This window comes from Rutidosis leptorrhynchoides, chromosome 1, assembly GCF_046630445.1.
Source record: "Rutidosis leptorrhynchoides isolate AG116_Rl617_1_P2 chromosome 1, CSIRO_AGI_Rlap_v1, whole genome shotgun sequence".
NCBI lineage: Eukaryota > Viridiplantae > Streptophyta > Magnoliopsida > Asterales > Asteraceae > Rutidosis > Rutidosis leptorrhynchoides.
The window spans coordinates 499,662,719-499,806,897 of NC_092333.1; the positions used below are offsets into that span (position 1 = coordinate 499,662,719).

Sequence of the window (144,179 nt, forward strand, 5' to 3'; positions counted from 1 at the left end):
TTATTGGTTACAAGTTGTTTTTAAAAGAGATAGTCATTTTCATCGAAAGAACGGCATCATGATGACCATTTTGAAAAACATACTTCCACTTTGAGTTTAACCATGATTTTTGGATATAGTTTCATGTTCATAAGAAATATTATTTTCCCAGAAGAACAACTTTTAAATCAAAGGTTATCATAGTTTTTAATTATTCAACCCAAAACAGCCCCCGGTTTAACTACGACGGCGTATGTCCAGTTTTACGGTGTTCTTCGCGTTTCCAAGTTTTAAATCATTAAGTTAGCATATCATAAAGATATAAAACATGTTTTTAGTTGATTTTAAAAGTTAAGTTAGAAGGATTAACTTTGTTTGCGAACAAGTTTAGAATTAACTAAACTATGTTCTAGTGATTACAAGTTATAATCTTCGAATAATATAGTTATATATATATATATATATATATATATATATATATATATATATATATATATATATATATATATATATATATATATGAATTGAATGATGTTATGAACATCATTACTACCTCAAGTATGTTAGGTAAACATACTAGAAATGATGAGAAAATAACTTGAGCTTCAAAGGATCTTTGATGGCTTGGAAGTTCTTGAAGTAGAATCATGACACGAAAAAAGTTCAAGTAAGATTACTACTTGAATTAAGATACTTATAGTTGTAGAAATCGAATCAAAGTTTGAATATGAGTATTACCTTGAATTAGAAGGATATCCTACTGTAAATAACAAAGATTTCTTGAGGTTGGATGATCACTTGAAATGGATTTGCAAGATTGGAAGTGAGCTAGCAAACTTGAAAGTGTTATTGAAGTGTTCTTGAGTAGTTGTTTTCTAGGTTGATTTATGTTGGGATTTTTGAGCTAGATTGATGTAGATTTTGATGAAGATGATGAAGAACACTTAGAACACCAAGAGAGAACTTGAGAGAGATGTGTTTGATGCATGAAAGTTGGAATCAAAATGTGTTTATGGTTGGTGAAGGTTCACGTGAAATGGAAGTCAAGATATAGTCTCCATAAGTTTGTATTTTTGTTAGATATTTCATGCTAGATGTTAAATGATGGTTCCCACATGTTTAGGTGACTCATTAAGGCTGCTAAGAGTTGATCATTGAAGTGTATATACCAATAGTATGTACATCTAAAAGCTCGGTATAATACGAGTACGAATGCCGAATGAATACGAGTAGAATTCTTGATAAAAATGAATGAGAATGCAATTGCAACCAATTTTGATAAGTATGAGTGTTTTGATATGTGTCTTGAAGTCTTCCAAAAGTGTATTAATACATCTTAATACACTATATGTATATACATTTTAACTAAGTCGTTAAGTCATCATTAGTCGTTACATGTAAGTGTTGTTTCGAAACCTTTAAGTTAACGATCTTGTTAAATGTAATTAATCCATTGTTATTATACTTAATGAGATGTTAAATTGTTATGTTAACATGGTGTATTAATATATCTTAATATCACACACACACACACACACACACACACACACACACACATATATATATATATATATATATATATATATATATATATATATATATATATATATATATATATATACACACACAATAACAAAAGCCAATACCACATAAGTGGTGTATGGGGGAGGTGAGATGTAGAAAATCCTTCCCTTATCCGATAATAAAGTCAAGTCATTTCTCTACCTAGAGTGAAAATACTCTGAAAAGTAGAGAAAATCATCCCTCTCTCTATTCGATAGATAGAGAGAATGCTTCCGAGTGGACCTCCGGCAAATAAGTAGGAAAAAGTTTTTAAAAAAATAAAATTGAGACGCCATGAAAATGGTAAAATCAAATTTCCATGGGTTTAAAACCTACCTGAAATTTAATTTAGGCTCTAAGAGTCAGTCAAGTCGCCAATAAATCGACGCTTGCTGTTGACTCAATAACTAGAGCCCAAAAGTGTATTAATACATGTTAAAATGCTATTACAACGATAATCGTTACATATATATATATATAGTTTTGAAATCCTTAAGTTAGTAGTCTCATTTTACTCGTGTAGTTCATTGTTAATACACTTAATGATATATTTAATTATCATTTTATCATGTTAAACATAGTGTGTTAATATCTTAATACAATACATATGTATTTGTTTTAATTAAAACGTTGTTATAACGATAATCGTTATATATATCATTTCGAGTTTCTTAATTCAGTAGTCTCATTTTATATATATAACTCATTGTTAATATACTTAGTGAGGTACTTACTTATCATAACATCATGTTAAACATACATACATATATATATATATATATATATATATATATATATATATATATATATATATATATATATATATATATATATATATATATATATATATATATATATATATCATGTTGTTTTTACAAGTTTCAATCGTTCGTGAATCGCCGGTCAATTTGGGTGGTCAATTATCTACATAAACTCATTTCAATTAATCAAGTCTTAACAAGTTTGATTTCTTAACATGTTTAAAACATTTAATCATGTAAATATAGATCTCATATAATATATAATCATGGAAAAGCTCGGGTCACTACATTCTAAAATATCTTGGGTAAAATGGGATTCTACTTTTTTACCTTATGGGTTGGGGGGCTAAATATTGGGTCCCTCAAATGCAGAAACCTAGCTCTTTTGGGCAAATGGTGGTGGAATTTTAAAACCGAAACCAATAGCTTTTGGGTCAAAATTATTCGGAGCATTTATGGAATTAACGGAAGCTTGAGGTCGGGAGATGAGATTGCTCACCTCTCGACCTCAGGCACTTGGTGCAATATTATTCTTGCAGGTATCAAAATTAACGAAGCTCATGTACCATTCACACAGTCATTTAAAAAGTCAGTTGGTGACGAAAGATCAACTCTATTTTCGAAGGACGTATGGTGCAGTTCAATGTGTTTTAAGGATTTGTTCCCCAGACTTTTTATGCTCGATTGCAACAATGATGTGGTGGTCAGAGACAGATTTTGCTTGAGTTCAAGTAGCAACAGCAGCCCACGGTCTGATGGTGGACACAACAGCAGCAACAGAGGTATGCCTGGTGGTAGTGTCGATGGTGCTATAGAAACAGTAAGCATGAACAACTCAGCTTCTTTTTGATGGTGCCGGTCACGGGTTCCGACAGGCCGAACAACAGATGAGCTGGAAGAACTGTCAAACCTGCTCCGGTCTATTTCTTTGGATTTTTGCGCAGGTGAATATTGTTCATTGAATCTCGCTAGCAACGGTGTGTTCACGGTTAAAAAAACTCGCTTATCTCATTGATCAAAAGATTCTCATAAACCCCATTGTCTCAACTCAACAAACACTACGTAACAATCTCGTTCCCAAAAAAGTGGAAATTTTTGTGTGGAGGCTAATGAAAAAAGGATTCCGGTTCGGGTAGAACTCGATAAAAGGGGCATGGATTTACATAGTATTCGATGCCCCGTTTGCGATAGTGGTCTTGAATCGGCTGATCACTCGTTAGTCTCATGTAAATACTAGATGGATGTTTGGTTTAAACTCTTCAAATTGTGGAATCTCGCTTCTCTCCCCAACCAAAGTCTAAATGATATTTTACTCGGGAAATCAAAAAGTGGTATGTCTCCTCATGGTTTGAAGATTTGGCAAGCCGTGGTGTGGACTTGCGCGTATTACCTTTGGAAGAGCCGTAATTTGGCGGTTTTTCAAAACAAAGCTTGGAGCCCCCGGTTGTGCTAAATGAAATTCAAGTGAGAACTTTTGAATGGATCGCGAATCGATCAAAAGGCATAAGTATCGAATGGCTCAATTGCCTCACAAACCCTTCATTATATTTAGTTTAGCTAAGTGGTGAGGGGCGCATTCTTAGCTCCCTACTTGTATTTTCGAGTTGTATTTCCTTTTGTTTCGGTTAGCTCCGAACGCACTTTGTGTAATTATTCATTTGTTTGGTTGGTAATATAATTCACCTTGCTTTTCAAAGAAAAAAATATCAATATCCGCTTATCATTCATTTAGATCATTCATATCCATTCTAATGGATCGGATCAGGTGGATATCTAATGGATCGGACATCCATTGTCATCCCTATTTGGGACGGAGGGAATAGTACGTAATATGTAAGATAATAAAACCCATGAATATTATGGATTACGTTACTCACTATTTATTTGTTTTACTTTAAGGACCAAATATGTAACGAAATTTGACGAAATTTGGGCACTTAACCAAATTTGACTGATATTCGTTACTAAATTGACAATATACCTTAATTTCACACTTTTTAGCTAATAATCCATTTTTGGAATGAATTGAAACATAAGATCCTTCTAAGGCATAAGGAAAAGTCATATTACTTTCGGAGGTTCACCCGCGATGACTCCGGTCTGCCCGCAAAGCGGGTAGTCGCCCTGGAATATAGTCGACTCGCATAGCGAGGAGGAAACCCAGGCTAATAAAAAAAAAGTCATATTACTTTGAGTGACAATTTGGAACACTTTACGTTACTTTTTTTGGGCCATGTGCCCTAATAAAATCCGTGAACATTATTATTACATGAGTCACTATTTATATAATACATATGCCTAGAAAAGACTTAATTATACGAATGGTCACTGTGGCTTGTTAAAACTTTCTAGTTTTAGTCATTATGGTTTTGTTTTTGCAAGAATAGTCATGCTGGTTTCAAAATATTACACGTTTTATCACTCACGCTGATAGACGTTAAATAAATTCGTTAAATCATGACACATGCTTTACAAATGAGGGTACTTTTACATTTTTATCTTCTTCCTCACCTACCTCATACTATTTTCTTCACATCATTCTCCATTACTAAATAACCAACCATGACTTTTTTCATCCTTCAAAGACAAAAAAATCCAATACAAAAAATTATCATCATCATCCTTTTATTCACCCGACTACACAAAATTTTATCAGAAATATCACCTCATAAATAATTCAAGGAAAATTGGTCAAAATGACCCCATTTTCGGATGTTTTTAACAATATGCCCTCAAAAAATAGAAAATGAAACATATGTCACTATTCATGCATCACGCACCACGCATTATGCACGGATGTTCATGCATGGTGCATGGACAAGATCATACTAGCAAAATGAGGTATTCTACGAAACAAGATGTACACGCATCGAACAATACGCGCAGTGCATTTGATTACGTGTGTGGTGCGTGTTTGACGACATAAGATAAAGATATTGTGGATAAGATTCCTGATTTTTTCGATTATCAAGATCTTAAAAGGAAAATTTTGGGTCCCATATATCGCCTTTTTGATTTATTGATATTACTGATATCGGCCAAAAAGTCACATTTTTACCCCCAATATTAAGCCCTAGAACAATAAAGATTCAAACTTTGTCGGCAAAATTATCACTTTTTTAGTTTATTTTGTAGATCAAGTAATTACGAAGCTGATGCAAAAAGAATCAAGTAAAACGGAGCTAAAACGAAGATTCTAGAGCGAAAATGGTGAAAGACAAGAAATCAAGTTACGATCCAGGAAATTCAGCTGACCAGGCAAGACAAACGGCCTGCTAAACAGCTTGCCTGGCTAAAAAACGGCCTGCCAAATGGGTCAGACAAACAGCTCCTGCAAACGGGCTGGCCTGGCAAATGGCCCCTGCAAACGGCCTGCCAAACGGCATGCCAGCCGTTTGCAGGCAAAATCCAAGTCTATTTAAAGGGCTTTCTCCATCCATTTCAACACACACTCAAATTGTAATTCACTTTATATTTTCAAGCTTTTAGTTAGTTTTTAGTAGTAGTTAGCTTAGCTTTTATTTTTCGGAGGATATCCTGGCGAGTCCCTGCGATCTCGGGCAGATTTCTTCGGCCTTTTCAGGTTTTTATCCGAAACCCTTGACTTTTGTATTAAACATGTGTTCTTACTTTTTATGTTTAATAATGCGTTCCAATATTACCATGATAGCTTAATTAATCTGTATGTTGCCATGATAGAAGGTTGGGATAGCGTAATTATGTTAATTTAGTACGATTACTGTTGTAATACTGAACTAGGAAGTCTCATAGATTTATATTCTAGCATCTTAAGGATTGGACAATCTAGGTTATGATCAAGACTTGTCTACATATATGAAATTAGCAACTTCATAGGATTAAGACCCCTGGTTATACTGTATCTAAAGATTCTATGAACTCGGTATGGCCGGAGTTCCCGAGAGGCATTTAATGCTCTTTTAAGACACGGAACTTAGGAATTGAGACATGAATGACCTAGTATGATTATTCACTGTTCCGAAGAGACTTCTTAGGAGCTGTTAAGATCTATTTAGTGCCTTCATGGTGTGACCCAAGCCTATTGTATGTTCTTGTTTGATTGTTGCCTTAGGACTTAGTCATTTCAACTGTTTAGGTACTGATATGTGAAATCGTACCTTAAAATAACTAACTAAAAACTTAACAATTATCACACACTTACAGGCAACTATAACCCGATCATGCAATAGTCTATAAGTAATAGACCAGTTCGTTCCACAGAGAGCAGTTTAATCAAGATTTTAACACTAATAATTATTCTAGAATTCAGTTTAAGAGTTTTGGTTTGTATTCCAAATCACGCAATCAACACGAAGTAAAATGAAATGAATTAACAATAAAGATAAAACAGTGTTCACTTGAATGATTATCTACTAATGCGGATTGTTCTTGCAATTATTACGATTATTATGTTTAAATATAGTTGTATTAACTTTTCACAAAGTACTAATCAATCAAAGTTGGTAAACTCACATAAGCCTACTTCAATAGATTAAGCTATATTTGATAGAAATTAATGAGACTTGATTTGGACTGAACTCACGTAAAGTCCTAATTATCACAATCACTTGTAACAATCACACTATCATGCAATTCACTAGTCTTTCAATTACCAACTAAATCAATGACACAATCACTTGAAATCACCTCTTTAATAGTCTAGATCACCTAAGTGTTGAAGCATAGATTGCATCTCAAATCTAACTCACATTAAACAATTAACAACCTATGTAATTGAATTAAGAACTAAGAACGTGCACAAGAATGGATCTTTAATCAAGCACAATCAATTTCAATCATCAAAACATTAAATCATTAAGATAGAACAATCCAACATTTGTAGTTTTACATTTAAGCAAACACTATACTGATTTAGCCTAGCATATTGAAATAACTAAGAATAATCAAACAATTGAAATCAATAGAATTCATGATTACAAGATAAACGGATGATAGAAACGAGTATCATTTGCAATAATTAACTAGATAAAAGCAAAGGAATAACAAGCCTTCAATGGGAGAGTGTAGACCTTCAAAAACCCTTTCAATTCGTGGCTGGAAAACTGCATCTTTTTTTAGGGTTAAAAACCTCGAATATTTATAGTGGAGCAAAAAGTCACCAGTTCGGGCCCGCATCGTAACCGCGATGGGCCAATCGCGACCGGGATCAAACATCACCATCGAGACCGCGATGCATATATCGCGAACGCGATCAACCTCTTTTCGAATTCTGGAAATCTCTGTCAACTTATTACGAATGGGATGCCCCCTATTATGGCCGTGATCCACTCCAGACTCAGCAAATCTTTATTTTCTTGCATCCAAACGCACTTTAAGCTCAAATATAATCAAAACTTAGCAAGAAATCACCAAAACACTAACCAGAAGACCTCTGGAGCTATATTTATCATTTTAGCTCACTAAATAACAAGTCTTCACATTTTACCGGATAACTATCAATAATGAACCAATATCGCGATAATAAATATGTATAATTTGAGTGATACCAGGTACTTATTAGGTTTCTATCTGCTTTACTACCAGTATATCAACCGTAATGTCGTATAATCTTTGAATTGATATGATCTCATTAGTATGATGGAATGGTTGTTAGTTTTCACTTAAGGTTTTGCCAACTTAAACCGACGGATTCCTTCCGTTTGTGATCAATGTTCAATCAACACGGCACATTGTTATTCAGTTGACCAAACTAATAACGAGGGTTAGGATTAGAGCTCAACTCACTAATAAACCTAGTACTTTACTGAGGATAACCTCTAAGGTATAGCTACCTTTCAATTATACAACCAAGTGACATACTTCTCACTGTTCAAAGAGAACTCCGAGAGTTCAGAGACAAGTAGGTCTATGTAATTGGCTCATCCAACCAGATCTACATCATTCCAAGCACAGTCTTAACATAAGCATAATTACCTTTCCCTAACCCAACACTGATATCTTGGTCAACATTTCCCTGATCTGCATACTCCGGATATCCTTCCACTTATTTACTTTTCCGCATTTAGGACTTTTAGCTTAAAACCAACTACTATCCTTTATCTAGGTAATTTAACTAAAAGACAATTATCCACTTGATCTTCAATTCGTTAATCCATCAAAAACACGACACTAGGTTAACTTACACCTTAGAAAGTAAAAGTAAATTTAGGCATCGCACAATATAAATAAACAAAAACCACTGTGTGCTACTTTGTTCCACCGAACCAGACGTCCTGCGGCCCAACGACACCGCACGAATAAAACTGTCCAACATTTCCGTGAGTCGGATCATTTCCAGTTAATCCACGAAGGACCTCCCGCTGCATTCAACCTCCCAATATGGACCCTTGTTCTTGTAAAAATGGATGTTCTTAATAAAAAAATAGTAGTCGAATTCTGCATCAATTCTATCAAACACAGCTTCGACAATAGTTGTTTTACCCGACCCACTGATTCCAAAAACCGCCACAATATTGTGAAAATCATTGTCACCTAACCTTAATGCTGAAATTATAGCTTGAGCTCGTGGTTCAATCCCAACAGCGTGTTGAGCATCAAATAGCTCCAATGGAATTTTATTCTTTTTGAGATCTTGAATGATATTCTGTATGAAGGCTGCCTCGTCATCCCTGCCAAAAATCCACAGCTGGTAAAATTCAGTATCAAAATTTTCTGTAATCATTAAAAGCTGCAAGTGCTCTCTTTATAGTCACCTACTGAAGATCAAGTTGTGAAACACATTAAATTGTTTTGGTGACTTTAGTGCTATCTCACAAATATTTTAGTTAGTTATGATTTACTTAAAAGAAAATGTTATCTAGTTATGCTTAAGCCCTTTCATTCCTAATCACCAAAAAAAGTAATGAACTCATTAATACTTCGGTTTTGTTTTCATAATCTTACATACAGAAACATCCAAACACTCTCTGATATACACAGATTTTATTATCTATTTTTCCAAGAAACAAAATAGGATTCTTGTCGTACCCTAGTTAAGATTTCGTGAACCCAGCACTCGATAAGGTTGGACTACTTGATTAAGAAAGTATTACAGGATTTAGAAATCAATCTATATTCATACCCTATAATCTAACAAAAAATTGCAACCCAATCAACAATATGCCTTAGCGTTAAAATTGCTTTTGGTTTATAGGTTTTGTAACTTTTTAAATTAATACTTACCCATTTCTTATATGTATACTGATGATTTGACCTGCTGCTTCGAGAGCTTGTTTCCATTTTCCAACTCTATTTGGATCTATGTTGGCCTTGTGCGCTCGGAAGGCTTCCTCAAAACATCCTCGTATATTTCAAACATCGGACGGATCGACATTCAAAGATACTGGAATAACTTTCCTGTTCTTAAAATTTGGGAGGGAATCCATAATGAGAATCAACTCATCAAGGGACTTAACTGAACGAGAGTAATTAGTGGAAATTAAAATGAGATAGGTATGAGAATCTTCAATAGCTTTCAACTGCGCACAACTCATATCTTGGCCAATAGGAAGAGTGTTGTGGTCAGATTTGGTAAAAATGTTGCATTTCAGGGCTGCCTTCAGGTGGCTTTCAAACTTATTGCCGGCATCTTCAAAAGAATAATTCAGAAACACATCGTACTTTAGCCTTTTACAACGGTGATGTTCATCGTAAGAACAACTTGGATCCCTTTTCCTTTTAGATGAAGAATAAAGGACCAAACATGATGATGATGGATCCATTTCTTGATAAAATAAAAATAAACTTAGAATCAAGTTAGCAAATCTGTATATGTTTGATAAACTGGTAAGAATGAATTATAGGAAGGGTGCACTCTTTTGGATCAAAGAGGTCTAATAACTTTGACTTTTTTAAAAATTGTGACAACTTTTTTCTCTCAAGTCAGTAAATGTGTTTCCTAGATTAGTGTAATCTATCTCCATTTTACACGAAAACCACCCCCATCAACTTCTCTTTCTCTCTCTATCTTTAAAACTCGAACCACCACAACTTTTAAATTTCGATTTCCATCATTTTGGATGAACTAGACGTCAACACCACCACCATTAAACTTTAAATCTTTTAACAAACCCATCAAGACTAATCTCACACTCGTCAGACCTCTGACACGCTCTGACGGCTACCGACGGCCACCTATTGGATTTCTGCCAGTGTGAGAGGGAGGTTTGGTGGTGCTATGTGGCGATATGGTTCAGATCTGAGAGGTGTTACTCGGAGGAAGCAGTGGTGCTCGGCGGTAACGGTGGTGCTCGTTGGCGATGGTTGAATCAACTGGGTTTGTTTTGGGTGTTGTAGCTAAGTGATGCATGATGCTTTATATTTGTATTTTAGTGTGTATATTAGTTGATAGTTAATGTATCTAGATGTAATATAGTTGGTTACTTAAAAAAAAAAGATAGAGTAGGGAAAAAGATGAAGTGGGGAAGAAAATGAATGAGATGAAGTGAAAGAAACACTATATGCTTTTTTTAATAGTTAATGACAACTAGTTGTTGAACCCTCGGTTCGCGCCGGGGGTTCGGTTTTCAATGTATTTTATTGCGTTTAGTATGTAAAATTATTTCGTGGCTAAAGAATGATGTCGTTGAAGCGCAACTCGAGTCGAATTAAAAGGTATAACCCGTGAAAGATTTAAATGTTATTTTAAATTAACACGCTATGTAATTATCGACTTTTAAAAATATAACGCAAAATCAACGTGTATGAAAAGTACCCCAAATATTTAGCGTTTTTTAAAAAGCGTCCGTTTTGCGTGTAGTACCCCAAATATGTGTTTCTAAAATTATTTCGAGTTTAACGATGGTGTCGGAAAAATTTAACTCGGTGCGAGCGAGAAGAGATGACACGTTGAATATATTGGGTGGAGTTTATTTAAGATTTTTTTATTAAAATGGTTATTTGACACTTTACCCCCTGTTTGGGGGGTCGTTTTGAATATTTGAGAAAAGTGTGGGGGTCTTTGTTGGTGTAGTGAAATTTAATTAGAATAAAAAAGGTAAATTGACTAAAATGCCCCTAATTACTATTCACCTTTTTTCTAATAGATTAGATAATATATAAATTAATAATTTAATAATACTTTAATAATAATTTATTTAATTTTGTTTCATATTATATTTTTGTTATATTATAGTAATTATTATCTAATTATTGCTACTTTGGTCCAAAGAAGTTTAACCTTGGTCCATATACATAAAGCCTTATAGGAAGCTGCTTCCTCCATTATTGCAGGGAAATTTCGAAATTAACCTAAGTCAACTATTTTGACTTTTAAGTACTTGCACCAAAAATATCTCCTTTTCTCTTGTACGCGTCACAAAATAATTAAATTTTCCTATATTACTGTTTGAAGTTTTTTTTAGCTTTGAGTTTAATAAATTTCTAATTGAATATATGTAGAATTATTTTAGTTTAAGTTTATAATATATATAATATTATTTGAAAAGTATATAAATAAAAATACATTTAAAATTCAATTCATTCATATAATTCCATCCAATATTATGTTGCATAAATAAAAGTATTTAATGTCAAAGTTAAAAAAAGAAGACTTTAGAAATCAAGATGAGACGGTAAGTTTGGGGTGTATGGAGGACTCTGTATCATGTATCACCTTCATTAGTCTACGACGGTGGCAATTTCAAAATCAAAATTAAACAGAGCATTATCAAATTTGAGTGGTACTTTGTAAGAAAATTACAAAGATTGGTTATTTACGTTTTCAAAAAATCATTAATTTGAAAAACATACTAGTTTAAAATCAACGAATTTGTGGGATTATGTATGAAATTATATTGTAAATGAAGTAATACATTTAAGGAACTATTTGTATGTCTTATTTAATTATTGTACATGTTATGCAATGAACTTTATACAATTGAAAAAAAGAATCACAATCTTCAAACTTGTGACGCCCCGTACTAAATCATCATGTACGGACCATCAACAACAGGATCATTACAAGGTTAAGTACTAAATGCGATTTCAAAAGAGTTGCATTCATAAAAAAAAGTGACGTCATAACCAACGTCAAATGTTTTACAATCCAAAGGCATGCTTCACTAAGTAGAAGCAAATAATAAGTGTACGTGACCCCAATGGTCATTACATAACATAGTTTAAAAAGTAAATAAGTTTGAATGCAAGATAAGTAGTCATGATAACAACTCTAAGCAGCGGGTTCTACAGCACGACTAGTACACAGCGGAAGCTAACCTCAAACACCTGAAAAAAAACATGCTTAAAAACGTCAACACAAAGGTTGGTGAGCTATAGTTTGAGTATAACAGTAATGTAAGTAGGCCACAAGATTTCAGTGCTACAACGAGCGTTTCAAAGTATGTAAAAGTATATGCTTAACCGTGGGCACTTGGTAACTAACTTAACGTTTAAAATACCCCCTGAAAGTACACTTGGCGAGTGCGTATGTATTACGAAGTATTAAACACTCGTTGACTGCTAGCGCGACTAGCCCGAGTGGGGATGTCAAACCCTATGGATCCATATCTAAGATTCGCGTTCACGGTTCAAAAACCAATGATTAAACGTTACCGAGCTAAAGGGAATGTTTATGCCGTTGTATAACCCACACATATATAAGTTTAAGTACTCGTGCCTAGTATGTAAAATATAAAATCCGCATGTATTCTCAGTTCCCAAAATAAGTTAAAGTAAAAAGGGAGTGCTATAACTCACAATGATAATGTAGTCGTAAAGTCGGTTCGGAAAAGGTGTGCAAGTAATCGGTCCGAAGGTCCTCAACCTAAGTCAAATAGTACTAAGTTAGTAAATCGTCTTAATAGGTTTAAAAGTATGTATTTAAGGTCATAAAGGTCATCATCATTCATCATCAAACAAAAGACGTAAAATAGGTTTCGTTTATGAAAGTAGTTTAAAACAAAGGCTGACTTCGATCAGTCACCACGGCCTCTACCCTTACTTAATTAAGGTGAGACCAGTGTCCATGGCTCCGTATATGAGTCCCTTAAGTGTGGTAAAATTTACAAAAGCAAACTCGTCTTTGTTTAATCGTGGTGACGGTTTAAGTGCGAGTAGGTCTGAAATTTCTGCACAACGTTAAAAGACATAGTGACGCTCGGAGGGCCATAAATCCTAAACCGTAACTCGGATTAAGACGAGTCCTATATGAAAAGTTATCTACTCGAAAAGTTCTATCTAAAACATCAAGGTTAGAATAGCCCAGATCTGCTGGTCTGTTACAGAAACAGCAGGTCAGTCGGTTTTGGACAGAAACAGTAAGTTTAAGTGGGTTCCGGTGGTCTTGGTGCTTGATGTTCATCATGGTTCTCATCCTTGATGCATATAGCTTCAAGTGTATAACTCATGGGTGTGTTTACATCATCTTAACTAAGTCTTGACCATCATAACACTAGTACAAGTCTAAGACATGAAGCACAACTCACTTAAGAGTTGTATGAAGTTTGATGAACCAAAGTTACATCAAAGTCTTAGATCTAACACATACATGAACTTTAAGACTAATAATAAGTTACAAACTTGAAAGTAAACTAACTAATCAAGATCTTAAGATGTAGAACATAGTTTTTAGTTAGATCTTGAAGATCCAAGACTCAAAGTCTAGATCAAGCATAAGTATACAAAGTTATTTTTAAAGAAAACTCATTTACATGTTCTTGAACTTTTAAGTTAACTTTAAGTTCAAGATTAATGAGATCAAGACTAACTTGTAGTACTTGGCCATTTAAACTAATTACATGAAAGTAAAGTGCAAGAAGAAGTAAACTAAGTAAACAAGTAAATTATTCATGGTTGTTCATACTTTAAAGATTCAAACCAAAGTTTGATCTTTAGAAAGTAAGCTTTAAAGTTTACTTCATGAACTTCAAGTATGTCTTTCAACCATGAACTTTATAAACTTAGAATAAGTATTAAGTGAAGATCATAAACTAGAGAGTTTATGTCTTGTATGTTCTTGAAGGTTCAAGATAAAAGAAGAATTAAAACTAGAAAGTTAGATTCTTGAAAGTTAGTAAGTAAGTAACAACAACTTGTAACAAGAATCAAACAACAAACAAAGATTGATGATGATGAATGCTTATTGTGACGATCGCTCCAAATCCATATGGACGAACACGTCATTCATTGATTTCATTGCGAGGTATTTGACCTCTATATGATACGTTTTGTAAACATTGCATTCTTTTGAAAAGGCACACCATATATGAATATTTAAATTAAAGGTTTTCGACATCTGATGATTTCTACATATAGACAATCACCGTAAATAATAGTTTACAACAGTACTTCCGTTGACAATGAAGTCAAAATAAGATACATGGTGATGATTTGGTGAATGCAACGTTTTCTTGAAAAATATGCCATGTAAGACTCCATGCACATAGCTTGTCTATCATATAAGCAAACAGCGGAAGACTTCTAGGAAACCTGAGAATAAACATGCTAACAAGTGTCAACACAAAGGTTGGTGAGTTCATAGTTTTAGTGTTTCGTATAATCTGTATATAAAAGTGGATCACAAGATTTCAGTTGTTTCATCCAGAAACGTTTATCAAAATATTCTACAAGATTGAGCACCCTGGTAACTAAACTTAACGTATATATAATTTGTACCCTTTGTATATTAATCTTAATAATACACGCAAACCAACGTGTACGCTTCTCAAATAGCATACGTCCGTTAAAAGGCTAGTGCTCTAGCTCGGATGGGGATATCAAGCCCTATGGATCCATATATAACTACTCACGCCCACCAGTTCTTATAACCGGCAGTTACTAGTTACCAAAGCTAAGGGATTTTCGGTTCAAACTCGGTATAGAATTTAGTATGTACTTGTATCCATTGCGTTTAAAATAAATTGCATGTATTCTCAGCCCAAAAATATATATTGCAAAAGCAATTAAAAAGGGATCAATGAAACTCACGCATATATATATTATAAAACAGTTAGTAAAACATTTGCATGTATTCTCAGCTCAAAAATATAGATTGCAAAATCAATTAAAAAGAGAGCAAATGAAACTCACGCATATAAATCTGGTATTTTCAGTATTTATAAACAGTCGCATGTATTCTCAGCCCAAAAATATATTGAGTAAAAGGGATCATATGAAACTCACCTTAGCAGCACATAAGGTCATTCACCAAAAAGTGACCGAAACTCGGAATGCAAAATTAACCGTAGATCTCAACATATCAATATTGAGATTCAATATTGTAGGAAAGTACGTAGACGTAACGGAGATGATAAACACTAGGTTTGATTCATAAATATATCCCCGAATATTACCCATAACCTCCTTGGCAATAACCCATAGTTTCCTTAGTTATAATCGGTTTGTAACCCGAATAAAAATACCCGTGTATCACTTGTTACAGTACCATACTACTAATTTAAAATTTAAGCTAGGAAATATACAGAGTGATTTATTTATGTGAGTGTGTGCGTGTTTTTAAGTTACTAATTACAAGTACTTCGTTCATATATATATATATATATATATATATATATATATATATATATATATATATATATATATATATATATATATATATATATATATATATATATATATATATATATATATGTAAAATAATAATATAATAATATAATGTATAATATAATAATAAGCCGCCATCACTTTTTATGTCGACAAACTTTTTATGTCGACAAACATTACGCGTTTCGCGTAGATAGGTACGCGGTTCGCGTATGGTGTCTTCATGAAAGTTGTAGATTTTTGAGTTACGGACGTCTGGACACCGGAATCACCCTTTTTCGAGTCAGTATGATTTAGTTATGATTTTTCTCGTGCAAGTGCGCAGGTTTAGTGATTTCCATCATTTTAACTTGAAATCTTGAGATGAAATGTTGTAGTCTTTTAGTGCTCATTAAAAACCTTTATTTTATCTTTATTTTCATTTTCATATCATTGAAAATCCATAAAAACATTTTAACAATAAAATTCTATTATATCGAAAAACGTGTCCATACTAAATCGAATAACTATAGTTCTCTAAAACTAATTACATTTACATCTTTTTATCGAAACGTTATAATAATTAAAAATCTATTATTTCGAAGAATGCTTTCATATATTTGAACTAAATCGAATAAATATAATTTAGTTTTCCAGAATTAGTTATATTCAAAATCATTCTTTAAAAGGTTTCATATATGTCATAAAACGTTTTCAATATTAAGAAAACTAAATAGTTAACTTTATCAAGAGACACGAGACAATCATTGTGTTGAAAGTTAATCTCTACTAACCTTTGTCCAGTAATCGTTAATTGACATGTTTGTTCTTACTTGTAGGTCACTTTACCATTTATTCCGAATATCGTTAAAAAGGAAAGGTTTCATAAATCAAAGTGGACCTCTCAATAGAGACTCACGACCATATAATGTATCTGATAAATCAATCATTTGATATTATCTTTTAATTCTGTTGATAATTATATTAAACCTATATCGAAACAAATACGTTCGTGTAAAGTATTATACGTCTAATACTTTGTTAACGTTTTCAAGTTATAATATATACACATATACATATATAATCATGTCCGTTCATATAATGGTTCGTGAATCATTGGAATTTGGTCGCGGTTAAATGAATGTATGAACATAGTTTAAAATTCATGAGATTTAACTTAACAAACTTTGCTTATCGTGTCGGAATAATATAAAGATTAAAGTTTAAATTTGTTCAAAAATTTCCGGGTCATCACAGTACCTACCTGTTAAAGAAATTTCGTCCCGAAATTTGAGTGAGGTTGTCATGGCTAACAATAAAAATGTTTTTATGATGAATATGAGTCGATAAATAAAGTTTTATCACCGTTGAATAATATGGATAAAATAATCCAATTACTCGAAGCGTATGAGAGAAGTTATCGTAAAAGAGTGAAATGAAAGAATAGAGATTCGTCTTAACTTTTGACGTAGTTACGATTGATTTCCAGAATTTAAGGAATAGAAAATCTTCATAATCTAAATAAAATTTGATTCTTCGGAATTTGCGAAAATTAGGATTTTCTTTGATTAAATGCGTAATCTGCGTCGATTGCTATGTCTGATATTTCGCTATAAATTGACCTCTTCCGTTTCATTTATTTTCACCACTCGTATAATCTTCTTTCTTATTTCATACATCCCAATAGATTGTGAAAATGCTTAATCCAGTTCTGATTCTTGATATTTTCCTGGCTATCGTATCCTTCATTCTTCTTTTTCATCTGCCACCAGAGGAAGTTATTTTCTTCTACTATTACCTTGGGGTTATAGTGTTTTTCATTCTCCCGTGTCTTTATATTGCTATACGCAATGATATACACGGTTTGTAATTCCGGGGTTGTTATCGGGCTTTATATTCTCCATTATATTTCGGAGCTTCATGCTTTCGTTTTCTCTTTCCGACCTTAAGTCAAGCGAATAATGGTCCAGAATTCGTAGGTATGAAGTTTCAGATGAACATAACTAATGTTCTAAGAAAGAAATGGTAATAGTACAATCTGACTTGTCAAATTACCAGAATACCTCGAAAAAGACCGAATCATCAAGAAAAATATTTTCTTGATATGTTTAGAGGTTAAATAGAATGAAAGAGTTATGTAACATGGATCATGATGAGGGTATGATCTGTGAACCTTTATCACGTTCTATTAGAAACTCAGCATGACTTAGTGTAATATAATCACGTTGATCAAGTGTCATTATATTATACTAATTCATGCTTCATTTCCCAACATTACTTCAAAACATTCATTTTTCGAATTTTTCAGATTTTAGAAACTAAAATAGTTTCTTTTATGATGTAACAAAGATAGCGTGAAGAGATAAATGATTTCAGATAAGAATAGTTATGAAAATATCTTCAGAAATATGGAGGATATTTATAATGGAAGATACGATGATATCTTAGAATTTCTAATATCAGAGGATGATGCGGAAAATCTGTCTGTGAAGGTTTAGAATAAGAAGGAAGGTTCTTACTAATGGTTTCAGCAGACACTGAATCATTTGGATTCTTTGAAGGTAGATTTCGTCTTTGTGATTTGTCTATAGCCTCCTTCATGGTCTGCTCAATCCGTTTTCCAGTTCCAAACCTTCTCTTTTTCTCAGCTTTACCACCATACTATTCTTTATCATCAAACTTTTGACTGTTAAGGTCGTTTACAGTTTTTGCTGCTTCATCAACATTTTTCCAAAATTCGGAGAACTAGTTTCGTAGTTTGGGGTGTTTTTCGGAAACTTCACATTCGAAGTATGTAAGTCCAGGAGGTAGACGTTATATGTACACATATAACTGTTGGCGTAGACGTGCTACAAGATTTCAAAATACTGATTGCTAATTCCCGATAGTTGGTATGTCAATTGCCGTTACAAGATGTGGATGAGTACATGATACGGTTTCAATGAGTATAAGGATTTTTCGGAAGGTCAAAGATCAATGAAGTTGTTGGTAAATTTACTGCTAATGTGGTGGAACATGAAAGGTTCCCCAGTAACAAAAATGTATATATCAAGGTTATAATAAGGCTAATCTGAAAAGTAGAAGTTGACTGGTTAGAAGTGTGGTAAAACTGGATACTTTGAACAGGGATTATAAGATTATTTTCGGTAATAACAATGCTAAAGGATCTTTCGCCGTTTTGAAGTCAAAGTATAGCTTTGAAAGATGTAGAGATCTAAGAATGATGTCACCCGTTAAATCTTGGCTTGGATTCTGATCCGTCAATATCAGAATATGTAATTGAATTTGTATGGAAACGATTGTATATCGCTGTGAGCATAGTTAATAATTTTTGAATCAAAGTTGAAGAATATACAGTATAACATATTAATTGTGAACTTATATATTTCCCGAGTATTACCTACCCGTTAAAGATTTCACAAATAATACTTTGTACAAAAGAATTTTTATTACCGTTTTTATGAGAATATATGTATGTATATTTTCTTCAGATGTAATACAGATTTAATGAGTTAATATCATATTAAGCTCATTTGATTTTTGGCTGGAATTAGAAATGAATAATCTCTAAAATATTAAAGATTACTTAATCTTTGCGGAGTATTTCGCTAATGAAATCAATACTTCATTATTTATTCTTATTGATATTCCTTGGTGAAGGATGTTGATGCTCGTGAAATTATTATGAACCTTACAAGGCATAGATGATGTTTTCTGGATAGTTTCGAGTACAACGAAAATGAAAATGTAAAATCAATTATGTAATTGAATAATACACTTGGTTTATTATGAAATGAAATTCATTGGATTGAAACAGAGATTGTAGTTAACGATGGTTAAGTTGTTAAGGAAGGATGTATATCATTGCATATTAGTAATATGAACTAACCGGGTAGTACCTACCAGTTAAGACTCACACGTAATAGCTTAGTACGAAAAGATTTATTTGGATTTCAAAATTCATATATATTAAATATACATAAAATTTCTTCAGGGGAAATGAGTTAATACTTCATCGGTTATTGTTGCTAGTATTTCTTGGTAACTACGGTGCGTATGACGTTGATGCTCGTGGAACAGATTGTAAAGTTGAGGTTTGCGATACGGATGTTGTTGGTGGTGATAATGGTACGGTTGGTGTTGTTGTCGGTGGTACTGTTGATGCCGGTGATGCTGCTGGTGTTTGTAACCTTTGCACCGTATTCTCCAAAGCCACTACCCGAGCGCGAAGCTCGTTGACTTCTTCTACTACACCGGGATGATTGGCAGTTCGGACGAGTGGATGAATAAGATCCAGAATTTGAGATAGTATATTATCGTGACGAGATACTCTGGAAATGAGAGAGAAAATGGTGTCTCGAACAGGTTTGCCGGTAAGTGCTTCAGGTTCTTCGCCAAGAGGACAATGTGGTGGATGGAAGGGATCACCTTCTTCTTGTCTCCATTGATTAAGTAGACTACGAACCCATCCCCAATTCATCCAGAATAGATGATGGCTAATTGGTTGATCCATTCCGGTTACACTATCTTCGGAATTCAGGTGAATATCCATATCGGAATAGCTGTCGGAGTTTAAGGAATTTGAACTAGATACGGGATCCATCTTGTATAATTAGGGAGATGATTTTTGATATGAATTAGATTATAGAATTTAGTTTGGTATTCTTCAATACATAATTTACATATGTATATATAATACCAAATTCCATAAATCACGGAGAAATTTTCGGAAGATGTCAGGAAAAGTTTACAATAACAGATACGCTAAGATATGAAATTTGGTCTATACACTATCTATGCAATCAATGCAATAAGACGCGTTTAGACTTAAGTTGATAGACAGGTAATTTTCGATAAGAAATGATAAGCAAAACTTTTAACATGCAGACACGGTCGAAGTCCAGACTTACTAATGCATCCTAACAACTATCAGTTAGACACACTCATGCAAGACCTGGTTCGCTAGGACCAACGCTCTGATACCAACTATGATAACAGTGGGGACGCATCCCACTCAGTGCCTTCCCATCTAACCGCCTGGTGACCACTGAGCGTACCTCAGACACTGATTTTACGGCCCGCCTCTCGGCAACGTACAGCCAACCCTAATAGGGACCGCGAGGAGTAAGAGCCAATGCTTCGTCACAGGTAACACTGTGAGAACCCCCTCTACGATTAACCCGCTCATAAACGGCATTAAACCAGCTCTGATACCAACTGTGACGATCGCTCCAAATCCATATGGACGAACACGTCATTCATTGATTTCATTGCGAGGTATTTGACCTCTATATGATACGTTTTGTAAACATTGCATTCTTTTGAAAAGGCACACCATATATGAATATTTAAATTAAAGGTTTTCGACATCTGATGATTTCTACATATAGACAATCACCGTAAATAATAGTTTACAACAGTACTTCCGTTGACAATGAAGTCAAAATAAGATACATGGTGATGATTTGGTGAATGCAACGTTTTCTTGAAAAATATGCCATGTAAGACTCCATGCACATAGCTTGTCTATCATATAAGCAAACAGCGGAAGACTTCTAGGAAACCTGAGAATAAACATGCTAACAAGTGTCAAACCAAAGGTTGGTGAGTTCATAGTTTTAGTGTTTCGTATAATCTGTATATAAAAGTGGATCACAAGATTTCAGTTGTTTCATCCAGAAACGTTTATCAAAATATTCTACAAGATTGAGCACCCTGGTAACTAAACTTAACGTATATATAATTTGTACCCTTTGTATATTAATCTTAATAATACACGCAAACCAACGTGTACGCTTCTCAAATAGCATACGTCCGTTAAAAGGCTAGTGCTCTAGCTCGGACGGGGATATCAAGCCCTATGGATCCATATATAACTACTCGCGCCCACCAGTTCTTATAACCGGCAGTTACTAGTTACCAAAGCTAAGGGATTTTCGGTTCAAACTCGGTGTAGAATTTAGTATGTACTTGTATCCATTGCGTTTAAAATAAATTGCATGTATTCTCAGCCCAAAAATATATATTGCAAAAGCAATTAAAAAGGGATCAATGAAACTCACGCATATATATATATTATAAAACAGTTAGTAAAACATTTGCATGTATTCTCAGCTCAAAAATATAGATTGCAAAATCAATTAAAAAGAGAGCAAATGAAACTCACGCATATAAATCTGGTATTTTCAGTATTTATAAACAGTCGCATGTATTCTCAGCCCAAAAATATATTGAGTAAAAGGGATCATATGAAACTCACCTTAGCAGTACATAAGGTCATTCACCAAAAAGTGATCGAAACTCGGAATGCAAAATTAACCGTAGATCTCAACATATCAATATTGAGATTCAATATTGTAGGAAAGTACGTAGACGTAACGGAGATGATAAACACTAGGTTTGATTCATAAATATATCCCCGAATATTACCCATAACCTCCTTGGCAATAACCCATAGTTTCCTTAGTTATAATCGGTTTGTAACCCGAATAAAAATACCCGTATATCACTTGTTACAGTACCATACTACTAATTTAAAATTTAAGCTAGGAAATATACAGAGTGATTTATTTATTTGAGTGTGTGCGTGTTTTTAAGTTACTAATTACAAGTACTTCGTTCATATATATATATATATATATATATATATATATATATATATATATATATATATATATATATATATGTAAAATAATAATATAATAATATAATGTATAATATAATAATAAGCCGCCATCACTTTTTATGTCGACAAACTTTTTATGTCGACAAACATTACGCGTTTCGCGTAGATAGGTACGCGGTTCGCGTATGGTGTCTTCACGAAAGTTGTAGATTTTTGAGTTACGGACGTCTGGACACCGGAATCACCCTTTTTCGAGTCAGTATGATTTAGTTATGATTTTTCTCGTGCAAGTGCGCAGGTTTAGTGATTTCCATCATTTTAACTTGAAATCTTGAGATGAAATGTTGTAGTCTTTTAGTGCTCATTAGAAACCTTTATTTTATCTTTATTTCCATTTTCATATCATTGAAAATCCATAAAAACATTTTAACAATAAAATTCTATTATATCGAAAAACGTGTCCATACTAAATCGAATAACTATAGTTCTCTAAAACTAATTACATTTACATCTTTTTATCGAAACGTTATAATAATTAAAAATCTATTATTTCGAAGAATGCTTTCATATATTTGAACTAAATCGAATAAATATAATTTAGTTTTCCAGAATTAGTTATATTCAAAATCATTCTTTAAAAGGTTTCATATATGTCATAAAACGTTTTCAATATTAAGAAAACTAAATAGTTAACTTTATCAAGAGACACGAGACAATCATTGTGTTGAAAGTTAATCTCTACTAACCTTTGTCCAGTAATCGTTAATTGACATGTTTGTTCTTACTTGTAGGTCACTTTACCATTTATTCCGAATATCGTTAAAAAGGAAAGGTTTCATAAATCAAAGTGGACCTCTCAATAGAGACTCACGACCATATAATGTATCTGATAAATCAATCATTTGATATTATCTTTTAATTCTGTTGATAATTATATTAAACCTATATCGAAACAAATACGTTCGTGTAAAGTATTATACGTCTAATACTTTGTTAACGTTTTCAAGTTATAATATATACACATATACATATATAATCATGTCCGTTCATATAATGGTTCGTGAATCATTGGAATTTGGTCGCGGTTAAATGAATGTATGAACATAGTTTAAAATTCATGAGATTTAACTTAACAAACTTTGCTTATCGTGTCGGAATAATATAAAGATTAAAGTTTAAATTTGTTCAAAAATTTCCGGGTCATCACACTTATGAAATTGGTTTTTAGCAAGGAAAAAGAGAAGAGAAAAGTTCATATTACTTACAAGTATTTGAGAGAAAAAGAGAGAAAAAGCTTGAGAGAAAAGTGTAGTAAGTTGTGTGTGTTTTATGAAAGAATAAATGCAAGTAATTGTAATACAAAAAAAAGAATTTTGAACACCCTACATGGCCAGAAGGGCCATGGCATTCAGCAGCAAAAAGAGGGAGGAAGGGTTTGATCCAAGAGGTTCTTGCATGGTAAAGGTATTAAAGTTGGTTAATGGATGGCATTTGCATGGAAACATGGTGTAACTAGATTCTAATTGCACAAAACTAACTAGTTATGATATAATGTGATACTTACATGAGTTAGTGGGCCAACTAAGTCCATTTATAATGTAGGGTGGGCTAATCAAGTCCAACAAAGTGAGCCCAAGTCCAAATAAGTGATAATTCAAGTAAAAGTCCACTAATACTAGTAAAGGCCCAAGTAATCAACTAATAACCTTAGTTAATCAAAATGATTAATAAAACTTAATCATGAATGCAAATAATATCTAAAAATATTATTCGTGAAGTTTCGTGTGTCACAAAGACGTTTCGGGCACTTAAAAGTCAAGTACGAGCAATCATGGCAACGTGTAAATGTAATAACATACATTCGTTTAATCACACGTATTAATAATAATAATAATTAAAAAATTAACGTTGGAAATTCCAGGGTCGTTACATTACCCACCTGTTAAAGAAAATTTCGTCCCTAAATTTAAGCTGAGGTAGATGGAGGAGTTGGGAAAAGGTGAGGATACTTCAGCATCATTTAATCCTCTCGCTCCCAAGTAAACTCAGGTCCTCGTTTGGCATTCCATCGCACTCGGACGATCGGAATCTTGTTGCGTTTCAAAGTTTTGATCTCACGATCCATAATTTCAACAGGTTCTTCCACAAAGTGAAGTTTATCGTCAATCGTAAGTTCCTCAAGTGGTATGATAAGTTCCGGTGCAGCAAGACACTTCTTCAAGTTTGACACATGGAAGGTAGGATGAACTGAGCTCAATTGTGCTGGTAGATCCAAACGGTAAGCAACGGGTCCAACACGTTCCAAGATTTCAAAAGGACCAATGTATCGTGGGTTCAACTTCCCACGTTTTCCAAAATGGATCACACCTTTCCAAGGTGCAACCGTCAACATAACGCGATCACCAACGTTGAATTCAAAGTCTTTACGTTTAAGATCAGCATAACTCTTTTGACGATCGCGGGCAGTCTTAAGTCTCGCTTGTATCTGAGCAATCTTCTCCGTCGTTTCGTGGACTACCTTGGGTCCGTTGATTTGCTTTTCGCCTAATTCGGCTCAACAAATAGGGGATCGGCACTTACGGCCATACAATGCTTCAAAAGGTGCAGCATTAATGCTAGAGTGATAACTGTTGTTGTACGAGAATTCGGCGAGTGGCAAATGTCTTTCCCAGGCCTTTCCAAAATCAATGACACATGCACGCAGCATGTCCTCCAAGGTCTGAATCGTTCGTTCACTTTGCCCGTCAGTCTGAGGATCATAAGCAGTGCTCATGTCGAGACGAGTTCCCATGGCTTCTTGCAAAGAACGCCAAAATCTAGAAGCAAAACGGGGATCGCGATCTGAGATGATCGATAAGGGTACACCGTGATGAGATACAACCTCCTTGATGTATAATTGAGCAAGTCTTTCCATTGTATCAGTTTCCTTCATTGCTTGAAAGTGTGCAGATTTGGTGAGGCGGTCAACAACAACCCAGATGGTATCGTATCCGCCCACCGTCTTTGGTAGCTTGGTGATGAAGTCCATTGTTATCCTTTCCCACTTCCATTGGGGGATTTTCGATTGTTGAAGTAAACCAGAAGGTCTCTGATGCTCGACTTTAACCTTTGAGCAGGTCAAACACTTACCAACATAAGTCGCAATGTCCTTCTTAAGATTCGGCCACCAATACTGTTCTTTAAGGTCGTGGTACATCTTGCCCGCACCGGGGTGAATCGAATATCTCGATTTGTGTGATTCATCAAGTATAAAGTTCCGTAGATCTCCATAAAGAGGTACCCAAATTCTTCCGGCATAACATCGGAGTCCAGACTCCCTAACCTCGAATCGAGAGACAAGTATGTTCAAATGTTCATGGGATATATTCTCCTCCTTGAGAGCCTCAACTTGGGCTACTCTGATCTGGTTGTTGAGGTTCGAATGGATGGTGATGTTCAGAGCCCTAACACGAAGAGGTGCCGTCCTCTCCTTTCGGCTTAAAGCGTCAGCTACAACATTGGCCTTGCCAGGGTGATAGCGAAGTTTACAGTCGTAGTTGTTGAGCGTCTCGATCCATCGATGCTGTCTCATATTCAGTTGCTTCTGATCAAAGATGTGCTGGAGACTCTTGTGATCGGTGAAAATAGTGCTCTTAGTTCCATACAAATAATGTCTCCACAATTTGAGTGCAAAGACAACGGCTCCAAGTTCAAGATCATGTGTAGTGTAGTTCTGCTCTTGAATCTTCAATTGTCGGGAGGCATAGGCAATAACTTTTGATCATTGCATCAGTACACAACCAAAACCACTCTTCGATGCATCACAATAAACAACAAAGTCGTCACTGCCCTCAGGAAGTGATAGGATAGGTGTGGTGGTCAACTTCTTCTTCAAGGTTTGGAATGCTGATTCGTGTGCGGGTTCCCAAGTGAACTTCTTGCCCTTGTGAGTAAGCGCGGTCAAAGGACGCGCAATCAGAGAAAATCCTTCGATGAATCTTCGGTAATAACCGGGGAGGCCTAGGAATTGGCGAATATGCGTCGGAGTAGTGGGGGTCTCCCACTTGCTGATGGCTTCAATCTTGGCGGGATCAACCTTGATACCCTGGTCGCTCACAACATGACCCAAAAATTGAACTTCCTTCAACCAAAATTCACACTTGGAGAATTTGGCGTAAAGTTGCTCTTGTCTTAAGAGTTCAAGTACTAGTCGGAGGTGTTGCTCATGTTCTTCTTCGCTCTTAGAGTAGATGAGGATATCATCTATGAAGACGATAACAAACTTATCCATGTACGGCTTGCAGACACGATTCATGAGGTCCATGAACACGGCAGGTGCATTTGTCAAACCAAATGGCATCACGAGGAACTCATAATGACCATAATGGGTTCTGAATGCAGTCTTCATCACGTCACTTTCCTTCACCCTCAACTGGTGATAGCCGGATCGCAAATCGATCTTTGAGTAGACACTCGATCCTTGTAGTTGATCAAAAAGATCGTCAATTCGTGGAAGAGGATACCGATTCTTGATTGTCAATTTGTTGAGCTCACGGTAGTTGATACACATACGAAAGGATCCATCCTTCTTCTTCACAAACAGAACAGGTGCGCCCCAAGGCGAGAAACTTGGTTGGATAAATCCTCGGTCAAGTAGCTCTTGTATTTGACTTTGTAATTCTTGCATCTCGAAAGGTGCGAGTCTATAAGGTGCGCGAGCTACAGGTGCAGCTCCTGGCACTAAGTCAATCTGAAACTCTACTGCTCTCTGCGGCGGTAATCCAGGCAATTCCTCTGGGAAGACATCGGAAAATTCGTTCACAATTCGAACGTCATTCACGCTCTTCACCTCAGTTTCTACCGCTTTCACATGTGCTAGGACAGCAAAACGTCCCTTCTTCATAATCTTTTGTGCTTTCACGCAACTAATGAGGTTCAACTTCGAGGTACATCTCTCTCCATAGATAACCAGTGGTTCGCCATCTCCTTGTGGTATGCGAAGTGCTTTATCTCCGCAGATTATATCGGCCTTTATCTTGCTCAACCAATCCATACCGATGATCACGTCAAAACTTCCTAGTTTGATAGGTATCAAATCAATTTCGAAATCTGCACCAGCTATGTTGATAATAGCTCCAAGACTAATATGGTCAACCTTTTCAAGTTTTCCATTGGCGACCTCGACAAGCATACTTTCTTTTAACGGGACTAATGACCAATTAATCTTATCGCAAAAATGTCTACATATATAACTTCTATCCGCACCAGTATCAAACAAGACAGAAGCTAAAAGATTGTTGATTGTGAATATACCTGTCACCAAGTCGGGGTTATCGCGTGCATCCCTTGCATTAACATTAAAAGCTCTACCACGGGGTGGTCCTCCGTCTTTTTGATTGTTTGGGCACGCATTTCTGAAATGGCCCGTCTGTCCACATTCGTAGCACTTCTTAGGTCCATTGGTGTTCGGCTTCCCATTCAAAGTGGTGACCTTGCAGTCTTTCCCGATATGCCCAGCCCGTTGGCACTTCTCGCAGACAACATTGCAATACCCAGTGTGGTGTTTGTAGCACCGTTTGCATTGTGGTAAGGTTCCTTTGTAGTTCGGGTTGGTGTTGGTGTTGTTGTTGGGATTAGGGTTTCCACCGTTGTTGTGCCTCTTGGCGGGGGTCTGATCGTAGTTTCTCCCCCTGTTATTGTTGTTGTTGTTGTTGTGGTTGTTATCCCATTTCCTCTTTTCGCTACTACCAGCTTCAAACTTAGCCTTCTCCAGCTCATCAATAAGAATCTGATTCCTGAGAGTATGTGCCATGTGCATTGCTTCGGGAACATTCGGTGGTTTGGATGAGGTGACATTTCCTTTGATGGACTTAGGGAGTCCCGAGAAGTATTTCTCCATGCGCTTGAATTCGGGGGTGACCATGGTCGGACACATCAGTGCTAACTCCAAAAACCTACGATTGTAACTGTTAAGGTCGTTCCCTACGGCCTTCAACTGCATAAATTCGATTTCCATCTTCTGGATTTCGGTTCTCGGACAATACTCATCAATCATTGCAGCCTTGTATTCCTCCCATGGCGTAGCATACGCCTTGTCAATGCCTTTCGCTTGAGCTAGCGTGTTCCACCACGTTAGTGCGCCGTCAGATAGCGTGCAAGATGCAAACTTGGTCTTGTTGTCCTCCGAACAGTTGCTAACTCGGAATACTGATTCAAGTTTCTCGAACCATCTGGTGAGACCAACCGGTCCCTCGGTGCCGCTGAAGTTATGCGGTTTGCAGCTCTGGAATTCCTTGTATGTGCACCCATTTCGAATGGGTGGAATAACCGGTGGTGGTGGCGGTGGAGCTTGGAGATTTCTTTCTGCTAGGGCTGCAGCGACCCGTTCGTTGATCATGTCCTCAATCTGGGTGGCGGTAGGTGTGGATCTTCCGTTAGCCATGATATTCTAAACAAAAATTTTGACCCAAGTCAAAATCCAGCATTAAGTATAGTAATAATATAGTATATAGCAACCAACATGAAAATAGCACAACACATGTTGATTAAGTAACGCAACTAGATATAAGTACCACAAATCACCACATAGTAATGTAAATAGGACACTTGTGCAAAAAAGTAAACAACGCAAATTTCCATTAATAATAATAAGTTTCATACATCGCATAAGTTCGTATAATACATATGGAATACATGAAACTACAACTAGATTACATCATGAAATCTAAATACAAAGTCCTACGGTGAAGGCGGGTGAACTGCTCCTCGAGCCAACTGCTCCTCGAGCTCAGTGACTTGAGCTCGGAGGATCTCAACCTCCCTTATCAGTTCCTCGTTAGAGGGAGTTGGTGGGGCAGGTGGTGCAGGTGGGGCGGGTGGTGCCGGTGGTGCTGATGTAGATGGTCCGGCTCCGGATGTAGACGGTACGTCCCTAGATGTAAGTGGTCCGTATCTAAATCTAGGTGGTACGGTTCCAGGAATGGTCAATACGTAACGGGGAACCTTACGTATCTGAGGGTCGGCAGGGTATGGCACAACCCGTTTACGGGCGGTAACCCTACGACGATGGCCAAATGCGTCAGCAAAAGCACGACCTCCATTCACCCCTGGAATGACGGTGCCATCGAAACGGTACCGCTTCTTCGATGGGGTGGAGGGTGCCTGAATAGGTCTATCAGCAGGATCCTCATCATCGCTGGATTCGTCTGATGATGAAGAATCGGCGGATGATGAGTCATCTGAATCATGTGGTGGTGGCACTGGTGGCTGAGCTGGTAGTCCGAAGCGTCCGAAGGCGGCCAACATCTGTCGGTGTCTGCCTGGCGAAATCACGACTAAACGTCCGTCGGGAGTGCGTCGGCAAGGTGTGCTCATGTGGTTATGAAACGGCCCTTCCCCGAACTCCGCGGGGATCTCAATCCCACCAATGCGGGGCTGTGACCTCGAGGGTCCGGGAACAGACGGAGCTGGAATCTCCGCAGGGTCAGAAGTAGCCATAGGTGCTGGCGCACTACTACTCGCTCCGGAAGACGAAGCGCTGGGATCACTAGTGGGTAACGGAACCGGTGTATCAGCAACAGTAGCAGGTGGTGTGGTGGAGTCTGAGTCCGAACTGCCCAAAATGCTAGCAGGTGGTACATCCGACATCTGAACAAGGAAAAATAAATTTTCCATGTCAGTAAGTCATAAACAAGCACGTATTAGGCCAACATTTTAAATTATGTATAACAATAAGTAGCATGGCAATAATAACGAATCGTACAAAAGTAGCATGCAATCGAAAGTAAGTAATATCATGCAGTAGTGAAATCATGTAGTAGCATACGGCATATAGCAGTAAAAGTAAGCAGCAGCATGCAGTAAGTTCAGCGGAAACAAGTAAACTAGCAAGTTGTAGATTAGTCCTATTAGTGAATCCTACTCGGGTCGGTCTTAGACTCACTAATGCAACCTAATTCCCTACAACCAATGCCCTGATACCAAATGTGACGCCCCGTACTAAATCATCATGTACGAACCATCAACAACAGGATCATTACAAGGTTAAGTACTATATGCGATTTCAAAAGAGTTGCATTCATAAAAAAAAGTGACGTCATAACCAACATCAAATGTTTTACAATCCAAAGGCATGCTTCACTAAGTAGAAGTAAATAATAAGTGTACGTGACCCTAATGGTCATTACATAACATAGTTTCAAAAGTAAATAAGTTTGAATGCAAGATAAGTAGTCATGCGATAACAACTCTAAGCAGCGGGTTCTACAGCACGACCTGAGAAAAACATGCTTAAAAATGTCAACACAAAGGTTGGTGAGCTATAGTTTAAGTATAACAGTAATGTAAGTAGGCCACGAGATTTCAGTGCTACAACGAGCATTTCAAAGTATGTAAAAGTATATGCTTAACCATGGGCACTTGGTAACTAACTTAACGTTTAAAATACCCCCTGAAAGTACACTTGGCAAGTGCGTATGTATTACGAAGTATAACCCACACATATATAAGTTTAAGTACTCGTGCCTAGTATGTAAAACATAAAATCCGCATGTATTCTCAGTTCCCAAAATAAGTTAAAGTAAAAATGGAATGCTATAACTCACAATGATAATGTAGTCGTAAAGTCGGTTCGGAAAAGGTGTGCAAGTAATCGGTCCGAAGGTCCTCAACCTAAGTCAAATAGTACTAAGTCAGTAAATCGTCTTAATAGGTTTAAAAGTATGTATTTAAGGTCATAAAGGTCATCATCATTCATCATCAACCAAAAGACGTAAAATAGGTTTCGTTTATGAAAGTAGTTTAAAACAAAGGCTGACTTCGATCAGTCACCACGGCCTCTACCCTTACTGAATTAAGGTGAGACCAGTGGCCATGGCTCCGTATATGAGTCCCTTAAGTGTGGTAAAATTTACAAAAGCAAACTCGTCTTCGTTTAATCGTGGTGACGGTTTAAGTACGAGTAGGTCTGAAATTTTTGCACAACGTTAAAAGAGATAGTGACGCTCGGAGGGCCATAAATCCTAAACCGTAACTCGGATTAAGACGAGTCCTATATGAAAAGTTATCTACTCGAAAAGTTCTATCTAAAAAATCAAGGTTAGAACAGCTCAGGTCTGCTGGTCTGTTACAGAAACAGCAGGTCAGTAGGTTTTGGACAGAAACAGTAAGTTTAAGTGGGTTCCGGTGGTCTTGGTGCTTGATGTTCATCATGGTTCTCATCCTTGATGCATATAGCTTCAAGTGTACAACTCATGGGTGTGTTTACACCATCTTAACCAAGTCTTGACCATCATAACACTAGTGCAAGTCTAAGACATGAAGCACAACTCACTTAAGAGTTGTATGAAGTTTGATGAACCAAAGTTACATCAAAGTCTTAGATCTAACACATACATGAACTTTAAGACTAATAATAAGTTACAAACTTGAAAGTAAACCAACTAATCAAGATCTTAAGATGTAGAACATAGTTCTTAGTTAGATCTTGAAGATCCAAGACTCAAAGTCTAGATCAAGCATAAGTATACAAAGTTATTTTTAAAGAAAACTCATTTACATGTTCTTGAAATTTTAAGTTAACTTTAAGTTCAAGATTAATGAGATCAAGACTAACTTGTAGTACTTGACCATTTAAACTAATTACATGAAAGTAAAGTGCAAGAAGAAGTAAACTAAGTAAACAAGTAAATTATTCATGGTTGTTTATACTTTAAAGATTCAAACCAAAGTTTGATCTTTAGAAAGTAAGCTTTAAAGTTTACTTCATGAACTTCAAGTATGTCTTTCAACCATGAACTTTATAAACTTAGAACAAGTATTAAGTGAAGATCATAAATTAGAGAGTTTATGTCTTGTATGTTCTTGAAGGTTCAAGATAAAAAAAGAATTAAAACTAGAAAGTTAGATTCTTGAAAGTTAGTAAGTAAGTAACAACAACTTGTAACAAGAATCAAACAACAAACAAAGATTGATGATGATGAATGCTTATGAAATCGGTTTTTAGCAAGGAAAAAGAGGAGAGAAAAGTTCATATTACTTACAAGTATTTGAGAGAAAAATAGAGAAAAGGCTTGAGAGAAAAGTGTAGCAAGTTGTGGGTGTTTTATGAAAGAGTAAATGCAAGTAATTGTAATAAAAAAAAAAAGAATTTTGAACACCCTACATGGCCATAAGGGCCACGGCATTCAGCAGCAAAAAGAGGGAGGAAGGGTTTGATCCAAGAGGTTCTTGCATGGTAAAGGTATTAAAGTTGGTTAATGGATGGCATTTGCATGGAAACATGGTGTAACTAGATTCTTTTTTTTTGAAAGGCATGGTGTAACTAGATTCTAATTGCACAAAACTAACTAGTTATGATATAATGTGATACTTACATGAGTTAGTGGGCCAACTAAGTCCATTTAAAATGTAGGGTGGGCTAATCAAGTCCAACAAAGTGAGCCCAAGTCCAAATAAGTGATAATTTAAGTAAAAGTCCACTAATACTAGTAAAGGCCCAAGTAATCAACTAATAACCTTAGTTAATCAAAATGATTAATAAAACTTAATCATGAATGCAAATAATATCTAAAAATATTATTCGTGAAGTTTCGTGTGTCACAAAGACGTTTCGGGCACTTAAAAGTCAAGTACGGGCAATCATGGCAACGTGTAAATGTAATAACATACATTCGTTTAATCACACGTATTAATAATAATAATAATTAAAAAATTAACATTGGAAATTCCAGAGTCGTTACAAAACTTATTATTATAGCATTTTGGTTTATCTCTATCATTTCCCTTGTTGTTGGCCTAGTAAATCTGCTCACATGAAGTTGCAAATTCATTTAAATCTCAAAGAAATCGATAACTAATGAAATAGATGCTACATATCAAAGTATAAAACCTAAAAATATTTATTGAAGGAGTCAAAAATTAAAAAGACAAATTATATTATAATACTCCTCAATCCCATAAAAAAGTAAGGATTATATCTATTAAAAAGTTGTGAATATCTTAACCAGCCCATCGGAGGAAGCAACCCGCCTGCTCCGTGGGGCAGATTTTTTCTTTCACAATAAGACCTGGATGATTATCCCTACCCTCGGACATTACTATTTATATATGTCCAAAAATAAATGTTACTTACTCAAAATACTACTAAAAAATCGCTAAAGTTTTACTCTTTTGATATATATAAGTCAACAAAACTTTTACTACTATTTCATCTCTCTCTTACTTTATTTTAAAAGTTAATTAGTTACAATGGCTTATTAGATGAATGGTAAAGTATACATTTCACTTAACTATCAAGAATTGAAAAATTTTTGTTGATGGATATTTAATCTGGTACGGAAGGAGTAATAGATAAAGTAATAGATTAAAAATAAAAAAACAATAATACACAATTCTATAAGTGATGTGTTTTTAGTGAATATAAAATTTTCTTTCACTTAATAAAACTGATTGAGAAACCAAACCAATTAAATATCATATTGAGGATTGCAAGTGCATGGGATTTTAAGCTATTTGACCCAAAAGGTAGAAGAGAAGGTAAAGAGGTAGCCAAGGATTAGAAGGGATTGCAAGCTTAGTAAGTGAAGTTCTCCTTTAAATTCGGTTTTAATTTGTATTCAACTTGAATGTATTTGCCCACAAACTTGTCTTTTTTATTCTACTTATTTGTTGGTTCATGATGTAGTTGTGTTTCGAAGATATGTGTCTAAGTTAAGTGTTATCCCTGACCTGAAGTATCCACCTAGAGCAGTAGTTGGGGGCGGGTTATGCAACTACGGATTGGTCCGGGCATGCCCGTGGATTGGTCTGGGTTTTCTCCAGGGCATTAGTTGGGGGCAGGTTATGCAATTACGGGAAATGAACATGTGTGTGGTTAAGTCCCCTGGGTGATCCCAAACTGATGTCCAAACAAAAAAGTGAAGTGTTATGTATGAAAAAAATTGTTAAATTAAATGGTATGATTATCTTTGGGTACTAATGGTCGTGTTGGGAAAGATTGGAAAAAGTCGTATGTGGATAAGCAAAGAAGACCAATTGAGTTTTAAGAAGGTGATATGGTGATGCTTAAAGTCTCACCCTGGAAGGGTGTAATATGGTTCCGGAAAAGAGGAAAGCTTGGTCCTCAGTTCATCGGGCCATCTAAAAATCTAGCTCGAGTTGGTGAGGTGGCGTATCAGTTGGTGTTACCTGAGGAGCTTGTGGGGATCCATAACACATTTCATGTTTTCCATCTTTGCAAGTGTCTTGCGGATGATTCGATGTGGGTGACATTGGAGGAAATTACTCTTAATAATAAGTTGGAGTATGTAGAAGAACCGATGGCAATCTTGGATGAAAAAGTGAAGGAGATAAGGAATAAGCAAATAAGAAACTATAAGGTGCAATAACGATGCCAAAAGGGTTCGGAGATTACTTGGGAATCGGAGGACTTTATGATGAAATATCTTCCTTCTTGCTACAAAGCTTGGATCACGAGACTGCAATCCGGTTCAACTGGGGGAGAGTTGTGACATCCCACTTCTGGCAGCACTGCTGCGCACTGCGCACACCTAGTTGCGCGCCGCACAACAAGTCTGAAGTTTGGGCTTTTGTTAATTTAGGGACTTAAGGTTTAAAAAACACAAAAGACGGGGGTTTAGCCCCATATCAGATCAGATCTGGAACATGCATTTTAGGTCTAGAACATATTTTGAGAGCTTATTTAACCTAGAGAGAGATTTTGTAGTGAGAGAAAGCTTGGATTGAAAAAGAAGGTGTCAGTTTTAACCCATTTTGGTGTTCATCCTTGTGACTCCATCTACCAGGATTTACTTTGATACTTTAGGTAAACCCTAATTCGAATTTCTTGTTTGATTCATGAATTTTGTGTTAGGATTTTGGGTTTGATGGAGTCAATAAACTCCTTTATCTTAAGAATTGGGGTTTATATTGTCTAGTTTGGGTGTATGCAACCTCTTGAAAGAGGTTTTGGCTAGAAATTGAATTTTGGCTAAATGATTAAGTGAAATGGTTACTAATTTCTCTTAAACTAGTAATTTGCTATATTGGTGCTTACTGGAACTTGAATGTTTTTAAAATGTGATGTGTTAGATCTAGGAGATGTTTAATAACCTAGACTTGGTGAGTTTCTTGTGTAATGAATTGATGTTGATGAAAGGCACTTATAAGTGTCATGTTTAGCCAAAATCTTAAAAATTTGAGGGTTTATGAGTTAAACCTTAGGTTGCTTATATGGGTGTCAATTGCAAATTGGTCAAATATGCACTTGTAAGGGTTATTGTATGTGAGTGTTGGTTTGCTAGCTAAATTGGTAGATTTAGATTATTATTGAATTAATGTAATAGGTGAATTACATTGAAGGCTTGCATGATTAGTGGATTGTATCGCTAGAGGATACAAGGTGAATGAAATAATTGTATGTATGCATAAATTGCATGTGTAATGTAGGGACAAACCGGCGAATATTTGTCCACAAGGTGAAGTGACCGTGTGTCGGTTTACTAAGAGCCATTTGTCGACGGGTATTCGGTAATTATGGTTAACCATAGGTGTCGTGATTGAACTAACTTTCAATTAACGTGGTGTTGTTTGCTTTTAACATCATCCATGTTCGTGGTGGCATTACATGACTATTTGATAGTGTACTTGGTGTTTTAAGTGGTATATGTATGATTTGTGTGTGTGTGTGTGTGTATATATATATATATATATATATATATATATATATGATTATTATTTTCACTATGTGTTAGCTTACTCTATTTGTTGTTGATTCTTTTTATAGATTCGAGTACGGGAAAAGAATCAACAATAAGTTCACTAGGTGTTACCTTATTAGGTGTACATATATACATATATATATATATATATATATATATATATATATATATATATATATATATATATATATATATATATATATATATATATATATATATATATATATATATATATATATATATATATATATATATATATATAATAGGTATAGGTACGACTTGGTATGTACCCACATTTACGGATGCAGGAATGTACAGTGAAACCTCTATAAATTAATAATGTTGGGACGAGAATATTTTATTAATTTAGCGAGATATTATTATATTGATAAATTAATAAATTGTCAATTTAAAAAATTAGCTTATATTTGTGAGCAAGTCTCAAATTAATGCATCGGCATTCGAAATTATCATGTCCGTTCACTTTAGCTATTTGAATAAAACATAAACAAAGACCTTCAAAATTCTCTTGTATGTACATTCACACATTAATGAACTTTTCAAGTTCAATGTATATTGGGATTTCAAAAAAATTAGTAATTATTAATTTATAGTTTCGCTGAGACCAATATATTTACATTAAGATTTCTAAAAAATTATTATCTTATTATTTTATCGATTGAGGTCCAAATTTGTACTAGTCCCAAGTTGGGACAGGACAAATTATTAATTTTATCGAGATTATTAATTTATTGAGTATTAAATTATAGAGGTTTTACTGTATGTATTTTTCTGCATGTATGTATATTTTTGCATGTATGTAGGTTCTTGTAGATATGTATGTATGCACGTAGGTATATATGCAGTTTGTATGCACGTATGCATGTGTGCTTATGTAGGTATGTAGGGTATGTATGTATGGTTATATGTTTGTATAGATTTATGTATGGATGTACGTTAGTATGCCTCATGTATGTACGTAGGTATATCTTGTATGTACATGGGTATGTATATAGCTATATGTATATATATGGGGGTGGGGGTGGGGGTGGGGGTGTGCGTGTGTGTGTCGCGCATCGTTCGTTGCATCTTGGGGCCATTATGGCGGAGAACGACCTTCTTTGCTCTTGAGCTTAGCTGGTTTTTCATTTAGCCGTGTGGCTTCAGGGATGTCTACCGTAAAGGTGCATGAGTGGTGTTTTGGTTTGTACAGGTGGTTGGCTCTTTGCTTGTGCAATAATTTCCACCTAGCATGCCTTTCGTGTTTCTGTTTACAAGGTCTTTTTGGCTCAATTTTGGTATCAACAGCAAGCGTCAATTTATTGGCGTCTTGACTACCGTTTAGAACCTAAATTGAATCACAGGAAGGTTTTCAAAACCCATAGAAATTTGATTCTATCATTTTCATGGCGTCTCTATTTTATTTTAATTTTTATTTACCTTTAAAAAAAATCTACTTTTTGACTGGAGGTCCACTCGGAAGCAATCTCTTTATCCGTCGAATAGAGAGGGGGACGAGTTTCTCTACTTTGCACTCAGAGTGGAGAAATGACTTGTTTTTATTCTGGGATAGGGGAAGGATTTTCTACATCTCACCTCTGTAACATCCCGCCTTTTTCCATTTACTTTTCCGTTATACTAATATAAAGTCCGTTATATGTTTATAACATCTTCCGTTGATACGCGTTTTAAATTATCTCGTTTAGGTAATTCCCGCACCCGAACGAAAGTTGAGGGACTAAACTTGACAAGGGATCAAACCCTTGACTAGGTCAAAGGGTCAAACCCCTTTCACCCATTCATTTCCACCTCCATCTCTCTCTCTTTCTCTCTAGCAAGAACACACACACCCAAAACCATATTCATTCAATCATCATCTAAATTCGATCTAGGAGGCTTACAACAAAATAAATTACATAATCGTGATCCTCTCTTCATCCTCTTCGTTTTGGTACCAACCTCATCTCATTTGGGTAACTTTCTAAAATCACTAGATTTTGTGTTCTTGATGTTTTTAACTTATAAAAGTGTTAATTAGTGTCTATGGCTCAAGTCTAACATGAATATATGATTTATATGCTCGATCTCGTTGTTTTAGTGTAACTAGCATGAACTTGAATTTTGGTGTGTTGTTCTTGAATTTTGGATGATCATATGTTGTTAGATGTTAAAAGTTGATGCTTTAATTGTGTTACTAGCATCACTAGCTTCAATTTGATGTGTAGGTTGCCTTAGAAAACTTCATGAACTTGATTATTGATTTTGGTGAATTTGGGTTAGGGTTTGATGAACTTGAAATGGACTTTTGATGCATTGAATGCCATGGATTATTATTGGTAAGTGTTTAGTTGGATTGTATGCTTGATTACCTTCGAAACGGCATATCATTCATGTAAATTGGTTGCCCGAATCATTGAATTGCATTTATGAACTTGTATGCGGTTAATGTTAAGCATTAGATGCGGTTTTGGTTGTTGTGATAGGTAGATTGATTGATGAAATGTGTTTAGTTGTTTTCCTCGTCAAATTACCTTCCCAACGGTATAAGATACTTGTCTTGATTGTTTGCGGATCATAAATGGTGATTGTTTGAAGTTAGGTTCGTGCATAAAACTTAAAAACTGCCAGAATTCCCTGCACAGGTACCCGCGCGGCGCGCCATATACCCGCGCGGCGCGCCGATTGGGTCTGTCCAACTTGGTCAAATTTCGAATAATGTTTGCTATGCTACGCACCTCCGATTCACATGTAACTTGTCCTAGCATGCTCATACATGATTAAAAACCTCAGAAAAATAGTTCGGGACACGACCCGAACGTGTTGACTTTTTCGTTGACTTTGACCGACCAAAGTTTGACTTTTTGTCAAACTTAACCAAATGATTTTGCAACCTTCCTAACTTGTTTATATACTTGTATCTTGCATGAAACTTGACAATTTGATTTCACATGCTAAATAATCGAGTCGTAACGAGCCATAGGACTAATTGAACATCTTTGACCTATCGTGTTTACCATTATTGATACGACCTATTTGTTTAGGTCAAGACTAGCATTGTTCTTTGCACACGTTTACTTGTCGAAGTACTTTACTACTCGTGCACTCAAGGTGAGATCATAGTCCCACTTTTACTCTTTTTGAACTTATATTGGGATGAGAAAACATAAACGATTCTTTTGAACTAAGTGAACACAAGAACGGGAAAACAAACATTCTACATACGAGTTTAGAACAAAAATCCTCAATTCGATTATCATTAGTTACACTTGCCGGGTGTAAGCGAGAACTTATGTTATATGGCCATATGGGTTGACAACCCTCATCTTTGACGGTTCGCTACCGTCTACGGATGAAATATATTTTCGAGAATCAGTGTTTGTTCTAGCACTAAGTGATGGGGTATACAATGGAAGGAATGTTAAGCTTTGATAATCGGGTGCTCGTGAAACAAACTTTTGGAATGTATTACTATTATTTCATTGATGCAAATCTTGTGGTTCACTTGTACTTACTTACTTAAACCTATGATTTCACCAACGTTTTCGTTGACAGATTTCTATGTTTTTCTCAGGTCCTTGAACGATACATGATACATGCTTCCGCTCATTATTTGATACTTGCATTGGATGTCGAGTATATGTGCATTTCATGGAGCGTCTTTTGACTTTATTTTAAACCGTGTCGCCTAGATTTCATTCGTATTATAACGTTGTAACTTAACTATTGGTTGAACAATTCTTGTAAACTTTGGGAACAATCTTTATTTTGAAATGAAGGCGACATATTTTGGTCAAACTTTGTCTTAAAGACTTATGACCACGTAACGGGACCTAAGTAGACGGCGCCGTCAAACATGATTTGGTCGGGTCGCTACAGATGGTATCAGAGCGTTGGTTGTAGGGATTTAGAGTTCATTAGTGTCAACCCCGAGTCATAGGGTACATTGGTGAGTCTAGACTACAACCGGCATATAGACTTGAAGTAGGAATTACTTGACTACTTGTGCATTTATACTCGAACGCTTCTACTCATATCTACTCTTAGTTCATCTAAATCTCACGTTGTTTAATTTGATTGACGCGCCACCTTGACTATATGAAATGATGTCGAATGCACATACGAATCAGGGTAATATAATTTCCGGGATTATATTACGGTGACTCATATGAACGTTCCGACATTATGACATAAAGAATTTAAGGCGAGTCGAGGGAAAAACTTCTCTTTATCTTTATTCTATATCACGGTTAGTATTATTGAGAATACTAATCAATGATATTCTTGTGTCTTGAAGGAACAATGGCTCCTCGTCGTGTACGCCGCAATGAAACTCCCGAACAAGCTCTCGAACGGATGATAGCTACCACCGTAGATGCGGCCATGGCCGGTCACTCATCCAACAACAATAATAATAACAACCACAACAACCACAACAACAACAACAACAACAATGGAGCCGGAAACTCAAACGAGGGATGCTCCTATAAAGCTTTCATGGGGTGCAAACCTCACACTTTTGATGGAACCGGGGGACCGGTCGTGCTCACCCGATGGTTTGAGCAAACGGAAGCCGTCTTTAGCATAAGCGGTTGTCGGGACCAAGACAAGGTCAAATACTCCACTCACACTTTCTCCGGAATTGCTCTAACATGGTGGAACACCTATGTTCAATCGGTGGGTACCGATGAAGCTCATGCCCTCTCTTGGGCCGATCTAAAGGAAAAGATGATTGTTGAATATTTTCCGCGTGAAGAAACCCGAAAGCTTGAGGAAGAACTAAGAGCTTTGAAAACGGTCGGAAACGATCTTAAAGCTTATAATCAACGCTTCGCCGAACTATCCTTGATGTGTCCTAATCTTGTTAACCCCGAATCTCAAAGGATTGAGCTCTACATGCTCGGTCTTCCAAAAAGCATCAAACAAGGGGTGATGTCATCCAAACCCACTACTCATCAAGCCGCTATGAACATGGCTCGCTGATAATGCTAAAAACGAACATATATTTCATAGCATTATTCCTCAAGAAAGACAAGCTTTTAGTTGCAATTGTTCTATTTACAAGTGATATTCGTTTAAATAATAAAAGGTGAAGACAAAAGACAGATTCGACGATTTGAAGACGCAAACGACCAAAAAGCTCAAAAGAACAAAAGACAATCAAAAAGGTTCCAATTATTGATAAGAAACGTCTCGAAATCACAAGAGTACAAGATTCAAAACGCAAAGTACAAGATATTAAATTGTACGCGAGGACGTTCGGAAATCCGGAACCGGGACCAGAGTCAACTCTTAACGCTCGACGCAACGGACTAAAAATTACAAGTTAACTATGTATATAAATATAATATAATATATAATTAATTATATTAATTATATATATATTATATATATATATATATTAAAAACCGTCGGCAGCACGAAACTCCAAGGGTGTGAGCTGTAAATATATCTCCGCGACTCGCGGAGTTTTAAGGGCATTTTGCCGCGAGTCGCGGAGCCCCAAAAATCAAGTCTGGCTATAAAACCAACCGAATTCTGATCAAATTATATCATCTTTTTCTCTTCCTCTTCATACGTAAATATATTTATATTTATAATTTATATTTTAATTTTAATTATAATTCTAATAATAAGGGTATGTTAGCGAATGTTGTAAGGGTGTAAGTCGAAATTCTGTCCGTGTAACGCTACGCTATTTTTAATCATTGTAAGTTATGTTCAACCTTTTTATATTAATGTCTCGTAGCTAAGTTATTATTATGCTTATTTAAAACGAAGTAATCATGATGTTGGGCTAATTACTAAAATTGGGTAATTGGGCTTTGTACCATAATTGGAGTTTGGATAAAAGAACGACACTTGTGGAAATTAGACTATGGGATATTAATGGGCTTTATATTTGTTTAACTAAATGAAAGTTTGTTAATGTTAATATAAAGATTTACAATTGGGCGTCCCTATAAATTACCATATACACTCGATCGGACACGATGGGCGGGGTATTTATATGTACGAATAATCGTTCATTTAACCGGACACGGGAATGGATTAATAGCCACTAGAATAATTAAAACAGGTGTGAAATTACATTCAAGGGTAATTGGTGTAATTGTTAACAAAGTAGTAAAACCTTGGTTTACACGCAGTCGATAACCTGGTGTATTCATTAAACAAAGTATTAAAACCTTGTTACAATTCGAATCCCCAATTAGTTGGAATATTTATCTTCGGGTATAAGAATAATTTGATGAGGACACTCGCACTTTATATTTATGACTGATGGACTGTTATGGACAAAAACCAGACGGACATATTAAATAATCCAGGACAAAGGACAATTAACCCATGGGCATAAAACTAAAATCAACACGTCAAACATCATGATTACGGAAGTTTAAATAAGCATAATTCTTTTATTTCATATTTAATTTCCTTTATTTTATATTTAATTGCACTTCTAATTATCGCACTTTTATTTATTGTTATTTTATTTTCTCGCATTTTTATTATTCGCAATTTCATTATCGTTATTTACTTTACGCTTTAATTTAATTCTTGTATTTATTTTATATTTTACATTAGGTTTTAACTGCGACTAAAGTCTTAAAATCGACAAACCGGTCATTAAACGGTAAAAACCCCCCTTTATAATAATAATATTACTTATATATATGTTTGTATTTTTATAAAAATAAACTAATATAGCGTTGAGCTTTGTTTAAAGATTTCCCTGTGGAACGAACCGGACTTACTAAAAACTACACTACTGTACGATTAGGTACACTGCCTATAAGTGTTGTAGCAAGGTTTAAGTATATCCATTCTATAAATAAATAAATATCTTGTGTAAAATTGTATCGTATTTAATAGTATTTTCTGCTAAAATTTAATAGTTTTTCCTAGTAAAATATAAGCTATTTTATATACACCTCGTTCGACATCAAGTATTTTTGGCGCCGCTGCCGGGGAACAACTCTTAAAAGCCGGAAGCGCAACGCTAATATAAAAAAAAAAATTTTTTGTCTACTTTTATTAAAATTCGTTTTTGTAAAAATACGTTTTAATTATTGAAAAATATAAAAAGAAAAACAAAAATATAAGTATTTTTAAGATTTTATTAAATATTTAAGTTTTATAAGTTTCTTTATTTCTATTTTAGTTTATAAAAATATAAGTTTTATTTTAAAAATCTTTTATTTATTTAAAAAAACAGAAAACATAAAAAAAAAAAAAAAAAAATAAAGAAAAACGCGTAAAAGTGAAACCTGTCAGCTCAAATTCTGAACCCCGCGACTCGCGGGGTTTTCTTCTTTATTTGCCGCGACTCGCGGAGCTACTCTGACACTCGCACAGGAAGCCCTAAAACTGCATTAATTACGGGTTTTAATTATTATTATTATTATTTAACTTAATTATTATTATTATTATTATTAATTTTAGTTTTATTTTTACTTTTTACTTTATATTTATGTATTTTGTTTAATTAGTTTTATTAAAATTGTAAAATTAATAGTTTTATAAAATAAATAATATAAAAATAATATTTTTATAAAAATTGTACTTTTTACAACTTTTTGTATATTTTTATATTTTGTACCTTTTTAATCGTTGTAGCATAATATTTGTATTTTTTTTAGCTCATAATTAATTTTAAAATTAGTTTTTGCTATAGTTATTTTTACTCCTATATTTTTAGGCTTTGCCGTAGAATTCCTTAAGTGCTTTTTCTTTAGACTAAGATTTAGGTGCTTTAGAATTTTGCGACGCCTTTTTAAGTTTTAGTTTCTTTTTAAGTTATTTCCATTTGGGATTTAGTTTTTCCTTGTAAGCTTTAATATTTTTAGACCTTTTACTATGTATCAATTATCATTCCAATTAGTAATTTCAATTTGCGATTATAATTTTAAGTTAGTTGTAGTAATAAGGTTAGGTTAGTTAAGTATTTTTAAGTATTTTTAAGTTTCTTTTATTTTTCCGTCACCTTTTATTTTTCAACCATTTTTTCTTTTTCGACCTTTTGCGACGAACTCTTTTTCTTTCTTATTTCTCGCTATTCTAGTTTTAGGACTTAGAATTTTTTCTACTTCTTATCTAAATTTCTAAAAATTACGAAAATTTATTTTAAGTGGTTAAATTGATAGACATCAAAATTTTCTGGTTCGTAGTAATAGTTGGATTTGTACGTGGACCGGGTTATTGGAGCCAAACAGTCCTCAATTATATTGAGACCAAACGAATCCTGCCCCTCTGCTGCATCTTTTGGCTATTCGAAACGTGGGCAAAATCAGAAAAGTCTATTGATTGGATAACTTATTATAATTTTTCTTTCTTTTTAAAAACTAATAGGATATTCAGTGAATGCACCGAGCAAGACGTTCATCACCTTTTGTACGTTCACCACCTGTAACTCGATCAAGACATCGTTTAACAAATATAACCGCCGTTGATTTTTCTTTAGAATCGTCATCCAGTCGACCAAGTACTTCAGTTCAAATTTCCGATAATCCATTTTTTGAACCCAACCTCACAATTGAGAATCCAGAGAATATTCAGGAACGGTTCGTAGATCCTGAACCATTAAACTTTCCTCCGGAACCACCAATCATTCAAACAGAGATTGTTGAGGAACGAACTATTAAATCAGAATCATCTAGTGATACCGATTCAACAAATTCAATTATGGAGAATCTGGAACCTTTAAGTATGGAAGACCGAATGAGAGCTAAACGCACTGGCCAAGGTCACGCAATTACTCATCCAGACATTAATACGCCAGATTATGAAATCAAAGGACAAATTCTACACATGGTGACTAATCAATGCCAATTTAGTGGTGCGCCGAAGGAAGATCCAAATGAACATCTACGTACCTTTAATAGAATCTGCACACTATTTAAAATACGAGAAGTGGAAGATGAACAGATATATCTCATGTTATTTCCCTGGACTTTAAAGGGAGAAGCCAAAGATTGGTTGGAATCGTTACCTGAAGGGGCGATCGATACATGGGACGTTTTAATTGATAAATTTCTTAAACAATTCTTTCCTGCATCTAAAGCCGTAAGACTTCAAGCAGAAATTGTTACGTTCACACAGAAGCCAAATGAAACTCTATATGAGGCGTGGACAAGATATGGAAAATTGTTAAGAGGATGTCCGCAACATGGTTTAGACACCTGTCAAATAGTACAAATATTCTACCAAGGATGCGACATCACTACAAGGAAAGATATAGATATAGCAGCTGGTGGTTCTATTATGAAGAAGACCGAAACTGATGCGTACAAAATTATTGATAATACTGCTTCCCACTCACATGAGTGGCACCAAGAAAAAGATATCATTAGATCATCTAAAGCAGCTAGAGCCGATTCTAGCCATGACTTAGATTCCATTTCCGCAAAGATAGATGCTTTCGAGAGACGAATGGAAAAGATGACTAAAGATATTCATGCAATACGAATTAGTTGTGAGCAGTGTGGAGGACCACATTTGACAAAAGATTGTCTCAGTATTGAATTAACAATGGAACAAAGAGAGAATATTTCATACATAAACCAAAGGCCTGGAAATAATTATCAGAATAATTATCAACCGCCAAGACCGATTTACAATCAAAACCAGAATTATAACCGAAATATTCCATACAATAACCAACAAGGTCCTAGCAATCAACAAGTATCCAATAATACTTATAATCAGCAAAGACCGAATTTTCAGAACAAACCACCACAACAAACCGATGATAAAAAGCCGAATTTAGAAGATATGATGACGAAGCTAGTTGAAACTCAAACGCAGTTTTTCACATCTCAAAAACAAACCAATGAACAAAATGCTCAAGCATTTAGAAATCAACAAGCTTCTATTCAAAATCTAGAACAAGAAGTAAGTAACCTAGCAAGGTTAATAGGTGAAAGAAAACCGGGAAGTTTACCTAGTGATACAAATGCTAACCCCCGGAATGAAACAGCTAAAGCTATTACCACAAGAAGTGGTACAACACTTAAATCACCTGAAATACCTGTAACTTCTGATAAAACTATTCCTACTCCACAAGAACCACAACCTGATCAAGATAAGGAAAAAGAACCGGTAGTTGAAAAGGTTAATGAAGATAACACAGTTAAGGATAAACCTTATGTTAAACCATACCAACCACCACTTCCTTATCCGAGTAAAATGAAGAAAGAGAAACTTGAAGCCGAGCAATCCAAATTTTTGGATATGTTTAAACAGATAAATGTAAATCTTCCTTTCATTGATGTAATTTCAGGAATGCCAAGATATGCTAAATTCTTGAAAGATCTAATCACGAATAGAAAGAAAATGGAAGAACTCTCGGCTGTTACTATGAATGCTAATTGTTCAGCAGTGCTGTTGAATAAGATACCAGAAAAACTATCTGATCCAGGAAGTTTCACAATTCCATGTTTTCTGGGTAGTCTTAGTTCAATAGAAGCATTGGCAGACTTAGGTGCTAGTATAAATCTAATGCCGTATTCACTATACGCTAAACTAGACCTTGGAGAATTGAAACCAACCAGAATAAGCATACAACTAGCCGATAGATCAATAAAATATCCTAGAGGGATAATGGAGAACATGCTAGTTAAAGTTGGTACTTTAGTATTTCCAGTAGATTTTGTTGTTTTGGACATGGAAGAAGATTCTCAAGTTCCTCTCATATTAGGAAGACCATTCTTAAACACGGCTAAAGCAATGATAGACGTGTTCGGTAAGAAACTGACCCTAAGTATAGAGGATGAGAGTGTTACCTTTTCAGTTGATAGAGCAATGCAACAACCACAATCTGCAGATGATACATGTTATTATATTCAAACTATAGATGCACATGCAGAATTATTAGAAGAATTTCCAGAATTACAAGGAACAGGAGAATGTTCTTTAGGAGAAGGAAATGAACCAATTGATGAAGCTGAAATGTTAGCTACACTTATAGCTAATGGATATGAACCAACAACAGAAGAAATTCAAATGCTAAAAGAAGAAGACAGATATCGATATAAATCATCGATAGAAGAACCTCCGAAATTAGAGTTAAAGCCACTTCCAAACCATTTGGAATACGCTTATTTACATGGTGAATCTGAATTACCTGTAATAATATCGTCTTCTCTTACTGAAAATGAGAAATCACAACTCATTTCTGTGTTGAAAGCTCATAAACCAGCCATTGCATGGAAGATTCATGATATTAAAGGAATAAGTCCTTCGTATTGCACACATAAAATCCTTATGGAAGAAGGTCATAAAACGTATGTGCAACGCCAACGAAGACTAAATCCTAATATGCAAGATGTAGTTAAGAAAGAGATTATTAAACTGCTAGATGCAGGTTTGATATATCCAATTTCTGATAGTCCATGGGTAAGCCCAGTTCAATGCGTGCCTAAGAAGGGTGGCATGACTGTCATTACAAATGAGAAAAATGAGCTTATTCCTACTAGGACTGTAACAGGATGGCGTGTATGTATTGATTATAGAAAATTAAATGACGCCACCAGAAAAGATCACTTTCCCTTACCTTTCATAGATCAAATGTTGGAAAGATTAGCCGGAAATAGTTACTATTGTTTTCTAGATGGATTTTCCGGATATTTTCAAATTCCAATAGCACCCGAAGACCAAGAGAAAACCACATTCACGTGCCCTTATGGTACTTTTTCTTACAAACGCATGCCATTTGGACTTTGTAACGCCCCTGCAACCTTTCAAAGGTGTATGATGGCGATTTTTCACGACATGATAGAAGAATGCATGGAAGTATTCATGGATGACTTTTCAGTCTTCGGTGATACATTTAAATCATGTCTAGTTAATCTGGAACGAATGCTAATTAGATGCGAAAAATCAAATCTAGTACTTAATTGGGAGAAATGCCATTTCATGGTTAAAGAAGGCATCGTTCTTGGACATAAAATTTCAAAAGAAGGAATTGAAGTGGATAGAGCTAAAGTAGATGTAATTGCTAAACTTCCACATCCCACCAATGTTAGAGGAGTTAGGAGTTTTCTAGGGCATGCCGGTTTTTACCGACGTTTCATAAAAGATTTTTCTAAAATTGCCACTCCTATGAATAAACTCCTAGAAAAGGATGCTCCATTCATCTTTTCAGATGAATGTATCAAATCTTTTAATATTCTTAAAGAAAAACTCACTAATGCGCCGATCATGATAACACCAAATTGGAATCTACCATTTGAACTAATGTGCGATGCAAGTGATTTTGCAATGGGAGCCGTTTTAGGACAAAGGATTGAAAAACGATTTCAACCTATATATTATGCTAGTAAGACATTACAAGGAGCACAAACGAACTATACAACTACTGAAAAAGAACTCCTTGCTATTGTCTTTGCTTTTGACAAATTTCAATCATATCTAGTTCTAGCAAAAACGGTGGTCTATACCGACCATTCTGCTCTTAGATACCTATTTTCAAAACAAGATGCTAAACCAAGATTAATCCGTTGGATCTTACTCTTACAAGAGTTTGATATTGAAATCCGAGATAAAAGAGGAGCAGAAAATCTCGCCGCTGATCATCTTTCTCGTCTTGAAAATCCCGAATTAGAAGTTCTGAATGAATCGGCCATACAAGACAACTTTCCTGATGAATATCTATTAAAGATAGATTATAAAGAAATCCCATGGTTTGCAGACTATGCAAACTACTTAGTTTGTGGATTCCTTGAAAAAGGATTATCGTACCAAAGACGAAAGAAATTCTTCAGTGATATAAAACACTATTTCTGGGAAGATCCACATCTGTTTAAAAGTTGTCCCGATGGAATAATACGCCGATGTGTATTTGGAGATGAAGCTAGTAAAATTTTAAACCATTGTCACACAGGACCAACAGGAGGGCATTATGGGCCTCAACTAATAGCAAGAAAAGTTTATGAAGCTGGATTCTATTGGCCTACAATTTACAAAGACTCACACCTTCTTTGCAAATCCTGTGATGCATGTCAAAGGGCCGGAAAAATAAGTCAACGCGATGAAATGCCACAAAATGTCATCCAAGTATGTGAAGTATTTGACATTTGGGGTATTGACTTTATGGGTCCATTTCCAAAATCTCATAATAATCTATATATACTCGTAGCCATTGATTATGTATCTAAATGGGCGGAAGCACAAGCTCTCCCAACTAACGATGCACGAGTTGTAGTCAACTTTTTAAAACGTCTTTTTGCAAGGTTTGGAACACCGAAAGCTTTAATAAGTGATCGGGGTACTCATTTCTGTAATAATCAACTTGAGAAAGTTCTTAAAAGATATGGAGTAACTCATAAAATCTCCACCGCATATCATCCACAAACAAGTGGACAAGTTGAAAATACAAACCGAGCTTTAAAACGTATTCTAGAGAAAACCGTAGGATCAAATCCGAAGGAATGGTCCATTAAATTGGAGGATGCACTCTGGGCTTTTAGAACAGCCTACAAAACTCCAATTGGAACCACACCTTTTAGACTTGTTTATGGAAAAGCATGTCATCTTCCAGTAGAAATTGAACACAAAGCATTTTGGGCTTTGAAGACATGTAATCTTGATTTACATGAAGCTGGACATCTACGATTAAGTCAACTAAACGAATTAGAAGAATTAAGACATGAAGCATACGAAAATTCGTTAATCTATAAAGAAAGAACGAAGAAATGGCATGATAAAAGAATCAGAAGTTCAAAAGAATTCAAAGAAGGAGACAGAGTTCTTCTTTTCAATTCACGATTCAAGCTATTTCCTGGAAAATTGAAATCAAGATGGTCTGGACCATTCATAGTCAAAAGAGTTTTCCCATACGGAACGATAGAATTGATAAATTCAAATGGGATTGAATTTAAAGTTAATGGTCACAGAGTTAAACATTACATACATGGTCCGATGGAAGTCGACAACGAAGTTAATCACAATTTCGACACCACAGCTAACTAAGTGTGGGGAGAATCAAGTCTTTAAAGGATAATATGTATTTCTGTTAGAGTTAGATTGTCTGTTTTCATGTAGTTCTCGAAAATGGAACACGTATGGTCTTTCCCTAGCAGACCCTAAAGAACTAGTCTTCTCCCCCCATTCTGAATTTTTATTTTTTTTAGGTTTTTACAAAATGAAGACTGCCTGTGAACTAAACCATGGTCTAATGCTACACGCTTTGATCACTAAACGTAATAATGACATACTACCGAGTGAATTAGTATCAGTAATCAGAGAAAGAATGGACGGAGTTAGAAAAGGATCCAGATGCGAAGATAATAAGTTACAATTTGGTAAAGGAAAATCAAAATCCGCAGCGAAAAGAAGAGCACGACACCTAGAACGATGTCACAAATGCGGAAAATGGTCACATGGAGGTAAATGTTCAAATAATCAAACCTATTCAAATACCGAATTTGTTACTTTATGCAGAGACGGACCGTTCATATGTTTAGAAGAAAAGACAATGAATGCTCGAGGTTACGCCTATGCAGCCATGGAAAACCAATTAAACCGACTATCTTATGAATATAATAGATCATATAACTAAGAAATCTATTTCACAGGTATGTCTGTACAGTTTTTATTTTTATTTTTATTTTTAACCTTTTGATAATAAACGCTAATTTGTTCGCTAAAAAGTATTAAATTGGTATTAAATAAAATTAGGTTTGGCGACCGAAATTATTGATATCCTTCAAAAATTTATTACATCACTGCGAAATTTAACGTTTATTCTTAAGGTATAAATATCTTTAATCAATCAAACCAAAATATTTCAAAAATTCGTCATGAGTTAAATTAGGTCTTGGAACCGAAATTACTTTACCGAAAAGAGGGGCGCATATTTTTGATAATATTTGATTGATTAAAGTGGGATAAAAAGACAAAAAGATTTTTAATTTTATTTTTACCATGTTTTTAATCTTAATATTTAAATCTTAAATTAATATTGTAAATTTTGTAAAAACAATATATTTAAAATTGTAAATATTTGAAAAATTAATATAAGTTTGGTATGAATTTATGAATTTTTAAATTAAGTTTGGTGTGAATTTTTAATTTTTAAAATATGAAATTTTAATTTTATGCATTTCAAATTTTAAGTTTGGTGTGAATTTTGAATTTTTAATATTAATTTTGAATTTTATATTTAAGTTGTGTGAATTTAAAAACAAAAATTTACTTTATCTCATTAAGTTAAAAATATGATTTTTAAAATTCGTCGTAAGTTGAAGACTAGGTCTTTGAACCGAAATTGCTTTACCCGAGGAAGGGACGAGAACTTTTATTATCATTATTTTTAATCTTATTGATTTAAAGTATGCCAAAAACATTGAAAAAACCCAAAAATCTTAGCTTTTAAAACAATCGCTACAAAAAGACAAATTTTAAAAATTTTGTCGAGGGACGGACTAGGACATCGATCCGAAACGACCTCGTCCTAAATAACAAGGGAAACAAAATTTTAAAATTAATTTCTTAATTGTTTTATAAGTTAAAGATTATAAAAAAAAAAAAAAAAAAAAAAAAAAAAGTAACTCCGCGACTCGCGGAGTTTTAAGTGAAAAACCTCCGCGACTCGCGGAGGGACCAAAATCCAGAAAAAAAAATAAAAAGAGCTGAACGATCTGTACACACAAAACACAAAAACACTGCGAATTCTGCTGCGAAAACACCCCGAAAAAAACCCGAAAATCACCCCCAAAAATCTCAATTTTTAACCGTTAATCACCAAATTTTTTGCTAAAATCATGTTGAGAAGGATGATATCTAAGAACTACTCAAGAAAAACGGTAAATTTCTACACCTAAACACCATTTAATTCGAATTTTAGTGTTCTTGAGCTATTTTTCCCCAATTTGATTTTAATGCTTTTTAGTGTAATTAGACTTAAATTGTTTATGTATTATGCTTGTATAACCTAGATTGATGCTGTTTAACATGATTAGAAGCCTTAAACTTCAAATTTTGAATAATCTAGGGTTTGTGTTCTTGAGCAATTTGGGGCTTTTTGATATAAACAGGTTATGGCCGATTTTTGTCATGAATTGTTGCTAAATTGAGTAGTGTAACATGTCTAGGTAGTTAAATAATCCAAACTTTGAGCCTAAACATGATTTTGAGAATTAAAGTGGACTTTTTCAAGTCCAAAATTCATGAACTTGATTTTTGAAAGATAATGCCATTTGAGACTTGTTTATTTGCTAGTAATGATTATTTTGACATGTTATTTGAGTTGAATGCTTATGAACTTGGCGAAAATTTTCGTATATGCTTATTTGAAAAAGTGTAGATTTGATAAAAATGTGAAAATAAGCTTAAGTTTGATATAAATTGATAATGTCATTGTAATTATTTTGATTGATGATTTTGCTGACACTAATGCATATTTGGATGCACAAAATTTGTGTTTGATGTGTTTTGCAGAATGAAAGGGGTGAATCTTCATCCCAAGCCCGCCATGCTCCTGCTGAGAACTTGGAACAACAGGAGGTAGATAACTACTACAAGCAGGATGTACCTCATCCAGTCATGACCTTTTCAGATATGCACTTGGAACAGTTGCACCCGAATCTGCGATTTGACAGACTTTGGATAGATTATCCAAAATATCAACGGGGTTTGCATACTCTTCATTCCAAGGTTGTTGAGGTACCAAGGGTCATAGAATGGGGACCCTTGGAAGCTGTAGAATTGGCCGGGCCAATTAGGGAATTACTGGTACAGAGGTATGGTAATTCTTCTTTTAATGACTGGATATGTTTATTCACCATACGCAGACCTGTATATAAAGTATGGTGTGAAGAGTTGTTATGTAGTATAGAGTTGAATGATCGGGTAGCTAGTTTAACCGATCGTTCTTTTATTAGATTTTTGTTAAGCGGTTCGATGCGCCACATGTCTTTACTGGACATGGCTCAGGCTTTACGTATATATACGCCTGAGGAATTAGCGTCTGCCGATTGTAGAGGATTGATACTAAACGGTAGGAAAATAGATGAAAATTTTGATACACACGGTGTGTGGAGTCAAATGACAAGCCATCACCGTTTCAAAGGGGGAAACTACTCTTATTTGGATATAGATAGAGCCGAATTAAGAGTAATACATAGGTTTTTAGCTAATTCGATTACACAAAGGGGTAAAAACAAAGAAAAGGTAAATGAACAAGATTTGTTTTACCATATGTGTATTCGAGACCCACACAGCGCTGTAAGTATACCATATTGTGTGGGTTATTATTTATCAGCTATGGTTCGAGGGATGCGTCCACATAGCATAATAGGAGGTGGTATTTTTATTACTTTGATTGGTGAATATCTCGGTGTGGATATAAGTCGGGGGGGATTATTAGTAGAAGAGCCGGAACCCCGCGACACTATAGGTTTAAATGTATACCATGGTGCGAAAGTTTTGAAGCGGCGAAATAACGCCGCAGTACGATACAATGGTAGACATCCACAGGTAGAGAGAAACCAGGAACAAGGTAATGTAGGAGGGGGGAATGAGATGCAAGAAATGCATAGGTTTATAGCTTCTCAGGAATACGAAAATGCTAGACAGAGAGCATTTGAAGATTGGCAAGTTCATCAGAACCAGATCATAGCGCATTGCCAACATATAGGTAGAAACTATATTCCTACACCGAAACCCGTCTTCCCTCCTTGGTCGATAGAGATGCAGCCACCATATCCTACGTATGACCCTGCCGAAGCATTCTATAGCACTTATGGTTATGCGTGGAACCCCTATTGGTACCAATATCATCCTTAGTTTACTTTTTATTTTTTTTATTATTTTGTAATTTGTAATTATTGATGCATTTAATATTTTTGTTAATATTGTAATCATTTTTATAATTATCTAACTATTATTTTTAGATTTTAATAATTTTTGAATGTGGGGTAATAAACCAAACTTCAAAAATATGTATATATGTTTGCAGTTTATCTTATGTATACAACAGGGTAAAACAACGCATTTTCAAAGACTGGCATTAAGTTCAGCAAAAGCAAGTAATTTTGACGACAAGATGCAAAATATATGTGAAATAATAACAAGACGGAATGAACAAATGATGTGCACCATTTATCATTCAGCAAACAAACGCCAATATATTTGGAAACTTTGGTAAAAATTTAATCATTTTCACACAAATCACCCTCAATAATTCAAATTGTTACTAATTTCTTGCAAATGAGGGCATTGCAAGATCTTAAGTGTGGGAAGGGATTAAATTCTTTCGGATTTTAAAATTTTTATATTAAACACTTGGTTACCATTAAAAATACTAGTAAAGCAGTAGTTGTATTAGAATCTAGTGCTCTCTGATAAAAAAGAACAGCCCTAGTCTTATATACTGACTACCCAATTCTAGTAAAATTTTTCAAAATTAAATGAATTAAAATCATGTTTATACATATTTATGAACGATAAAACTAGGTTTTAACACCGAAATTATTGTTACCTCGGAAAGGACATAAATTGAGAAACAAACTAAAATGTTAAAATTCATTTAAAATGGAATAGAGGACGATAAAAAGGAAAATAAAAGCCAAGTGTGGGAAAATTTACCAAGTTATTTTAAATATATGTCACATATATCTGTAACAAATAACTGAAAATACTTTTGCTTTGGACTAAACTAAACTGTTTTACCCGATGAAAGAAAAGAAGAGATGGATCTACACGATGAATCAATTCCATCATTAAAAGGAAGTAAAGTCTTCCGAAAAAGACACGCGCTTCTTGATTTAGGTCATGAAGTTGTCGTTCAGACCAGCTGTAGGTTGACGAAAAATCTAGAAAAGTCATCACTAAAATCAGCAGGAAATCCACGAACCTCAGCATTAAACAGGGTCGCCAAGTGGTCAGATTTATCCTAACCATGAGAAGGATTTATCTCGTACAATGGGGAGGCACCGTGCAAATTAGCTGGATAAGACTAATGAATCAGATCCCCAGAAAGGATAATCTCCTTAAAGATTAAAAATCAGCTTTTAAGACTGATATTACTCAATCCTAGAGATTGACCTTAAAGATTGAGAATTACAAACTCATGGAATTCAATGATATCTAAACTCGAGCTTAAACGAGAAAATATTTTGATCAAAATTATAAACCGATTTGTTTTCTAAAAACCCTATTTTCAATGCGTTCATTACCATTGAACGTAAAATCCTAGGAATTCACCTGGAATTCATTAGGTCACCTGAACTAAATCAGGTGTCAACCGTAAGAACGGTGGTTGCATAGTGGTCAAAGACATGACCTTGTGCCAGACCGGAAAAATTATAAGGGTGAGCTTTACTATTGCTCCTACCAAGGATAGTAATTGCGTCCGACGCGTTATAGACCATAATCAAAAGCATGTCACGGGACATTGCCTTAACAGTTGCTTGTTCAACGCTTTCCTTTACAACCGGACGGTAGTTTGCCGAAAGGTAATATACGGAACAAGTAAACTGGACGTGTTGCTTTCCAAATACAAGGTTAGCAAGTGGGTGACACAAAACCGCAAGTTTTGAGCTAAAATTTTCAAATTTGAAACCCACCAAACCCACAAAAATATTTTGCAAACACCGGTAAAGGGTTATTCCGAAAAACTTATCTAGGGTAAAAACTAGATTTAATTTTCAAAAGATCAAATGTTTTCATAAAGATCCAATTTCCTTAATGGATCTAAATTTTTATAGTCATGTGGGACTGTAAACCATATCGTTACTACCATTGTTTATACCGCCGTATAGAAATCACTGATGTACAAAGTGTGAAGAATAAAAAAGTGATTCTAGTATTTCAAGACAATATTGCTTGAGGACAAGCAACGCTCAAGTGTGGGAATATTTGATAATGCTAAAAACGAACATATATTTCATAGCATTATTCCTCAAGAAAGACAAGCTTTTAGTTGCAATTGTTCTATTTACAAGTGATATTCGTTTAAATAATAAAAGGTGAAGACAAAAGACAGATTCGACGATTTGAAGACGCAAACGACCAAAAAGCTCAAAAGAACAAAAGACAATCAAAAAGGTTCCAATTATTGATAAGAAACGTCTCGAAATCACAAGAGTACAAGATTCAAAACGCAAAGTACAAGATATTAAATTGTACGCGAGGACGTTCGGAAATCCGGAACCGGGACCAGAGTCAACTCTTAACGCTCGACGCAACGGACTAAAAATTACAAGTTAACTATGTATATAAATATAATATAATATATAATTAATTATATTAATTATATATATATTATATATATATATATATATTAAAAACCGTCGGCAGCAAGAAACTCCAAGGGTGTGAGCTGTAAATATATCTCCGCGACTCGCGGAGTTTTAAGGGCATTTTGCCGCGAGTCGCGGAGCCCCAAAAATCAAGTCTGGCTATAAAACCAACCGAATTCTGATCAAATTATATCATCTTTTTCTCTTCCTCTTCATACGTAAATATATTTATATTTATAATTTATATTTTAATTTTAATTATAATTCTAATAATAAGGGTATGTTAGCGAATGTTGTAAGGGTGTAAGTCGAAATTCTGTCCGTGTAACGCTACGCTATTTTTAATCATTGTAAGTTATGTTCAACCTTTTTATATTAATGTCTCGTAGCTAAGTTATTATTATGCTTATTTAAAACGAAGTAATCATGATGTTGGGCTAATTACTAAAATTGGGTAATTGGGCTTTGTACCATAATTGGAGTTTGGATAAAAGAACGACACTTGTGGAAATTAGACTATGGGATATTAATGGGCTTTATATTTGTTTAACTAAATGAAAGTTTGTTAATGTTAATATAAAGATTTACAATTGGGCGTCCCTATAAATTACCATATACACTCGATCGGACACGATGGGCGGGGTATTTATATGTACGAATAATCGTTCATTTAACCGGACACGGGAATGGATTAATAGCCACTAGAATAATTAAAACAGGTGTGAAATTACATTCAAGGGTAATTGGTGTAATTGTTAACAAAGTAGTAAAACCTTGGTTTACACGCAGTCGATAACCTGGTGTATTCATTAAACAAAGTATTAAAACCTTGTTACAATTCGAATCCCCAATTAGTTGGAATATTTATCTTCGGGTATAAGAATAATTTGATGAGGACACTCGCACTTTATATTTATGACTGATGGACTGTTATGGACAAAAACCAGACGGACATATTAAATAATCCAGGACAAAGGACAATTAACCCATGGGCATAAAACTAAAATCAACACGTCAAACATCATGATTACGGAAGTTTAAATAAGCATAATTCTTTTATTTCATATTTAATTTCCTTTATTTTATATTTAATTGCACTTCTAATTATCGCACTTTTATTTATTGTTATTTTATTTTCTCGCATTTTTATTATTCGCAATTTCATTATCGTTATTTACTTTACGCTTTAATTTAATTCTTGTATTTATTTTATATTTTACATTAGGTTTTAACTGCGACTAAAGTCTTAAAATCGACAAACCGGTCATTAAACGGTAAAAACCCCCCTTTATAATAATAATATTACTTATATATATGTTTGTATTTTTATAAAAATAAACTAATATAGCGTTGAGCTTTGTTTAAAGATTTCCCTGTGGAACGAACCGGACTTACTAAAAACTACACTACTGTACGATTAGGTACACTGCCTATAAGTGTTGTAGCAAGGTTTAAGTATATCCATTCTATAAATAAATAAATATCTTGTGTAAAATTGTATCGTATTTAATAGTATTTTCTGCTAAAATTTAATAGTTTTTCCTAGTAAAATATAAGCTATTTTATATACACCTCGTTCGACATCAAGAAATTGTTTAAGAAATTGTTTCTTGATGGCTTACGGCTTTCTTAAACAATTCTTTCTTGATGTCGAACGAGGTGTATATAAAATAGCTTATATTTTACTAGGAAAAACTATTAAATTTTAGCAGAAAATACTATTAAATACGATACAATTTTACACAAGATATTTATTTATTTATAGAATGGATATACTTAAACCTTGCTACAACACTTATAGGCAGTGTACCTAATCGTACAGTAGTGTAGTTTTTAGTAAGTCCGGTTCGTTCCACAGGGAAATCTTTAAACAAAGCTCAACGCTATATTAGTTTATTTTTATAAAAATACAAACATATATATAAGTAATATTATTATTATAAAGGGGGGTTTTTACCGTTTAATGACCGGTTTGTCGATTTTAAGACTTTAGTCGCAGTTAAAACCTAATGTAAAATATAAAATAAATACAAGAATTAAATTAAAGCGTAAAGTAAATAACGATAATGAAATTGCGAATAATAAAAATGCGAGAAAATAAAATAACAATAAATAAAAGTGCGATAATTAGAAGTGCAATTAAATATAAAATAAAGGAAATTAAATATGAAATAAAAGAATTATGCTTATTTAAACTTCCGTAATCATGATGTTTGACGTGTTGATTTTAGTTTTATGCCCATGGGTTAATTGTCCTTTGTCCTGGATTATTTAATATGTCCGTCTGGTTTTTGTCCATAACAGTCCATCAGTCATAAATATAAAGTGCGAGTGTCCTCATCAAATTATTCTTATACCCGAAGATAAATATTCCAACTAATTGGGGATTCGAATTGTAACAAGGTTTTAATACTTTGTTTAATGAATACACCAGGTTATCGACTGCGTGTAAACCAAGGTTTTACTACTTTGTTAACAATTACACCAATTACCCTTGAATGTAATTTCACACCTGTTTTAATTATTCTAGTGGCTATTAATCCATTCCCGTGTCCGGTTAAATGAACGATTATTCGTACATATAAATACCCCGCCCATCGTGTCCGATCGAGTGTATATGGTAATTTATAGGGACGCCCAATTGTAAATCTTTATATTAACATTAACAAACTTTTATTTAGTTAAACAAATATAAAGCCCATTAATAGCCCATAGTCTAATTTCCACAAGTGTCGTTCTTTTATCCAAACTCCAATTATGGTACAAAGCCCAATTACCCAATTTTAGTAATTAGCCCAACATCATGATTACTTCGTTTTAAATAAGCATAATAATAACTTAGCTACGAGACATTAATATAAAAAGGTTGAACATAACTTACAATGATTAAAAATAGCGTAGCGTTACACGGACAAAATTTCGACTTACACCCTTACAACATTCGCTAACATACCCTTATTATTAGAATTATAATTAAAATTAAAATATAAATTATAAATATAAATATATTTACGTATGAAGAGGAAGAGAAAAAGATGATATAATTTGATCAGAATTCGGTTGGTTTTATAGCCAGACTTGATTTTTGGGGCTCCGCGACTCGCGGCAAAATGCCCTTAAAACTCCGCGAGTCGCGGAGATATATTTACAGCTCACACCCTTGGAGTTTCTTGCTGCCGACGGTTTTTAATATATATATATATAATATATATATAATTAATATAATTAATTATATATTATATTATATTTATATACATAGTTAACTTGTAATTTTTAGTCCGTTGCGTCGAGCGTTAAGAGTTGACTCTGGTCCCGGTTCCGGATTTCCGAACGTCCTCGCGTACAATTTAATATCTTGTACTTTGCGTTTTGAATCTTGTACTCTTGTGATTTCGAGACGTTTCTTATCAATAATTGGAACCTTTTTGATTGTCTTTTGTTCTTTTGAGCTTTTTGGTCGTTTGCGTCTTCAAATCGTCGAATCTGTCTTTTGTCTTCACCTTTTATTATTTAAACGAATATCACTTGTAAATAGAACAATTGCAACTAAAAGCTTGTCTTTCTTGAGGAATAATGCTATGAAATATATGTTCGTTTTTAGCATTATCACTCGCCAACTAATTGAAACGGTTGACGAAATCGTAGTTCCGGCACCTAAGGCCGAGGATAAATCGGGCGGCAACAAAAGAAAGTGGGAACCCTCCCAATCAAGCAACAACAACTTTGCCAAGAAATCTTTCACTTTCGACGGCAAGAAGGGTTATGCCGGGAACCTACCTCTTTGCAACAAATGCAACAAACATCACTTTGGCGAATGTAGTAAGATAATTTGCCACCGGTGCCAAGGAGTTGGTCATAAGGCCAACGATTGTAAAAGTGCCACTCCCGTTGCTCGAAAGTGGCCCAATGCACCAAAGACGGGCACTTGTTACGAATGTGGTCAAACGGGTCATTATAGAAATGCATGCCCGAAAAGGAAAGATAACACCAATACGCGCGGCCGAGCTTTCAACATCAACACCGAGGAAGCCCGGGATGACACTGAACTAGTCACGGGTACGTTTCTTCTCAACAATTCTTATGTCTCCTGTTTATTCGATTCGGGTGCCGATAAATGCTTTGTATCCAAGACTTTGACTCATTATTTTAGCACTCCACCTCTTCCATTAGATACCACTTATACCATTGAGGTGGCTAACGGGAAACTATTAAGTGCCAACACATATTACCGGGGGTGTACGTTAAACATTTTGGGTAAGGAATTTGAAATCGACTTGATACCCATGGAACTAGGAAGCTTTGATGTAATAATCGGTATGAATTGGTTAGTCAAAACGAAATCTCACATTCTTTGTGATCTTAACGCAATCCGAATTCCTATCGAGAATGGTGAACCTTTGATTGTCTACGGCGATAAGAGTTGCACCAGACTCAACCTCGTTTCGTGTGTTAAAGTTAGAAAACTACTCCGTAAGGGTTGTTTTGCGATCCTTGCTCACGTTAAGAAAGTCGAGTCCGATGAGAAGCACATCGATGATGTGCCAATTGTTAGTGACTATTCCGATGTATTTCCCGACGAATTGCCGGGTCTTCCACCTCATCGACCGGTTGAATTTCCAAATCGATCTTATTCCGGGAGCCGCACCCGTAGCACGTGCACCATATAGACTCGCTCCATCCGAAATGCAAGAATTGCAAAGTCAAATCCAAGAACTACTTGATCGTGGTTTTATCCAACCTAGCCATTCACCTTGGGGCGCTCCGATTTTGTTTGTTAAAAAGAAAGACGGATCCCTACGAATGTGCATTGATTATCGTGAACTAAATAAATTGACGGTTAAGAACCGATATCCTCTTCCTCGCATCGATGACCTCTTTGATCAACTACAAGGGTCTTGTGTATATTCGAAAATCGATCTCCGCTCGGGTTATCATCAATTGAGGGTTAAAGGGGAAGATGTCTCCAAAACCGCTTTCCGAACTCGTTATGGTAGTTATGAATTCCTTGTCATGCCATTTGGTCTCACTAACGCACCGGCGGTGTTCATGGATCTTATGAACCGCGTGTGCAAACCGTATCTCGATAAATTCGTTATTGTGTTCATCGATGACATATTGATTTATTCTAAAAATGAAGAAGAGCACGAACAACATCTCCGACTTGTGCTTGAACTTTTAAGACAAGAACAACTCTATGCCAAATTCTCCAAGTGTGAATTTTGGTTAAAGGAAGTTCAATTTCTTGGTCATGTTGTAAGTGACCAAGGTATTAAAGTCGATCCAACGAAAATCGAAGCCATTAGCAAATGGGAGACTCCTACTACTCCTACTCACATTCGTCAATTTTTGGGTCTCGCCGGGTACTATCGTAGATTCATCGAAAATTTCTCTTTGGTTGCACGTCCCCTGACCGCATTGACTCACAAGGGAAAGAAATTCATTTGGGCGACCGAACATGAATCCGCATTCCAAATCTTGAAAACGAAGCTAACCACCGCTCCTATCTTGTCACTTCCCGAAGGCAATGATGACTTTGTTGTATATTGCGATGCCTCAAAACATGGTTTTGGGTGTGTATTGATGCAACGAACGAAAGTCATTGCTTATGCTTCTCGACAACTCAAAATTCATGAACGAAACTATACGACACATGACCTCGAACTCGGAGCCGTTGTCTTTGCACTTAAAATGTGGAGACACTATCTTTATGGAACCAAGAGTACTATCTTCACCGATCACAAAAGCCTTCAACACATTTTCGATCAAAAGCAACTAAACATGAGACAACGAAGGTGGATTGAAACCTTAAACGATTACGATTGCGAGCTTCGTTACCATCCCGGGAAGGCAAATGTAGTAGCCGATGCCTTAAGTCGAAAAGAAAGAGCGGTGCCTCTCCGTGTCCGAGCTTTAAACATCACCATTCACACCAACCTTAATAGCCAAATTCGGGTAGCCCAAGATGAGGCTCTCAAGGATGAAAACATCTCTCTCGAACACTTGAACGTCCTCACCTCTCGATTCGAAGTTAAAGAAACCGGACTCCGATATTTCGCCGGAAGAATTTGGGTACCTAGTTATGGGGATCTACGAAGCCTTATTTTAGATGAAGCCCATAAGTCACGATACTCGATTCACCCCGGTGCCAATAAGATGTACCACGATCTTAAACAACTATATTGGTGGCCGAACATCAAAAGGGACGTAGCTACGTATGTTTCCAAGTGTTTGACATGTTCCAAAGTCAAAGCCGAACACCAAAGACCGTCCGGACTACTTCGACAACCCGAGATCCCGCAATGGAAGTGGGAAAGGATAACGATGGATTTTATCACCAAGCTACCAAAAACGACGGGCGGTTATGATACCATTTGGGTTATTGTTGACCGTCTCACCAAATCCGCACACTTCCTTGCCATGAAAGAAACGGACAAAATGGAGAAACTTGCACAACTTTACATTAAGGAGATCGTAGCCCGACACGGTGTACCTTTATCGATTATCTCCGACCGAGATAGCCGTTTCGTTTCTAGATTTTGGCGTACCTTGCAAGAAGCGTTGGGAACGCGTTTAGACATGAGCACCGCATATCATCCTCAAACCGATGGACAAAGCGAACGTACAATTCAAACCTTAGAGGACATGTTACGAGCTTGCGTGGTGGATTTCGGAAAAGCTTGGGACAAGCACTTACCTCTCGCCGAGTTCTCTTACAATAATAGTTATCACGCGAGTATAAAGGCCGCACCTTTTGAAGCGCTATATGGCCGCAAATGTCGTTCACCTCTTTGTTGGGCCGAGGTAGGCGACGTGCAAATCACCGGACCCGAACTCATTCACGAAACCACCGAGAAAATCGTTCAAATCCGAGATAGGCTTAGGACGGCCCGAAGTCGTCAAAAGAGCTATACCGACAAACGACGCAACGATCTTGAATTTCAAGTCGGTGACCGAGTAATGTTAAAAGTCGCGCCTTGGAAAGGTGTAATCCGTTTTGGGAAACGCGGGAAGCTAAATCCGCGGTATATTGGTCCTTTCGAAATCTTGGAGCGTATTGGAACCGTTGCCTATCGTTTAGATCTTCCGCCTCAATTGAACTCCGTTCATCCCACCTTCCATGTATCTAACTTGAAAAAGTGTCTTGCCGAACCCGATATCGTCATCCCTCTCGAGGAACTTACTATTGATGACAAACTTCATTTTGTGGAGGAACCGGTTGAAATTGTGGACACCTCCGTCAAGACATTGAAACAAAGCCGAATCCCGATTGTCAAGGTTCGTTGGAATGCCAAAAGAGGACCCGAGTTTACTTGGGAAAGACAAGATCAAATGCAAAGGAAGTATCCTCATCTATTCGTGAATTCGGAAACGCAAGATCTCGAGGAAGAAACAACGACTACTACGCCTACTTAAATTTCGGGACGAAATTTCTTTTAAGGAGTAGGTAATGTAACATCCCGCCTTTTTCCATTTACTTTTCCGTTATACTAATATAAAGTCCGTTATATGTTTATAACATCTTCCGTTGATACGCGTTTTAAATTATCTCGTTTAGGTAATTCCCGCACCCGAACGAAAGTTGAGGGACTAAACTTGACAAGGGATCAAACCCTTGACTAGGTCAAAGGGTCAAACCCCTTTCACCCATTCATTTCCACCTCCATCTCTCTCTCTTTCTCTCTAGCAAGAACACACACACCCAAAACCATATTCATTCAATCATCATCTAAATTCGATCTAGGAGGCTTACAACAAAATAAATTACATAATCGTGATCCTCTCTTCATCCTCTTCGTTTTGGTACCAACCTCATCTCATTTGGGTAACTTTCTAAAATCACTAGATTTTGTGTTCTTGATGTTTTTAACTTATAAAAGTGTTAATTAGTGTCTATGGCTCAAGTCTAACATGAATATATGATTTATATGCTCGATCTCGTTGTTTTAGTGTAACTAGCATGAACTTGAATTTTGGTGTGTTGTTCTTGAATTTTGGATGATCATATGTTGTTAGATGTTAAAAGTTGATGCTTTAATTGTGTTACTAGCATCACTAGCTTCAATTTGATGTGTAGGTTGCCTTAGAAAACTTCATGAACTTGATTATTGATTTTGGTGAATTTGGGTTAGGGTTTGATGAACTTGAAATGGACTTTTGATGCATTGAATGCCATGGATTATTATTGGTAAGTGTTTAGTTGGATTGTATGCTTGATTACCTTCGAAACGGCATATCATTCATGTAAATTGGTTGCCCGAATCATTGAATTGCATTTATGAACTTGTATGCGGTTAATGTTAAGCATTAGATGCGGTTTTGGTTGTTGTGATAGGTAGATTGATTGATGAAATGTGTTTAGTTGTTTTCCTCGTCAAATTACCTTCCCAACGGTATAAGATACTTGTCTTGATTGTTTGCGGATCATAAATGGTGATTGTTTGAAGTTAGGTTCGTGCATAAAACTTAAAAACTGCCAGAATTCCCTGCACAGGTACCCGCGCGGCGCGCCATATACCCGCGCGGCGCGCCGATTGGGTCTGTCCAACTTGGTCAAATTTCGAATAATGTTTGCTATGCTACGCACCTCCGATTCACATGTAACTTGTCCTAGCATGCTCATACATGATTAAAAACCTCAGAAAAATAGTTCGGGACACGACCCGAACGTGTTGACTTTGACCGACCAAAGTTTGACTTTTTGTCAAACTTAACCAAATGATTTTGCAACCTTCCTAACTTGTTTATATACTTGTATCTTGCATGAAACTTGACAATTTGATTTCACATGCTAAATAATCGAGTCGTAACGAGCCATAGGACTAATTGAACATCTTTGACCTATCGTGTTTACCGTTATTGATACGACCTATTTGTTTAGGTCAAGACTAGCATTGTTCTTTGCACACGTTTACTTGTCGAAGTACTTTACTACTCGTGCACTCAAGGTGAGATCATAGTCCCACTTTTACTCTTTTTGAACTTATATTGGGATGAGAAAACATAAACGATTCTTTTGAACTAAGTGAACACAAGAACGGGAAAACAAACATTCTACATACGAGTTTAGAACAAAAATCCTCAATTCGATTATCATTAGTTACACTTGCCGGGTGTAAGCGAGAACTTATGTTATATGGCCATATGGGTTGACAACCCTCATCTTTGACGGTTCGCTACCGTCTACGGATGAAATATATTTTCGAGAATCAGTGTTTGTTCTAGCACTAAGTGATGGGGTATACAATGGAAGGAATGTTAAGCTTTGATAATCGGGTGCTCGTGAAACAAACTTTTGGAATGTATTACTATTATTTCATTGATGCAAATCTTGTGGTTCACTTGTACTTACTTACTTAAACCTATGATTTCACCAACGTTTTCGTTGACAGATTTCTATGTTTTTCTCAGGTCCTTGAACGATACATGATACATGCTTCCGCTCATTATTTGATACTTGCATTGGATGTCGAGTATATGTGCATTTCATGGAGCGTCTTTTGACTTTATTTTAAACCGTGTCGCCTAGATTTCATTCGTATTATAACGTTGTAACTTAACTATTGGTTGAACAATTCTTGTAAACTTTGAGAACAATCTTTATTTTGAAATGAAGGCGACATATTTTGGTCAAACTTTGTCTTAAAGACTTATGACCACGTAACGGGACCTAAGTAGACGGCGCCGTCAAACATGATTTGGTCGGGTCGCTACAACCTCCCCATACGCCACTCATGTGGTATTAGGTTTTGTTATAGTTGTTGTGAGTGCGGGAAAAGGTAAAGGTAAGCTTGGTGATTAGCTTGCTTGTTGCAGGTGCTTTTGGGGATTAGAGACATTTGACTATCTATAAATCTTCTTATCTCAGGGGCTCTAACATTTCCGTAACTCAGATAATTTCTGGTTAAACCACGAAGGACCTCCCGCTGCAATTCAGCCTCCCAAAATGAACCCTTGTTTTTGTAAAATTGGATATTCTTCATAAAACAATAGTAGTCAAATTCTGCAACAATTCTATCAAACACAGCTTGTATAATAGTTGTTTTACCCGACCCGTTGATTCCGATAACCTTAATGCTGAAATTATAGCTTGTGCCCGTGGTTTAATCCTAACAGTGTGTCCAGCATTAGCTATCTGCAATGGAATTTTAATCTTTGTAAGTTGTTGAACAATTTTCTGTATGAAGTCTACCTCATCCCTGTCAAAATTCATAGATAATACATTAAATCTTAACCAAATCAACAATATGCATTTGATCTGCAATTTAATTGTTCTTTATTTTTACTTGTACAAATTAAATAAGATGAATACAAGCTTACCCATTTTTTAAAGGTTGACCGGACCTTTGACCTGCATCTTTTAGGGCTATTTTCCATTTGTGAACTCTCTCTGGATCCATGTTGGCATTGTGCGTTTGGAAAGCTTCCTCAAAACAGTCTCTTAGATTTCGAACATCGGACGGATCGATATTCAAAAATACAGGAAAAAGTTTCCTATTGATAAAATTAGAGAGCGAATCCATAATGAGAACCAACTCATCAAGAGATTTACCTGAAAGAGCGTAATTTGGGGAAATACAACGAGGTAGGTATGAGACTCTTCAATAGCCTTCAGACAGGGGCGTCCCGTTAAAATTATGGGCCCTGTTCAGCAAATACAAACAAGGCCTTTTATATAATAAAATTTTTCATATGTATAATAATAAAATCAATAATATCATAATAATATCATGAGTAATAGCATCTTTCGATTTGTTCACAATATATATTTTGAGTTATTCTTGGGCCCTTTTGGATTATGGGCCCTGTGCGATGACACACTTAGAACATGCCCGAATCCGCCCCTGCCTTCAGTTGTACAGAACTCACATCTTGGCCAATAGGAAGACTGTTGTGGTCAAATATGGTAAAACAACTACTTTTCAGCGCTGCCTTCAGGTGGCATAGAAAGTGTCTACCAGTATCTTCAAACGAATAATTCAGAAACACATCATTCTTTGGCCTTTTACACAGGTGATGTTCATCTTATGGAGAACTTGAATCCCTTTTCCTTTTAAAAGAACTAGAGACCAAACATGATGATGATGATGAATCCATTTTTCTATACGAAAAAACTTGAATCAAATTAGCAAATTTGTATAAGTTTGAAAACTAGTAAGAAATAATTATATGGCTCTGCTTCCTTCATTATTATAGGGAAATATCATAAATACCTAAAGTCAACTATTTTGACTTTTAAGTAATTGCCACAAAATATAGCTTTTTCTTTGTAATTTCCAACTATAAAAGAAATATGCTATAGACCAAAAATTATCTCTTTCCCGGTAATTTCCCACGGAACTAAAATTCAGAAAAATATCAACGTCAATTTCCTCTCACTTTCCGTTGGTCCCTTGATAAACAACGGGAGTATTGTAGAGGGAGTGAATACAACACTCTTTAATTAACTTTAACAGTTAAATACAATTTAGTATTCAAGCACGTAAATTAAATAGAGTCAAAGGTAATTTTTCAACGGTTATTCTTTATTGATTAAATCACAAAGAATTACAACTATCCTTGACGGAATGATAGTTGATTGATACAGATTTACCTTGATTATAGCTATGAGGATAAACTTAAAGCTATTACACGTTTTGGACTCTAAATAATAAAATCCACACCACTAGTTAATAAAATAATGGATACAACAATTTATAGTAGTCCTATAATCCGTGTAATTGTTCCATTGTCCACTGGTACATAGGATGTCTGTACTTGTGGGGACAACTGCATCATAGAGCGTGCTCTCCTCTTTCATCTTTGGTAGCTATTTGCAGGAACACCCCAATTCGGTTTGGCACAACTATTTGTTTAAACAAATAGAATATTTTGTTCCCTAGGCATTGGCAAAGTATAACACATGTCTGCACATGCGTTAAACTTCTGCATTCCCACGTGGTCTTGTAAGGTCACTTGTCAGCTGCTGACGGTGTCCTTTTTTGTTCAACTTTGTCTTTGACTTCTGTTGAATAGTACGATCGATGTAGACCACTCAGGAAACCACTATGCTTGTAATAGAGCATAGCTGTCTTGTGTAGTGAGCTGCATTCCAGCTGTGCTGGTTCTTCATTGCTGAGACACTTGATATTCTTGAATTGCTGGGTACACATCATGTACTGATTGAAGAATACTGTCTACCTTGTGCTGGTAGACTAAGCAGTAAACTAAACACTCGACACATCAATATCTGCTGTCTATACATGAACAAACTTGTGCTGGCTGCACGTAACATTTTAGTGCAAATAAATTATAGTTTTGTCATAATTAAATCCTTAATTATTTTGGGGACTCAACAATCACCCCCTATTTGATGATGACAAAACCTATGACATTAAGAAAAAACACTAAAGCCAGCACTAAGGGACTTAATGAAAAATAGGCAGTAAGTTTGTCCCTTTTTGATTTGTTTTGGGATCGTTTGCTTAGTTATCTATATCTTATAAATTGATATGATTTTGAAGATAAACTCATTTCACTTTCATTACAGCAGAGTATATACAGACATTTACAAAATAGTATAATGAAAAAATAAATAACAAAAGATACAATTATATCACTAGAAGGCTATCTGTCTTTATCTTTATCTTTTTCATCCTCAGACAGCTCTTCTTCTTTCACTTTGAGGGCTGCCCAGGCTTCAGGAAACAAGTAAGACACTTCAGCAGGGTCAAATACTGGAATCTGATAAGGTAGAATGATGGGATCTCTTCTGTGTGGGCCTTCACCAGTATTTTTCTTACCTTTAGGCTTTTGAGAAAGAACTTCTTCTATATTCACTACTGGTGCATTCCCATACTTTACAGCTTTGTTGAAGAGCTCTGGAAGTTTAGGTTTCAGTGTATCTTTAATACCACTTTTACCTTTGCCAATAAAGTACTGTAGTAACTCCATCCATTCACTGAACCTTAAGGTTCTCAGTTCAGTGTAGTCAATTCTTTCCTGAACATTACCTTCCCTACTGACAGAGAAAGCCCTTTTTGTGCCTTTGTGCACCTTGATGATCTTGCTTGGATTTGATCTTCTGGTTAGCACATCACCATATTTGCTCCTATAGTAATGTTCATATAATTCTATTGTTCGTTCAGTTTCTATAGGGGCAGCAGCAGGTGCTTTTTCACCAGCTTCCAGTTCATCGAATGCTTTTCATGTTCCTTAACAATGGCTTTAGCTAACTTGAGTGACTTAGCCTCTTAGTTCCTGTCAGCAGCCAATTTAGCTTCTTCTTCCTGAAGCCTCAGCCTCTCAGCATATTCAGCATCAGCATCCTTCCTTCTTTGCTTTTCAAGTTGAACACTCAAAAGATAATCATTAGCAGTAATGTTGAGGGATTTTGCTGTAGCAATCAACTGTCTGCCTTCATCAGTAGTCATGGCATCATAGTATTGCTTTAGATCCATGTCCAGATGTAGAGCCTTATAAAAGAGAGCTTTCTCTGCATCAGTATGTAGCCTTTGACCACTGTTGTATAGATACACACCAACTTCAATGCCGAATTCTAAAGCATTAATGTAGAATTGCTGATCAAGTGGATGGTACAGCAATCTGATGTGGCGTATCCTTTCAGGTATAGCTGCTGCTCGTTGTTCAAGCACTTCTAGAACAGTGATCTCTAGCCTGTAAGCCTCTCTTTCGTCTAGATTCATCTTTCTTATATCTGGCTCACCCTGTGCAGCTGGATCATCTTCCCAAGTAGAGTGTTTATCATGACATTTTGGGGAAGATGGAGGATACATACGTGATTCTGCTATGCCAGAAAAATCTACTGAATAAAAGTTAATACGTTCATCTTGTGTCCTGTCAAAGTAAGCAAGAGTCCGGGCAGGAATAGGTGATTGAATAAATGTTGACATCCCTCTGCCCTAGACTGTGAAATCAGCAGTATCAACAGAATCAGTATCTTTGTTAGCACCCAGCTCATCCACCTTTGCTGGGTCTTCATCATTTATTACATCTAGCCGCACACTTCTGGCTGGGTCTTCACTCACAACACTCCTTGCTGTGTCTTCAGTACCAGCTGACTGATTAGTATCAGCTGGCACAACTGCCACAGTATCTTCATCAGCTGCCTCAAATAAGGGCTCTTTCCTTATGGGCTGATTGTCCCTAGGGGCAGATTTTACCCTTTGTTTATCAATTGGCATGGGTTCAGCTGATGGTTCTTGTGTTGATACTGGTTCTTGTGGAGGCAGATAGGGAGTAATAGCAAGATACTCCCCCCAAAAATCATCATCATCATCATCAAGGTTGATGGTTTCTGCTGACTATGATTGTGTAGCTGGCTGAGCAGTAGATACAGATCGAGAGGATTGGTTGGTTTCTAATATAGCATCCAGTCACTTCATGAATACATCAGCTCTAACTCCTCCTGACTCAGTTGAATCCAAGTAATCTTGCATCTCTTCAGGTGTCATCTTCTTAATTCTGTTTGCTCGCTCATCATATAACTTTGCCTTCTTCTTGTTATATTTCACCATGAACTTAGCATTTCGTTTTCGAGCATCTCTTTTGTATTTATTTATTCTAATTAGTTCATCTTGAATATCTATCTTCTCAGGGTCTAGGCTTCTTCTATGATCAATTCTATGTCGTTTACGAGCAGCATAGGCCTCCCATTTAGCATTGAAGGCATCATTCAAATCCTACTGTCTCTTCTGATGTCTCTCCAGTTTTCTTTTCATTTTCCTTTCGATAATTTGAGAAACAACAAAAGATTCAGCAACAATCAGTTCAGAAACATCACTGGGCTTACTGCCAGAATGAATATCATCCACAGATGTGGCAGACACACTGGGTTGAGATTCACCAGCTGCCTGGACACATGCTTCAGTATGAGCGTTGTTGAGCTTAGTGCCAGAACCTTGACCAGTACCATCACCACCATCATCACCATCCCTCCTTTGCTGTTTTAGAGCCTTTTCATGCTCATGCTCCCCCTCATATTATTTTCTCTTTTTAGACTTCTTTTCCCCCTTTTTGTCATCAGCACGGGCAGAAGGATGATCATGGGAAATATGTGGATCAAGGTCACTGTCTGACTCAGGAACTGAATAAGCAAAGTTATTCCAGTCAGCATCAGCAGGAGATAGATGGGCATCAGGATCTATGCCATATTGCCTGAGACATATGTTTGAAGTTCTGACTTCATTCCTTGCAATACCCATGGCCATCTGATCAACTGTAGCCCTAACATCAGCTTGCAGGGCAGCCATTCGTTGCATAGTCTCCACCATTTGAACATAAGCAGAGGCAGGAACCATTGTGGCCATTTTCTGTTCCTGCGAATCCAATCTCTCTTCTAAGACCCTATTCTCCTCATTTAGAAAGAGAATCCTTCTATTAGAAGCATCAAGATCAGCTTGAAGAAGAGTAATATGATCAGTATACTCATTGTGAGAGATGATTCGCCTTTTTAGGTCCTCCTCTTCTTCATGGTATTGGACAATGGCATCCACCGCAAGATCAGCAAAAGCACATACTTGAATGAGCTGGGCTTCAATAGTGGAAGTTGTAACATCCCAAGCTCTGCGTATGGCTTCAGTCATTTGATCAACAAGAGTAGTGCGGATGGTTCTTTGTAGATCTGGTGTGATTCTGGCTACTGTACGGTAAACAGCCAGTGTGGAAATGGCAGCCACCTCAGTAGGATCAAAGCTACTGGTTGAGGGGCAATCAGTAGCAGCTAACACAGGAGTACCTCCGTGGAGTGGTGGAGGTGGAAGGTCAAAATTTGACTCATCACCATGATCACCATCATTTTTACCTTCACCCGAAGGTTTAGAACCACTGGTATCCTTGTCAGCATCATTATCAGCATCATCAGTGAGATCCGCTGGTGGGTCTTTGGAACCAGTCACATTATCATGAGTGACTGGTTCGCCCTTACCAGTACCTTTATCAGCATCATCATCAGATGAAGAAGATGATGAGGAAGAAGCTGATGAATCAGAAGGTACTAGCGAATCAGGAACATTTTGCATGACACATTTACTAGTAGTAGGATCGATGATGAACTTGAGAGGCCTCCATTATTTACCAGGCCATGGAGAAGCAGCTGGAGCTATATCAAAGTAATGATAGTATGGCTGCTCATTGACTGGTTGTAGAGTGGCGAGCCTCTCATATATGTCACGACCTAGAAAATTTCGACTAATTTTAAATCAAACTCTCGATACGATATTATATTTTTGACACGATAAGCAAAGTCTGTTAGGTTGAGTCTCAAAACTCTTGATACGATATTATATTCATGTATTCAATTACCCTACGACTATTCCCAACGATTCACGAACAGTTAATTGTAATTAATTGTGTATATATATATATATATAAATATAAATATATGTATATATTATAACTTGAAATAATAATATACGATTTAATCATTAGAACTAAAAATGGAAAATAATATACGATATAGTTAAGCTGTTATTAAAATGAATCTATATATATAATGTATATTAAATATAACTATTAAATGATTGTAACCCTCGTTTATCATTCGATTAATATTTAGATAAGTCTAAATACGAACTTATATGATTCTAAAAATAAATGGTGATCCGAAAATTATTTATATAAATTATAGGCTTACTAAAAGTATATTTAGGATCTAATTATTAAATTATAACACTTTTTATATTTTACCCAGGATCGAGCGGGAACAGTTGACTTAATTTATATTTAATAATTTTAAACAATTAATGATTTTTTTTAAATAATGATTATAGTAAATAAAAATAATTATTATAAAAATTTGGGATTTTTCAGGAGACTTTTATCCGCCACTAATTACCAACGGACCATAATACACTCTCCATGCTAAAACGGTTGGTAATAAAATTCAAATGATCCGGCTGCTAGGTTATTTTAACACGTTTATTATTATTATTATTATTATTATATTAGTAATATTATTATATATAAATCTGTCCTAAATTGATCCGTGATTGAAGTCATCTATATTATTGCATATGTTACTATGTTTGTATTATTACTTTTCATATATATTTTGGGACGACCCGGAAATTTCACCAAAATTTAAACTTAATCTTTACATGATAACATTACCCCGACATGATAAGTAATAAATTTTGACAAGTTTTAAAACTTTTGAAATAAGTTTCATACAAACAATTGACCAACCATTTGTTCGACGATTCACGAACGTCATAATTTGTATTAAACATATACTATATATATATATATATATATATATATATATATATATATATATATATATATATATATATATATATATATATATATATGGATTATATCTAACTTGAAAATATGATAATTAAATATCTCATTAAGTATATTAACAAAGTATTATATATATATATATATATATATATATATATATATATATATATATATATATATATATATATATATATATATTCGTACTACTAATTTAAAGAGTTTTTGAACAATATATATGTTACTATTTAAATGACGTAATTAACATATGTTAAAATGTATTTACATATAATGTATTACGAGTGTAAATACATCCTTACAAGTATTGAATACACTTTAAAATATACTAATACATATAAAGGATAGCTATACTCGTATTTTCATTCAATTTCCTCAAGAATCCTACTCGTATTTATACGGTATTTATACGCAACTTCTAGAAGTACTTACAATTGGTATATACCAATAGAAATTTTCAATAATGGAATAATATGTCATGCATGACCTAATAGTTTTTAACATATACTAGATATTTTTCACAAAATGATAAATTACAACTAGTATATAAAGACACCATATTTGATCAAATTTTTACCATTTCATTTTCTAATTTTTACTTCATGTTTACTTACACACACATACTCTCTAGTTCTAGTATCCCTTTCTTTGTTCTTCATCTCTTTCTAGCAAGTTCAAGTTTCAAAATCAAGGTATTAACCTTGCATAAATTCTTATTCAATTCATATGTTTATAACTATCTATATAAGAATTTATAAACTAGAACATAGTTTAGTTGATTCTAAACTTATTTGAAAAAATAATCTAATCTTTCTAACTTAACTCTAATAACACTTAAGTATATGTATTATGATGTTATATTAAGTTAATATAAGAACTTATAACTTGTACATATGAAGAACACCTTGAAACTTAACATATATCGTTTAATCTCCATTCGGTAAAAAGCGGGCTGTTTTGGGTTGGGAATTAAAAACCTATCTTAGACTTTGAGTTCAAAGCTAAGACTTTGGAAATATGTTAACATATGTAAATAAGACTTCCAGTATGTTTTTCATGATTTTATACAAAGTGGAAGTATTTTATCAAAAATCATATATTGGGTGGGTGCCGAGATTCTTCCAAATCTGTCCACCGGCACAAAAAGAGGGTAAAACTCTGAATATTATTACATGGGCTGAACTTTTCGAATTTTTTTTGAAAAATTAACTTCTTAAGAAATCCATATCAATTTAATTCACTTTAAACGGAGTTGTAATGAATATTTGGCGAGCAAAACAAAATCTGCTAAAATTAACGTTGTATGGACGAAATTTATATTGTAAAAACTATATTAACCATATCCTTGCTAACGTTTCCTATATCCTATATATATATATATATATATATATATATATATATATATATATATATATATATATATATATATATATATATATATATATATATATATATATATATATTGGACATGTTATCATTAGTATAACAAAATATTATAATCTTAGTTAATTCTGAGATTGTATATATATATATATATATATATATATATATATATATATATATATATATATATATATATATATATATATAATAATAATAATCTTGGTACATTCCATGAAAATAAGTATACAATACGTTTTGATAAATCCTAAGACAATAAGTATACAATACGTTTTGATAAATTCTAAGACAATACATATACAATACGTCTCTAGGTTGATTCAAATACAATACATATACAATACATCGTGGGGTAATTCTAAGATTATATATATACCGATTATTGGACTGTTGGACATTTCGAACTATTTTGGACAACTAACAAAGGACTACTAACATAAAAATGTTAAAAATTAATATATAAGTATTCTATGAACTTGTTTTATTTTATTCACATGTATTATTATCTGAATCGTTATTATTGTTATAGGTTCGTGAATCCAAGGACGTCGACTATATTTTTAATAAGTTGAAAAGTTATTATTAATATACTTTTACTACCATGAGTATATAGTCCCTTTTTAAACTCTACAAATATTTTGGGATGAGAATACATGCATTTTATGTTTTACGCCATAGACACAAGTACTTAAAATATATTCTACGTTGAGTTGTACCACTTTGCATATCTTCCCTAATAGCTTGGTAACTAATATTTACATGTTGTAAGAACATGTAAGCGCGAATCCTAATGATAGATCTATCGGGTTTGACAACCCCAACCGGGCTAGTCGCTCAAGTATCGTAAACGGTTACATAGTACTTCGTTTTTACTACACTTGGTACAGTGTAGGGAGATTTCATAATAAAGGGAATATGCTACATTAATGGTTAAGTATGGTTACCGAAGCGCTCAACAACTTATAGAATACTTTTATACACTTGCGAGAGTACATATATTTATAACTATGAAATCTTGTGGTCTATAGTTATATCGATGCTAAACCTATATATCTCACCAACCTTTGTGTTGACTGTTTAAGCATGTTTATTCTCAGGTCCTTAAGAAAGTCTTTCGCTGTTACATTATCTGAGCAAGCTGTGCATGGAGTCTCATGCCTTTGTTTAAGTGAAATGTTTCATTCAATAAAACCTTGTCATGTATTATATTTGACTGTTATGTCATGTGTGTAGTATTTGAAAACCGATGTATTATGGGGATTATTCCTTAAATAATCGCCCAATTGTTTAAAACATGCATTATGTATAATAATGGTGTGCTTTTTATGAAACGGATGCAATATTTTTCTAAAACGTATCATATAGAGGTCAAATACCTCGCTATGGGATAATGAATAACGTAATGCATTTATAGTAATATGGACGGGTTGTTTCAGTTGGTATCAGAGCGGTGGTCTTAGCGAACCAGGTCTTGCATTAGTGTGTCTAACGGATAGTTATTAAGATTCATTAGTGAGTCTGGACTTCGACCTTAACTGCATGTCAAAAGTTTTGCTTATCATTTCTAGTCGGAAATCATCTACTTATCACCCTTAGAAAATCACCTGCTTATCATTTTTAGTCTAGATACATCTTACTGTATTGATTACATGAATAGTGTATAGACAAAATTCATATCTTAGCGTATCTGCTAATTCATATCTTAACATATCCGTTACTGTAAACTTTGCCTAACATATTCCATAAATTTCTCCGTAATCTATGAAATCTTTTGCTCTATATATATAGATATTCTATGTAATTAGAATACCATCCGATAACCGAAAATTATTTCATATCGAAAAATCCTTTATTCAATCGTACGAAATGGAACTCTCCACTAGTTCAAGTCCCTCGAATTCAGATATGGAGTTTCACTCGAGCTCCGAAAGCAGTGTGACCGGAATGGATCTACCAATTAGCCATCATCTATTTTGGATGAATTGGGGATTGGTTCGTAGTCTACTTAATCATTGGAGACAAGAAGAAGGTGATCCCTTCCATCCACCACATTGCCCTCTTGGTGAAGAACCTGAAGCACTTACCGGTGAACCTGTTCGAGACACCATTTTCTCTCTCATTTCCAGAGTGTCTCATCACGATTACATATTATCTCACATTCTAGGTCTTATTCACCCACTCGTCCGAACCACCAATCATCCCAGAGTAATAGAAGAAGTCGGCGAGCTTCGCACTCGGGTAATGGCTTTGGAGAATATGGTACAAAGGTCACAAACACCAGCAGCGGCACCGGCAACAACAGTACCATCACCACCACCAACAACAACATCCGCATCCCACACCTGATCAACATCACAATCTGTACCTCGAGCATCAATATCACACGCACCATAGATACCAAGGAGTACCAACAACAATAACCGATGAAGTATTAATCTATAACTTCATTGGAGAAACATTATGTGGCAATTATGTAATCTCTAATGTTAGAGATTATTCATTTCTAACTCTAGCCTAAGATCAAATGAACTTAACTCATCAAATCTGTATTACATCTGAAGAAAATATACATATATTTTCATAAAGATTTTAATAAAATTCTCTGGTACAAAACATTACTTGTGAATTTTTCTTAACGGGTAGGTAATACCCGAGAGATATATAAAAATTTACAATCAATATGTTATATTCTTAGATTCTGATTCAGCAAATCATCAACTATACTCATTACTTTCACAACAATATACATTCTTTCATAGAAATCAAAACAACCATTTTCATCCAAATTTGATTACATATTCTAATTTTGACAAATCAAAATCGAAGTCAAGATTTAACAGAAGACATCACTCTTAGATTCCTTCATCTTTCAAAGCTATACTTTGACTTCAAAACTGTGCTAGAACATCATATGTATATTAACGATTATAATCTGTGTTCAAACCCTTCAAAATTCTTGAAAACACCTCAACTAAGGAACAATCGAGAGAATGAACTAATCACACGATACATACGAAGAATATCTGCATATAGATATGCATTCATAGGATACTTGGAACCTAAGCAAAGGTTCAACACGTATTCGTGTTAAATCCTTTCGCATTATTATTAACCAAAATAACTTTACAATCCCTTTTCAAAATAGCGAATTTTGTCACAGCTCCAACAAGACAACTTCGACTTTTCATCCGGAGTAGCCTTATTATAACCCTGATATATACGTTGTCTTTTCGCCATCATTACCGGGGAACCTTTTATATTCTACCACATTAGTAGTAAGCTTACCAGCAACTTTATTGCTCTTTGACTTAAATCTCTCTGAAAGATCACTATAAAACCTTGTCATGTACCCATCTACATCTTGTAACCATAATTTTCATACCAAACCCCAGGAAGCATCAATAATTATTCTTGAATCTCACATCATTTCTGCATATACATATAACATTATCTCCTGGAATTATAATTCTGAAATCCGGAATAGCACTTCTGCCTACGAATCAGTACTATGAAGTTTGAAAAAGCTGAATGAAGCAGCAGAAACTGTAGACAACCGTAACATCAAAAGTTGATGATAAAGAATATTGTGTTAGTAAAGCACAGAAAAAGAGAAGGTCTGGAACTGGAAAACAGATTGAGCAAACCATGAAGGAGGCTGTGGACAAATCACAAGGATGAAACCTACCTTCAAAGAATCCAAATAATTCAGTATCTACTGAAGTCATTAACGAATACCTTGCTCCTGACTCTGAACCCTTGCGGACAATATTCTTCATCATCCTCTGATATTAGAACTTCTAAGATATCATCGTATCTTTCATTATAAATATCCTCGATATTTTTGAAGATATTTTCATGACTATTCTTATCTGAAATAATTCATCTTTTCGCGCTAATCTGTGTTACATCATAAAAGAAACTATTTTAGTTTCTAAATTCTGAAACCTTCGAGTTTAAAATATGAATGTTTTAAAGTAGTGTTAGGAACTGAAGCATGAGTTAGTATAATATAATGACAGTTGATCAACGTCATTATATTACAGTAAGTCATGCTGAGTTTCTAAATGGAACGTGATGATTCACATATCATAACGTCATCATGTGCCATGTTACACGACTCTGGTATTCTACTTAACCTCTAAACATATCAAGAAAATATTCTTCTTGATGATTCGGTCTTTTCCGAGGTATTCTGGTAATTTGACAAATCAGGATCGTGCCATTACAATTTCCTTCTTAGAACATTAACGATGTTCATTTCAAAAATTCATGTCTACAAATTCTGGACCATTATTCGCTTGACTTAAAGTCGGGAAGAGAAAACAAAAGGATGAAGCTCCAAAATAGAAATGAGAGTATAAATCGCAGTAAATAGAAGAGAGCATTAACTGTGGATGTCAGTGATTATAGAAAGACAGAAGCAGGGATTCCGAAATATAAGGGAAGAAATAAAGCCCAACAATAACTCAGAAATTACAAACCATGTATATTGATGCATATAGCAATATAAAGACACGGGAGAACTAAAAACACTATAAAACCAAGAGTATAGTAGAAGTAAATAGATTCTTCTGGTGGCAGATGAAAAAGAAGAATGACATATATGAAAGTTGGGAGTATATCAAGAATCAAAACTGGATGGAGCATATAGACGAATGCTTTAAAGTATGAATTGAGGGAGGAAGAATAGAAGTTATGAGCTGTGGAAATAAGAAAATGAAAGGGGGTGGATTTATAGTGAAATATCCGACAGGGCAATCAAAATAGATTATCGCATTTAACCAAAGATGATCATAATTTCCTCAATTTTCAAAGAATCGAATCTTATTTAGATTTCGAGGATTTTCTTCTAAAATTCCTTGAATTCAAAAAATCAACCGTGGCTACGTCACCGGATAAGACGAACATGTATTTACTCATTTTCACTCTTTTGCCATAGCTTCACTCGTACTCTTTACAAAATCAAATTGATTTATCTATATTACCCAATGATGATAAAACTCAAATTTTCAGCTCTTATGGGTCATGAAAACATACCTATTTTCAGCCATGACGATCCCAATCAAATTTTGGGATGAAATTTCTTTAACGGGTAGGTACTGTGACGACCCGAAAATTTCCGACCAAAATTTAAACTTAATCTTTACATGATAACATTATTCCGACATGATAATTAATAAATTTTGACAAGTTTTAAAACTTTTGAAATAAGTTTCATACAAACAATTGACCAACCATTTGTTCGATGATTCACGAACGTCATAACTTATATTAAACATATACTTATATATATATATGGATATATGGTTTATATCTAACTTGAAAATATAATAATTAAATATCTCATTAAGTATATTAAAAAAGCATTATATATATATATATATATATATATATATATATATATATATATATATATATATATATATATATATATATATATTCATACTACTAATTTAAAGAGTTTTTGAACAATATATATGTTACTATTTAAACGACGTAATTAACTTATGTTAAAATGTATTTACATATAATGTATTACGAGTGTAAATACATCCTTACAAGTATTGAATACACTTTATAATATACTAATACATATAAAGGATAGCTATACTCGTATTTTCGTTTAATTTCCTCAAGAATCCTACTCGTATTTATACGATATTTATACGTGTATTATACGCAGCTTCTAGAAATACTTACAATTGGTATATACCAATAGAAATTTTCAGTAATGGAATAATATGTCATGCATGACCTAATAGTTTTTAACTTATACTAGATATTTTTCACAAAATGACAAATTACAACTAGTAAATAAAGACACCATATTTGATCAAATTTTTACCATTTCATTTTCTAATTTTTACTTCATGTTTACTTACACACACATACTCTCTCTTGTTCTAGTATCCCTTTCTTTGTTCTTCATCTATTTCTAGCAAGTTCAAGTTTCAAAATCAAGGTATTAACCTTGCATAAATTCTTGTTCAATTCATATGTTTATAGCTATCTATATAAGAATTTATAAACTAGAACATAGTTTAGTTGATTCTAAATTTATTTGAAAAACTAATCTAATCTTTCTAACTTAACTCTAATAACACTTATTTATATGTATTATGATGTTATATTAAGTTAATATAAGAACTTATAACTTGTACATATGAAGAACACCTTGAAACTTAACATATATCGTTTAATCTCCATTCGGTAAAAAGCGGGCTGTTTTGGATTGGGAATTAAAAACCTATCTTAGACTTTGAGTTCCAGTATGTTTTTCATGATTTTAGACAAAGTGGAAGTATTTTATCAAAAATCATATATTGGGTGGGTGCCGGGATTCTTCCAAATCTGTCCACCGGTACAAAAAGAGGGTAAAACTCTGAATATTAATACATGGGCTGAACTTTTAGAATTTTTTTTGAAAAATTAACTTCTTAAGGAATCCTTAGCAATTTGATTCACTTTAAACGGAGTTGTAATGAATATTTGGCGAGCAAAACAAAATCTGCTAAAATTAACGTTGTATGGACGAAATTTATATTGTAAAAACTATATTAACCATATCCTTGCTAACTTTTCCTATATCCTATATATATATTTGGACATGTTATCATTAGTATAACAAAATATTATAATCTTAGTTAATTCCGAGATTGTATATATATATATATATATATATATATATATATATATATATATATATATATATATATATATATATATAATAATCTTGGTACATTCCATGACAATAAGTATACAATACGTTTTGATAAATCCTAAGACAATAAGTATACAATACGTTTTGGTAAATTCTAAGACAATACGTCTCTGGATTGATGCAAGGACAATACGTATACAATACGTCGTGGGGTAATTCTAAGATTATATATATACCGATTATTGGACTGTTGGACATTTCGAACTATTTTGGACTACTAACATAAAAATGTTAAAAATTAATATATAAGTATTCTATGAACTTGTTTTATTTTATTCACATGTATTATTATCTGAATCGTTATTATTGTTATAGGTTCGTGAATCCAAGGACGTCGGCTATATCTTTAATAAGTTGAAAACTTATTATTAATATACTTTTACTACCATGAGTATATAGTCCCATTTTTAAACTCTACAAATATTTTGGGATGAGAATACATGCATTTTATGTTTTACGCCCTAGACACAAGTACTTAAAATATATTCTACGTTGAGTTGTACCACTTTGCATATCTTCCCTAATAGCTTGGTAACTAATATTTACATGTTGTAAGAACATGTAAGCGCAAATCCTATTGATAGATCTATCGGGTTTGACAACCCCAACCGAGTTAGTCACTCTAGTATCGTAAACGGTTGCATAGTACTTCGTTTTTACTACACTTGGTACAGTGTAGGGAGATTTCATAATAAAGGGAATATGCTACATTAATGGTGAAGTATGGTTACCGAAATGCTCAACAACTTATAGAATACTTTTATACACTTGCGAGTGTACATATATTTATAAATATGAAATCTTGTGGTCTATAGTTATATCGATGCTAAACCTATATATCTCATCAACCTTTGTGTTGACTGTTCAAGCATGTTTATTCTCAGGTCCTTAAGAAAGTCTTCCGCTGTTGCATTATCTGAGCAAGCTGTGCATGGAGTCTCATGCTTTTGTTTAAATGAAATGTTTTATTCAATAAAACCTTTGTCATGTATTATATTTGACTGTTATGTCAAGTGTGTAGTATTTGAAAACCGATGTATTATGGGGATTATTCCTTAAATAATCGCCCAATTGTTTAAAACATGTATTATGTATAATAATGGTGTGCTTTTTATGAAACGAATGTAATATTTTTCTAAAATGTATCATATAGAGGTCAAATACCTCGCTATGGGACCAATGAATAACGTACTGCGTTTATAGTAATATGGACGGGTTGTTTCATATTTATATAGGATACATGCGTATAGAGATAAGGAATCAATCAAATTGAATTCCTTCTTGTTATCCACCCACCACTACAATTTAAATCAATACTGTTGCAAATTGATTACTAATTGTTACTATATGCATTTTATATTATATATACAAACATGCATATTCAATATGGTATCAAAAAGTGAAGATAACTTGTTCTTTCAAAAGGTATGTGATTAAAATTTTGGGTCAAATTATAATCATAAAGGTGATAACTTTAACAAAAGGAAAAGTAAGTTGATTTATTGGTTTGTAAGGTATTGACTCCCGAGTGTTAACTGAAACGGGCAGAAAGAGATCCACTGAATATTAATTAAGGAGTATTACATAAAACCTTTGATTGATACAATCACCATCCTCATCATCAAAGAACCCAAAACCCACTGCCTTATTTTTTTGTTATCTATCACTTTCTTTCTTTCAACTTCACCACTCATTCAACAAACCACTTGACAAACAATAACAGGTCCGTGATAATTGAAATATAATTGAAGAATTACTGTGGCCACTTTGTGCTTCTTCATAAACTTGAGTTATATACATATGTATATATATAAATATATATATATATATATATATATATATATATATATATATATATATATACATATATATATATATATATACATATATATATATATATATATATATATGTGCGTATATATATATTTATATATATGTGTATATATATATATGTATATATATATATATATGTATATATGTATATATATATATATATATGTATATATATATATATATATATATATATATATATATATATATATATATATGCATATGTATATGTATACACACACACACACACACACACACACACATATATATATATATATATATATATATATATATATATATATATATATATATATATATATATATATATATATAATACATTCATAGCATCCAATACACATATATTAACACTTATACAATACATCTAAGATGAAACCCATTCTCATCTTCTTCTTCTCCTATTTTTTTCTTCTTCAATCCAACCGGACCACCGCTGCCATAAACAATCGCCACCCTTCACCACCCCACCATCGAACAATCACCATGGTTCCACCACCATTCGACACCCCAAAACCACAGACCCACCATCTTCAAATCTATCACCACCCACTTCTCATCATCAAACACCTTAAGTCTATTTTTTTTCTTTCTTTTCTCTGCTTCTTTACTACTACTCGACTAATCTTTTTTTCTTTCTTTTCTCTGCTTCTTTACTACTACTTGACTAATCTCGATCAACCCATCAATTTGTGTTGATTGTTTGCAGCAGTGAACCTCACCCTCACCATCATCTTTAAACTGTAGCTTCACCACCACCACTTGAAAACATTCAAGTCGATAACCCATTAAAAACCTGCTGTTACTATGTTGTTACTACGGCTACAATTAGCTACAAACAAGAACACCGTTGACACCATCAGACCGCTGCAAAAATTGCTTCTTTATATTTCTGTTTCGCGATGAATAATCACACCACTACTACCACGATCAACTGTTGCTATTAAAATAACTAGATATCTTGCTGGAAATTTAAGTTTAGTAAACTAAAAGAATGAACAAGTGAAAGTAGAATGTGTTGGATTGATTTTCAATGCTTACAATCAACAAGCTTAAATACAAGATTAAAGTACATACAACATGATTAGATACATCTACCACACTTGTTAAAGCCATACAACATGAAAGAAAGTGGTCCAACAAAACCATAAATGAGAAAATTAAGAGATTAGTTTGGAGTCAAAGTGAATTAGTTGAGCATATTTGCACTAATTTTAACACTCCCCCTTAGTGCAAACTCCCGATCAACAATCCCCAATGCCTCTCAAAATTCCATGAACTTGGCCTTCATTAGAGCTTTAGTAAAGATGTCAGCTACTTGAGCATTAGTCCTTACATTTTCTAGCTCGATCTCCCCGCTAAGAACCTTTTCACGAATAAAATGATATCTCATTTCTATATGCTTAGTACGGGCATGAAACACAGGATTCGAAGCAAGCTTGATTGTACTTTCGTTGTCACATTTCAATTTAACAACATAATCTACCTTTTCAAGTATGTCACCAATAAATCTTCTTAACCAAGTACATTCTTGATCCGCCATTGTTGCAGCTATGTATTCCGCTTCCGTGCTAGATAAAGCAACAACTTCTAGCTTCTTGCTACACCATGAAATAACAGCGGAAACCATGTTAAAATAGTAACCCGAAGTTGAATGGCGATCATTTGGGTCTCCCATCCAATCTGCATCAACGAAACCATTTAATAAAACATTATCACACTTCTTATACCACAAGCCGTGGCCTATTGATCCTTTCACATAACGAAGGATCCTTTTTGTTGCATCAAGATGAACATTAGTTGGACATTGCATAAATTGTGAAACAATGCCAACCGAGTAAGCAATTTCTGGCCTTGTGATGGTTAGATAGATCAAACTTCCAACCATTTGTCGGAACAACTTCACATCCTTGAGCTCTTTTGCTTGATCTTTCTTCATTTTTAGGTTTGGTTCCATTGGAGTAGTCATAGGCTTTGACTCCCCCATATTGAAACGTTCCAAGAGACTTCTTGCAAAACCCCTTTGAGAGATAAAGTACCCGTTTTCTAATTTATCAACTTCCAAGCCAAGAAAACATCCAATCTCCCCCAGATTCTTCATTTCAAAATGAACCGAAAGATCATCACTTAAACGAGAGATTTCTGACTCGTTTTTCTCCAGTGGTAATCATGTCATCAACGTATAATAACACCAAAACATGGAAACCTAATTCTTTCTTTACAAAAAACTAGAATCCACATCAGAAATCTTAAAACCACAAAAGAGAAGGTATTGTGCAACCTTACCATACCAAGCTCTCGGAGCTTGTTTCAAGCCATAAAGAGCTTTCTTCAATTGGCACACATATTCTGTAAATTGATTTGAAATGAACCCAATAGGTTGTTCCATGAACACCTCACGATCAAGCTCTCCATATAGAAAAACATTCTTCACATCAAGTTGCCACAATTTCCACCCTTTGTAAGCCGCTAGTGAAATTATTGTTCTCACCGTTACCATTTTAGCCACGGGGCTAAAAGTTTCCCCTAATCAAGCCCATAACTTTGACAAAAGCCACGAGCTACCAGCCGAGCCTTGAACCTATTAATGGTTCCATCCGAGTTCTTCTTCAAACGGTAGACCCATTTGCAAGTAACCGGTTTACATGCTTCCGGTTTCTTGACAAGCTCCCAAGTTTCATTCTTTTTCAATGCATGAATCTCCTTTTGCATTGCTTTTCTCCAATCTAAAGAATCTTTAGCTTCTTCATAACATGTTGGTTATTCAGTTAAACCACCTGAAAAGATACAAGTTATGACTGTGTTCACCTCATAGTCACTTAGATGTCTTGGTTGTCTCTTTTCTCTTGTTGACCTTCTAACTTGAGTTGGTACTTCTTCACTAGGTGCCTCTTCTTGAGTTTGAGAAACACCATCATTCTCACTTTCTTCTTGAGTGTTGAAGCTAGGAAACATAAATTTGTAATCTCTATTTTCTTCACCATTTTTGCTTGATTCAGAAAATTGAGAAGACACTTCATCAAATACCACATCTCTTGAAGTGGTAAACTTCTTTGTTTCTTTATCCATACACCTCCAACCTTTCCTGTGAGAATCATAACCAATAAAAATACACTTTCGAGCTTTTAGGTCAAGTTTGGTTCGGTTAGCTTTTGGAACATGAACATAACAAATAGAACCAAACACCCTAAAATAGCTTACGTTTGGCTTTTGACCATAAGCTAGCTCAAAAGCTGATTTTTGTACACCTGGCCAAGATGGTAACCGATTAGATACATGACAAGCACATTGAAGTGCTTCCGCCCATAGCTCCCTAGGCAACCTTTTGTCATGTAACCAAGATAAGCATATTGAAACAAGGTAAGCAATCTTTCTTTCTGAAACCCCATTTTGTTGTGGAGTATCCGGACAAGTCATTTGGCGAAAAATACCATTTGTTTTACAATAAGTAAAGAAATCATTTGACATGAATTCTCCACCATTATCACTCCTAAGAGCTTTTACCTTTCTCCCAAATTCTGATTCTACCGCTTCTTTGAACTCTATGAACTTTGATAAGGCTTCACTTTTCTCTTTTAGGAATTTCACCCAAGTAAATCGAGAATAGTCATCAATTAACACCATGACATAACAATGACCAGTATAACTTGGTGTTTTTGTTGGCCCCATCAAGTTCGTATGAATTAAGTCAAGCAAACCTTGTTTTCAATTTGTTGACTTCTTATATGGAAGTCGGTGTGACTTTCCATATTGACATCCATGGCATATTACTTCCTCACGAACATTCTTTAATTGAGGAATTCCATCAACTAGCTTATGTGGGAATATCTTTTGCAACATTTGATATCCCACATGGCCTAGTCTAGCATGCCAAATAGCTCTGTTGTCGGTTTGACTTGTTTTCTTTACATAAGCCTCACTTGCGGATAACACAAACAAAGAACCTTTCTTTTCTCCCATGAAAAGAACATCACCCACAATCTCCTTGACATTCTCAAGGACTTTCACATCCGTTGAACCAAAAAGAACATGTTTTCCAGATTCGGTAATTTGAGGTACCGAAACTAGATTCTTGGTCAATTTAGGAACAAGATAAACATCTTCCAAAGTAAAAGTATTATTATTAACATCAATAATAGCATTACCTTCCTTTTTAACTGGATGAGTTGAGTTGTCAGTCGTGATTACAACTCGATTTTGATTGTGATCTCTAACGTCATGAAGAAGAGTTCCATCACCGGTCACGTGATGAGAGCAACCCAAATCAACAATCCATTAATTCTTCTTAACAACCGTATCAACGGTAAAACATTGCTCCCATTTGACTTCATCATCACCGTTGCTTGAACAAGCCACGTTTGCTTTTGTGACTTTAGAACGACAATATCTCTTGATGTGACCAACTTTCCCGCACTTGTAACATGTGGGAGGTTTCTTCTCATAGTTACTTTTGTAACTAGTTTGCTCTTCTTTTTTTTCTTTATTAGAAGAACCTTTCTTAAAGATCTTCCCTTTTGAAAACAATACCGCATCATTTTCAAATCCTTTAGCCATTTGATTGGCCAAAGCTTCTTGATTAGAGAGTAAATTTTCTAATTCTTCAACCGAAGGTTGAGTAGCCCACCCCTGAATAGAGGTTATGAATAGAACATACTCTTTCTTCAAACCGCGAATTAAATATCTTCGCAGCCGAGATTCACTGATTTTCTCGTTTGTATCAATCTCTGAAATTTCAGAACAAAGATTTTTGACCCGTAAAAAATATTCAGAAACTGACATACCCTCTTGTCTTGAGATTGCTAACTCATTTTCCAAGAATTGCAACCGTGTGGTTTTCTTCTTGCTAAAGAGTTTCTCAAGAGTATACCAAACCTCCTTTGGCGAGTTAAGATCACGAACGTGTTCTATGAACTCTTTGCTAATTGATGTCCTCAACGCAAAGAGAGCCTTCCCACACTTAATCTTCTATTTTCTTCGTGACTCGCCTTACTCAAGAGTTTCTACGGGAATTATGGCATCACTTCCGGCCACAAGTTCCCATAGGTCTTGACCTTGGAGATAAGCTTCCATACACATCTTCCAATACTTGTAGTTGTTGCCTACAAGTCTTTCCATGCCGTTGATCATACCACCGTTGTTTACATTTGAAACTTCCATTTTTGATAGCAAGAATTTAGCTTTGTAACTTTGTGTATTTGCACACAAAGATTAATTTTAAAACCAAGCTCTAGATACCATAAAACAACTAGATATCTTGCTGGAAATGTAAGTTTAGTAAACTAAAAGAATGAACAAGTGAAACTAGAATGTGTTGGATTGATTTTCAATGCTTACAATCAACAAGCTTAAATACAAGATTAAAGTACATACAACATGATTAGATACATCTACCACGCTTGTTAAAGCCATACAACATGAAATAAAGTAGTCCAACAAAACCATAAATGAGAAAATTAAGGGATTAGTTTGGAGTCAAAGTGAATGAGTTGAGCATATTTGCACTAATTTTAACAGCTATTCCACTCGTTAACTGTTGCTGTGACATTTTTTCTCGACCAAACTTTACACTATTACTTATTTAATTGTTCGAACCCCACAAAAACACATCATCGAATTTACAGCCGAACCTTTTTCATCCTCCTTTTCCTTTATGAACGCACAAACTACAATACCACAATAACCACGCACCATCACCTTTATTACCATCACAACCTACGAAACCCATTTAAACCCACCTAACTAGACCTGCCACAGTATTCGTTATACTTCCTGTGTGAGTTAGATCAAGACCCAAAACACAAACCTATCACATATATATTTGTACAGTTAGTACTACTACTGTTAATCAATTAACGATGATAATTGATAATGATAATAAAGTTGATGAAACTGTGTTAATGATGATGATTCACTAAAATTTATGGTCATATTATAACGAATAGATGAATGATAACGATGTCGATGTAGTTATGATGATGATAAATACACGTTACATGATGATGAATATGATAATGATACGTATATATGATGAATGATGATGAGTCTGTGTTAACTTGATGATGTAAGTGGCGGTGAAGATAGACGATTATGTCTAAAGATTAATGATGAATGATGAAGGACGGAAGACCCATCTGATTATTCATATTCGCGCATTACCCTGAAGGACGGAAGACCCATCTGATTATTCATATTCGCGCATTACCCTAACACGAATCTGTACTGGATATTAAAATGGTTTTGGGCTTGAGTAAATTGTTCGTGGACTTAATTAATGGTGGATATTTGGGCCTGTTACAAATAGAATTGGTTTAGGGTTAAATAGATTTAAGGATGTAATTAAATTAGAAAATTGAAGCATAGCAGATGGTTAGGGGAGATGTCGGGGAGTGAGAGGTCGCGTGTTCGAACCCGGGCAGTGACATTTTTATTTTGGAAATCTTTTTCTTCTAAGGTAGTGATAATGCTAAAAACGAACATATATTTCATAGCATTATCCTTCAAGAAAGACAAGCTTTTAGTTGCAATTGTTCTATTTACAAGTGATATTCGTTTAAAAAAATAAAAGATGAAGACAAAAGACAGATTCCACGAATTGAAGACGCAAATGACCAAAAAGCTAAAAAGTACAAAGTACAATCCAAGTGCTTCAATTTATTGATGAGAAACGTCTAAAAGTTACAAGAGTACGAGCCGTGAAACGCAAAATACAAGATATTAAATCGTACGAAAAGGCGTTCGAAAATCCAGAACCAAGACATGAACCAACTTTCAGCGCGCGACGCAACGGACCAAAAATTACAAGTCAACTATGCACAAGAATATAATATAATATATAATTAATTATATATATTATTATATATTATAATTATAAGTAGCCCACGTTTAACTCAAAGAGATGAGCTGGAATCCAAAGCTCCGTGACTGCGGAGCTGTGAAGAGGTGAAGTACCGCACTCGCGGAGTTCAACAGTTAAACGTGGGCCTATAAAAGGCAACGAATTATGCTCGATCAAACACACCTTTTTCTTTTCCTTTCTCTCAACATATACGATATATATATATATATTTATATTTTATAATTATAATTTTAATTTAAGTTTAATAATAATAAGGTTATAGTGGCGAATGTTTTAAGTTTGTAAGTCGAAATTCTGTCCGTGTAACGCTACGCTATTAATACTCATTGTAAGTTATGTTCAACCTTTTTAAATTAATGTCTCGTAGCTAAATTATTATTATGCTTATTTAAGCCGAAGTAATCGTGATGTTAGGCTAAATATTAAGATTGGGTAATTGGGCTTTGTACCATAATTGGGGTTTGGACAAAAGACCGACACTTGTGGAAATTGGACTATGGACTATTAATGGGCTTTATATTTGTTTAACTGAATGATAATTCGTTAATTTAGTATAGAGATTTACAATTTGACGTATCTATAAATAACCATATATACTAGATCGGACACGATGGGCGGGATATTTATAAGTACTAATAATCGTTCATTTAATCGGACACGGGAATGGATTAATAGTCAATGGACTCATTAAAACAGGGGTGGATTACATGCAAGGACACTTGGTGTAATTGTTAATAAAGTATTAAAACCTTGGATTGCACACAGTCGATAACCTGGTGTAATCATTAACAATGTATTAAAATATTATTACAGTTTATGTCCCCAATTAGTTGGAATATTTGACTTCGGATATAAGGTTAATTTGACGAAGATCCTCATACTTTATAATTATGACCGATGGACTATTATGGACAAAACCGTACGGACATATCGAATAATCCAGGGCAAAGGACAATTAACCCATGGTAATAAACATAAAATCAACACGTCGAACATCATGATTACGGAAGTTTAAATAAGCATAATTCCTTTATATTATATCTTATCGTACTTTTAATTATCGTATTTTTTAATTATCGCAATTTTATTTATCATCATCGCACTTTTAATTATCGTAATTTTATTATTGTCATTTACTTTACACTTTAAATTAAGTTATATTTATTTTTAATATTTTACATTAGGTTTTAATTGTGACTTAAGACATAAAATCGACAAACCGGTCACTAAACGATAAAAACCCCCTTTCTATAATAATAATAATACTACTTATATATATATATATATATATATATATATATATATATATATATATATATATATATATATATATATATATATATATATATATATATATAGTTTAAAATATAATATAGCGTTAAACTTGGCTAGCTCCCTGCGGAACAAACCGGACTTACTAAAAACTACACTACTTTACGATTAGGTACACTGTGTATAGTGTTGTAGCAAGGTTTAGGTATATCCACTCTAATAATAAATAAATAACTTGTGTAAAATTGTATCGTATTTAATAGTATTCCGTAGTAAAAATAATAACTATTTCGTATACACCTCGCATAACATCAAGTATTTTTGGCGCCGCTGCCGGGGAAAAATTCAATGCCGAAGCGAAACGCTATAAAAAAAAGATTTTTATTAAGTTTTAATCTATTTTTGTAAAAATATAAGTTCTAAATATTAAAAACAAAAATATAAAAACATAAAAAAATATATATCTATTTAGGTGTTTTAATTAAAAAGTTTATTTTTTAGAATTATAAAAATCTAATAAGTAATTGTTAAAATATAAGTTTTATTTAAGTTATATTTTATAAAAACTAAAAATAGAAAATATAAATTAAAAGTAAAAAGTAAAAAAAAAATATTAAAAAATAAACCTGTCGAACGAATTTGAACCTACAGCTCGTTTGAATCTGCATCCTCCGCACTCGCGGAGTTTTTGGGCAGAAGATATCTGCACTCGCGGAGCCGTCTAAGATCTGCGACCTGGTACCTCATTTATTACGAAATTAGGGTTAAAAATTAATTATTATTAATTATAATTAGGGTTTAGTAATTTAATATAATTAGTTTTAAGTTTTAATTAAATTTTGTATTTTTAAGTTTTAATTAGTTTTATTAATATATAAAACTAATATTTTAAAAAAATACTTTATATAAAAATAATATTTTTATAAAAAATGTATTTTTATAACTTTAAGTTTTATTTTTATATTTCGTATCATTTTAATCGTTCAAGCGTAATTTTGTATATTTTTTTGTTCGTAATTAGTTTTAAGGTTAGTTATTGCCGTAGTTTATTTTTATTTCTAGATTTTTAGGCTTTGCCGTAAAATCCTTAAGTGCTTTTTCTTTAGACTAAGATTTAGGTACTTTAGAATTTTGCGACGCCGTTTTAAGATTTTAGTACTTTTTAAGCTATTACCATTTTGGATATAGAATTCCTTTTAAGCTTTAATACCTTTAGACGTAAGTTTTAATTTTTAATTTTTAGACTTTTAAGTTTCGACATTTTTCTTTCTTATTATTATTTTTTGACCTTTTATTTTTCAACGTTTTTCGACGCACTCTTTTTGTTTCTTATTTCTCGACGCTCTAGTCTTTAGGACATAGAATTTTTTTTATTATTTTCTTTAAATTTCGAAGAAAAATTATTTTAAGCGGTTAAATTGATAGACATCCAAAATTTTCTGGTTCGTTGTAATAGTTGGATTTGTTAGTGGCGAGTTGTGGGCTTCCGATTTAAAGGGTCCTGGCTACCTGATGCATCTATTGGCTATTCGAAACGTGGGCAAAATTAGAAAAAGTCTATTAATTTGATAACTTATATAATTTTTATCTTTTATAACTAATAGGATATTCAGTGAATGCACCGAGCAAAATGTTCACCACCTTTCATACGTTCACCACCTGCAACTTGATCAAGACATCTAGCCAAGATTGTCGCCGTTGATTTTTCTTTAGAATCGTCATCTAGCCAACCAAGTACTCCAATTCAAATTTCCGATAATCCATTTTTTGAACCCGACCTCACAATTGAGAATCCAGAGGATATTCAAGGACAATTCAAAGATCCTGAACCCCTAATCATTTCTCCTGAACCACAAATCACTCATCCAGAGATTGTCAAGGAAGAAATCATTAAGTCAGAATCCTCTAGTGATTCAGATTCAACAATTTCAATCATGGAAAATCTGGAACCTCTAAGTACGGAAGACCGAATGAGGGCTAAATGCACTGGCCAAGGTCATGCAATTACTCAACCAGACATTAATGCGCCAGATTATGAAATCAAAGGACAAATCCTACACATGGTAACAAATTAATGTCAATTTAGTGGTGCGCCGAAGGAAGATCCAAACGAACATCTTCGTACCTTTAATAGGATCTGTACTCTATTTAAAATCAGATAAGTTGAGGATGAACAGATCTATCTCATATTATTTCCCTGGACTTTAAAGGGAGAAGCCAAAGATTGGTTAGAATCGTTACCTGAATGGGCGATTGATACATTGGATGTTTTAGTTGAAAATTTTCTTAAACAATTCTTTCCGGCATCTAAAGTTGTGAGATTCAAGGAGAAATTGTTACGTTCACACAAAAGCCAAATGAAACTCTATATGAAGCTTAGATAAGATTTGGAAAGTTGTTGAGAGGATGTCCTCAACATGGTTTAGACACTTATCAAATAGTACAAATATTCTACCAAGGATCCGACATTACTACATGAAAAGACATCGACATAGCAACTAGTGGTTCCATTATGAAGAAAACCGCAACTGAAGCTTACAAAATTATTGATAACACAGCCTCCCACTCACATGAGTGGCATCAAAAAAAGATATCGTTAGATCATCTAAAGCGGATAGAGCCGATTCTAGCCATGACTTTGATTCCATTTCCGCAAAGATAGATGCTTTCGAGAGACGAATGGAAAAGATGACAAAGGATATTCACGCAATACGAATTAGTTGTGAACAATGTGGAGGACCACATTTGATAAAAGATTGTCTCAGTATTGAACAAACAATGGAACAACGAGAGAATGTTTCATACATGAACCAAAGGCCTGGAAGTAATTATCAGAATAATTATCAACCGCCAAGACCAAACTACAATCAGAATTATAACCAAAATATTCCATACAACAACCAACAAGGTCCTAGAAATCAACAAGTATCTAATAATACTTACAATCAGCAAAGACCTATTTCTCCAATTAAATCACCTCAAACCGATGATAAAAAGCCAAATTTAGAAGATATGATGTTGAAGCTAGGTGAATCTCAAACGCAGTTTTTCACATCTCAGAAACAAACTAATGAACAAAATGCTCAAGTATTTAGAAATCAACAAGCTTCTATTCAAAATCTGAAACAAGAAGTAAGCAACCTAGCAAGGTTAATAGGTGAAAGAAAACCGGGGAGTCTACCTAGTGATACAAATGCTAATCCCCAGAATGAAACAGCTAAAGCCATAATGGCAAGAAGTATGAGTGGACAGAACTGCAAGAAACTCCATTTCAATTGTTGAAGGAGAAGTTAACAACTGTACCAATATTGTCTCTACCCGAGGGAAGTGAAGATTTTGTTGTTTATTGTGATGCCTCACGTCAAGGAATGGGTTGCGTGCTTATGCAACGGAATAAGGTTATTGCTTATGGATCATGTCTGTTAATAATTCACGAGCAGAACTACACTACGCAAGACCTTGAATTAGGAGATGTTGTCTTTGCACTTAAAATGTGGAGACACTACCTGTATGGAACCAAGTTTACTATTTTCACCGACCATAAGAGTTTACAGCACATATTTGATCAGAAACAGCTCAACATGAGACAACGATGTTGGATGGAACTACTTAACGATTATAACTGCGAACTTCAATACCATCCGGGCAAAGCGAATTTTGTGGCGGATGCTTTAAGCAGAAAGGAGCTAGAGAAACCCCTTAGGGTTAAAGCGCTTAACATAGTTGTCCGTACGAATCTAACATCACAGATCCGTGAAACACAACGAGAGGCCGTGAAACAAGAATATGTCGATGTTGAATTTCTCAGAGGAATGGATAAGAAATTTGACATCAAGGAGGACGGAACATGGTACTTTGCTAATCGAATCTGGGTACCAGAGTTTGGTGGATTGAGAGAACCAGTGTTGGAGGAAGCACACAAGTCAAGGTACTCAATTCATCCGGGATTAGATAAAATGTATCGAGATTTGAAGGCGTTTTATTGGTGGCCAAATTTGAAAGCTAACATTGCTACCTATGTCGGTAAGTGCTTGACTTGCACTAAAGTCAAGCCTGAACATCAGAAGCCATCAGGGTTTGATAATGCTAAAAATGAACACATATTTCATAGCATTATCCTTCAAGAAAGACAAGCTTTTAGTTGCAATTGTTCTATTTCCAAGTAATATTCGTTTAAATAATAAAAGGTGAAGACAAAAGACAGATTCGACGATTAAAAGGCGCAAATGACCAAAAAGCTAAAAAGTACAAAGTACAATCCAAGTGGTTCAAATTATTGATGAAAAAGGTCTGAAAATGACAAGAGTACAAGCCGCAAAACGCGAAGTACAAGATATCTAAGCGTACGAAAGGACGTTCGAAAATCCATAACCGAGACATGAACCCACTATCAACGCGCGACACAACGGACCTAAAATTAAAAATTAACTATGCACATAAATATAATATAATATAATATATAATATAATTAATTATGTAAATTATATATATATTATATTTATATATTAAATAAATAAACGTCGACAAGCTAGGATCCAAACTTTGTGCGAGCTAGAAATGGAAGCTCCGCAGTCGCGGAGCTGTGAGGCACAAAACCTCAGCAATCGCGGAGCACACCAGGACCCAAATCCCACTATAAAAGGATATGCAATTCGACGATCATATTACACCATTTCTTTCTTTCTTCCTTCTGTAAAGAAATATATATATTTATATTTTAATTATAATTTTAATATTATGTTAATAATAATAATTGGGTTATTTTAGCGAATGTTTTAAGGTTTTGTAAGTCGAAACTCTGTCCGTGTAACACTACCTGATTAATACTCATTGTAAGTTATGTTCAATCTTTTTAAATTAATGTTTCGTAGCTAAGTTATTATTATGCTTATTTAAGCCGAAGTAATCGTGATGTTGGACTATATTTTAAGACGAGGGTTATTGGGCATTGGACCATAATTTGGGTTTGGACAAAAGACCGACACTTGTGAAAATTGGACTATGGGCTATTAATGGGCTTTATATTTGTTTAACTGAATGATAGTTCGTTAACTTAATGTAGAGATTTACAATTTGACGTATCTATAAATAACCACATACACTCGATCAGATACGATGGGCGAGATATTTATAAGTACTAATAATTGTTCATTTGACCGGACACAGAGATGGATTAATAGTCAATGGACTCATTAAAATAGGGGTGGATTACATACAAGGAAAATTGGTGTAATTGTTAATAAAGTATTAAAACCTTGTATTGCACACAGTCGATAACCTGGTGTAATCATTAACAATGTACTAAAACCTTATTACAGTTTAAGTCCCTAATTAGTTGAAATATTTGACTTCGGGTATAAGGGTAATTTGACGAAGATACTCGCATTTTATATTTATGACCGATGGACTATTATGGACAAAAACCAGATGGACGTATCGAATAATTAAGGACAAAGGACAATTAACCCATGGTAATAAATTAAAATCAACACGTCAAACATCATGATTACAGAAGTATAAATAAGCATAATTCTCTTATTTTATATCTCATCTCACTTTTATTTATTGTCATTTTATTTATCGTACTTTAAAGTATCGCACTTTTATTTTATCGCATTTTTATTTATCGTCATTTACTTACGCTTTAAATTAAGTTATTATTTTGTATTAGGATTTAAAATCGACAAACCGGTCATTAAACGGTAAAACTCCCTTTTATAATAATAATATCACTTATATATATATATATATATATATATATATATATATATATATATATATATATATATATATATATATATATATATATATATATATAAATATAGTTAATAAAAATATAGCGTTAAACTCAGCTAGCTCACTGTGGAACGAACCGGACTTACTAAAAACTACACTACTCTACGATTAGGTACAGTGCCTATAAGTGTTGTAGCAAGGTTTAAGTATATCCATTCAATAAATAAATAAATAACTTGTGTAAAATTGTATCATATTTAATAGTATTTCGTAGTAAAATATAATCTATTTCGTACTACCCCTCGCACACATCAAGTATTTTTGGTGCCGCTGCCGGGGAATCAACGCCGAAAGTGAAACGCTATAAAAAAATTAGTTTTTAAGGTATTTTTGTAAAAATATTTTTACATAAGTTTTAAGTTTCAAAAATATATAAAAAAATAAGTAATATATATATATTTAAATATTTTGTAACACCCTGTTTCTGTTTCTGCCTTTTCAGTTATATGGGACGCCGTCCAGAATGGGGGACGCCGTCCAGCAGTGAAGGACTGGACGCCGTCCAGAATGTTGGACGCCGTCCAACTTGTCTGACGGGCCAGCTGTTCTACTTAATGTTATTTAGAGGGGCAAATTGGTATTTTCACATGTGGAACGAGTTAAGGCCACAAGATCAGTTCTAGGAGCCTCATTTGCTCCACTAACACCCACACAAACCCTCTCATCTTGTTCTAGTGAGAGAGTAAGAGTTTAGAGAGAGAGAGAGCTTGGTTTGGAGAGGAAGGAGGCGGATTCTCGCAAAAGCTCGGGTTTTAAAGTTGTTCATCTCGCTCCTAATTACGTTGTGGAAGTATTGGTAAGCTCAAACTCCAAATTTCAATTGTTAGATTTGATATTCAAGTTAGGGTTTTGAGCAAGTTTGTTGTAAACCCATTTAGTTGATGAAGAGGGTTTATGGAAACTTGCTATTTTGATATTTGGCGGGTTTTAGGTTGGTTAATGATTTAACCATGTTTGTGTCTTGTAATCAAGTATAATCACTATGATTAGTGATTATGGAAGTGTTGAAACTCTTTTGGGTGTGTTGGTTGACTAATTTTGACTAGAGTCAAAATTAGGGTTTGGTGATGATTATGGCCCAATTGTCGATTAGATAAGGTTTATAAACTTAAAATGGATTAAGTTGAAGTATGAAACCGAGTTAAATATGTTTTGATGTCAAAACTTGCTAATGGCGTGATGTTGACTCCTTATGGGTCAAAATTAAGGTTTAAGTGTCATTTTGGGCAAGATAGGTATTTATCACCTATGTTTGGGTCTAATTGGCGTATTAGGATCATTATCACTTGTGTTAGTGAGTATTGGTTAGTTTGGGCGCGGTTTGTACTTGGAAGTGCATTTGGGTCAAAATTGCACTAGTTGTCAATTTGGGTTGTTTGGTAAATCCACTCTAAGTGTGTTGATGTATTTATGTTAATGGAATAGGTACATTCCATTGGTGTGTTGCGGATTATTCGGTGGCATTCTTCAAGGCAACAAGGTGAGTGGAATAGATATACATGTATGTATATAATTTATTTGCTTGTGCGCGATGTGCACAATAGCCAGGTTTTGGTGCACATCAATGCGACGATAGCCGTTTAGACACCTTTGGGAATAGTGTCACAATAGTCGAATTTTTTGCACTACATGCGACTTAAGATTTTGGTCCCGATATATTTATTGTAATGCTACTATTTGACAATGAGTCACATAGCCGTTTTTGTGACCATTGAGGTGTTGCATAGCCGTTTTTGCACACATGAATTAATGGTGTTACATAGCCATTTTTGTGACCATAGTTGTGGGACATAGCCGTTTTGTCCAATTGATAATTATGCACATAGCCATATTTGTGCATATGGTGGAGAGTAATACCCTTGTTTTACTCCCACGTCATTGCCCGTATAAATTGTTGCACATAGCCGTGTTTGTGCACATGATTGTGAATAATAGCCGTGTTTTACTCACACATTGATCAAGTGATGCCATAGCCGTTTTTGGAACACTTGGGGGTGATGCCATAGCCGTTTTTGGAACACCTCGGGGGTTAGCATACCATAGCCATGTTTGGGCGCTAACGGTTGTTATGAACATCGATGACTTATTTCGTGAAGTCATTCCCTTGCGAAGAATTGGTTAACCATGGTTTATAGTTGTTGTGTAGCATTTAATTATTATTATGATTATTATGCTAATGATGTTGCTAGTTGTACGATTTTGATGATACTAGCTTTGTTACGAGATGATATGCGAGATTATGCTAAGGTTTATGCTAGTTGTACGTTTGATGTTACTAGCTTGTGCGAATTGATACATGAGGTAATTGTGGTGCGTTTGATGTTACTAGCTTTTACGCTTGTTATACGAGTTTATTGTGGTAAGATTTTTGATGCTCGTTTCTTATGCTTTAACATGCGGGATTAATGTGTGGTTTGGGTAAGGGAGTGCAAGAAGGTAAATTATATATGTATGTGTGTAACTATTGCACTCACTAAGCGTTAGCTTACCCTCTCATTGTTTACATTTTTATAGATTGCATGGATGAGGTGGCTCGGGTAAGCGTGGCAACTAGTGGACTTGCGTAGTTTGCTTTAGAAGACTTTCTTTTGGATTTGATTAGGATTGGGTAGCGTATCCCCAATCCCATGCTCGGTCTATGTTTTGTATAAACGAATGGGTCGAAATGGTCACTTGTGGTATTTTGGGTCGTTGTGGGCCCGGTGTCGTAAAACTCGGTTTTATTATGGAAAACTCTTAGTTTAATTACTATTAACATATTGTGAAAGTGTTTTGGTTTAAAAGTGTCGGGAAGCGGGTTTTTCGCCCGTGTGTAAAAGTTAAGCAAATCAGAATCTGGCAGGCATTTGGGATGCCATCCAAAGGTCTTGGACGCCGTCCAGTCTTTCAGAACTGGACGCCGTGCAGATGTGCTGTTCCAGAATTTTTTTTTATGGCACGTTTTCGGATGGTTAACGGGTCAGGTTGTTACATATTTAAATTTAAAAGTTTATATTACTTTTGTTTTTAGTTACAAAAACTAATAAGTATTTTTTTTTTAAATATAAGTTTTATTTACATGATATAAAATTTTCTATAAATTAAAATCAGAAATAATAAAAAAAAAAAAAACTAAACCTGCATCGTTTGAATCTGCCATCATCTGAGCCTGCATAGCTCCGCAGTCGCGGAGCTCCACACTTACAGAATACCGCAGTCACGGAGCAGTCTCAGACTGAAACATTTGACTACATTAACTACGAATTTAGGGTTTTAATTAATTATAATTATTATTAAACCTAATTAGGGTTTTAATTTAATATATTTAGTTTAGTTTAATTATAATTTGTTATTATTAGTTTTAATTAGTTTTATAAATTAATACTTTTATAAAATATTAATATAAAAATAATATTTTTATAAAAATAAGTAATTTTATCATTTTTGTTTCTTTTTATAAATTGTATATTTTAATCTTTTAATTTATAATTTGTATTTTTATCGTTCGTAATTAGATTTAAACTTAGTTTTTGCCGTAGTATTTTATATTTCTAGATCTTTAAGCTTTGCCATAAAATCCCTTAAGTGCTTTTTCTTTAGAACTAGATTTTAAAATCCTTATAAATTTACGACATCGCTTATCTCTTTAGTTTTAAATATATTTTAGTACCTAATTAAGTTATTGCCGTTTTGGATATAGAATTCCTTTTAAGCTTTAATACCTTTAGACGCAAGTTTTAGTTTGTTTTTCGACTTTTAAGTTTTGGCGCTCTACTTTCTTATTATTATTTTTCGACTCTTATTTTCCGACGTTTATTTTCCGACTCTTATTTTCCGACGTGCTTTTTCTTTTTCATTTCTACGCTCTAGTTTTTAGGACATAGATTTTTCTTTCAATTTTGACGAAAAATTATTTTAAGCGGTTAAATTGATAGACATCCAAAATTTTATGGTTCGTAGTAATAGTTAGATTTGTTAGTGGCGAGTTGTGGGCTTCCGATTTAAAGGGTCCTGGCTACCTGCTGCTGTGACGAACCGGAAATTTCCGACTAAATTTAAACTTTATCTTTATATTATTCTGACACGATAAGCAATGTTTGTTAAGTTAAATCTCAAGGATTTTAAACTAAGTTTATACATTCATTTAAACCTCGACCAAATTCCAATGATTCACGAGCCATTAAATGAACATATATGAATATGTATGTATATGTGTATATGTTATAAATTGAAAATGTCAACAAAGTATTTAAACGTATAATGCTTTATATGAACGTATTTGTTTCAATATGATTATCGACGAAATTAAAAAAATATATATATTAACTGATTGAATTATCAGAAACATTGAATTATGATTACAAGTCTCTGTTGAGAGGTCCACTATGATTTTAGAAAATCTATTCCTCTTAACGATATTCGGAATAATTTGTAAAGCTATTTATAAATAAAAATAAAAAGTGTCATTTACGAAAGTTAGACAAAAGCTAGTGGAGGATTGGTTTCCATAATATTCTATTAATCTATTTTCAAACGTACAAAAACGTTTTCAGTTTAAAAAGAACTTTATTATTAAAATGTATATAACTTTTATAAATATCTAGAATCACTTTTGACAACTCATTACTTAACCAGTATAATAAATATAACGATATTTATATTTTATTTCATTAAATATATATAACGATTTAAATTAATATTATATATATTTATACGAGTATTATACATACATAGTTTTTATACTTTTACTATACTTTAACTTTACCTTTACTTTACTTTTACTTTACTTTAACTTTAATAATTTACTTTAATAATTCATACTTTAATAATTCACTTTAATAATTCATACTTTAATAATTCACTTTAATAATTCATACTTTAATAATTCACTTTAATAATTCATACTTTAATAATTCACTTTAATAATTCATACTTTAATAATTCACTTTAATAATTTATACTTTAATAATTCACTTTAATAATTCATACTTTAATAATTCACTTTAATAATTCATACTTTAATAATTCTCTTTAATAATTCAAAAATCTATTATAAATAGAATTCAATAGATTTCATTATTTCATAGAAACTTGAAAATATATTTCTCTAAACTCTCTCAATCGATTTACATATATATGTATATATATATATATATATATATATATATATATATATATATATATATATATATATATATATATATATATATATATATATATATATATATATATATTTGCTCTGTATTATTTCAAGATATTATTAGTATACATAAAATATTACGACGGAGTGATGTCCGAGTGATTTCAAAATAGTTTTTTTGAATGAGTCGAAGCTAAGGAAATTATGGGTTATAGCTATAGAGGTGATGGGTATGGTTCATGGATATGATCGTGAGGTCAATCTAGTGTTTATCATCTCCGTTGCGTCTACGTACTTTCCTGCAATATTGAATCTCAATATTGATACGTTCATGAATCTGAGGCCAACCTTGCACTTGTTAAATGACGTTATATGTATTTTTACTACGAAATACAGTATGGTGAGTTTCATTTGCTCCCTTTTATATATATTTTTGGGACTGAGAATACATGCGCTGTTTTTATAAATGTTTTACGAAATAGGCACAAGTACTAAAACTAATTCTACGTGGGTTTAAACCAGAAATATACCCTTAGCTTGGTAACATTAAACTACTTGTCTATGTACGGTAGGCGCGAATCCTAAAGATAGATCTATTGGGCCTAACAAACCCCATCCAGACTATGGGATGCTTTAGTACTTTGAGGTTATTTTAAACACACCTGATCTGGTGTACTTCAGAGGGTAAAACATGAACGTTAAGGCTTGTTACCGGGTGCCTACAACTTATAGAATACTTTTATACACTTGCGAGTGTACATATATTTATAAACAGAAATCTTGTGGTCTATTAATATATTGAAATGATTGTTATGATAAACCTATGAACTCACCAACCTTTTGGTTGACACTTTAAAGCATGTTTATTCTTAGGTATTAAAGAAATCTTCCGCTGTGCATTAGCTCCTTTTAAGGATATCACTTGGAGTCATTCATGGCATATTTTGAAAGACGTTGCATTCGAGTCATTGAGTTCATCAAGATTATTATTATGTCAATTATAGTTGGATGTATTATCAAATGGTGTGCATGCCATCAACTTTTGTTGTAAAGAAAGTTTGTCTTTTAAAAACGAATGCAATGTTTGTAAAATGTATCATATAGAGGTCAAATACCTCGCGATGTAATCAACTATTGTGAATCGTTTATAATGTATATGAAAGGGTCCTTTCAGTTGGTATCAGAGCGAGGTTCTTAGCGAACCAGGTCTGCATTAGTGTGTCTAACTGATAGTCGTTAGGATGCATTAGTGAGCCTGGACTTCAACCGTGTCTGTATGTCAAAAGTTTTGCTTATCATTTTTGTCGAAAATTGTCTGCTTATCATTCTTAGTCTAGACACGTCTTACTGCATTGATTGCATGAATAGTGTATAGACAAAATTCATATCTTAGCGTATCTTCTAATCCATATCTTAGCGTATCTGTTACTGTAAACTTTGCCTGACATATTCCGTAAATTCCTCCGTAATCTACGAAATCTTTTGCGCTATATATATATATAGATATTCTATGTAATTAGAATACCACCCGATAGCCGAAAAATTATTTCATATCGAAAAATCCTTTATTCAATCGAACGAAATGGAATTCGTCATTAGTTCAAGTCCCTTGAATTCCGATATGGAATCCCACTCAAGCTTCGAAAGCAGTGTGACCGGAATGGATCAACCAATTAGCCATCATCTATTCTTGATGAATTGGGGATAGGTTCGTAGCCTCCTCAATAATTGGAGACAAGAAGAAGGTGATCCCTTCCATCCACCACATTGCCCTCTTGGCGATGAACCTGAAGCACTTACCGGCGAACCGGTCCGAAACACCATTTTCTCTCTCATTTCCAGAGTATTTCGTCACGATTATATACTACATCAAATTCTAGATTTTATTTATCCGCTCGTCCGAACCAACAATCACCCCGGTGTAATAGAAGAAGTCAACGAGCTTCGCGCTCGAGTAGTGGCTTTAGAGAATATGGTGCAAGGGTTACAAACACCAACAGCAGCACTAGCAGCATAACCAGTACCACCATCAGCAACACCAACAGTACCATCACCACCACCAACAGTAACATCCGCATCCCACACTTCAACATCAAAACCTATATCCCACGAGTACCAATGACATACACTCTATAGATACCAAGGAATACCAACAACAACAAACGATGAAGTATTGATTCATAACTTCATTGGAGAAACATTTTGCGACGATTATGTAGTCTCTAAAGTCTTAGAGATTATCTATTCTAGCCCTAACCATAAATTAGATGAGTGAACCCAAATGATAGAAGGAAGAGTAGAAACCCTGACAAGAATGATGTGTGGTTTACAAGCTAGACTTGATTTACCAACAGCATCAACAGTACCATGAACATCACCAGTACAGTCAGTGCCATCAGCGTTATCAGAATCAGCAGCACCTATAACATCACAAACTCCGTCAGTTCAAGAATCACCGTGGACATCATTATAAATCAACAACAAGTATGTCATATCAATGAGTTATGAAGTATTAACTCATTTCCACTGAAGGATTTATATGTATATCTTATATATATAAATTTTTAGACCATAATAAATATTTTCGTACTAAGCTATTATGTGTGAATCTTAACTACTCGGTTAATTCATATTACTAATATGCAATAATGTACGTCCTTCATCCACAACTTAACCATCATTAACTACAATCTATGCCTCAATTCAATAAATCCCAATTCATAATAAATCAAATGAATTATTCAAATATAAGTTTGATTTTTCACTTTCATCGTCGATGTACTCGAAACTTTTCAAATAACATTATTCGTACCTTGCGAAATTCACAAGAATTCCACAAACACCAACAAATAACTAAGTATTAATTCATAATTTCAATTTTATTGAATAAATACTCCATAAAAGTTATGTAATTTCTAAAGTCTTTAGGGATTATTCAGTTCTAGTTTCAACCGTAAATCAAATGAGTTTAATTTAATATTAACTCATTAAATCTATGTTACATCTGAAGAAAATATGCACATATATATTTTCATAAAGACTGTAATAAAATTCTGTTGTACAAAATATTAATTGTGAAATTTTTTTTAACGGGTAGGTAATACCCGAGAGATATATAAATTCACAATTAATATGTTACATTTTCGAATCTGATTAAGCAAATCATCAACTATACTCCCAAAATCTCACAACAATATACATTCTTGTATAGAAATCAAAACAACCATTCTCACCCAAATTTGATTACGCATTCTGATTTTGACAAATCAAAATCCAAGTCATGATTTAACAGAAGACATCACTCTTAGATTCCTACATCTTTCAAAGCTATACTTTGACTTCAAAACTGTGTTAGAACATCATATGTATATTAACGATTACAAATTGTGTTCAAACTCTCCGAAATTTTTGAAGACACTTCAAACAATGAACAATCGAGATGATGATCCAACCACATATTACCCACATTTATGTACCTAAAAAGCTCTCGAAGCCAAAGTCATAGTTTGATGCGTATCCGTGTCAGACCCTTTGGCATTTATTAGCTAAAATTACTTTTCAATTCCTTTTCAAAGTAGACAGTCTTGTCACAGCTCCAGCAAGTCAACTTCAACTTTTCAGTCGGACTAGTCTTATTATAACCTCAATAGATACGTTGTCCATTCGTTATCGTTACTGGGGACCTTTCATATCTCGCCACCTTAGCAATAAACTTACCAACAACTTCAATTATCTTTGACTTTTCAAAAAATCATTATATTTATTGAAATCACATCATTTACTCATTCGCATCTTGTAACGAGAACTGTCATACGAATCATCGGAAAACAGTAACCAGTATTTTGAAATCTCGCAGCATGTCTACGCCAACAGTTATATGTGTACGTAAAACGTCTATCTCCTGGACTTACATACTTTGAATGTGAAGTTATGAAAAATATTTTGAACTGCAAACTAGTTCTTGATATGCTGACGAAGCATCAAAAACTGTAAACGATCTTAACAGTAAAAAGTTTGATGACAAAGAATAGTAATGTGGTAAAGCTGAGAAAAAGAGAAGGTTTGGAACTGGAAAACGGATTGAATAGACTATGAAGGAGGCTGTGGACAAATCACAAAGACTAAATCTGCCTTCAAAGAATCCAAATGATTCAGTGCCTGCTAAAGTCATTAACGAATACCTTACTCTTTATTCTAAACCTTTACAGACAAATCTTCATCATCATCTATCAATATTATAAATTCTAAGATATTATCATATCTTTCATTATAAATATCCGCGATATTTCTGAAGATATTTTAACAACTAATCTTATCTGAAGTCATTTATCTCTTTGCGCTATCAGTGTTATATCATATAAGAAACTATTAGTTTCTATATTCTATAAACTTTCGAGTTTAAATTATGAATGTTTTGAAGTAGTGTTGGGAACTGAAGCATGAGTTAGTATAATATAATGACACTTGATCAACGTGATTATATTACAGTAAGTCTTGCTGAGTTTCTAATGGGACATGACGATTCACAGACCATGTCGTCATCATGTTCCATGTTACACGACTCTTGTATTCTATTTAATCTCTAAAAATATCAAGAATATATTTTCTTGATGATTCGGTCTTTTCAGGGTATTCTGGTAAATTAACAAATCAAGATCGTGCCATTACCATTTCCTTCTTAGAACATTAACTATGTTCATTCTGAAATTCATATCTGCGAATACTGGACCATTACAAACGTTGCTTAATCGCAAGAAGAAGAAACGAAAGGACAAAACTCCATAATAGAAATTGGAGTATAAATCGCAGCAAATAGAAGGGAGCATTAACTGTGGATGTTAATGATTAGAGAAGACAAAAGCAGGGGCTTTGAAATATAAGGGAAGATATAAAACCCAACAACCACCCAAAAATTATAAACCGTATATATCGATGCATATAGCAATATAAAGACACGGAAGAACTAAAAACATTATAAAATTGAGAGTATAGTAGAAGTAAATAGATTCTTCCGGAGGCAGATGAAAAAGAAGAACGACGGATATGAAAGTGAGGAGTATATCGAGAATTAGTAATGGATGAAGCATATTGACAAATACTTTAAAATATGAGTTGAGGGAGAAAGAATAGAAGGTGTGAGTTGTAAGGAAACGAAGGAGGTGGATTTATAGTGAAATACCCGACAGAGAAATCAAGATGAAGATAATCATAATCTCCTTAATCACCGAAGCATCAAATCCAACATAGATTACAAAGATTTTCTTTAAATTCGGAGATCAATTGTGATGACGTCAAAAGATATGACGAATCACTATAATCTTATTTCCTTCATTTACGATAACTTCCCTCATACGCTTCGAGTAATCGAATTATTTTATCCATACTTCTTAGACATGATAAAACTTCATAATCGTCATAATAACATTCTCATTGTTAGCCATAACGACCTCTATCAAATTTCGGGGACGAAATTTCTTTAACGGGTAGGTACTGTGACGACCCGGAAATTTCCGACTAAATTTAAACTTTATCTTTATATTATTCTGACACGATAAGCAATGTTTATTAAGTTAAATCTCAAGGATTTTAAACTATATTTATACATTCATTTAAACCTCGACCAAATTCCAATGATTCACGAACCATTAAATGAACATATATGAATATGTATGTATATGTGTATATGTTATAAATTGAAAATGTCAACAAAGTATTTAAACGTATAATGCTTTATATGAACGTATTTGTTTCAATATGATTATCGACGAAATTAAAAAAATATATATATTAACTGATTGAATTATCAGAAACATTGAATTATGATTACAAGTCTCTGTTGAGAGGTCTACTATGATTTGAGAAAATCTATTCCTCTTAACGCTATTCGGAATAATTTGTAAAGCTATTTATAAATAAAAATAAAAAGTGTCATTTACGAAAGTTAGACAAAAGATAGTGGAGGATTGGTTTCCATAATATTCTATTAATCTATTTTCAAACGTACAAAAACGTTTTCAGTTTAAAAAGAACTTTATTATTAAAACGTATATAACTTTTATAAATATCTAGAATCACTTTTGACAACTCATTACTTAACCAGTATAATAAATATAACGATATTTATATTTTATTTCATTAAATATATATAACGATTTAAATTAATATTATATATATTTATACGCGTATTATACATACATAGTTTTTATACTTTTACTATACTTTAACTTTACCTTTACTTTACTTTTACTTTACTTTAACTTTAATAATTTACTTTAATAATTCATACTTTAATAATTCACTTTAATAATTCATACTTTAATAATTCACTTTAATAATTCATACTTTAATAATTCACTTTAATAATTCATACTTTAATAATTCACTTTAATAATTCATACTTTAATAATTCACTTTAATAATTCATACTTTAATAATTCACTTTAATAATTCATACTTTAATAATTCACTTTAATAATTCATACTTTAATAATTCACTTTAATAATTCAAAAATCTATTATAAATAGAATTCAATAGATTTCATTATTTCATAGAAACTTGAAAATATATTTCTCTAAACTCTCTCAATCGATTTACATATATATATATATATATATATATGTATATATATATATATATATATATATATATATATATATATATATATATATATATATATATATATATATATTGCTCTGTATTATTTCAAGATATTATTAGTATACATAAAATATTACGACGGAGTGATGTCCGAGTGATTTCAAAATAGTTTTTTTGAATGAGTCGAAGCTAAGGAAATTATGGGTTATAGCTATAGAGGTGATGGGTATGGTTCATGGATATGCTCGTGAGGTCAATCTAGTGTTTATCATCTCCGTTGCGTCTACGTACTTTCCTGCAATATTGAATCTCAATATTGATACGTTCGTGAATCCGAGGCCAACCTTGCACTTGTTAAATGACGTTATATGTATTTTTACTACGAAATACAGTATGGTGAGTTTCATTTGCTCCCTTTTATATATATTTTTGGGACTGAGAATACATGCGCTGTTTTTATAAATGTTTTACGAAATAGGCACAAGTACTAAAACTAATTCTACGTGGGTTTAAACCAGAAATATACCCTTAACTTGGTAACATTAAACTACTTGTCTATGTACGGTAGGCGCGAATCCTAAAGATAGATCTATTGGGCCTAACAAACCCCATCCAGACTATGGGATGCTTTAGTACTTCGAGGTTATTTTAAACACACCTGATCTGGTGTACTTCAGAGGGTAAAACATGAACGTTAAGGCTTGTTACCGGGTGCCTACAACTTATAGAATACTTTTATACACTTGCGAGTGTACATATATTTATAAACAGAAATCTTGTGGTCTATTAATATATTGAAATGATTGTTATGATAAACCTATGAACTCACCAACCTTTTGGTTGACACTTTAAAGCATGTTTATTCTCAGGTATTAAAGAAATCTTCCGCTGTGCGTTAGCTCATTTTAAGGATATTACTTGGAGTCATTCATGGAATATTTTGAAAGACGTTGCATTCGAGTCATTGAGTTCATCAAGATTATTATTATGTCAATTATAGTTGGATGTATTATCAAATGGTGTGCATGCCATCAACTTTCGTTGTAAAGAAAGTTTGTCTTTTAAAAACGAACGCAATGTTTGTTAAATGTATCATATAGAGGTCAAATACCTCGCGATGTAATCAACTATTGTGAATCGTTTATAATGTATATGAACGGGTCCTTTCAGTTGCATCTATTGGTTATTCGTAACGTGGGCAAAATCAGAAAAGTCTATTAATTCGATAACTTATATAATTTTTATCTTTATAACCAATAGGATATTCAGTGAATGCACCGAGAAAAATGTTCACCACCTTTCATACGTTCACCACCTGTAACTCGAGTAAGACATCTAGCCAATATTGTCGTCGTTGATTTTTCTTTAGAATCATCATCTAGTCAACCAAGTACTCCAATTCAAATTTTAGATAATCCATTTTTTGAACCCGACTTCACAATTGAGAACCCGGAGGATATTCAAGGACAATTCAGAGATCCCGTACCACTAATCATTCCTCCTGAACCACAAATTATACAACCAGAGATTGTCGAGGAAGAAACCATTAAATCAGAATCCTCTAGTGATTCAGATTCAACAAATTCACTCATGGAAAATCAGGAACCTCTAAGTATGGAAGATCGAATGAGAGCTACACGCACTGGCCAAGGTAATGCCATTACTCAACCAGACATTAATGTGCCAGATTATGAAATCAAATGACAAATCCTACACATGGTAACTAATCAATGCCAATTTAGTGGTACGCCAAAAGAAGATCCAAACGAACATCTTCGAACCTTTAATAGGATATGTACTCTATTTAAAATCAGAGAAGTTGAGGGTGAATAGATCTATCTCATATTATTTCCCTGGACTTTAAAGGGAGAAGCCAAAGATTGGTTAGAATCGTTACCAGAAGGTGCGATTGATACATGGGATGTTTTAGTTGAGAAATTTCTTAAAAGATTCTTTCCGGCATCTAAAGCCGTGAGACTTCAAGGAGAAATTGTTACGTTCGCGCAAAAGCTAAATGAAACTCTATATGATGCGTGGACAAGATTCGGGAAAATTGTTGAGAGGATGTCCTCAGCACGGTTTAGACACTTATTAAATAGTACAAATGTTCTACCAAGGATGCGATGTTGCTACAAGAAAAGACATTGACACAGCAGCTGGTGGTTCCATTATGAAGAAAACCGCAACTGAAGCTCACAAAATTATTGATAACACAGCATCCGACTCTCATGAGTGGCATCAAGAAAAAGATATCTTTCGTTCATCTAAAGCGGCTAGAGCCGATTCTAGCCATGACTTCGATTCCATTTCTGTAAAGTTAGATGCTTTCGAGAGACGAATGGAAAAGACGACTAAAGATATTCACGCAATACGAATTAGTTGTGAGTAGTGTGGAGGATCACATTTGACAAAAGATTGTCTCAGTATTGAACAAACAATGGAACAAAGAGAGAATGTTTCATATATAAACCAAAGGCCTGGAAATAAATATCAGAATAATTATCAACCGCCAAGACCAAACTACAATCAAAATCAGAATTATAACCGAAATGTTTCATACAACAACCAACAAGGTCCTAGCAATCAACAAGTATCTAATAATACTTACAATCAGCAAAGACCTATTTTTCCAAATAAACCCCCACAAACCGATGATTAAAAGCCAAATTTAGAAGACATGATGTCGAAGCTAGTTGGATCTCAAACGCATTTTTTCACATCTCTGAAACAAACGAATGAACAAAATGATCAAGCATTTAGAAATCAACAAGCTTCAATCCAAAATCTGGAACAAGAAGTAAGTATCCTAGCAAGGTGGATAGGTGAAAGAAAACCGGGGAGTCTACCAAGCGATACAAATGCTAACCACCAAAATGAAACAGCTAAAGCCATTACCACAAGAAGTGGTATTACACTCAAACCACCTGAAATACCTGTAATTTTTTATGACCATATTCCTACTACATAGGCACCACAGCCTGAGAAAGAGAAGGAAACAGAACGGTAGTTGAAAAGGTTAATGAAGATAACACAGTTAAGGCAAAACCTTATGTTAAACCATACCAACCACCGCTTCCTTACCCGAGTAAAATGAGAAAAGAAAGACTTAAAGCAGAGCAATCTAAATTCTTGGATATGTTTAAACAAATAAATTTCAACCTTCCTTTCATTGATGTGATTCCAGGAATGTCAAGATATGCTAAATTTCTGAAAGATCTAATCACAAATAGAAGAAAAATGGAAGAACTCTGGGCTGTTATAATGAATGCTAATTGTTCTGCAGTGCTGTTGAATAAGCTACCAGAAAAATTTTCAGATCCAGGAAGTTTCACAATTCCATGTTTTCTAGGTAGTCTTAGTTCAATAGAAGTATTGGCAGACTTAGGTGCTAGTATAAATTTAATGCCGTATTCATTATACGCTAAACTAGACCTTAAAGAATTGAAACCAACACGAATAAGCATACAACTAGCCGATCGATCAGTAAAATATCCTAGAGGGATAATGGAGAACATGCTAGTTAAAGTTGGTACTTTAGTATTTCCAGTAGACTTTGTTATTCTGGACATGGAAGAAGATTCTCGAGTTCCTCTCATATTAGGAAGACCATTCTTAAACAGGCTAAATCAATAATAGACGTGTTCGGTAAGAAACTGACCCTAAGTATAGAGGACAAGAGTGTTACCTTTTTCATTGATAGAGCCATGCAACAACCACAATCTGTAGATGATACCTGTTATTATGTTCAAACTATAGATTCAAATGCAAAATTGTTACAAGAATTTCCAGAATTACAAGGAACAGGAGAATGTTCTTTAGGAGAAGGAACTGAACCAATTGACGAAGCTGAAATGTTAGCTACACTTATGGCTAATGAATACGAACCAACAACAGAAGAACTTTAAATGCTGAAAGAGGAAGACAGATATTGATACAAATCATCGATAGAAGAACCACCGACATTAGAGTTAAAGCCACTTCCAACCCATTTGGAATACGCTTATTTACATGGTGAATCTGAATTACCTGTAATAATCTCATCCTCTCTTACGAAAAATGAAAAATCTCAACTTATTTCTGTGCTAAAAGCTCATAAACCAGCTATTGCATGGAAGATTCATGACATTAAAGGCATAAGTCCTTCGTATTGCACACATAAAATCCTTATGGAAGAAGGTCATAAAACATATGTGCAACACCAACGAAGACTAAATCCTAATATGCAAGATGTTGTTAAGAAAGAAATTATTAAACTGCTCAATGCAGGTTTAATTTATCCAATTTCTGATAGTCCATGGGTAAGCCCAGTTCAATGTGTACCTAAGAAGGGTGGCATCACTGTCATCATAAATGAAAAAGATGAGCTTATTTCCACTAGGACTGTAACAGGATGGCGTGTCTGTATTGATTATAGAAAATTAAATGACGCCACCAGAAAAGATCACTTTCCCTTACCTTTCATTGATCAAATGTTGGAAAAGTTAGCTGGGAACATTTACTATTGTTTTCTTGACGGTTTCTCCGGATACTTTCAAATTCCAATCGCACCCGAGGACCAAGAGAAAACCACCTTCACGTGCCCTTATGATACTTTTTCTTACAAACGCATGCCATTTGGATTTTGCAACGCCCCTGCAACTTTTCAAAGATGCATGATGGCTATTTTTCACGACATGATAGAAGAATGCATGAAAGTTTTCATGGATGACTTTTCAGTCTTCGGTGATACTTTTGAAACATGTCTAGTTAATCTTGAACGAATACTTATTAGATGCGAGAAATTAAATCTAGTACTTAATTTGGAAAAATGTCATTTCATGGTTAAAGAAGGCATCATTCTTGGTCATAAAATTTCAAGTGAAGGAATTGAAGTGGATAGAGCTAAAGTAGATGTAATTGCTAAACTTCCACATCCCATCAATGTTAGAGGAGTTAGGAGTTTTCTAGGGCATGTCGGTTTTTACCGACGTTACATAAAAGATTTTTCTAAAATTGCCACTCCTATGAATAAATACCTTGAAAAGGATGCCCCATTCATCTTTTCGGATGAATGCATCAAATCTTTTAATATTCTTAAAGAAAAACTCACTAATGCGCCAATCATGATAACTCCAAATTGGAATATACCATTTGAACTCATGTGCGATGTGAGTGATTTTACAATAGGATCCGTTTTAGGTCAAAGAATTAAAAAACTATTTCAACCTATCTATTACGCTAGTAAGACGTTACAAGGAGCACAAACGAATTACACAACTACTGAAAAAGAACTCCTTGCTATTGTCTTTGCATTGGACAAATTTCGTTCATATAATGTTCTAGCCAAAACGGTGGTCTATACCGACCATTCTGCACTTAGATACCTATTTTTGAAACAAGATGCCAAACCACGATTAATTCGTTGGATCTTACTCTTACAAGAATTTGATATTGAAATTCTAGACAAAAAGGGAGCAGAAAATCTCGTCGCTGATCATCTTTCTCGCCTTGAAAATCCCGAATTAGAAGTTCTAAATGAATCAGCCATACAAGATAACGTTCCTGATAAATACCTCTTGAAAATTGGTTATAGTGAAATTCCATGGTTTGTAGACTATGCAAACTACTTAGTATGTGGATTCCTTGAAAAAGGGTTGTCGTACCAAAAATGAAAGAAATTCTTTAGTGATATAAAACACTATTTTTGGGAGGATCCACATTTGTTTAATAGATGTCCCGATGGAATAATACGCCGATGTGTATTTGGGGATGAAGCTAGTCAAATATTAAACCATTGTCACACATGACCAACAGGAGGGCATTATGGGCCTCAAATCACAGTAAATAAAGTTTACGACGCTGGATTCAATTGGCCGTCAATTTTCAAAGACGCACACCTTCTTTGTAAATGATGTGATGCATGTCAAAGGGCCAGAAAAATAAGTCAACGTGATGAAATGCCACAAAATATCATTCAAGTATGTGAAGTATTTGACGTTTGGGGTATTGACTTTATGGGTCCATTTCCAAAATATCATAATAATCTCTACATTCTCGTTGCCATTGATTATGTATCTAAATGGGCGGAAGCACAAGCTCTCCTAACTAACGATGCATGAGTTGTAGTCAACTTCTTAAAACGTATTTTTGCTAGGTTCGGAACATCGAAAGCTTTAATAAGTGATCGGGGTACTCATTTCTGTAATAACCAACTTGAGAAAGTTCTCAAAAGATATGGAGTAACTTATAAAATCTCAACCGCTTATCATCCACAAACAAGTGGACAAGTTGAAATTACCAACCAAGTTTTAAAACGTATTCTAGAGAAACCGTAGGATCAAATCCGAAGGAATGGTCCATGAAATTAGAGGATGCACTCTTGGCTTTTAGAACAGCCTACAAAACTCCAATTGGCACCACACCTTTTAAACTCGTTTACGGAAAAGCATGTCACCTTCCAGTAGAAATTGAGCATAAAGCATTTTGGGCTTTGAAGACATGTAATCTTGATTTACATGAAGCTGGACGTCTACGATTAAGTCAACTAAATGAATTAGAAGAATTAAGACATGATGCATATGAAAATTCATTAATCTATAAGGAAAGAACGAAGAAATGGCATGATAAAAGAATCAGAAGTACAAAAGAATTTAAGGAAGGAGACAGAGTCCTTTTCAATTCGAGATTCAAGATATTTCCTGGAAAATTGAAATCAAGATGGTCTAGACCATTCATAGTCAAAAGAGTTTTCCCGTATGGAACAATAGAGTTGATAAATTCAAACAGGATTAAATTTAATGTTAATGGTCACAGAGTTAAACATTACATACATGATCCGATGGAAGTTGATAATGAAGTTAATCACAATTTCAACACCACAACCACCTGATTGTGGGGAGATTTAAATGTTCTAAGATATAATGCTATCTAGAGTTAGATTTTCCATTTTCGTGTAGTTCTCGAGAATGGAATCCGAATGGTCGTTCCCTAGCAGACCGTAAAGAACTAGTCTTCTCCCTCCATTCTGAATTTTTGTTTTTTAGGTTTTACGAGATGAAGAATTCCTTTGATTTGAACCATGGTCTACTACTACACGCTATGATTACGAAACGTAATAATAACACCTTCCCGAGTGAACTGGCATCATTCATAAGAGGCAAAATGGATGAAGTTAGGAAAGAACTCAGGAAGAATCATAATAAGATACATTTTGGTAAAGGAAAATCAAGATCCGCAATAAAAAGAAGAGCACGACACCTTGAAAGATGTCATAAATGCAGAAAATGGTCACACGAAGGGAAATGTTCGAACAATCAAACACATTCCAATTCTTAATTCGTTACTTTATGAAGAGAATGACCGTTCATATGTTTAGAAGAAAAGTTATTGAAAACTCGTGGTTACGCTTATGTAGCAATGGAAAACCAAATCGAATGACTCTCCTATGAGTTGACTAAAGCAGGTCTCTGAGAATTCTATCTCATCGGTAAGTATGTACAGTTTTTATTTTATTTTTATTTATTACTTTTAACCTTTTGATAATAAACGCTGAATTGTTCGCTATAAAGTATTAAAATAATATTCAATAAAATTAGGTATAATAAACCGAAATTATTGATATCATACAAAAATTTAATTCATCACTACGAAATTTACCGTTTATTCATAAGGTATAAATATCTTTAATCAATCAATTCAAAATATTTCAGAAATTTGTCAGAAGTAAAACTAGGTAATATAGCCAAATTTACTTTACCCAAAAGAGGGACGTATATTTTTGATAATATTTGATTGATTAAAGTGGGATAAAATGAAATGTCCCGTTCTTATTGATTAAAAACGTTCCATATTAATTGATTTCGTTGCGAGGTTTTGACCTCTATATGAGACGTTTTTCAAAGACTGCATTCATTTTAAAACAAACCATAACCTTTATTTCATCAATAAAGGTTTAAAAAGCTTTACGTAGATTATCAAATAATGATAATCTAAAATATCCTGTTTACACATGACCATTACATAATGGTTTACAATACAAATATGTTACAACAAAATAAGTTTCTTGAATGCAGTTTTTACACAATATCATACAAGCATGGACTCCAAATCTCGTCCTTATTTAAGTATGCAACAGCGGAAGCTCTTAATAATCACCTGAGAATAAACATGCTTAAAACGTCAACAAAAATGTTGGTGAGTTATAGGTTTAACCTATATATATCAAATCATAATAATAGACCACAAGATTTCATATTTCAATACACATCCCATACATAGAGATAAAAATCATTCATATGGTGAACACCTGGTAACCGACATTAACAAGATGCATATATAAGAATATCCCCATCATTCCGGGACACCCTTCGGATATGATATAAATTTCGAAGTACTAAAGCATCGGGTACTTTGGATGGGGTTTGTTAGGCCCAATAGATCTATCTTTAGGATTCGCGTCAATTAGGGTGTCTGTTCCCTAATTCTTAGATTACCAGACTTAATAAAAAGGGGCATATTCGATTTCGATAATTCATTCATAGAATGTAGTTTCACGTACTTGTGTCTATTTTGTAAATCATTTATAAAACCTGCATGTATTCCCATCCCAAAAATATTAGATTTTAAAAGTGGGACTATAACTCACTTTCACAGATTTTTACTTCGTCGGGAAGTAAGACTTGGCCACTGGTTGATTCACAAACCTATAACAATATATACATATATATCAAAGTATGTTCAAAATATATTTACAACACTTTTAATATATTTTGATGTTTTAAGTTTATTAAGTCAGCTGTCCTCGTTAGTAACCTACAACTAGTTGTCCACAGTTAGATGTACAGAAATAAATTAATAAATATTATCTTGAATCAATCCACGACCCAGTGTATACGTATCTCAGTATTGATCACAACTCAAACTATATATATTTTGGAATCAACCTCAACCCTGTATAGCTAACTCCAACATTCACATATAGAGTGTCTATGGTTGTTCCGAAATATATATAGATGTGTCGACATGATAGGTCGAAACATTGTATACGTGTCTATGGTATCTCAAGATTACATAATATACAATACAAGTTGATTAAGTTATGGTTGGAATAGATTTCTTACCAATTTTCACGTAGCTAAAATGAGAAAAATTATCCAATCTTGTTTTACCCATAACTTCTTCATTTTAAATCCGTTTTGAGTGAATCAAATTGCTATGATTTCATATTGAACTCTATTTTATGAATCTAAACAGAAAAAGTATAGGTTTATAGTCGGAAAAATAAGTTACAAGTCATTTTTGTAAAGGTAGTCATTTCAGTCGAAAGAACGACGTCTAGATGACCATTTTAGAAAACATACTTCCACTTTGAGTTTAACCATAATTTTTGGATATAGTTTCATGTTCATAATAAAAATCATTTTCTCAGAATAACAACTTTTAAATCAAAGTTTATCATAGTTTTTAATTAACTAACCCAAAACAGCCCGCGTTGTTACTACAACGGCGTAAATCCGGTTTTACGGTGTTTTTCGTGTTTTCAGGTTTTAAATCATTAAGTTAGCATATCATATAGGTATAGAACATGTGTTTAGTTGATTTTAAAATTCAAGTTAGAAGGATTAACTTTTGTTTGCGAACAAGTTTAGAATTAACTAAACTATGTTCATCACTTGAAATAAGATTGTTATAGTTATAGAAATTGAATCAAAGTTTGAATATGATTATTACCTTGTATTAGAATGATAACCTACTGTAAGAAACAAAGATTTCTTGAGGTTGGATGATCACCTTACAAGATTGGAAGTGAGCTAGCAAACTTGAAAGTATTCTTGATTTTATGTAACTAGAACTTGTAGAATTTATGAAGAACACTTAGAACTTGAAGATAGAACTTGAGAGAGATCAATTAGATGAAGAAAATTGAAGACTGAAAGTGTTTGTAGGTGTTTTTGGTCGTTGGTGTATGGATTAGATATAAAGGATATGTAATTTTGTTTTCATGTAAATAAGTCATGAATGATTACTCATATTTTTGTAATTTTATGAGATATTTCATGCTAGTTGCCAAATGATGGTTCCCACATGTGTTAGGTGACTCACATGGGCTGCTAAGATCTGATCATTAGAGTGTATATACCAATAGTACATACATCTAAAAGCTGTGTATTGTACGAGTACGAATACGGGTGCATACGAGTAGAATTGTTGATGAAACTGAACGAGGATGTAATTGTAAGCATTTTTGTTAAGTAGAAGTATTTTGATAAGTGTATTGAAGTCTTCCAAAAGTGTATAAATACATATTAAAACACTACATGTATATACATTTTAACTGAGTCGTTAAGTCATCGTTAGTCGTTACATGTAAGTGTTGTTTTGAAACCTTTAGGTTAACGATCTTGTTAAATGTTGTTAACCCAATGTTTATAATATCAAATGAGATTTTAAATTATTATATTATCATGATATTATCATGTATGAATATCTCTTAATATGTGATGTGGTAGCGTGGGGGTACGTGATAGTACTATATTTTACTACGAAATACGTTACAAATTACACAAGTTTTAATTATTTATTTACAAATGGGATATACCTAAACCTTGCTACAACACTATAGGCAGTGTACCTAATCGTAGAGTAGTATAGTTTTTAGTAAGTCCGGTTCGTTCCACAGGGAGCGGGCTTATTGCACACTATATTTTTAAACAACTATATTTGTACAAAATATATATAATAATATATAAAAGGGGGTTTACCGTTTAATGACCGGTTTGTCGATTTATATTTTAAGCTAAGCGTATAGTAAATGACGATATTTAAATAACAATATAAAATAAATAACAATAATTGAAATGACAATAAATAAAAGTACGAGGAAAAATGAAATAAAATATATTATGCTTATTTAAACTTCCGTAACCATGATGTTTGACGTTTTGATTTTAATTTATTGTCCTGGGCTAATTGTCCTTTGTCCTGGATGTATTTGAAACCTATCTGGTTTTTGTCCATAATAGTTCATCGGTCATAATTATAAACTGCTCGGCAAAATTAACCTTATACCCGAAGTCAAATATTCCAACTAACTGGGGATTCGAACTGTAACAAGGTCTTAATACTTTGCTTAATGAATACACCAGGTTATCGACTGTGTGTAAACCAAGGTCTTAATACTTTGTTAACAATTACACCAATTACCCTTGAATGTAATCCACCCCTGTTTTAATGAGTCCATTGACTATTAATCCATCCCCGTGTCCGGTCAAATGAACAATAATTCGTACTTATAAATATCCCGCCCATCGTGTCCGATTAAGCGTATGTGGTTATATATAGATACTTCAAATCATAACCTTTATATTAAATTAACGAGGTATCGTTAATTTAATATAAAGCCCATTAATAGCCCATAGTCTAATTTTCACAAGTGTCGTTCTTTTGTCCAAACCCCAATTATGGTACAAAACCCAATTACCCCGTCTTTAATATTTAGTCCAACATCATGATTACTTTGGCTCAAATAAGCATAATAATAACTTAAGTACGAGACATTAATTTAAAAAGGAGAACATAGCTTACATTGATTATTTATCGCGTAGTGTTACACGGACAGAGCTCCGACTTTAAAAACCCGTAAAATTAACTTTTACATAACCCAAACTAATCTAATATAACACTAATCTATACTATATATACATATATATATATTTATTTATATTATACTAGGGAGTATTATTATTATTATATATTTTTTACACGCAGAATTCGTGACCTTTTATAGGAATTTTGATTTCTGACAGCTCCGCGAGTCGTGGAGTTTTTAGCCTTCAAACTCCGCGAGTCGCGGAGTTTGAAAATCCAGCTCAGGATCATTTGTCTCATAGCTTGTCGACATAATTTTTAAATATATATAATATATAAATAATTTATATAATTATTTAAATATTATATTATATTCTTGTGCATAGTTGACTTGTAATTTTTGGTCCGTTGCGTCGGGCGTTGATAGTTGACTCATGTCCCGGTTCCGGATTTTCGAACGTCCTTGCGTACAATTTAATATCTTGTACTTTGCGTTTTGTAACTTGTACTCTTGTCTTTTTTAGACGTTTTTCATCAATAAATTGAACCTTTTGAATTGTATCTTGAACATTTGAGCTTTTTGGACGTTTGTGTCTTTAAATCTTCGTTTTCTCCTTTTGTCTTCGCACTTATTTATTTAAACAATTACAATGAAAATATAATACAATTACATATGAAAACCTATTATTTAGGAGGGATATTGCTATGAAATATATGTTCCTTTTTAGCCTTATCAAACATCCCCACACTTGAGCGTTGCTTGTCCTCAAGCAATACAGAATTTGAAATAAAAACATACATGAATCACTTTTTTATTCATCACACTTTGTACATCAGTGATTTTGATATGGTGGTATAAACAATGATAGTAACGATAGAACCATGGTTAAAGGTGGGTGTGTCATCCACAGTTGCCTCGGGTTTAGGTCAACGACACTTGCAATCAAATTGCCGATTTACTTTCGGTTTCCAAAGCAAAGTGCACATTTGAAAGGCGGTTTACAGTCCCACATGACTATGAAAATTTAGATCCGTAAGGAAATTAGATCTTTATGAAAACATTTGATCTTTTGAAAATTCAATCTAGTTTTTACCCTAGATAAGTTTTCCGGAATAACCCTTCACCGGTGTTTGCAAATTATTTTTGTGGGTTGTGTGGGTTTCAGATTTGAAAATTTTAGCTCAACACTTGTGGTTTTGTGTTACCCACTTGCTAACCTTGTATTGGGAAAGCAACACGTCCAATATACTTGCTCCGTATATTACCTTTCGGTAAACTACCATCCGGTTGTAAAGGAAAGCGATGAACAAGAAACTGTTAAGGCAATGTTCCATGACTTGCTTTTGATTATGGTCTATAAACGTGTCGGATGCTATTACTATCCTTTGTAGGAGCAATAGTAAAGATCATCCTATGATTTTTCGGTCTGGCACAAGGTCCTGTCTCCGACCATGCTATGCAACCACCGTTCTTACGGTTGACACCCGATTTGGTTCAGGTGACCTAATGAATTCTAGGTGAATTCCTAGGATTTTACGTTCAAAGGTAATGAACGCATTGAAAATGGGTTTTCAGAAAACAAATCGGTTTTATTTTTGATCAAAATATTTTCTCGTTCAAGCTCGAGTTTAGATATCATTGAATTCCATGAGTTTGTAATTCTCAATCTTTAAGGTCAATCTCAAGGATTGAGTAATATCAGGCTTAAAAGCTGATTTTTGATCTTTAAGGAGATTATCCTTTCTGGGGATCTGATTCATTAGTCTTATCAAGCTAATTTGCACGGTGCCCCCCCATTGTACGAGATAAATCCTTCTCATGGTTAGGATAAATCTGACCACTTGGCGACCCTGTTTGATGCTGAGGTCCGTGGATTTCCTACTGATTTTAGAGATGACTTTTCTAGATTTTTCGTCAACCTACAGCTGGTCTGGACGACAACTTCATGACCTAAATCAAGAAGCGCGTGTCTTTTTCGGAAGACTTTACTTCCTTTTAATGATAGAATTGATTCATCGTGTAGATCCATCTTTTCTTTCAAATATATTACAGTAAATCGGGTAAAACAGTTAATTTAGTCCAAAACAAAAGCACCTGCAATAACTTTACAGAAACATGTGATATATAGTTTTTAATTGAATAACTTGGTACATTCTCCCCACACTTAGTTTCTTTCTTTGCCTTTTTATTCTCCTTTATTCCATTTGAAATGAATTCAATCGTTTTAGGGTGTTTCTCAATTTATGTCCTTTCCGAGGTAACGATAATTTCGGTATTAACACCTAGTTTTCACCGTTCATAAATATGTATAAACATGATTTTGAATTCATTTAGTTGAAATATTTTTTTTTTTTTTTCAAAAAATTTAGAAAATAAGCCAAGAATAGATCCGAGAGAATTTATAACCTTTTCCCACACTTAAGATCATGCAATGCCCTCATTTGCATGAAATCAGACTCTAATTATAAATTCATGAGGGTGATTAGTGTAGAAAGTAGTTAAAGATACCATAAAATTGCAGGATGATAGATGGTGCACCTCATCGTTCATTCCTTCTTGTTTTATCACACATGTTTTTCTTTAAAAACGGTTGCTTTTCTGAACTGTTTACTAATATTTGGAAAAAACGTCTTTTATCCTAACTTATCATGCATTTTTGTTAACGAGTTATGCACTAACCCGAACCCCTAATTTAACATTAAGTGGGGTTAAACTTCCCCACACTTAGCTGACGACATGTGAAGTCGGTAGAATAAGTTCCACGAATTAGAGTAGTGAGCCAGTTATTTACATCTCGGGTGGTGTATAATATATCAATGGGTTTAAAGTTTAGACTCGCCCGATTGTCACTACTTAATTCTTTTTTAAGTATAGCTTTTAGTAAATGGATATGTCTCTTTTCTGGTTCTTGGTCAAATGGATCGATATACACCGACATACATATTATAGGGTGGACAATTTCTAACGTTTCCTTCCTTTTATTCTCGACGTCAAAGTTTTCACCTCTATTACCCAATTGGGTGAAATTCGAGGTGTCATTATCTGTTACAGCTCGTAGTTCATTTCCGGTTGATGACTCGTCTATTGAGAATATTGGGTTGGAAGGTTGTGGAATGGTGAAGTTCGGTTTGGCCTTGGGGGTAAAATTTTCAACGTTATCGTATTCCCAAGAGTACCAATTTGTTACCCTTACTTCTTCTTTATCCATTGATGGATCGATGATTTCGTCGGTAGAGGCTAATGTGTCGATATGTTGTGAAATTGGTAAGACTGAATAAAAAGTATCATCGGGATAGTTGGTGATTTCGGAGCTCTCGAATTCATCAAAATTCGATGATATGAGATTTTCTTGCACACGACTCCTCAGATCAACAGGTGTGTAGTCTGATAGAGTTTCAGCTTGCCGGTTTACAAACTCTCTCATTTGTTCATTTTGAGCATTGAGTTCTTCGAGTTTGATTTTCATATTGTCTAATAAATTTTCAGACACGTAATTTTCCTCGTCTACTGGTTGTTGAGTTTGGATATATTCTTGGGAATAATCCCAATTTGAATTGTATTCTTCATAATCATTCCATTCAGGTTCCGTGGGTGCGTAATTTTCCATAGGAACGTAATAATAACATTCCCATGTTGAGTGATAATCTCCACAGATTTCACAACCAGTTATTGTTTCGTCATTCGTGATCCAAGATTGACCGAACAAATTGTCATCAACACTCGTTTGAGAGTATTGATTTAATTGATTTTGGATATCAAAAAGGGTTTCCATAGCCTTGTTTTCAAAATTTTCCATTTTATTGCGATGGCCAAATTTTAGCTACAATGTGGTGCATTTACTAATTATCCTATTAGTTATAAAAATAGAAAAACTTATATAAGTTGTCCAATTAATAGACTTTTCTGCTTTTGCCCACGTTTCGAATAGCCAAAAGATGCAGCAGGGAGCCAGAACCCTTTAAATCGGAAGCTCACAACTCAGCCACTAACAAATCCAACTATTACTACGAAGCAGAAAATTGTCAACGTCCATTAATTTAACCACTTAAATAATTTTTCTTTCCGTTTGAGATATTAGATAAGAAATAGAGAAAATTTCTAAGTCCTAAAAACTAAAGCGTCGAGAAATAAGAAAGAAAAAGAATGCGCGTCGAAAAAGTCGAAAAATAAAAATAAGAAAGTAGCGCGTCGTTACTTAAAAAGGAATTAAAAACTAAGAATTAAAAGTTGCGTCTAAAAATATTAAAGCTTAAAAGAAAAACTATATCCCAAATGGTAATAACTTAAAAAGATACTAAAATATAAAAACGGCGTCGCAAAATTCTAAAGCACCTAAATCTTAGTCTAAAGAAAAAGCACTTAAGGGATTTTACGGCAAAGCCTAAAAATCTAGAAGTAAAAATAACTATGGCAAAAACTAAGTTTAAAACTAAATATGAGCTAAAAATACAAATATTACGCTAAAACGATTAAAAAGGGACAAAATATAAAAATATACAAAAAGTACAATTTTTATAAAAATATTATTTTTATATTATTTATTTATTAAAACTATTGATTTTACATATAATAAAACTAATTAAAATTTAAAATACAATTTAATTAAAAAAAACTTAAACTAATTATAATAATTAAACTAATTAGGGTTTATTAATAATAATAATAATAAAATCCGTAATTAATGTGAAATTAGGGTTCTGTCACGTGTGTCAGAGTGTCTCCGCGAGTCGCGGTATTTCAAGCAGCAAACCCCGCGAGTCGCGGGGTTCCAAAATTCAACTCTGGTACAGTTTTTAATTCGACATGTTTTTTTTTTTTCTGTTTTAAAATCTAAATATTTATATAATAAAAACTTATATTTAAAAACTAAAATAAAAATAGAACTACTTTATAATTTTATAAATAAAAATCGTAAAACTAGATTTATATATATATTTTATTTTATTTTTTTTAATATTGTTTTTCTAAAAATATATTTATACAAATATATATTAAAAATATAGCGTTTCGCCAAGTCCCCGGCAGCGGCGCCAAAAACTTGATGTGGTAGCGTGGGGGTACGTGATAGTACTATATTTTACTACGAAATACGTTACAAATTACACAAGTTTTAATTATTTATTTACAAATGGGATATACCTAAACCTTGCTACAACACTATAGGCAGTGTACCTAATCGTAGAGTAGTATAGTTTTTAGTAAGTCCGGTTCGTTCCACAGGGAGCGGGCTTATTGCACACTATATTTTTAAACAACTATATTTGTACAAAATATATATAATAATATATAAAAGGGGGTTTACCGTTTAATGACCGGTTTGTCGATTTATATTTTAAGCGAAGCGTATAGTAAATGACGATATTTAAATAACAATATAAAATAAATAACAATAATTGAAATGACAATAAATAAAAGTACGAGGAAAAATGAAATAAAATATATTATGCTTATTTAAACTTCCGTAACCATGATGTTTGACGTTTTGATTTTAATTTATTGTCCTGGGCTAATTGTCCTTTGTCCTGGATGTATTTGAAACCTATCTGGTTTTTGTCCATAATAGTTCATCGGTCATAATTATAAACTGCTCGGCAAAATTAACCTTATACCCGAAGTCAAATATTCCAACTAACTGGGGATTCGAACTGTAACAAGGTCTTAATACTTTGCTTAATGAATACACCAGGTTATCGACTGTGTGTAAACCAAGGTCTTAATACTTTGTTAACAATTACACCAATTACCCTTGAATGTAATCCACCCCTGTTTTAATGAGTCCATTGACTATTAATCCATCCCCGTGTCCGGTCAAATGAACAATAATTCGTACTTATAAATATCCCGCCCATCGTGTCCGATTAAGCGTATGTGGTTATATATAGATACTTCAAATCATAACCTTTATATTAAATTAACGAGGTATCGTTAATTTAATATAAAGCCCATTAATAGCCCATAGTCTAATTTTCACAAGTGTCGTTCTTTTGTCCAAACCCCAATTATGGTACAAAACCCAATTACCCCGTCTTTAATATTTAGTCCAACATCATGATTACTTTGGCTCAAATAAGCATAATAATAACTTAAGTACGAGACATTAATTTAAAAAGGAGAACATAGCTTACATTGATTATTTATCGCGTAGTGTTACACGGACAGAGCTCCGACTTTAAAAACCCGTAAAATTAACTTTTACATAACCCAAACTAATCTAATATAACACTAATCTATACTATATATACATATATATATATATTTATTTATATTATACTAGGGAGTATTATTATTATTATATATTTTTTACACGCAGAATTCGTGACCTTTTATAGGAATTTTGATTTCTGACAGCTCCGCGAGTCGTGGAGTTTTTAGCCTTCAAACTCCGCGAGTCGCGGAGTTTGAAAATCCAGCTCAGGATCATTTGTCTCATAGCTTGTCGACATAATTTTTAAATATATATAATATATAAATAATTTATATAATTATTTAAATATTATATTATATTCTTGTGCATAGTTGACTTGTAATTTTTGGTCCGTTGCGTCGGGCGTTGATAGTTGACTCATGTCCCGGTTCCGGATTTTCGAACGTCCTTGCGTACAATTTAATATCTTGTACTTTGCGTTTTGTAACTTGTACTCTTGTCTTTTTTAGACGTTTTTCATCAATAAATTGAACCTTTTGAATTGTATCTTGAACATTTGAGCTTTTTGGACGTTTGTGTCTTTAAATCTTCGTTTTCTCCTTTTGTCTTCGCACTTATTTATTTAAACAATTACAATGAAAATATAATACAATTACATATGAAAACCTATTATTTAGGAGGGATATTGCTATGAAATATATGTTCCTTTTTAGCCTTATCAATATGATATATATATATATATACATTAAATGTCTTTACAACGATAATCGTTACATATATGTCTCGTTTAAAAATCATTAAGTTAGTAGTCTTGTTTTTACATATGTAGTTCATTGTTAATATACTTAATGATATGTTTACTTATCGTAGTATCATGTTAACTATATATATATCCATATATATGTCATCATATAGTTTTTACAAGTTTTAACGTTCGTGAATCACCGGTCAACTTGGGTGGTCAATTGTCTATATGAAACATATTTCAATTAATCAAGTCTTAACAAGTTTGATTGCTTAACATGTTGGAAACATTTAATCATGTAAATATCAATCTCAATTAATATATATAAACATGGAAAAGTTCGGGTCACTACAGTACCTACCCGTTAAATAAATTTCGTCCCGAAATTTTAAGCTGTTGAAAGTGTTGACGAATCTTCTAGAAATAGATGCGGGTATTTCTTCTTCATCTGATCTTCACGCTCCCAGGTGAACTCGGGTCCTCTACGAGCATTCCATCGAACCTTAACAATTGGTATCTTGTTTTGCTTATGTCTTTTAACCTCACGATCCATTATTTCGACGGGTTCTTCGATGAATTGAAGTTTTTCGTTGATTTGGATTTCATCTAACGGAATAGTGAGATCTTCTTTAGAAAAACATTTCTTCAAATTCGAGACGTGGAAAGTGTTATGTACAGTCGCGAGTTGTTGAGGTAACTCAAGTAGGTAAGCTACTGGTCCGACACGATCAATAATCTTGAATGGTCCAATATACCTTGGATTTAATTTCCCTCGTTTACCAAATCGAACAACGCCTTTCCAAGGTGCAACTTTAAGCATGACCATCTCTCCAATTTCAAATTCTATATCTTTTCTTTTAATGTCAGCGTAGCTCTTTTGTCGACTTTGGGCGGTTTTTAACCGTTGATGAATTTGGATGATCTTCTCGGTAGTTTCTTGTATAATCTCTGGACCCGTAATCTGTCTATCCCCCACTTCACTCCAACAAATCGGAGACCTGCACTTTCTACCATAAAGTGCTTCAAACGGCGACATCTCAATGCTTGAATAGTAGCTGTTGTTGTAGGAAAATTCTGCTAACGGTAGATGTCGATCCCAACTGTTTCCGAAATCAATAACACATGCTCGTAGCATGTCTTTAAGCGTTTGTATCATCCTTTCGCTCTGCCCATCAGTTTGTGGATGATAGGCAGTTCTCATGTCTAGACGAGTTCCTAATGCTTGCTGTAATGTCTGCCAGAATCTTGAAATAAATCTACCATCCCTATCAGAGATAATAGAGATTGGTATTCCATGTCTGGAGATGACTTCCTTCAAATACAGTCGTGCTAACTTCTCCATCTTGTCATCTTCTCTTATTGGCAGGAAGTGTGCTGATTTGGTGAGACGATCAACTATTACCCAAATAGTATCAAAACCACTTGCAGTCCTTGGCAATTTAGTGATGAAATCCATGGTAATGTTTTCCCATTTCCATTCCGGGATTTCGGGTTGTTGAAGTAGACCTGATGGTTTCTGATGCTCAGCTTTGACCTTAGAACACGTCAAACATTCTCCTACGTATTTAGCAACATCGGCTTTCATACCCGGCCACCAAAAATGTTTCTTGAGATCCTTGTACATCTTCCCCGTTCCAGGATGTATTGAGTATCTGGTTTTATGAGCTTCTCTAAGTACCATTTCTCTCATATCTCCAAATTTTGGTACCCAAATCCTTTCAGCCCTATACCGGGTTCCGTCTTCTCGAATATTAAGATGCTTCTCCGATCCTTTGGGTATTTCATCCTTTAAATTTCCTTCTTTTAAAACTCCTTGTTGCGCCTCCTTTATTTGAGTAGTAAGGTTATTATGAATCATTATATTCATAGATTTTACTCGAATGGGTTCTCTGTCCTTCCTGCTCAAGGCATCGGCTACCACATTTGCCTTCCCTGGGTGGTAACGAATCTCAAAGTCGTAATCATTCAACAATTCAATCCACCTACGCTGCCTCATATTCAGTTGTTTCTGATTAAATATGTGTTGAAGACTTTTGTGGTCGGTATATATAATACTTTTGACCCCATATAAGTAGTGCCTCCAAGTCTTTAATGCAAAAACAACCGCGACTAATTCCAAATCATGCGTCGTATAATTTTGTTCGTGAATCTTCAATTGTCTAGACGCATAAGCAATCACCTTCGTTCGTTGCATTAATACACAACCGAGACCTTGCTTTGATGCGTCACAATAAATCACAAAATCATCATTCCCTTCAGGCAATGACAATATAGGTGCCGTAGTTAGCTTTTTCTTTAATAACTGAAACGCTTTCTCTTGTTCATCATTCCATTCAAATTTCTTCCCTTTATGCGTTAATGCAGTCAAGGGTTTTGCTATTCTGGAAAAGTCTTGGATGAACCTTCTGTAGTAACCAGCTAGTCCTAAAAACTGGCGTATGTGTTTCGGAGTTTTCGGGGTTTCCCACTTTTCAACAGTTTCTATCTTCGCCGGATCCACCTTAATACCTTCTTTGTTCACTATGTGACCGAGGAATTGAACTTCTTCCAACCAAAATGTACACTTTGAAAACTTAGCGTACAATTCTTCCTTCCTCAATACTTCTAACACCTTTCTCAAATGTTCACCGTGTTCTTGGTCATTCTTTGAGTAAATAAGTATGTCATCAATGAAAACAATGACAAACTTGTCAAGGTATGGTCCACACACTCGGTTCATAAGGTCCATGAACACAGCTGGTGCATTAGTTAAACCAAACGGCATGACCATAAACTCGTAATGACCGTAACATGTTCTGAAAGCAGTCTTTGGAATATCATCTTCTTTCACCCGCATTTGATGATACCCGAAACGTAAGTCAATCTTTGAATAAACAGACGAGCCTTGTAGTTGATCAAATAAGTCGTCGATTCTCGGTAGTGGGTAGCGGTTCTTGATGGTAAGTTTGTTCAACTCTCGGTAGTCGATACACAACCTGAATGTACCATCTTTCTTCTTGACAAACAAAATAGGAGCTCCCCACGGTGATGTGATTGGTCGAATGAAACCACGCTCTAAAAGTTCATGTAATTGGCTTTGCAGTTCTTTCATCTCGCTGGGTGCGAGTCTGTAAGGAGCACGAGCTATTGGTGCAGCTCCTGGTACAAGATCTATTTGAAATTCAACGGATCGATGTGGGGGTAATCCCGGTAATTCTTTCGGAAATACATCGGGAAATTCTTTTGCAATGGGAACATCATTGATGCTCTTTTCTTCAGTTTGTACTTTCTCGACGTGTGCTAGAACAGCATAGCAACCTTTTCTTATTAGTTTTTGTGCCTTCAAATTACTAATAATATGTAGCTTCGTGTTGCCCTTTTCTCCGTACACCATTAAGGGTTTTCCTTTTTCTCGTATAATGCGAATTGCATTTTTGTAACAAACGATCTCTGCTTTCACTTCTTTCAACCAGTCCATATCGATTATCACATCAAAACTCCCTAACTCTACTGGTATCAAATCAATCTTAAATGTTTCGCTAACCAGTTTAATTTCTCGATTCCGACATATATTATCTGCTGAAATTAATTTACCATTTGCTAATTCGAGTAAAAATTTACTATCCAAAGGCGTCAATGGACAACTTAATTTAGCACAAAAATCTCTACTCATATAGCTTCTATCCGCACCCGAATCAAATAAAACGTAAGCAGATTTATTGTCAATAAGAAACGTACCCGTAACAAGCTCCGGGTCTTCCTGTGCCTCTGCCGCATTAATATTGAAAACTCTTCCGCGGCCTTGTCCATTCGTGTTCTCCTGGTTCGGGCAATTTCTAATAATGTGGCCCGGTTTTCCACATTTATAACAAACTACATTGGCATAACTTGCTCCGACACTACTTGCTCCGCCATTACTCGTTCTGACACCATTTGTTCCTTTCGTTCTATTAACCCCTGGTCCGTAGACCTCACACTTCGCCGAGCTATGACCATTTCTTTTACACTTGTTGCAAAATTTGGTGCAGAACCCCGAGTGATACTTTTCACACCTTTGGCATAGCTGCTTCTGATTGTTGTTGTTGTTGCGGTTATTATTGTTGTTGGGATGATTGTTGTAGTTGCTGTTGTTGTTGTTGTTGTTGTTGGGCCGTTTGTTGTAGTTGCGATTGATGTTGCGATTGTTGGGATAATTGTTGCGATTATTGTTGTAATTGCTGTTGTTGTTGTATTGGTGATTCTTATCACCGTTTTCCTCCCACTTTCTTTTGACTTGCTTCATATTGGCCTCTTCAGCAGTCTGTTCTTTAATTCTTTCTTCAATCTGGTTCACTAGTTTGTGAGCCATTCTACATGCCTGTTGTATGGAGGCGGGCTCGTGTGAACTTATATCTTCTTGGATTCTTTTCGGTAATCCTTTCACAAACGCGTCGATCTTCTCTTCCTCATCTTCGAATGCTCCCGGACACAATAGGCACAATTCTGTGAATCGCCTTTCGTACGTAGTAATATCAAATCCTTGGGTTCATAACTCTCTAAGTTCTATCTTGAGCTTATTGACCTCGGTTCTGGGACGGTACTTCTCGTTCATCAAGTGCTTGAATGCTGACCACGGTAGTGCGTACGCATCATCTTGTCCCACTTGCTCTAGATAGGTATTCCACCATGTTAACGCAGAACCTGTGAAGGTATGCGTAGCATACTTCACTTTGTCTTCTTCAGTACACTTACTTATGGAAAACACCGATTCGACCTTCTCGGTCCACCGTTTCAATCCGATCGGTCCTTCGGTTCCATCAAATTCCAAAGGTTTGCAGGCAGTGAATTCTTTGTAGGTGCATCCTACACGATTTCCTGTACTGCCAGATCCAAGGTTATTGTTGGTATGTAGCGCAGCCTGTACTGCGGCTATGTTTGAAGCTAGAAAAGTACGGAATTCCTCTTCATTCATATTCACGGTGTGTCGAGTAGTCGGTGCCATTTCCTTCAAAATAGTCAAATGGAACAAGTTAATCATACAGAATATTAAGAGTAGTTAATAGTATTTCGTAGCATAATATGAACTCATTTATAAAAGCTTTTTCTTCATATTAGCGTTTTATAAGTTTAAATTCGGGTAGTACCTACCCGTTAAGTTCATACTTAGTAGCTAATATACAATTCAACTACTACAATTCTATATGAAAAACTGATTGTAATAATATTTCGCGTTCAAACTTTTATACAATATTTTACAAACTTACAATACCGCTTATTTTACATAAAGCATGAAATATAGCACACAATAACTTTGATACAAGATAGTTGTGAAGATAATTCTAGCTAGTACACAAGTCGTTCAGCAAAGGCAATAAAGACACGTAATTCATACGTCCAGAAACAAGTCATGCATTCTGGTTTTACTAGGACTACTTTACATCCTTGGTCTTGTGGAACATAACCGTTATGTCCGTTGATAAGACAGCGTGTTGTAACGTCATCAAAGGGACGAGGGTTACGTAATGACCAACAGTCTCGTAATAACCTAAAAACCTCATTTCTTACCCCAATTACCGACTCCGTCACTTGTGGGAACGTTTTGTTTAATAGTTGTAGCCCGATGTTCTTGTTCTCACTTTGGTGAGAAGCGAACATTACTAACCCGTAAGTATAACATGCTTCTTTATGTTGCATGTTAGCCGCTTTTTCTAAATCACGAAGTCCTATATTCGGATATACTGAGTCAAAATAATTTCTTAACCCGTTGCGTAAAATAGCATTTGGGTTCCCCGCAATATATGCGTCAAAGTAAACACATCGTAACTTATGGATTTCCCAATGTGATATCCCCCATCTTCCGAACGAAAGCCTTTTATAAACCAAGGCATTCTTGGAACGTTCTTCGAATGTCTTACAAACTGATCTCGCCTTAAATAGTTGTGCCGAGGAATTCTGACCGACTCTAGACAAGATTTCATCAATCATGTCTCCGGGTAGGTCTCTTAAAATATTGGGTTGTCTATCCATTTTGTGTTTTTATACTGTAAAATAGACAAGAGTTAGATTCATAAAAAAATACTTATTAATACAAGCAATTTTTACATATATCATAAAGCATAAGCACACTATATTACATATATTACACCACACGAATATAACTATCTTATTCCGACTCGCTCGTTTCTTCTTGTTCGGTTTTGGTTTGTTTTGCCAAGTTTCTAGGGATATATGATGTTCCCCTAATACGAGCCGTCGTTATCCACATTGGTTTAGAAAAACCTGGTGGTTTAGAGGTTCCCGGGTCATTGTTACAACTTAAGGACTTCGGGGGTTGACGATACATATAAAGTTCATCGGGGTTGTAATTAGATTTCTCTATTTTTATGCCCTTTCCCTTATTATTTTCTTTTGCCTTTTTAAATTCAGTTGGGGTAATTTCTATAACATCATCGGAATTCTCGTCGGAATCCGATTCATCGGAGAATTGGTAATCCTCCCAATATTTTGCTTCCTTGGCGGAAACACCATTGACCATAATTAACCTTGGTCGGTTGGTTGAGGATTCTCTTTTACTTAACCGTTTTATTATTTCCCCCACCGGTTCTATTTCTTCTTCCGGTTCCGATTCTTCTTCCGGTTCCGATTCTTCTTCCGGTTCCGACTCTTCGGGAACTTGTGAATCAGTCCACGAATCATTCCAATTTACATTTGACTCTTCATTATTATTAGGTGAGTCAATGGGACTTGTTCTAAAGGTAGACATCTATCACATAATATCAAACACGATAAGAGATTAATATATCACATAATATTCATATGTTAAAAATATATAGTTTCCAACAAAAATGTTAAGCAATCATTTTTTAAAGAAAACACGGTCGAAGTCCAGACTCACTAATGCATCCTAACAAACTCGATAAGACACACTAATGCAAATTTTCTGGTTCTCTAAGACCAACGCTCGGATACCAACTAAAATGTCCCGTTCTTATTGATTAAAAACGTTCCATATTAATTAATTTCGTTGCGAGGTTTTGACCTCTATATGAGACGTTTTTCAAAGACTGCATTCATTTTAAAACAAACCATAACCTTTATTTCATCAATAAAGGTTTAAAAAGCTTTACGTAGATTATCAAATAATGATAATCTAAAATATCATGTTTACACATGACCATTACATAATGGTTTACAATACAAATATGTTACAACAAAATAAGTTTCTTGAATGCAGTTTTTACACAATATCATACAAGCATGGACTCCAAATCTCGTCCTTATTTAAGTATGCGACAGCGGAAGCTCTTAATAATCACCTGAGAATAAACATGCTTAAAACGTCAACAAAAATGTTGGTGAATTATAGGTTTAACCTATATATATCAAATCATAATAATAGACCACAAGATTTCATATTTCAATACACATCCCATACATAGAGATAAAAATCATTCATATGGTGAACACCTAGTAACCGACATTAACAAGATGCATATATAAGAATATCCCCATCATTCCGGGACACCCTTCGGATATGATATAAATTTCGAAGTACTAAAGCATCCGGTACTTTGGATGGGGTTTGTTAGGCCCAATAGATCTATCTTTAGGATTGGCGTCAATTAGGGTGTCTGTTCCCTAATTCTTAGATTACCAGACTTAATAAAAAGGGGCATATTCGATTTCGATAATTCATCCATAGAATGTAGTTTCACGTACTTGTGTCTATTTTGTAAATCATTTATAAAACCTGCATGTATTCCCATCCCAAAAATATTAGATTTTAAAAGTGGGACTATAACTCACTTTCACAGATTTTTACTTCGTCGGGAAGTAAGACTTGGCCACTGGTTGATTCACAAACCTATAACAATATATACATATATATCAAAGTATGTTCAAAATATATTTACAACACTTTTAATATATTTTGATGTTTTAAGTTTATTAAGTCAGCTGTCCTCGTTAGTAACCTACAACTAGTTGTCCACAGTTAGATGTGCAGAAATAAATCAATAAATATTATCTTGAATCAATCCATGACCCAGTGTATACGTATCTCAGTATTGATCACAACTCAAACTATATATATTTTGGAATCAACCTCAACCCTGTATAGCTAACTCCAACATTCACATATAGAGTGTCTATGGTTGTTTCGAAATATATATAGATGTGTCGACATGATAGGTCGAAACATTGTATACGTGTCTATGGTATCTCAATATTACATAATATACAATACAAGTTGATTAAGTTATGGTTGGAATAGATTTGTTACCAATTTTCACGTAGCTAAAATGAGAAAAATTATCCAATCTTGTTTTAACCATAACTTCTTCATTTTAAATCCGTTTTGAGTGAATCAAATTGCTATGGTTTCATATTGAACTATATTTTATGAATCTAAACAGAAAAAGTATAGGTTTATAGTCGGAAAAATAAGTTACAAGTCGTTTTTGTAAAGGTAGTCATTTCAGTCGAAAGAACGACGTCTAGATGACCATTTTAGAAAACATACTTCCACTTTGAGTTTAACCATAATTTTTGGATATAGTTTCATGTTCATAATAAAAATCATTTTCTCAGAATAACAACTTTTAAATCAAAGTTTATCATAGTTTTTAATTAACTAACCCAAAACAGCCCGCGGTGTTACTACAACGGCGTAAATCCGGTTTTATGGTGTTTTTCGTGTTTCCAGGTTTTAAATCATTAAGTTAGCATATCATATAGATATAGAACATGTGTTTAGTTGATTTTAAAAGTCAAGTTAGAAGGATTAACTTTTGTTTGCGAACAAGTTTAGAATTAACTAAACTATGTTCTAGTGATTGCAAGTTTAAACCTTCGAATAAGATAGCTTTATATGTATGAATCGAATGATGTTATGAACATCATTACTACCTTAAGTTCCTTGGATAAACCTACTGGAAAAGAGAAAAATGGATCTAGCTTCAACGGATCCTTGGATGGCTCGAAGTTCTTGAAGGAGAATCATGACACGAAAACAAGTTCAAGTAAGATCATCACTTGAAATAAGATTGTTATAGTTATAGAAATTGAATCAAAGTTTGAATATTATTATTACCTTGTATTAGAATGATAACCTAATATAAGAAACAAAGATTTCTTGAGGTTGGATGATCACCTTACAAGATTGGAAGTGAGCTAGCAAACTTGAAAGTATTCTTGATTTTATGTAACTAGAACTTGTAGAATTTATGAAGAACACTTAGAACTTGAAGATAGAACTTGAGAGAGATCAATTAGATGAAGAAAATTGAAGAATTAAAGTGTTTGTAGGTGTTTTTGGTCATTGGTGTATGGATTAGATATAAAGGATATGTAATTTTGTTTTCATGTAAATAAGTCATGAATGATTACTCATATTTTTGTAATTTTATGAGATATTTCATGCTAGTTGCCAAATGATGGTTCCCACATGTGTTAGATGACTCACATGGGCTGCTAAGAGCTGATCATTGGAGTGTATATACCAATAGTACATACATCTAAAAGCTGTGTATTGTACGAGTACGAATACGGGTGCATACGAGTAGAGTTGTTGATGAAACTGAACGAGGATGTAATTGTAAGCATTTTTGTTAAGTAGAAGTATTTTGATAAGTGTATTGAAGTCTTCCAAAAGTGTATAAATAAATATTAAAACACTACATGTATATACATTTTAACTGAGTCGTTAAGTCATCGTTAGTCGTTACATGTAATTGTTGTTTTGAAACCTTTAGGTTAACGATCTTGTTAAATGTTGTTAACCCAATGTTTATAATATCAAATGAGATTTTAAATTATTATATTATCATGATATTATCATGTATGAATATCTCTTAATATGATATATATACATTAAATATCTTTACAACGATAATCGTTACATATATGTCTCGTTTAAAAATCATTAAGTTAGTAGTCTTGTTTTTACATATGTAGTTCATTGTTAATATACTTAATGATATGTTTACTTATCGTAGTATCATGTTAACTATATATATATCCATATATATGTCATCATATAGTTTTTACAAGTTTTAACGTTCGTGAATCACCGGTCAACTTGGGTGGTCAATTGTCTATATGAAACATATTTCAATTAATCAAGTCTTAACAAGTTTGATTGCTTAACATGTTGGAAACATTTAATCATGTAAATATCAATCTCAATTAATATATATAAACATGGAAAAGTTCGGGTCACTACATAAAAGACCAAAAAGATTTTAATTTTATTTTTTTACCTTGTTTTTAAAATTAATATATAAATATTAAATTATTATTGTAAATTTTTAAAACCAATATATAATTATAATATTTTAAATGAAAGTTTGTAAAATTATTGTATATAAATATTAATAATAATTATATAAAATTTTAATATGCATTTTAAATTTAAGTTTGGTGTGAATTTATAACAAAAATTTACTTTATTTCATTAAGTAAAAATTGATTTTTAAAATTCGTCGTGAGTTGAAGATTAGGTCGTTGAACCGCAATTGCTTTACTCGAGAGCGGGGCGAGAAATTTTATTATCATTATTTTTAATCTTATTGATTTAAAGTATGCCAAAAACATTTAAAAAACCTAAAAATCTTTGCTTTTAAACCGATCGCTTTGAAATGGAAAATTTTAAATTTTGTAGATGGACGAACTAGGTAAACGTATCGAAATGACCTCAATCTAAAAAGAAACAAAATTTTAAACTAATTAATTAATTATTTTATAAGTTAAAGGTTTTATATAAAAAAAAATATCACCGCAGTCGTGGAACTTGGAGAGGGAAAACTTCCACAGTCGCGGAGCTTCCAAAACTCAGACCAGTTTAACTGGTCGACGGACCAGTCCCCAAACTCCCATCTCATTTTTTTTCTGCGAAAAACACACACAAACAACCCCCAAAAACGCGATTTTTCACCGTACACTCATTAAAATTATGATGAGAAGAATCCTACCAAGAAGTTTTTCAAGGAGAACGGTAAATTTCTACACAATACACTCTTTAATTCGGATTTATAGTGTTCTTGAGCAAAATTATACCTAATTTAATTTTGATGAATTCTAGCCTAATTGTGCTTAAATTGTTTATGTATTATGCTTGTATAACCTAGATTGATGCTATTTAACATGATTCGAAGCCTTAAACTTCAAATTTTTAACAATCTAGGGTTTGTGTTCTTGAGCAAAATTGGGGCTTTTTGATATAAACGGGTTATGGCTGAATTTTGTTGTTAGTTCATGCTTAATTAAGTAGTGTAACATGTTTAGGTTGCTAAATGATCAAAACTTTGATCCTAAACATGATTTTTCAGTATTAAAGTGGACTTTTTAAGTCAAAAATGCATGAACTTGATCAATTTGATATGAATGCCATTTGAAACTTGTTTAATTGCTAGTAATGGTTATTTTGACATGTTATTTGAGTAGAATACTTAGGAACAATGTATACATTTTCATATATTTTTATTTAAAAAATGTAGAATTGTTAATATTATGAAAATGTGTATAAGTTTATTATTGGTTAAACATGTCATTATGATTATTTAGATTTATGATTTTGCTAACACTAATGCATATTTGAATACAAAAAAATTGTGTTTAACGCGTTTTGCAGACTGAAAGGGGTGAATCTTCATCCGCTGCCCAAGCTCATAATGCTCCTCCTGAGAATGCAGGTGAACAGGAGATTAACGATCAATACAGACAAAATCTACCTCATCCATTCATTGCATATTCAAATATACACAAGGCATATTTACACCCTAACTTAAGATTTGACAGATATTGGATAGATTATCTAAACTATCAGAGGAACTTACACATTCTTCAGTCTAAAATTTTGATGTACCCAGGATGATAGAGTGGGAACTGTTAGAGACAGTGGGATTGGCTGTAGTGACCCGAACTTTTCCATGTTTATATATATTAAATGAAATTGATATTTACATGATTAAGTGTTTCCAACATGTTAAGCAATCAAACTTGTTAAGACTTGATTAATTGAAATAGGTTTTATATAGACAATTGACCACCCAAGTTGACTGGCGATTCACGAACGTTAAAACTTGTAAAAAATATATGATGACATACATATGGATTTATATATAGTTAACATGATATTATGATATGTATTTACCTCATTAAGTATTTTAACAATGAGTTATATACATAAAAAATGAGACTATTGAATTAAGAAACTTGAAAACGGTATATAACGATTATCGTTATAACAACGTCTTACTAATTACATATGAATCATTTTAAGATATTGTTACACTATATATAAACATGATAAATGATAAGTAAACATATCATTAAGTATATTAATAATGAACTACATATGTAAAAACAAGACTACTAACTTAAGGATTTCGAAACGAGACATATATGTAACGATTATCGTTGTAACGACCTTTAATTGTATATATATATACCATATTAAGATATATTAATACATCATAATATCATGATAATGTAATAATTTCATCTCATTAGATATAATAAACAATGGGTTAAAAACATTTAACAAGATCGTTAACTTAAAGGTTTCAAAACAACACTTACATGTAACGACTAACAATGACTTAACGACTCAGTTAAAATATATATACATGTAGTGTTTTTATATGTATTTATATACTTTTTAAAGACTTCAAGACACTTATCAAAGTACTTCTACTTAACAAAAATGCTTGCAATTACATCCTCATTCACTTTCATCAACAATTCTACTCGTATGCACTCGTATTTGTACTCGTACAATACACAGCTTCTAAATGTATTTACTATTGGTATATACACTACAATGATCAGTTTTTAGCAGCCCATGTGAGTCACCTAACCATGTGGGAACCATAATTTAACATCTAGCATGAAATATCTTACAAAATAACAAACTAATGGAGCCTATATGATAGATCAAAGTTCACGTGAATGAGAGTGCACACAAACACTTTCATTTTGCAACTTACATGCATCAAACTACTCTCTATCAAGTGTTCTTCCATTGTTCTAAGTGTTCTTCATCATCTTCATCAAAATCTAGCTCAATCTAGTTCATAAATCCATACATAAACCAAGTTATAAAACAACTACTCAAGAACACACCAACAACACTTCCAAGTTTGCTAGCTTACTTTCAATCTTGCAAATCCACTTTGAGTGATCATCCAACCTCAAGAAATCTTTCTTATTTACAGTAATATATCTTTCTAATACAAGGTAATATGCATACTCAAACTTTGATTCAATTTCTATAACTATAACAATCTTATTTCGAGTGGAAATCTTACTTGAACTTGTTTTCGTGTCATGATTTTGCTTCAAGAACTCTCAAGCCATCCAAGGATCCTTTGTAGCTAGATCTATTTTTCTCATTTCCAGTTGGTTTATCCACAAAACCTGAGGTAGTAATGATTTTCAGAACATCATTCGATTCATATATATAAAACTACCTTATTCGAAGGTTTAAACTTGTAATCACTATAACATAGTTTAGTTAATTCTAAACTTGTTCGCAAACAAAAGTTAATCCTTCTAACTTGACTTTTAAAATCAACTAAACACATGTTCTATATCTATATGATATGCTAACTTAATGATTTAAAACCTGAAAACACAAAAAACACCGTAAAACCGGATATACGCCGTCGTAGTAACACCGCGGGCTGTTTTGGGTTAGTTAATTAAAAACTATGATAAACTTTGATTTAAAAGTTGTTCTTAGGGGAAAATGATCTTTCTTATAAACATGAAACTATATCCAAAAATCATGGTTAAACTCAAAGTGGAAGTATGTTTTCCAAAATGATCATCTAGACGTGGTTCTTTCGACTGAAATGACTACCTTTACAAAAACAACTTGTAACCTATATTTCTGACTATAAACTTATACTTTTTCTGTTTAGATTCATAAACTTAAGTTCAATATGAAGCCATAGCAACTTTAATCACTCAAAACGGATTTAAAACAAAGATGTTATGGGTAAAACAAGATTGGATAATTTTGCTTGTTGTAGCTACGTGAAATTTGTAACAAATCTATACAAATCAAATCCTAGCTAACTTATATTGTATTATACATGTATTCTAATATATTATGTAATCTTAGGATACCATAGACACGTGTGCAAATGTTTTGACAAATCATATCGACCCATGTATAAATATTATTTGGAACAACCATAGACACTCTATATGCAGTACTTTTTAAGTTATCTATACAGGGTTGAGGTTGATTTCAAAAATATATATACTTTGAGTTGTGATCTAGCCTGAAACGTGAATACACTGGGTCGTGGATTGATTCAAGATAATATATATTGCTTTATTTCTGTACATCTAACTGTGGACAACTAGTTGTAGGTTACTAACGAGGACAACTGACTTAATAAACTTAAAAACATTAAAACGTATTAAAAATGTTGTAACTATATTTTGAACATACTTTGATATATATGTACATATTTGTTATAGGATCGTGAATCGACCAGTGGCCAAGTCTTACTTCCCGACGAAGTAAAAATCTATGAAAGTGAGTTATAGTCCCACTTTTAAAATCTAATATTTTTGGGATGAGAATACATGCAGTTTTATAAATGTTTTACAAAATAGACACAAGTACATGAAACTACATTTTATGGTTGAATGATCGAAATCGAATATGCCCCTTTTAGCTTGGTAGCCTAAGAATTAGGGAACTGGCCCTAATTGACGCGAATCCTAAAGGTAGATCTACGGGAACTAACAACCCCCATTCTGGAATTTGGAATGCTTTAGTACTTCGAGTTTATCATATCCGATGGGTGTCCCGGAATGATGGGGATATTCTATATGCATCTTGTTAATGTCGGTTACCAGGTGTTCACCATATGAATGATTTTTATCTCTATGTATGGGATGTATATTGAAATATGAAATCTTGTGGTCTATTATTACGATTTGATAAATATATAGGTTAAACCTATAACTCACCAACATTTTTTGTTGACGTTTAAAGCATGTTTATTCTCAGGTGATTATTAAGAACTTCTGCTATTGCATGCTACAATATGGACAAGATTTGGTGTCAGCATGTTTGTATAATATTATTTAAAACTGCATTCGAGATTTACTTTGTTGTAACATATTAATATTGTAAACCAATATGTTTTGGTAGTGTGTAAGTGTGATATTTTTAGATTATCATTTCTGGATAATCTAGGTGGTGTCCTTTTAATCTTGTCAATAAAATAAAGGTTATGGTTTTTTTTAAAAACGAATGAAGTCTTTGAAAAACGTCTCATATAGAGGTCTAAACCTCGCAACGAAATCAATTAATATGGAACGTTTATAATCAATATGAACGGGACATTTCATTGGCCGAACCAATCCGGGAATTACTTTACCAAAGGTATGGTAATTCTACTTTTAACGATTGGGAACGTTTATTCACTATACGTAGGCCTGTATATAGGGAATGGTGTGTGGAATTGTTATGTACTGTTGAAATAAATGATCAGGTAGCTAGCTTAACTGATCAGAGTTTTATTAGATTTTTATTAGGAGGTGTGATGCGCCATATGTTTCTATTAGATATGGCTCGGGCTTTGTGTATATATACGCCTGAGGAACTAGCATCTGCTGATTGTCAAAGGTTAATAATTAATGGTAGAAAGGTTGATGATAACTATGATGCGAATGAAATATGGAGTAGAATGTCTAGACATAATCGATTCCGTGGGGGATTTTACTCTTATATCAATATTGATAGAGCTGAGCTAAGAGTGATTCATAGGTTCTTAGCAAACTCAATTACACAATGATGTAGGAATAAGGAAAAGGTAATTGAAAATGATCTATTTTACCTCATGTGTATTCGAGACCCACAGAGCGTTGTGAACATACCTTATTGTGTGGGTTATTATTTATCGGTAATGGTAAGTGGTATGCAAAATAATAGTATAATAGGAGGTTGAATTTTCATTACTTTAATTGCTGAGTATCTCAATGTGGATAGAAGTCAGGGGGAATATTAGTTGCCGTACCAGAACCCCGTGATAGAATTGATTTACGCGTGTATCATGGTACAAAGGTTTTAAAGAAACAACATAACGCTGCAGTACCATATGATGGCGCGCACCCACAGGTAGAACGAGATCAGGAGCAAGGTAATGTGGGTAGAGGAAACCAGATGACAGATATACAAAGAATAATGGCCCAAAGTGCATACAATCAGGCTATGCAACTTGAGTTTCAGGCTTGGCAATATCATCAAGAATATATCAAAGCCTATTTAGCATCTCAAGGTAGGAACTACATTCCTACTGAGCCGGCCTATTTTCCTCCATGGACCGACGATACACAACCACCTTTTCCTACATACGATCCATTCCAAGCGTATCAAAACATATACCATGAAGCTTGGAACCCCTTCTGGTACAATCAGAATCAACCCTAATTTTCTTAGTCTTATTTATTTTATTATTTGTAATATTACTACTTTTAATATTTATTTTGGTATTGTAATAGTTTTTATAGTTTTCTAAA

General features: G+C 34.0%; 1 protein-coding gene across 6 annotated transcripts; it reads right to left on the bottom strand.

Moving 5' to 3' along the window:
* Positions 1-29,023: 29,023 nt before the first annotated feature.
* On the bottom strand, positions 29,024-67,524 carry LOC139886629 (uncharacterized). 6 transcript variants are annotated; one of them, XM_071870559.1, is made up of 5 exons: positions 67,226-67,524; positions 66,909-67,000; positions 66,677-66,796; positions 66,405-66,491; positions 29,024-30,051 (listed from the first exon to the last, which is right to left on the bottom strand). In XM_071870559.1, the coding sequence occupies exons 3-5, from the start codon at positions 66,731-66,733 to the stop codon at positions 29,143-29,145; spliced, it is 1,053 nt and encodes a 350-aa protein (XP_071726660.1). In that variant the 5' UTR covers positions 66,734-66,796; positions 66,909-67,000; positions 67,226-67,524; the 3' UTR covers positions 29,024-29,142. The 6 variants fall into 6 exon arrangements, with proteins under 6 accessions (XP_071726660.1, XP_071726658.1, XP_071726656.1 ...); XM_071870557.1 differs by having other exon boundaries at positions 66,405-66,555; XM_071870555.1 differs by having other exon boundaries at positions 66,405-66,555; positions 66,677-67,000.
* Between the last annotated feature and the right edge of the window lie 76,655 nt (positions 67,525-144,179).

Bases quoted from the DNA above. Each gene is read 5' to 3' on its own strand.
- LOC139886629 (XM_071870555.1), bottom strand. From the start codon at position 66,879: ATGGATTCGCTCTCTAATTTTATCAATAGGAAACTTTTTCCTGTATTT. The intron at 66,556-66,676 runs GTAAGCTTGTAT...GAATTTTGACAG, and splicing joins GGTCAACCTTTAAAAAATGG to GGATGAGGTAGACTTCATAC. The intron at 30,052-66,404 runs GTAAAACAACTA...TTCCTTGTTCAG, and splicing joins TATCGGAATCAACGGGTCGG to ATGTCGGATGTACCACCTGC.